The sequence below is a fragment of the Salmo trutta genome, chromosome 10, assembly GCF_901001165.1.
Source record: "Salmo trutta chromosome 10, fSalTru1.1, whole genome shotgun sequence".
NCBI classification, from domain to species: domain Eukaryota; kingdom Metazoa; phylum Chordata; class Actinopteri; order Salmoniformes; family Salmonidae; genus Salmo; species Salmo trutta.
This window is the reverse complement of record NC_042966.1, coordinates 25695420-25839598: the sequence shown is the minus strand read 5'-3', so window position 1 is coordinate 25839598 and position 144179 is coordinate 25695420. Positions and strand designations below refer to the sequence as shown.

Genomic DNA, 144179 nt, shown 5'->3' with positions numbered 1-144179 from the left:
TAAAAAAAAAAATTTTCTTATGGATGCCTGTCCTATGCAGTAGTTGGTATTCAGACTTACCTTATGAAGGTGCGTAACAGGCTTTGCATGAGTGGTTCCCTTACACGTGGTGAATACATGTAAACACCAGCAGCATCCCTCTGCTGGCTTACCTCTGAAGCTAAACAGGGTTGGTCCTGGATGGTAGACCAGATGCTGCTGGAAGTGGTGTTGGAAGGCAAGTAGGAGGCACTCTTTCCTCTGGTCTAAAGATAATATCAAAATGCCCCAGGGCAGTGATTGGGGACATTGCCCAGTGTAGGGCGCTGTCTTTCGGATGGGATGTTAAAAGAGTTTCCTGACTTTCTGTGGTCACTGAAGATCCCATGGCACTTATTGTAGGGCTGTTTACCCCGGTGTCCTGACTAAATACCATCATAGCCACCTAATCATCTCCCCTGTAACTATTCCCCAGATCATTGCTGCAAATGAGACTGTGTTCTCAGTCAACTTACCTGGTAAAAATGTAATTCAACTGCTGAGAACCCTCCCACTTGCTGACCAAAAGATTGTCTTGTGGAGTTTTCATTCAATGGGGATTTTAGTACAAGTCATCCCTTTAAATACTGTGTACCTTCAATTAGAATTTTGTCGACAGACTAGAATACATCAAGAGAAAGGGTTTAGAAAACAGGGATCAATGAAAGAATATCATCTATGCATCTTCGTCTCGGTTTCAGCACCAACTGATAGAGAAAAAAATACTCTGATCTAGTAGATTATTTAGGCATATTTTAGGGTTAAGAAAGTATGTATGAATCATAAAAAAATGGTTTGGAGAGCACTAAATATATTGATGAATAAAAAATACTGTGGTTGTTTGATTCATTCATATTCAAGTTCAATCCATTAAATATTGGATGGTGTAAAAAAGTGTACAATCGGGATTGAACAATAGTCCTATAAATCTACCCTAATTTTCACTCATCATGAAGCCGTGTGCCAGGCTCCAGGTTTAACCTGCTACATGTGGTCTGATTTCCTCAATGATTCAAAAAGGCTACATGACCCAAATTATTGCACGTTAGCCTAATATGATCCACTATTGCTAGCGACCCTCAGGAACAACTACACGGACGTGACAGCGGAAAGAAAGGGAAATGGAATGGAATGAAATGATGCAAAATGGAAGCTACAAATGGAAGAAAACGAACACTAAAGTGAGTTATAAATGTATGTGGGTATTACTAACAGTGGCTCCCGATAGTGACTAATATTTAACATGATACAAATTGTAAAATAAAATGGAGAAAAGCCAGGGCAAGGGTTATAATTAAAACATTGTACAACTCAGCAGGTTCAGCCCTACAGAAGCCTATAGCTTGAGTTTCCAAATTTTATCTACGCAAATTATGAGGGCACACAATTAGAACTGAAAAATTGCACAGCTATTTATAGCATGTTTCACTGTGGAAAAGGGGCCGCAATACATGTCATATTGATAGAATTTTCAGTTTGCTTCCATATGGCTGGTTTCACATTCGTCTCCAGGGATCACAAGGAAAAATGATCTAAAACAATTGCTATGTGTATTTACAATCCCCTTCTCCAAACGAATTACTAATTTACCTAGCTCTTATCAATAGCTCTTATCCATTTATAAATTACAGTCCATGGAGAATACTGTTATTTCTGTCAGAAAAAAATGAAGAGTACATGCTTTTTTTCACTTGGAATCGACCTTGAATTATGAGGGCATTAGGTCAAGGTCAGAATATGGCTTATCTGTAGTCACACCTCCGCCACACCTTCAGTTCTTAGATCTCAAAACCGAAGAAATAGCGGGTGAATAGCATGCTATTCTCATGCTTAGGTTCAAGGTCAGAATATGCATTGAGAGAAAAGTGCATAAAAAGGGAATAATGTTCCATTTACGCGCACTTAACTTGGGTCGGTATTGGGGCCTAAGTGTTTTGTTTCTTCACAATTGTTCAGTAGAGGTGCGTTGATAAAATCCCTGGGGAAGAAAAATGCCTCCCCTCCCCCAAAAAACATATTACAACCTATGTGTTGTGTGATAATGGAATTGTTTACTCTACAACCTGTTAATTAAGAAGACACAGTGGCATAATAAATTCAACCACTCCTTTGTTTTATTACAAAACCAGATAGCAACCTCTGTCCAATGAAGTTCATTAAGTATATTGCATGTACAGTAACAGAAAGTTACATGACCTACAGCATGGTCAAGCAAGATAATGTTTCTGACATTTTCGGTCCGCTAAACAACTATTGCAAGTCGCATTGAAAACAGGAACTGCCACCACTATTCCAGCACCATTTCAACTTCAACATTTCAACATCATCAAATCACCTCTGCTTAGTCTAATACAGTGACAACTAAAAGATACCAAAAACAATGTAGTCCAATCAACGTAAGCGAAATATGATGTGGCTGTCCATGGTTCTGATTTCTGTCTGCGTGTGTAACAGTGTAGGTTCCGTCCCTCTCTTCGCCCCAATCTGGGCTCGAACCAGGGACCCTTGCACACATCAACAACTGACACCCCACGAAGCACCGTTACCCATCGCGCCACAAAAGCCGCGGCCCTTGCAACGCAAGGGGAAACCCTACTTCAAGTCTCAGAGCGAGTGACGTCACTGATTGAAACGCTATTAGCGCGCACCACCGCTAACTAACTAGCCATTTCACATCGGTTACACGTGCGTGTGTGTGTGTGTGTGTGCGCATTCATGCAATTAGAAGAACATGTTGACTCACCCTACTTGTAGAGAAATGCCAATGCCATCCTCATATCACTCTGTCATACAGTACATGCTTTTATTTGTTGTTGTCCTAGGCTACCTGGCTAAAATGCTTACTCGCTAGCCTAACTTACATTCATGGGTAACGTTAGCTAGCTAACATTAGCCTTCTACATCGAGCTACATATTGAACTTTCATCTTCTCAGGCCAGGGACACAACAATGTATGAATTAATGGATGGATCAGATTCACAATTAAAATCATTAAGTAAAACCACAAGTCCAAATCCCTATCTCCATCCATGGCTAATTTAGGAAATGGCAAATTTTAGCTAGCTAGCCACCGGAGGACAACAACACGAGATGCAACAATTTCCGTTTTTCTGTCACTGACGTATGCGCTCAATGGGATTTGATAGGAGTGATGCCAAAATACAAACAGGCTTCCCTTGACACTTTCTTTTGGTGTGCCAGGACCATTCACAGTTGAGCTCGTTCAGTTTAGCTCAACGCTGATTGGTTAATTTTATACTTTTTTTTATGTCAAGTGAGGCCAGATGCTCGCTGGCTTTCCTTACCTTCAATGCTACGGGCGGCTTCCCTTGGCAGCCACGAATACACGCCACTGCAATTGTTACACTTACTGGGTCGAGCTAGGATTTAATTTTCATGCAAAAATCGCCATGTATTTTCCAATGGGGGTAAATAGTGCACATTAAGTAAAGTGCACTGATTAATTTTACCTGTGAGAATGCAACAAAACAATAATTTTGATAAATCAATCAGGTTCACTGCTGTTACTATTTTTCCCTGTGTATGTTTTGTTACCACAGCTGAAGTCATACAGCAGACCTCTGCTAAAACGGATCCAGCAGCATGAAACTAAGTGATTCCAGATGCAGGAGGAATTGAACTCGTGTCTGTGAGAACAGAATGATGCTCTCGTTTCCTTCTTCAATCTGCCATCACTTTCTCTCACCTGTGTCTCTATTCAATCCGTATCACAGAAGTTGAGGGCTATAGCGTGGTTGAAATGTAAAGGTAATTTGGAACCAACATATGCAGAGTTTACCATGAATGCAGTCTCCTCTAACGCAGGAACATTGCCTTTAAATGTTAATTCAGGCTGTAATACGGAACTTCAGCGCTACGGATTGAATCAAACCTTTTATCTTTATCACTCACATGCCTGAACTCAACCTAACAGTACCTGAGTCTGCTGCCTCCTGAAGCTATAGGCATCATGAGGTACTATTAGGGCTCTTTGGTATAAAACAAAGGCAGGCAAACACATGGATGGTAAAGCTGTGTTTGAAACCATGAAGAGATCAAGTTTCAAGAGTATGGAATGGAAAAAGTTAGACTCATTGGGATGGAGAAAAACTGGAACAAAAGCCAACCAATGACTGGAAATGGGAGAGCCATTTAGAGGACTAGAAAATTGTTCTGCGCTTTTTTTTCTTCAGCTTCTTGCCTGAATACTGTACTCCAATCCTCTGCTTTAATCAGTAGAAAGTACAGAAACTCAGTGTAACAAACATAACATACAATATAAATCCTACTTAACATGGAATAATAACTAATAAACACAACAGCTATGTAAGTATTTACAAGTTAGTCATTTTAAATGATCTGAAACTCTTTTATTGTACATTTAAATAATCCTTAAAGAACCTCAACATGGTAGAAGTACATATCACCCAAACTGTACACATCACCTGACCTGGCTGGCCAGTTGGTCTCTAGAAAAACAGGGTATCCACAGTAAATCATTCATTCCCTCCAATCCTAATAACATTCCCTCAGTAAAGACAGGGATGGGTAGGGCAGGGTGCGGCAGGGCCAGGAGGGGAAAGGCAGGGAGAGGCAGAGACTAATTTGGTGTGTGTTACGTCTCCCCTATAGTGAGCTGATGAATGATGTAGAATGATGCACAAGGCAGGTAGAGACAGGAGAGGGAGAGAAAGACAGGGAGGGGGAGAGAGAGGGGTGATAGAGCTAGAAAGAGAGAGGGGAAAGAGATAAATGGAGCGAAAGAAAGAAGTAGAGAGAGAGAGGGAGAGAGAGAGAAGGGGAAAAGAGAGGGAGAGAGAAAGAGAGAGATGGAGAAAGAGAGAGGGAGAGAGAAAGAGAGAGATGAGAGAGAGAGAGAAGGGGAAAGAGAGAGGGAGAGAGAGAGAGGGAGAGAGAGAAGGGGAAAAGAGAGGGAGAGAGAAAGAGAGAGATGAGAGAGAGAGAGAAGGGGAAAGAGAGAGGGAGAGAGAGAGAGATATTCAGATTTGGAGATGTGGCAGTGAGGGGGAGAGATGACTTGTGTGTCTCTCTCTGCTCAGGCATGAACAAAGCTAATGAAAGGTTTGTCTCTTTGGGAAGGTCTCCAACAGTCTGTATCTGCATTGAGCTCTGAACCTCTGAGAGGGATGTACAATGGAAAGATTCACTGATGTGGTGGTGAATGGACAACTTTCTATATTAATTCTCCCAAATTAACATTTGTTATTTGTTAGGCTACATTTTTAGAATGACTTTCCTTCTCACACCCAGCTGTGCGTTTTAGTGATAGTGATGATAGCCAAAGTCAATGCAGGATATGGCTAAGGCCGGGTTTCTTGTTTTAAAGAGGGGCTACTCTGGGAAAGCTGTTTTATGAAGGAATGCTGTCTGCTCAGTCTCAACATGCTGAAGATTAGAGGGTGCAGGTGTTTATGCTTAATGTCCTCCATTAATGTTCCTACTGGGTCAACAACAAATGAGTTTTCTGTGGCTAAAATCAGATACTACCACTGTATGCATAAATTATAACTATACATGCAGGCTAGAATGTATATCTTTCTGCAACATGGCACCCTACTGCATACTGTATATCAATAGGCAACATTCTTGTAGTTTAGAATGTTCAAAAATGTGTTTTTGTGAATGTTCACACCCAGACTATAACATTTACTATATACAACTTTCAACGCCCACCCAAATTGTCGTTTAGGGGGTCTTCCACTGTAGTGCAGGTGCATTTGAAAGGAGGATAATAGTAGTCATTTGTGTCATGTACAGGGAAAGAGGGAGGGGAGAGGATGCTTTAAATATACATCTCTGGGTAGGGTACTGTAATTCTGAGGTAAAATATTCTGTGCCTATCAGAGGCAAGGAGGAGTCTCACGAAAACTTCTGTGTCCCAAATGGCACCCTATTATCTAGACTGTGCACTATTTTTGGCCGTGTGGGGCCTGGTCAAATCTATATAGGAAATAGGGTGCCGTTTATAATAGAAAATAATTTGGTGGGTGCTGAAATGTGTCCTATTTCAAACAAATGTGTATTGGAAATGTGTTTTTTGCATATCCCCATGAGAGTGAGGTCACGCCCTGCCATTATCAACAGCAACCCTGGAGAAATTAGAGTTAAGTGCCTTGATCAAGGGCCCATTTGCAGACTTTTCACCTTGAGGATTTGAACAAGCAACCTTTCGGTTACTGGCCCAAAAATCTAACCGCTTGGCTATCTGTTGCTCATTTGGAACTCAGATAATGTCAGTCTCAATAATGAACACGTTGAAATACTTTCGATCCCTTCCAAAGTTCTGTTCCTCCTTCCTTCAACTCCACATCTTCATCTGACTTGAATAAACCCACAACATAGAGGAGCTATGCTGTGATGACTCATTCCCTGTTTAAAGCTCAAAAATGTTTTTCCGCTTTCAAATACACATTTGACTGCAGAGTAAAAGTATACTCATAGGCTACATCTTTGAGACAAAAGCATGTCTTTCCTTTGTTTGAACATAACATGTCTGGTTCCCATAGTCGCTGAAGTGAACATGGAGCATAATTCATGGGACGTAACAATTGTGTAAACATAGGGAGGCTAAAAGATAGAGCGAGAATGTGGGAGAGGAGGTGGGCTAAAATAAATAAATAAAGTTTAAAACATTAATATTTATGTTGAGTCATTATTAGTGGAGCTATTCTCCTAAAAACAGAATAAAACATGATCAACATTACATAATTATTTGTTGAAGACACAGGAAAGACAAATAAAACATACTATATAGAATTCTATAAGCAGCATAGAATATATTTTTCTCACACTCTAGACAGTAACAGTGCATGTGAATGCGTGGCCGTGGATTAATTCATAATTCAAAATGCAACAACCATACAAACTAAAGTTGTGTAAGTGCTCTCTTCTGCCCCTCCCTTCTCTCTCTCTCCCTCTCCATCTCCCTCCCCCTCTCTCTCTCCCTGCCCCTTCTCTCTCCCCCCTCTCTCTCTCCCTCCTCCTTTCTCTCCCTCTTTGGCTCTAAGTGTTGTGTTTCTTTTTCTCTAGTTCGATCTGAGGACATGTTTTTTCTTCTCTCTGTTTGCACCTCAGCCAAGCGTACTCCCTCTGTTGATGTGGCAGGCAGGCCTGAGAAATAAAATGGTGATCTGTATTTGTGTTAGCAAAGCCTCCAGGACAAAAGGTGTCCTCCTCTCTTTTCACTGGTGTTCATTTGCATGGCTAAATAGGTGGGTTGAAACAGGTGAAGGCTCAAGAGGCCTCCCTGACCTGCACCTCTAAATATTTTATTGAGCATAACAATTAAAAAGTGGCGAATTAACTCACTAATTAGGAATCAAAGTCATGGCTGGAATCCCCCTCAATAAGTCAAGTTATTTAAACGTATTCAGTGGAAGCCTTGTTTTAGTGAGTGTAGGTGGGCCAGAGGCTGGATCTAGGATTCTGATATATGCTTAGCGCGTTGCCATGATGTGATGTAGAGAAAGGAAACAGGCGGCTAGCTTGACCCCATTCCAAGGTCCAGCTGAACACGAAGCATGGAGAAACTAGCAGCATGGAGAAACTAGCAGCATGGAGAAACTAGCAGCATGGAGAAACTAGCAGCATGGAGAAACTAGCAGCATGGAGAAACTAGCAGCATGGAGAAACTAGCGGCTCATCTAAATATGAGCATCTGTCCACAATCAGAAAACTAGCAATCTTTACATAGCCAATCAGAACTAGGAATCTGTCCATAGCCAATCAGAGAATTAGAATCCTCTGGCTTCATCCATTCCTAATTCACAAGTGACTCACTTTCACCTTATCCCTTTTCCAGTTAAACATGTGACGTGGAAACCTCAAATTCAGACATTTATTTATTTACAGTTCTCTTCTTTTTTTTACTCTAGGCTCAGTTGTCAGTGTCTCTCCTCCCCTCAACTCCTCCCGTCTCCTCTCCTCCCAATCGATGCCCTCCACTCCTTTCCTCTTATTCCCCTTTGTTCTCCTCTCCTTGCCTCCTCTCTCCACCACCATTTCTCCTCGCCTCCTCTCCTAGCAGTTAAGAGTGTTGGGCCAGTAACTGAAAGGTCGCTAGTTTGAATCCCAAGGTGGAAAAATCTTGCATTCTGCCCTTGAGCAATGCAGTTAACCCCCAACAACAACTGCTCCCCGGGGGCCGATGACGTGGACGTCCATTAAGGCAGCCCCCGCATCTCTCTGATACAGAGGGGTTGGGTTAAATGTGAAAGACACATTTTGGTTGAGTTGAACTGACTAGGTCTCCCCTTCCCTTCCCTCCTCTCCTCTCCTCTTGATTTCTTCTGTGTATCTTCCCTGGTATTTCCTCTGAAGGGTTTCTGGTTCCCAGCTGACAGAGAGAGGGGCTTTTGGCTGTTGGCTGGGCCAGGGCGATGGGATGTGGGATGTTTGCAGTGGATCTCTCTGTCTGGTAGGGGCATATGGAGAGACACAGTTGGACTGCTCCCTAACTATGGCCATAGATTCAGGGCTGGTTTTCGCATAATTATTTTTAATAGAGAATCTCCATTGAAAGTGTGTTTTAGTCCAGGACAAGACTTGATCTGGTACAGGGAAACTGGTTCTTAGTTTTTACCGGCACTATGCTATTGAACAGTGCAGTGTTGCTTTATGAACTGTACAATGCCATAAAGAAACCCAGGTCTGTAACTCTGTTCATCATTGTCAGTAGACACGAGGGTCAGATTAGTACCATGTTTATGTGTATAGTAGTGTCTGCTAGATGAACACAAACACACAATAGTCCTAGGACATCAGACACCCTTATCGTGAGCCACAAACGCTTGAGTTAAATAGGGATATATTAAACTGTGGAGCATTTCTTATAAACATTCTCCAACCGTCTTGAACTTTCAGACTGACTATCAGACCGCACAATGTTCCTCTCAATCTCCAACAGAATGCATTTTTACTTGCTCAAGTCAAATGTTTGTCCATTTGGAACAGAATGGAGGCAAGGGAGGGTGGGGGAGCTTTGCTGGTGAGACACCAAATAAAGACCTCTTCCTCCAGCCTCTTCACCATGACTACACACTGTCCTTATCCCTGATGATTGTCTTCCGTTCCAGTACTGTTTATCTCGTGTCCAATTGAAGTAGCAAGTGGGCAAGTGAAAACCTGTAGCCCATTTTATTCCTGTTTATCTATATAGCCCAATTTATACCTATTTATCTATATAGCCCAATTTATACCTATTTATCTATAGCCCAATTTATACCTATTTATCTATAGCCCAATTTATACCTATTTATCTATAGCCCAATTTATACCTGTTTATCTATAGCCCATTTTATTCCTATTTATCTATATAGCCCAATTTATACCTGTTTATCTATAGCCCATTTTATACCTGTTTATCTATAGCCCAATTTATACCTGTTTATCTATAGCCCATTTTATACCTGTTTATCTATAGCCCATTTTATACCTGTTTATCTATAGCCCATTTTATACCTGTTTATCTATAGCCCAATTTATACCTGTTTATCTATAGCCCATTTTATACCTGTTTATCTATAGCCCATTTTATACCTGTTTATCTATAGCCCATTTTATACCTGTTTATCTATAGCCCATTTTATACCTGTTTATCTATAGCCCATTTTATACCTGTTTATCTATAGCCCATTTTATACCTGTTTATCTATAGCCCATTTTATACCTGTTTATCTATAGCCCATTTTATACCTGTTTATCTATAGCCCATTTTATTCCTATTTATCTATAGCCCATTTTATACCTGTTTATCTATAGCCCATTTTATTCCTATTTATCTATAGCCCATTTTATACCTGTTTATCTATAGCCCATTTTATTCCTATTTATCTATAGCCCATTTTATACCTGTTTATCTATAGCCCATTTTATTCCTATTTATCTATAGCCCATTTTATACCTGTTTATCTATAGCCCATTTTATTCCTATTTATCTATAGCCCATTTGGATGTTTATAGTTTACATGGCTAAAACATGCATGTGCTGTGCCTTGCTAATCAGGTAGACAGAAGTGGAATTTCATGCACTACCTGGCTATCACAAAGTGTAGACTGGTCTTTATGTCAACATAAACCAAACAATTTCAGGCCTAAATTCCATAGAGCATGGGTGTAATTATGACAGCAATGACAGGACCCATACTGTTTATATCATACTTTTCTACCACCACAAAGGGATTACAGCAAAATGCCACTGTAGATCCCCATGAAACAGACAGGGTGTGCCTAATTCACCTTAAAAAAACCTTGCCCCCCAGCGGGCAAAACTGGTTGCACTGTTGTCTAATAATGTCTTTAGTGAAGTCATGGTCAGGTTGTATGCTGATTGTAAAAGGATGTTTTATTATATGTCTTTTCGGTGACTTGAGTATTCCAATTTGAGACACTGAGAAGTTGTTGTGAGAAAGACATTGAGTTGAGGCAGACACGTTTCAGCCTTCGCACTGCCTGTCCTGAGCTACTTGGCTGCTGAGTCACAAATGATGTTCTATCTAGTTTCAATACTGCAGTCCAAGGAGCATCTGGTTTTGTCACACATCAAACATTTTCGAGAGCTAGTAAGTCAATGAACTCATCTCTAGATAGAGACACTGCAAAATACATTAGGCAGCAGAGAGAGATCAGAACCTGTGAAGTTAAAGAGTTTGGAGTGCTTTCAAGTGTCTTCCACTGAATGGATATCCTTACCTGTTTTAAAAACTGGAACTGAAATTGTGTGTGTCTGCCGCTTGGCATCGTAGAAAACACTGTTAGAAAATAGCTGCTGAAACAGATTATATCGGCTCAATTTGTAACTTCTTTATGGGACTTCAGACATTGGCATTCACATAAAAAGTGTGAGGTCCTTTAAATCGAAACCTTCTGCTATTCTGATTGGTCAATCAACACTATGGAAGTTTGGATAGCAGCCCAAGGTGATAATATAGCTGTTCAACTTCTTCAGGGAACAGGGATACAACACTTGAGCAATTAGAATTAAAAAAATCCCTAGCTGGCTGTCAACATTAGAATAAACTGAATCAGTATAGATAAAGTGGGAGCGCTGTAGACTGAATTTCTAAAACCAGAAAGTTCACAAAATGGCTGCCCTTTAAACATCATCAGTGTATCATCCAACCCTCTGTTCAAACACTAGCCAGAGCAGACAGGGAAGGAGGTACCTGGCAGGACACCAGCAATAATAAAAAACGAGAAAATTATATTCAAGGCTGCAATCTGTGTGGTACTAGGCCATAAACCAAGTTACCCAAACCAGTCAGTCCTTCTCTCTCTAAAGCCTCTAATTTGGGGACAAAGTATTTTAGTAGTTTATATTGAATGTGTTCTCTGTGCAGAGTCAACATCACTTGAGGCAATGACCTTGCACTATTCTCTTTCATATGCCACTCTTTTTGTGTAGTCTATGGAATGTATCCCAAATGGCACACCCTATTCTCCCCATAGGGTTTGGTCAAAAGTAGTACACTAAATAGGGAATAGTGTGCCATTTGGAATGTAACCTATGAGTCATCTGAGACTGATGGGTTGGTTAAATCTGCTCTTTATTTCAGGCGTCTGAATTATAGAGCACTGTGTTATGGGAAATGAGTGTCTCTGTGCTATGGGAACTAAATGGGATTTTCTAAAGAATATAATAGAAGAAGACAATGCCTATCCTCTAGTGCAGGGGAGACATGTCAATTCAAGAAGAGAAAAGTACAGTAGCTCTTCTACTACTTACAGTAGAATTATATCTATTTAGGCTATGGATAGTCAGCCATTTTGGAGCAGATTACTTTTGTGTGAGCCCATTGTTAAGTATTTTGCGTATGTCTTTGACACTGGCAATAGGACGAGCTAAACAGAAAACACTCCGTTGATATTGTGTAAAGAAAGTCAGAATTCAAATAAGCAGCCATTCTGTCTTTAAGGGACATTTTAATGACAGCAGTTAACTGAGGAATTGGGCCGGAACGGCCACTGGTTAAAGTGGCAATCTGCAGGTTAAACAACAAAGTGGGCACCCACCACTGATTTAGTAAACAGCTGAGGGATAGAGCTGGAGAAATGTAGCCACTCTCAAATTCACATACAGACCTATGGATGCAAGGACTGACCATCCAGAGATTTAAATGATTTACAGCGTTTTTCCCCCAAATAAAAACAATGGCGTAATTTTTTGGGGGGGTGGGGGGGGTGTGGGTGTGGGTTCTGAATGGGTACGACAGTTGAACTAAGCTCATGAGGCATAATATATTCTTTGAGAATCGATGGGTATATATCATTATTTTAAAAATACCAAAAAATTGATGTAGCAATCGCAGATTGCCCCTTTAAATTGCAGTGGCCACATTGAATGGTAAACAATGGAGGTTGAAAGGGAGGACCTAGTCGTGGGTAATGTTCAGTCCAGGTGTCTGAGAGCTGAGTCTGAGATTTACAGTTGCATAAACATAGTGCAGGAAATTAAGTGTAACTTGTTTAATATATACCATACATAGCTAAGTACGCACAGCCTCAGAAAGAACCCAGTAAGCAAAATTACATTGAAAATACATATTTTAGAAGTATTTTCCACTTTGACATCACATGCATTTTAGGTGTTGAATGAAAGGTGAAAATACATATTTTCCGGCCTTCAAAAATTGGTATTTTTTAGTGATGTTGAAAATAAGTATTTTCCGGACATTGAAAATATGTAATTTACTGACATTGAAAATACATATATTTTTTTTGTCATTGATTCTATGGGCAAATTTCAACTGCTATGCATTCTCAATTAAGTAGGCATTATATCACAATAATCATTTTTTGTGCCACTTAATGAGGATCGGACCCTTTTTAAATGTTTCTCCTAAAAAGACCTACCCAAATCGAACTGCCTGTAGCTCAGGACCTGAAACATTACAGTTAGATTAACAAGAATTGAAGCTTTCTGTCCATATCAGATATGTCTATGTCCTGGGGGGTGATCCTGTAGAGGTTAATAACAACGAGGACCCAACTGAAGATTGCAACAAAATATGTATTATTGCTCCCATTTACCACATGCACTTTTTTTTGTTTTTTCAAAAGCTTTAAAGATGTCCTCCAGTGATTTTTGGACTTTTACTGTTAGGCACATTGGTGCAACGACAGTGCTTTTTTCGGAAATGCGCTTGTTAAATCATCACCCGTTTGTCGAAGTAGGCTGTGATTCAATGAGAAATTAACAGGCACCGCATCGATTATGCAGGACATGTTAGATAAACTAGTAATATCATCAATCATGTGTAGTTAACTAGTGATTATGTTAAGATTTATATTTTTTCATAAGATAAGTTTAATGCTAGCTAGCAACTTACCTTGGCTTCTTGCTGCCCTCGTGTAACAGGTAGTCAGCCTGCCATGCAGGCTCCTCGTGGAGTGCAATGTAAGGCAGGTGGTTAGAGTGTTGGACTAGTAACCGGAAGGTTGCAATAACGAATCCCTGAATACCCCCTGAACAAGGCAGTTAACCCCCATTCCTAGGCCATCATTGAAAATAAGAATGTGTTCTTAATCTGACTTGCCTAGTTAAATAAAGGTGTAAAAAAATATATAAAAAAGTAAAATATCGGCAAATCGGTGGCCAAAAATACCGATTACTGATTGTTATGAAAACTTGAAATCGGCCTTAATTAATCGGCCATGCCGATTAATCGGTCGACCTCTAATTGGTTCATATTTGGTCCGGTACGGACCAAATCTGAACCAATTATAAACGTCTATGTTTGGGCTAAATCAAGGCTGGTCCGGACCGGACTTGATCTGAACGTCTAAATCAAGGCTGGTCCGGACCGGACCTGAACGTCTATGTTTGGGCCAAATATAGGCCGGTCCAGAGCATACGTCTGAGGACCTCTATGATTGGTTCAGAAAAATCTACGTCAGAGGACCAAAAAAGACGTCCACAAATACATATTAGCGACTACTTTTGACCAGGGCCCTAAGGTCAAATTAATTGCACATGAGCCTCCATATGTGATGAGCCACATGACAAATCATGGTCACAACACTATATGTATTTACATGATGGGAAAGTTCCATCCATGCTAATTGAGTCAGTGTGTCTCTCACTATGTAATTCAAAGTAAGGTTAACTCCCAAATCACACCCCATTTCCTATGTCATGCATTATTTTTGACCAGAGTCCTGGTCAAAAATAGTGCACAAAGTAGGGAATGGGTGCCATTTGGGACACAGACCAATAACATTTGGTAACTCAAATAAACCGTAAAGAGGGTCTGCTTCCTCCAGCCTTGGCCTCCTACTGTAGTTCTGCCCACCAATGACCCATCTCCAATCCCCACCCCCCAAGCAACATCTGAAAGCTTTTATCAACACATTTCCTGGGTGAAATAGGAGGCTGGCATAAATCTTGGTTCTCGTCTGCCCCTGCGTCACAAAAGAACATGTGGCACCAGGCGAGCCTCAAAGCGCACCACATGAAATATCCCCCTCACAGGCCTCCATGACAGAATCCTCCCCAAAACAAGGAGAAGACTAATAAAGAGGACATGGGATCACAGGTCAACGACAGTATAATGTCCAGGTCTGCGTCCAACTAGTGCACTACATAGGGAATAGGGTGCCATTTAGGACACAGCCCAGGTTAATCCCGGCACCCAGAACCAAATCTCCGGTGGCGGCCATACCACTCACTAGAGGCTATGTTATGACTAGGTTGAAGAGGACCACAATTCTGGATGTTGTGTTGTGCTTTTGCAAACTGTCAGCGTTTTCACAAAGTCAAACCAGTAAAATGAGACAGTCCAAATGGATCTCATTCTTTACTGAAGAGAGGATTTAGCATAATAAAGAAATAATTCAGTGGATGGAAACATGCCAGAAATAACTTCATTTTGATCTCTATTCCCAGTGAGAACAGCAGCAGCAGGGAGGAGAAATAGTCTAACGTGGCAACCAATGTTACACTGATCCAGTGGATGGAGGAGGAAGGGGGAGGAAAGAGAACGGTTGTGGCCATTTTAAAATAGGAAAAGGCATATTCTCTCTCCACTAAACAGTGGGTTCAAGGAAGAACACGTATTGAGTTGGATGTTAGGGGAGGGAGAATCAACCGCGGCGCTGAATTCTTTTCCATTGAGGTCACTGCTGCTGCTTCTCTCTCTCTACCATTCTGATCTACTCAGCGAGCAGAAAGAGCTGCTGGTCTGGTCCCTCTGCAAGCTGTTTCAGCACAGAGTTGGGGTGCTGGGCCTCTGTCTGCACATGCTCAGAAGAGTTTCAGTCTGATGGTGCTCTCCCCATGACCCACCACAGTCTTTGCCCACGCAGAGAATCTGACTTTTCATTCATTCCTGTACTGTATATACTAGCTTCAACATGGACTATGTCAAATTATACCATGGCATTGTTGAAAACTCATTTTTGATTGGCTTGAAGGGCATTATAGGGCGTGCATTATTTCCCAATTATGCACAGTATATTTGCACGGTAGAATTCAATGGCTATAGTTTTTACATGTTCTATGTTTGTGCTTGTCAGGCGAGGGGTGTAGCTGGTGCATGAAGTCAGGCGCAGGAGAGCAGAGATGAGTGAACAACGCACTTTACTTGAGAAAATAGCACAAAGTAACAAAAACAATGTGCGAACAATAATGGTTGCAATACAACACGGGTGAACACAGCACCCGGAAAAAAACAGCCGGAAACGTACCGACCTTAACAATAAACAAACAATCACACGCAAAAGACATGGGGGAAACAGAAACAGAGGGTTAAATACATGACCAGTAATTGGAAAATGAAAACCAGGTGTGTGGACAAAACCAATGGAAAATGAAAAGTGGATCGGCGATGGCTAGAAGACCGGCGACGTCGACTGCCGCCCGAACAAGGAGAGGAACCGACTTCAGCGGAAGTCGTGACAGTGCTGATTTTGAAAGCAAACGTTGAATTGAAAACATTATTGGCATTGTTGAATTTGATTGTCATAATAGCAAGCTAGGACTGATGGTTTGGTTAGCTAAACTAGCAAGTCTGTTAGGTTACCAAGGCAACTACTGTTGCTATCTAGTAAACTGTCTAGCTATTTAGTGGATGTTGGACACGTTTCTACCTGCAAATGAACACATTTCTAGCAGTAAATGTGTTAAATTATAGCCTTGGTATGAAAGGGATAATCATTGAGGGGCTTTGCATTCTCTGGAAAATAATGCAACTCAGTGGAAGGTTAGTTCCACTCCGCTAGCACGTTGTGGAACACCTCCCACGTCATTCATTATTTTCCAGACAATGCATAAATCCCCTTGCTGATTATCCCTTGCATGTTCTCACTGGTTGAATTAGCAACTCAACCAATACATAGGCACTATTCAGGTATTACGGTATATCTCAAATACTGATATGGGTCCATGACAATTCCGTATTCCAGGTGGGCGCCAGCTGGCAACATCACATTCACATTTGGCAATCTAGTGAGTTACAGTGATAAAAAATTACATGCTATATTTCTTGCTCATTATTTCTTGCTCACACATACGGTTTGCACATGTATGAGCTTGTGGTGCACACAAGTAGACACACAAACTCACTCTCAGCACACAGCAAAATAAATGGTGTACGTTTAACTCTTAAAGTGTAAAAAGTACACTATTGTCAGTGAACATATGAGTCCCACTGTACTGGTGTTAAAATAATACTTTTGAAAGTGTTAAAGCTTTAACTCTGTTGCAGTGTTCCCCATTTTACTCTTAAAGTGTTCAAATTAACTCAATTGTGGTGTTTCCATAGCTCTACTATAGAGTAATACGCAACACCTACAGTGTAAAACATAACACTTGATTTAGAGTAAACTGGACTCACTTTGCTAAGTGCTAACGTTGTTACACTTTCTCAGTGTAAGAAATTAGCACCTGTAGTTTTACAGTAAATCATTTTTGGGTGTTGTTTTAACACAGTATGGTGTAACACCTAATTAGCATATTCCCCATGGTGCCTTTTCTTTTTAAGTAAATTGTAGCGTTAACGCTCATGACTGTATGTGTTAGTGACAGAGACTGGTTGTCGGGGCTGCAGGTAGCCTAGTGGTTAAGAGTCTTGGGCCAGTAACCAAAATGGAGCTGATTTGAATCCCTTAGCCGACTACGTGAAAAGATCTGTCGCTGTACCCTTGAGCAAGGCACTTAACCCGAATTGCTTCTGTAAGTTGCTCTGGATAAGACCGTCTGCTAAAATGTAAATGTTGAACTAATTAAAGGACTGTGGCTTTCACCAAGTGAGTTCTTGGGCAAATGTTATCATTAAACTGAGACAATAAATTACTAATATCATAAGGCCTTAATATTGGCCTAGTTTTACCCTAACACAGCGGTGTTAGGAAAGTCCTGGTTTACAGGCCACATCAGGCCTGCAAATCACATTGCGAAGTGACTTGTAATTCCTGTTGGAATCCAGCCAGAGTTAGGATAGCCAACAGTTCGATTTTTGTATTAATTCTGCATTCAGAATGACTTTCAGGATTAGGGAACTTATTTAAAAAAAACACTACCTAAACCATTTCAATTGGAACATCGAATTTAGTAACAGGTGCAATAAATCAAACTAACTGATTGAATTAGTTTACAACAATTAATGTTATTTATCTTTGTAGCATAAGATGTATCAATCAAGAAACATACATGCAAAAACACAGATATTAAAAACAATCCCCCAAAATCTGCTTGCAGTAGAGCATGCTGGGAAATATGATAATAATGGGTGTGGTTTTGATGGGACCGTTTTACTCTACACAATGTTAAACTATAACTCTGGTTATTAACACCAACACTGGGGGCTGTTTTACACCACTGAGTGTTAATTTCACTCTTACAGAGTGAATTTAACATTTTACCGCAGTGGGCTAAATTAGGGTCACACAGAGTGTTTGTTGGTAGCCTTAAACAAATCTACTTTGAAACAAAAGTATACACCTCACACACATGGTTATGGGCTTAAAAAAAGAAGACACTTGTACCATGTCAGTATTCAATTTTGAGTTTGCATCCCAATATTAACCTTTATATACAGTGCATTTGGAAAGTATTCAGACCCCTTGACTTTTTCCACATTTTGTTAAGTTACAGCCTTATTCTAAAATGTATTAAATAAAATATCAATCTACACACAATACCCAATAATGATGAAGAGAAAACAAGTTTTTAGAAATGTTTGCATATTTATTCCAAATAAAAAACAGAAATACCTTATTTATGGAAGTTTTCAAACCCTTTGCCATGAGATTCAAAATTGAGCTCAGGTGCATCCTGTTTCCATTGATCATCCTTGAGCTGTTTCTACAACTTGATTGGAGTCCACCTGTGGTAAATTCAATTGATTGGACATTATTTGGAAAGGCACACACCTGTCTTTATACAATCCCACAGTTGACAGTACATGTCAGAGCAAAAACCAAGCCATGAAGTCAAAGGAATTGTCCATAGAGCTCCGAGAGAGGATTGTGTCAAGGCACATATCTGGGGAATGCTACCAAAACAAATCTGCAGCATTGAAGGTCCCCAAGAACAGCGGCCTCCATCATTCTTAAATGGAAGAAGTTTGGACCCATCAAGACTCTTCCTAGAGCTGGCCGCCCAGCCAAACTAAGCAGTCGGGGGAGAAGGGCCTTGGTCAAGGAGGTGACCAAGTACCCGATTGTCACTCTGACAGAGCTCTAGAGTTCCTCTGTGGAGATGGGAGAACCTTCCAGAAGGACAACCATCTCTGCAGCACTCCACCAATCAGGCCTTTAAGGTAGAGTGGCCAGACGGAAGCCACTCCTCAGTAAAAGGCACATGACAGCACGCTTGGAGTTTGCCAAATGGCACCAAAAGGACTCTCAGACCATAAAGAAACAAGATTCTCTGGTTTGATGAAACCAAGATTGAACTCTTTGGCCTGAATGCCAAGCTTCACGCCCGGAGGAAACCTGGAACCATCCCTACGGTGAAGCATGGTGGTGGCAGCATCCTGCTGTGGGGAAGTTTTTTTGTGTCAGGGACTGGGAGACTAGTCAGGATCGAGGGAAAGATGAACGGAGCAAAGTACAGAGAGATCCTTCATGAAAACCTGCTCCAGAGCACTCAGGACCTCAGACTAGGGCGAAGGTTCACCTTCCAACAGGACAACAACTCTAAGCACACAGCTAAGACAATGCAGGAGTGGCTTCAGGACAAGTCTCTGAATGTCCTTGAGTGCCCCAGCCAGAGCCCAGACTTGAACCCTGATCGAACATCTCTGGAGAGACCTGAAAAAAGCAATGCGGTGACGCTCCCCATCAAACCTGACAGAGCTTTCGAGGATCTGCAGAGAAGAATGGGGTATTGTGTGTAGATTGATGAGGGACGATTTTAGATGTTAGAATCAGGCTGTAATGTAACAAAATTTGGAAAAAGTCAAGGGGTCTGAATAGTTTCCGAATGCACTGTACATCAAAGAAGACTGAAATATAACAAAACCGTTTGACATAGAAACACAGAAGTATTGTTTATTAATTATGAAATTATAAAAAAATATGAATAACATTCAACCCATGAGTCCACTAAAGGGTGATTTGGTCATTTTACTGCAGGAAAGGGGTAGCTCCTGAACCAACACTAGAAATGCTGCACTGAAAAATTGTCACCGGCCAATTTGCTGTGCATGACAAGTGGTTCATTTCCCACACTTCCTGCTTAAGAGGGAATACCACCAACACAACACAGTCAAGGGGCAGGCCTTTTCTCATCATTCATTAACAGCCTCTCGCTGATGTCATGTAAACCTTTATGGTCGTTATGGGCTCTGTAAAAATAAGTTGGGAGTGAATAGAGACTAACCTTTGAACTTCAACCTTTGAACCTTGACCTTTGGACTTTAGATATCGAGGCAGAGCGGTATAGTGCAAAACTGGTGATGCACAACATTATTTAGATGGGTGATATTCCATCCACAGGCGGCTGCTGAGGGGAGGACAGCTCATAATAATGGCTGGATGGAGCAAATGGAATGGCATTAAACACATGGAAACCATGTGTTTGATGTATGTGATACCATTCTACTCATTCTGTTCCAGCCAATACATTGAGCACGTCCTCCCCAATTAAGGTGCCACCAACCTCCTGTGATTCCATCTTATACAGTACATACCAGTATAAACAGTATAGACAGCTCTTATTATGCTTGTGAACTTTTCTCATTGTTTGTCATTGTTTATGCTGAATACCACCATCTGAAGTTATGTAATTGCAAAAAGCACTCCAGAGTTCTTTCAATACTTGTTTTGATTTCTAATGCGTATTTATTGTGAGGATGTTTACTTGTGAGTGAATGCTATTTAGGTTTTTATAAGTTCACTCTGATTGCTGTTGAAAGCCATCTAAGGTTTACAAGACAGATCAGAGTAAATACAAACCCTATTTTCACAACAGGAAAATAGACCTGTTAAACTAAGGTTGCTATAACAAAGGCAGAAAAATAATTTGGATTCAGGAATTAATTTACTTGTCCATTGGTAGTTTATGTTTCTTATAAATGCATCAATGATTTAAGCACCAATGTGATCTGGTAGATCTGGAACATGTTTTTGTAGGTGAATGTGCAGGTTTTTTGACATTACAAGGAACACTATTTAGTTGAGCCAATCTCAATAAGAAAAGAGTCCCCCTCCAAAGTGCGTTGGCTTAGATACCAGGACAGATGTGTCTGAGGAACCGTCATGCAGCTGGACCAATGGATTTACCTGCTGTTGTTCTGTAGAGAAGCAGAGAATAGGGGGCAGAATATGAAGAGGGAATACGGGAAAGCAGAGAGGGCAGAGAAATAATAGTATGCTAACTATGGCTGCCATGTGCTACAGTATCATAACATGCTGTTTCTGTTTGGAAGTGAAGAGAAATATGGGAAAATCAGAGGATAGGGAGGATAAAGTATGCTAACTGTGGCTGCCGTGTGAGATGATCACATGATTGTTTTTGGGCCTTCTTCTCAGTAGCCTGCTGTGAATCAGACTAAACCACATGCCTCTGCTGAGGTAGAGGTATTTCATTTTTTATATAGTATATCAACATGGTAGCAGTCAGTTAATTGAACTTTCCACATGGTAAATTCAAATTCCACATGCTTTTGTGCAGCGCTAACACAAAGAAAGGAAACAAAACCCTTCATATGAATAGCGTGTCTCACAGACTATAAAAGCATCCCTGCACAAAATGAGGTCTTAAAAGGTTGTGGTGAGTTTAGTTTTAGCATGAGGGGAGAGCGTGAGTCATCCGTAAGATGTGCACATTTTCCTCCCAGGGTTCCAATCTTCTCCACTTCCCATCCTGGCTGAGTCAAGGCTGAGGTTTCCCCATCCTTCTTTCTTTCTCTCTGTCTCTCGCTCCTTTTTCTTTCTTTTTCTCGTTCTCTCTCTCTCCCTTTTCTATCTCCCTTTCTCTCTGTCTCTCAGTTCCTCTTTCTCTCTCTCCCTTTCTTATTCTTGCCTTCTGCCCTTACCTCTTCTTTCCCCTTCTCTCAGACTATGAACATCTCTCCAGAGCCGCCTCAGTATTTATGAGTGCTTGCTTTACGCTGGAGCGTCAGGTAACCGGGGTAACTGAAGAGATTTCCAGACCAGTCTTTCTATGAGCTCATTTCCCCTAATCATTTTCACATACTCACCTGTTGACATGGGCCTCGGTGTAATGTTTAGCCTTGGCGTAATGTACCTCGTCTGAGACGTTTTTCCCCCAGCCTGTACACTGTACTATAAGTTAGGGTTTGCAGTTGAGGACAATCTGAATTCAGTCTAGGAATCCAGACTTAATTTAAACTATTTTTCAAGTTTGCAAAAAAAAAGGGAATTTCAAGGCGAGATCTTTATAGATTTCATATAGGTTTTCAAACAACTGACCTCATGCAGGACTTTTTTCATGATCATTAAAGCTAGCTGGACATATACACAGCAAGACAGCCTCAATAAAGATGATTTGAATGAATAAAAGGGAACAACAAAAGATAAAAGGAGTTAGAAATAAACTGAAAAGCCATGAAACCCCCTTTTCCCCAGATGTTTCTCTGGCATGGAACCAAGATGGAGATGGACAGCCTGCCAGGGCAAATGGAAATTATGGCTTATGTCGAACAGGCTGAGAGTTTCTGAGTTCCTCTGCATATTTCCAAACCCTGAAACCCTCTGCCATGGATAACCATGACTGCATAATCCATTTGATCAAATGTAAAAGATACATGATAGCGTAAGCACATTTGAGGACAGTCTGAACGCCAGACTCGGAATGCCACACAGAAAAGCTTAATATAACGGTTTTGGGGCGGTTAAATCGGAAATGCCCTCAGCATAAGATTTCAATTTGAACACCTCACATGCAAAAAATGCATTCCTTTTTCTCTCCCCAAATGCTCAACCCCACCCAAAGCCAGACTCCCCCTATTCTCCGACACAATAGTCTCTCCCTCTGTTTGGGGTTTTGTGGGTGGGAATTATGCTTCCCATGTGAGTCTGTCAGGACCTTGGGTTGTGTCTTGTGGCTTCTGTCGTTGTGCTAACATGCACTCAATGAACATAAATACTGTCCGAAGAGCAGGTTGTTTAGAGGTGTTGTGAAATACAGCTCTCTGAATTACTGCTCTGTAGAATCTGATCTATGAAAATGTTTATTCACTCATGGGGGGGTGGTCATAGGTTGGTCATCACTCATATCTGGTGACGTGTCTACAACGGAGCTTTCTCCATAACGGCTGTCTTCATGCTTTGTGCTCCAACTTCTCTCTATGACAAATGAACTAGTTTCATCAGTTGGTTCCCTTATAGCAGTGGAGTGGAGGCATTGGATACAATATCTCACCTTTTCGTACAAAAAGTCCTTAACTCTCCCAGAACCTTTTTTAGATCAAGAATAATCAGCTGCATGTACAGCCATAAAAATAATGAACAAGTTGGAAAAATTGTTAGCTCTGCCATAGACATTAAGTATGAACAAGTTCCACCATTGCCCAGCTGTGAAGTAGGTTTCAATTGATGAACGTGTCACACTGCGTCCAGACCAGCACCACAACACCAGAGAAACTGCTCACTGTCTGGTATGCTTTCTTTACCTCTGTGTTTAGTTGTGTCATGCCTGCCAGCAGAGCACCAGCAGCAGCAGCACCAGCCTTGCACATTATCTGAAGTTAGGGAAGAATTCAGTCATATTTTCCATGTACTCAGTGTGTCTGACTCTGAATGTCTGAGTGGTGGTGGAGCGGGAGTGGGATGAGTGGAGAACACAGAGGGAGGGAGAGAGGGATGGAGGGAGAGAGGGATGGAGGGAGAGAGGGATGGAGGGAGAGAGGGATGGAGGGAGAGAGGGATGGAGGGAGAGAGGGATGGAGGGAGAGAGGGATGGAGGGAGAGAGGGATGGAGGGAGAGAGGGATGGAGGGAGAGAGGGATGGAGGGAGAGAGGGATGGAGGGAGAGAGGGATGGAGGGAGAGAGGGATGGAGGGAGAGAGGGCGGTCTCCGGCAATGGCAGGTTCCAGAGAAGGAGAAGAAAACTGGACCAAGACAGAGGAAAAAGACCTTCGCTACAATTTGTGTTCAGGCTGAGTTGAAGACAGAAAACACAATACTTTCCAGAGGTATAGGTTTTTACCAGTATGTGTAATGTCTTCCTAAACACCTGAACATTCTCCATAAAACCTGACAAAATCTGCTCCCTAGGTTTAGAGGCAACTTAACCAAATATTCAAATGAAATGAGGTTTGTGTCTGAGTGTTGTCTTGATGGCTTATTAAGGATGAAGACCACAGAGGTGTCACGCCCTGACCATAGAGAGCCCTTGGTTCTCTATGGTGTTTAGGTAAGAGCGTGACTAGGGTGTGTTCTACTCTTTCCATTTCTATGTTGGTGCTCTTAGTATGGTTCCCAATTAGAGGCAGCTGATGTTCGTTGTCTCTGATTGGGGATCATACTTAAGGGTTCCCTGTTCCCACCTGCTTTGTGGGATATTGTTTTTGTGTGTGTGCATGTTGCACCCCGGCTATCATGGTTGTTGTATGTTTATTGTTTTTTTTGTTTCACTTTAAATAAAAGATGTGGAACTCAACTCACGCTGCGCCCTGGTCCGTCCATTACGACGATCGTGACAAGAGGTTTAAGGTTTGGATTCCTCACTACTTTTCCTATGGCCTGTTGGGGAGGTAGCACTCATTCAAAGGGGAATAGGGTACCTCTTTCTTTATAGGCTATTGTTTAAATAACAGCATAAAGTCTTCAAGTTTGTGTTTTTTTCATTTGTTTCCATTTTTATGCATTCATTGGTGGTAAATCTGTGATTCAATTATCTGTCAATGGAGAATGCTCTCACGAAATAAAGAGCTAAGACATAAGTCATTCCAACGCCCACTAACTACATGGATCCACCACCATGAGGGGAAATTCATGGCAATACGGTTATCCCAAAATACAATAGAAGCCCCACCACTGGTATTTATGAGTCTGTCCAGAAAATATACTCCTACAGTATGATACAGTCCTCTTCCAACATTCCATGCCCAGCTTAAGCAGAAAACTACCACCCTGGATGAAAATGACTAGTATGGAGACGACAAGAGTGGTGCTCCACTAGCACCACTCTTGTGGTACCCAGAAGCCAAACCCATGGGATTCACATGATTACAGTCCATTACGACACCACTGGCAACACAGCCAGCCCCAGGTTAAGTGAGGTGGATTGGATTAGGTGAGGAGCATCCACCCTGTAATAAATGTAATTGAGCTTTTCCCATATGCTGCAGATAGAAGTACCCTCCTGCTAATATTAGACTCTCACTTCGAACAAACTGAAGGTCTAGTACAGCTTGATGGTTTATTTTCACAGAAGCATTGGACACTCCAGGACTACTAAAACACCACATATTTGACCCTGTCACTCTCTCTCTCTCTCTCTCTCTCTCTCTCACTCACTCACTCTGAGAGAGATGAAGAGAGAGAAATGAAGAGAGAGAGAGAAATACTAATTATAAAAATACTTGAATCAGTTACAGAACCTTTTTAATGTGTATAGTATTGCTTACTAGATGTTGTCCAATGAATTCTGTAACCACTCCCTCTTTAAACCAGGGCTGATTGGAAAAATCTGTTCAAAAAAGGACATTGTATTATAATTTCTTTGTACTCCCTGACGAAGGCCATGCAGCCGAAACGCATCAGAGTTTTAAAACTTTGTTTCCATTGAAATATGCCATACAAATAAAGGCATTTTAATTCATTATATGAAGAGTGGCTTGGTCCTCCTTTCTTTTTGATGAGCAGTTATAGAACTCATTGCCCTTTACGGTTGTGAGGTCTTGGGTCCGCTCATCAACCAAGAACTCACAAAATGGGACAAACACCAAATTGAGACTCTGCATGCAGAATTCTGCAAAAATATCATCTGTAAAACGTAAAACACCAAATAATGCACGCAGAACAGAATTAGGCCGATACCTGCTTTTGATCAAAATCCAGAAAAGAGCTGTACAGAGAGATTAACCTGGAGAAGAGTCCCCTGAGCAAGCTGGTCCTGGGGCTCTGTTCACAAACACAAACAGACCCCACAGAGCCCCAGGATCATCAGACCCAACCAAATCATGAAAAAACAAAAAGATAACTGCTTGACACATTGGAAAGAATTAACAAAAAAACTGAGCAAACTAGAATGCTATTTGGCCCTAAACAGAGAGTACACAGTGGCAGAATACCAAACTTAAGGAAAGCCTTGACTACGTACAGAGCATAGCCTTGCTATTGAGAAAGGCCACTGTAGGCAGACCTGGCTCTCAAGAGAAAACAGGCTATGTGCACACTGCCCACAAAATGAGGTGGAAACTGAGCTGCACTTCCTAACCTCCTGCCAAATGTATGACCATATTAGAGACACATATTTCTCTCAGATTACACAGATCCACAAAGAAAACAAACCCAATTTTGATAAACTCCCATATCTATTGGGTGAAATACCACAGTGTGCCATCACAGAAGCAAGATTTGTGACCTGTTGCCACAAGAAAAGGGCAACCAGTGAAGAACAAACACCATTGTAAATACAACCCATATTTATGTTTATTTATTTTCCCTTTTGTACTTTAAATATTTCCACGTAAGTTGACATTTGAAATGTCTTTATCATTTTGGAACTTTTGTGAGTGTTAATTTGTATCATTTATTTCACTTGTGTTTATTATCTACTTCACTTGTCTTTCCCATGCCAATAAAGCCCTTAAATTGAATTGAATTGAATTGAATTGAATTGAGAGAGAGAGAGAGAGAGAGAGAGAGAGAGAGAGAGAGAGAGAGAGAGAGAGAGAGAAAAAGACTGGACTCGGAGCAGAAATGAGCTACAGATGTCTGGCTGGCTTGAGAGTGCAGGACAGCACTGCTCGAGGTCTCTTCGGGTTTCCTTATTACATTCCATGACTCATTTTAACATGATATAGGCCTGAATAAATCTACCACACACCCTACAAGGCTGATAAGGTATAGGAAGATATGAGTTGAAAGCGAAGAAGAAGGCCTGTGCCTACTTGTGGTAGATGGACATTTCAGAGTTATTGGTGCAAACTTTAGGAAAGAGTGACTTTCGTCAGAGCCCACATACCAGTACACCAAGAACACTTTGATGCACTTCTCTACTCATTCTTACTCCCGAGGGTGTTGTATTAATCATCTATGTTTACACAGAACATATCTGCTTGTAGGGTGGCTTGGAAAAATAACTGCAGAGACTATGGAATATGTCGGTTTGTGGCAAGTTGCACAGTATCTAAAGAAAAAGTTGGAGTGTTATCAGGATAACACTACTTCATGTTTTTACGCTTGTATCGCTTCTGACTTCAGAAAGAATACAGATCTGAGCTACTTCAGATCCATTATGGCAACAATATGTTTTATTTTACATAATAACAGACATTAACATTTAAAAGTAAACATTTCAGGCAATCATATCCCAAATACAATTCGCCCATTCCTAACCTACAATTTGTCTGGAATGGTTGGGATCACAAAAGATGACTGCCTTCATTTTAGAGGACATAACATGTCTGCCTGGAGCCAGGTTTACCCAAAACTTGAGCTCCAAAAATCCTAAATCGTAATGAGCTGGCCATTACATAGTAATCATTATGCATTATGAATCATTTCTTAGTCAACTGCTAGATCTGGGGACTGTTCCGTGCCTCTAGCTATAGATTAACCTCTCAGGGTTCTAAATACAACTTTGTCTTCACAATGATTGATAGTATCAACCAGATTTTGGCATCACAAGCATTTGGAGCAAATCTCGCATAAGCTCCATCCGTTTCAAGTAGAAACACGTGGACAAAGCCAGATGCTGTGTTGCTGCTTGCTACAGTATATAGCTCAGAAGCTTGGAGAGGAATGCTCTGTTTTCTGCCTTTCATATTACCTTTAAAACTATGCCTGTTACAGTGCTCCAAAGTCTAATAGGCTTTAGGCTTTAGTTCAGATATTAGGTTCATATTACATTATTAAAAGTCTTCGAAGGTGCTTTTTTGAGAACACAATTTTATTACATTCAGGTCCTGGCTGACTTTCTGTTGTGTTATGTCAAGAGTGAGATGTGTTTTGACAATAGTGTCTTGGCCACCATTCTCAACCTAGCCTATTCACGGTAAGGGATGAGTATTGGGTTACATTGTGGAAAACAGTAAGTCATGTCAGAGTAGACTGTAGCAGTTGCCACTGTGGCATAACGCCTTCTCTCTCTCACACAGTTACTCTTCGGGTTAGGACTTCTATGGGCCAATGAAAACATTGGATTTTCCTCTTTCTTCTTAGAGTTGTAAGGATTCTGGGCATCTAATTCAAACGAGTAAGTTTCCTGTTCCTCCTTTCATTAAGATGTGGAGGCTATACGTCTCCATTGTTGATAACATTACTGTGAGACAGTCATAAAGACGTCCTTCTCCCAAATCTTATTGTCAGACTTTTATTTGAATATAATTCACAAGTAAGGTTATCTCGTTTCTCCTTTTAAAGATGTGAAGGCCTCCTCCTACCAAATACTGTAGACTTTTATTTAAAATCCTTCTGGCAGTTTGTGAGGCAGTTATTTTAGCAGTACTTTTCAGAAAAAGGTTGTCCCTGGAGACCATACAGACTGCTGAAACGCCACACTCTCATCCAGTCTGTTTCCATACTGACCACCGGCGTGAACCTTGACACTGTGACCGCAGAAATATAGATGACTTTCAATTCAGTTCAACAAAACCATCAAAATCACAAGTTCTGCTTATAACTCCGTCCTGCAGGCTTCCTCCTCGTCTCACTGGAACGGCAGTGTCTTAGCGTCTTTAACGACTATGAATGTTACAGAATCAACTAAAACAGCAGGGATAGACCATCACAAACTCATCATGCATTTGAGTTGTCTTTCGATTTACTGTAGTATAGCTTTGATGTCCAACGCACTTAAATAAAACATCGACATTCTGATTAAGTGTTTTAAACTCACTGTTCTCACTCCATGAACTTCCGTTCCAACTGAAAGCAAGACCTTTCACATTGCTCTGGTCCTAAAATTATAAACTTAGTGAGTGATATAAACTAACAACAGCTGCTTGATATCACTGTTTAACATTTCTCCTCAAATTGAATTTGTTAGTTGAGCCAGACATTGGGTAGTTTGAACAAGCCTGATTTCTACTCAAAGATAGCGACAATGGGACTGCAATAACCAGATATCCCTATTTTGACAGGACACATTCATGATTACAGAGGACTGAAGGGCAGACGCAAACACTGTGGGACGGCTGGAAAGAAAGAGGGCAAGATTTTTAATTGTAGTTAAAAATACACACACACACACACACACACACACACACACACTATCATTATGCCTAGCATTCTCTCTCTTATCAAAGGAGATTCAGGAAGTGAGTTTGCTTGTGTTGTGGCTTGAACCTTCTGCCTCAGGGCACCATGAACCATCTTCATGGGTTATTATGTGTCCTTTGTAAACAATGGTTTTATACAGTAGGCCTGTTGCAGTGAATTGTGAAGCACATTAGAAATGAAATTATAAATGTGTAATAGACTGCTCATGAAGAGTATTCACAATATTATCAGGACATTGTACAATACAAGTACTTTCTTAACCACAGAGCCACAATGACAGTCAGCACAATTGATCTTAAATAGGTGACATAAGATTTGATTAAATAGGTGATAGAATTCAAGTAATAGTACAGCTCAACATATAGTACCAGTCAAAAGTTTGGACACACCTACTCATTCAAGAGTTTTTCTTTATTTTTACAATGTTCTACATTGTAGAATAATAGTGAAGACATAAAAACTATGAAATAACACATATGGAAACATGTCGTAAGCAAAAAAGTGTTAAACAAATCCAAATATATTTGAGATTCATCAAAGTAGCCACCCTTTGCCTTGATGACAGCTTTGCACACTCTTGGCATTCTCTCAACCAGCTTCATGAGGTAGTCACCTGGAATGTATTTCAATTAACAGGTGTGCCTTGTTAAAAGTTAATTTGTGGAATTTCTTTCCTTCTTAATGTGTTTGAGCCAATCAGTTGTGTTGTGACAAGGTAGGAGTGGTATACAGAATATAGCCCTATTTGGTAAGACAAAGAACAGCTCAAATAAGCAAAGAGAAACGACAGTCCATCATTACTTTATATGAAGGTCAGTCAATACGGAACATTTCAAGAACTTTTAAAGTTTCCTCAAGTGCAGTCGCAAAAACCATCAAGCGCTATGATGAAACTGTCTCTCATGAGGACCGCCACAGGAAAGGAAGACCCAGAGTTACCTCTGATGCAGAGGATAAGTTCATTATAGTTAACTACACCTCAGATAGCAGCCCAAATAAATGCTTCAAAGAGTTCAAGTACAAGACACATCGCAACATCAACTGTTAGAGAAGGCTGTGTGAATCAGGCCTTCATGGTCGAATTGCTGCAAAGAAACCACTACTAAAGGACACAAATAATAATAAGAAGAGACTTGCTTGGGCCAAGAAACATGAGCAATGGACATTAGACCAGTGGAAATATGTCCTTTGGGCTGATGAGTCCAAATTTGAGATTTTTGGTTCCAACCGCCATGTCTTTGTGAGAGGCAGAGTAGGTGAACGGATGATCTCCACATGTGTGGTTCCCACCATGAAGCATGGAGGAGGAGGTGTGATGTGTGGGGGTGCTTTGCTGGTGACACTGTCTGTGATTTATTTAGAATTCAAGGCACACTTAACCAGCATGGCTACCACAGTATTCTGCAGCGATACACCATCCCATCTGGTTTGCGCTGAGTGGAACTATCATTTGTTTTTCAACAGGACAATGACCCAACACACTACGACTGTGTAAGGGCTATTTGACAAAGAAGGACAGTGATGGAGTGCTGCATCAGATGACCTGGCCTCCACAATCACCAGACCTCAACCCAATTGAGATGGTTTGGAATGAGTCGGACCACAGAGTGAAGGAAAAGCAGCCAATAAGTGCTCAGCATATGTGGGAATTCCTAAAAGACTGTTGGAAAAGCATTCCTCATGAAGATAGTTGAGAGAATGCCAAGAGTGTGCAAAGCTGTTGTCACGGCCGTCGTAAGGATTGGACCAAAATGCAGCGGGAATGTGTATGCTCATTTTCTTCTTTATTTAAATAAATGAACACTGAACAAAAAGAATGATGAAAACAGTCCTGTCAGGCACACAGCTAAACAAGAAACAACTACCCACAAAACCCATAGAAAAACACCCCTACTAATTAGGACCTTCAATTAGAGGCAACGAGGAACAGCTGCCTCCAATTGAAGGTCAAAACAATAAACTAAACATAGAAATAGAATAACTAGAAAATAGAACATAGAAATACAAAACATAGAACCCTGACCAAAAACCCTGACAACACAAAACAAATACACCCCTGCCACGTCCTGACCAAACTACAATAACAAATAACCCCTTATACTGGTCAGGACGTGACAGTACCCCCCCCCCCCAAAGGTGCAGACCCCGGATGCACCTAAACCTAAAAAAACACAAAAATAAACCCAAACTAAAGGGAGGGGGGCCACCGTCACCGACGGTTCTTGTGCTACACCCCCCCTCCCCAATCCTCCACTACGGAGGTGGCTCAGGCTCCGGCCTTAGTCCCCAACCTAACCTGTCCCCCCCCGCTGAAGGCTCAGGGCTAATGCGCGTCGCTGGAGACCTCGGGTTGATGCGCGTCGCTGGAGACCTCGGACTGGCGGGCGACTATGGGAGCTCTGGACTGGAGGGCGACTCTGGCTGCGCCGGTTCCGGACTGTAGGGCGACTCTGGCTGCGCCGGTTCCGGACTGTAGGCCGTCTCTCTCAGTTCTGGACTGTAGGACGTCGCCGGAAGCTCTGGACGGGGTACTGTCGCCGGAAGCTCTGGACGGGGTACTGTCGCCGGAAGCTCTGGACGGGGTACTGTCGCCGGAAGCTCTGGAGGGGGTACTGTCGCCGGAAGCTCTGGAGGGGGTACTGTCGCCGGAAGCTCTGGACGGGGTACTGTCGCCGGAAGCTCTGGACGGGGTACTGTCGCCGGAAGCTCTGGACGGGGTCCTGTCATCGGAAGCTCTGGACGGGGACTGCGCACTGAAAGCCTGATGCGTGGGGCTGGCTTTGGAAACGCCAGACTATTTACACGCACCACAGGGCTAGTGCGAGGAGCAGGAGCAGGACGTACTGGACTGGGCTGACGCACTGGAGGCCTGGTGCTTGGTGCTAGCTTTGGAGACGCCAGACTAGGGACACGCACCTTGAGTCTAGTACGATGAGCAGGAACTGGATACAACGGGCCATGAACCAGCACTGGAGGTCTGGAGCGCACAGCCTGCACCACCCGTCCTGGCTGGGTAGTCACAGTAGCCCTGCACGGGCGGAGTGCTGGCACAGAGCGAACAGGGCTGTGCAGAGGCCTGATGGCTGCCGTGCGTAGAGCAGGCGCAGGGTAGCCTGGGCCCAGGAGACGCACCGGTGGCCAGATGCGCTGTGCAGGCATACTCCTACCAGGCTGCACGCCCACTCTAGCATGGCACTTGCGAGGGGCTGGGATTGCTCGCACCGGACTGTGCGTGCGCATGGTCGAGATTGTGCGCACCTCCGCATAGACCGGCGCTCTCATGATCCGCTGCTCCCCATAAAAAGCACGGAGAGTTGGCTTAGGGCTCTTGCCTGACCTAGCCACACTCCCCGTGTGCCCCCCCCAAAATTATTTTTGGGGCTGCCTCTCACACTGTCCAATCGGTGCGTATAAGGCCTCATAACGGCGCCGCTCCGCCTTGGCTGCCTCCCGCTCCTCCTTAGGGCGAACGTATTCCCCAGCCTGGTGCCATGGTCCAGCCCTGTCCAGAATTTCCTCCCATGTCCATGATTCCAGATAGCTCCTCTCCTGGTGCTGCTCCTTCCTCCGCTGCTTGGTCCGTTGTTGGTGGGTAGTTCTGTCACGGCCGTCGTAAGGATTGGACCAAAATGCAGCGGGAATGTGTATGCTCATTTTCTTCTTTATTTAAATAAATGAACACTGAACAAAAAGAACGACGAAAACAGTCCTGTCAGGCACACAGCTAAACAAGAAACAACTACCCACAAAACCCATAGAAAAACACCCCTACTAAATAGGACCTTCAATTAGAGGCAACGAGGAACAGCTGCCTCCAATTGAAGGTCAAAACAATAAACTAAACATAGAAATAGAATAACTAGAAAATAGAACATAGAAATACAAAACATAGAACCCTACTAAAAAACCCTGACAACACAAAACAAACACACCCCTGCCACATCCTGACCAAACTACAATAACAAATAGCCCCTTATACTGGTCAGGACGTGACAGCTGTCATCAAGGCAAAGGGTGGCCACTTCGAAGAATCTAATATATAAAAAATATTTGTATTTGTTTAACACTTTCTTGGTTACTACATAATTCCATATGTGTTATTTCATAGTTTTGATGTCTTCACTATTATTCTACAATGTAGAAAATAGTAAAACTAATGAAAAACCCTTGAATGGGTAGGTGTGTCCAAACGTTTGACTGGTACTATATGTTCAGAAGTGTTAATGGAATTGAGAATTAGGTTATTGACAGATGCCTGTTTCCTAATCAATTGTTTGAACAGACAGTCCTTCTCCTCAACTTTCATTTGGCTTTTAACATAACAGACAGTAGAGAAAAACTGTTTAGAGCTACAAAATGGTACCTGCAGAAGGCCATAAACATGGGCCTGCATATGGAAATAATGGGCAAACCACCCGTAGACAACAGCAGGTGCAGGAAGGACAGAAAAAACACAAAGTACTGTAACTGTATGGATACATGTTGAATAATTTCTGAAATATAATTTATATTTTCTGCAAGCCTTAACCTGTGTCCAGGATACCAGCTCATAGAGTCTATCTTTTGTTTTACAAGAGTAGCTCAATAAAGTTTTAATAATAATGCTGCAAAACATTTCATTTTTCCCTCTGATATTATGTTTTTTAATTGTAATAAGAAAGTCAGACATGTTTCTAGGTTGAATGCCCTTAGTGACATACAGCAGAAAAAAAACTAATGGGAGAAGGAATGAGGTCAGATGTGGCCACGTTTATAGAAGCTGCAACGTGTCCTCTCACTGAGAGTGCAATGAGAGGGCTTTGTAATGCTGCCACATTTTCTTCTCTTCTTCTTCTCTAGCATCATCGTACACATGGGAGGGGCAACCCAGATTTGGATAAGCTGCATTATGCATGTCATGCAATTACAGTGCATTCAATGCCAGCAGTGATTGTTGTGCTGGATTGTATGCCATTCAACTGTCTTTGTCAAATTTGTGTCAACCATACGCTGCATGTGAGAATAACCTGAGAATAAAAACAGAATGTTGGATGCACATTGTAGGGATTTAATTTTAATATAAGTTTTCTTTAATACTAAAAACTTGAATGAGAGTGTATACAAGTAATCTATTCATTTCTAAATCATCTCAACAACTTTATAAACTCATAGCACATATCGTTCAAAATATCAGTATCTCAAGCTTCCCCCAGGGCATTTATATAAGTAATCTATAACTAGGCCACTCACATGTCATATAGTCTATGTCTAATCTCATCCTAATAACATACGATTCAATAATGTTAACATCAGTGCTATCAATCAATAAAATGGCATGAGGCCCCTGACCCATGAGAGATGAAGGGTTCCCTAGCCAGCCTTGCATAAACAATTAACATCTCTGTTTGTAAAAGTATGTGCATATGTCAATCAACGCTTAAAGTAACTGTCCAGAGAAAATCTCACATTTAAAAGTTAATATATAATAACTCATACCCAAACAATGTCATATACTCATATTTGTGGCCAATGCACAAATTGTAGGAAATAAACAAACACTTCAAAAACCCCACCTCATACGTGTATCTCAAACAGATTTTTTTGGTTGAAAAAATGCTTGCTATTTCCTCATAGAGGATGATGTCATCCTCCTGAGGAGGATGAGCTGGCCAATCAGCCTTCTATTTGCATGAATATTTTTGTATGACTTGTATACACCCACACCATTCCAACACAGAAAAGCTTATTTTAACATACTATTTTAGAAGTTAAACTATTTAACTCAAATTGTAATTAATTGTAGGTCCTATTTCATAGAAATCTGGAAACATTGATGACTTTCTGTGCAATCAGATAATTATTCTTATCTTGCATTTCATGACACAGTCCTGAAAAACATCCCCATCCAACAACATCTCAAGATTCGCAACACAAACCCAGCTGTTATACCACATAAAATAAAAGTCCTAAGGCTACAACACAATTGAAACAATAAAACACTTAATTGCATTTATCAGATATACAGTGTTGGGGAGTAGTGAACTATATGTAGTTCAACTAGTAATTTAACTACATTTTGCAGTAGCTTGGTGGTAGTTGAACTAAATTCAAATCTAGGTAAGGTTTTCAGTAGTTAGTTCATTTTTTATATATGTAGCAGTGTAGTTAACAACTGGAACTACACACTACTTTTTTTGCAAAATAAAATATGGGTGAATAAGGCAATAATGTCCTTTAATTTTCAACATCAGACCTGCCTAATTCTCACTTGAAACATAGTTTTTGTGTCTACTGGGCTAAATTACACATTCTGTTAACATCTGACTCCAGAGTGATCTGTTCTTGCAATTGGTAGTCTATGACATTTCAGATGTAGATATGATAATATATCACAAAGTAGTTTAGATGTAGTGAACTACTTTTCCAAACTAACTTTAGTAAAGTAAACTATATTTTATCCATTAAGGTTAGCTTAAGTTTAGCTGAACTTCTTCCAGTGTAAAGTAATTGTTAGCTTGGTAAAGTATATTTGCAGAGTAACTTCCCCAACACTGCAGATATACAGCAGGGAATATCGCCTTCTGTTTTGGCTAAGAGAAAAAATATTCCAAAGTGTTGATCAAACACCTTGCCTCAAGTTGAACAAAAGTGGTTCGTGCAAAGAACATCCACGGGGTCGGGTAACCGTTTGAAGATGAAAAAGGAAAAAAAGCGCACCGGTGTTTGAATGTCCACGTTTTAACCAAAATGTGAACTTGTTTGACACCCTCCTCCCCCTTGTGAAGGAGGGACTCCTTTCACTTGTACAAGTTATCTTCTGCGCCCAGGACCTCCCCAAAAGTTTGGCATATAAAAACCCAGTTTACTCATTTGTTTAGGCAGTAGGGAGGTTCTGTCAGGGTCTGGATTGGAGTAACAAAGTACCGGACCCTACTTTTTATGGTTGGAGTCTGAGGAGTTAAAACAGGATTCCCCTTGCCTCAAAGAGTCTACATGTCTAATATTTAGACATGTTCAGCTTTGTGGATATTCGGTTAGCGCTGTTGCTAAGCGCAGCAGTGCTATTGGCAAGAGGTCAAGGAGAGGACGATAGTAAGTATCACTTTATATGAGATTATGGGACACAGGGACTCTCGCAAGAACAATGGATAGCGCGTAAAGGGACCTTTCTATTATGTTTGGGATGATGTAAATGACGCTTACCTACCCTGTGGGACACCTGACGTTAAATTGTCAGCAAACATCATCAAAGGGGTTATATCATTGCTTTTGAAGCTCCGAAGCTCGATGCATTGAACAAGGATTGTATATTTTTTTGCTTCCATGGCTGCTCTGTTCCCTGGCGTGCAGACACATGTTCAGTGAGCATGTTCAGTGAGCCCCTGCGCTCGCTTTTCACGCGCTATTTCATGTCCTCCGGCAAGGAAAATTCTAGCTGTTGCAAAAGCTTGGATGCGCAATGATGACATGATGTTAAAATGGAATTGGAATAAAATACAAATATACAAACCACTTGAAACAATTATATTACTTATGTTAAATACAAATAAGACATAGGGAAATGTTTTTCAGAAAAAAAGCTCAGAACAAAATATTATTGTCATTGACGCCTATCACCCAAATGTATTAATGATATTATGTACAATGGCAACAACGAATTGTGCCTGGACTGGAACAAGCTCCTGAAAGATTAGGCGATAGGAAAGCCTTATTCCCCATTAGCCTACTAGTATACATGGAAATGTGGAGCCTATTTAATACACTTCATGGCATCTGCAAAAATAACTTTCCATTGCTTGATTTATAATAACTTTAAACCAGGGAGGCTAATTAAATGAAAATAGTTGTACTATGACGTCTTCAGGAATTGTCTAGACATCAATTTATCAGATTGGGTGGGTATAGCTAGGGGGGTGTGGCTCGGTGGATTATAATACCATTGTACAGGCTTGGAGCGCAGCTCTGTGGCAGATAGTGGAAATGTTGGCCTCATCACCAGAATGACAAAACAAGCCTGGGTCGACTGCCCAAATCACCACACAAACCTTTTCCAGTGTGCCTTGATTGGCTACATGTAGGATATACAGCCTGACGTTGGCTATAGGCCTAGGCCTACTTCATATTCTTTCGCTTGTAGTTCAAAGTTCAAACATAGGCCTGGGTAAATGTCATTACACATTATGCATGCCATGAAGAATTTCATGTCATTTGGAAACTTTTTTATGTTTTGCAGGGGCGGCTCCCCCATTTTCACCTACCACGTTACAACTCCCATTAGACATCCGCAATGGCCTTTGGCCAATACTGGTCTACTGCAAAGGCAACAACCAGCGCAACACAATAGGACATTCAGATAATTTATGTCTATAGTTTGGAAAACAATGAAGGGAGAACCCTGTCTCTGTAGGCTCCTTTCTCTTAAGAATTCTCTAAATCTATGAAATATCTAAAATATTCTCTAGTTGGGCCATGAGCCTAGGATGTTGGTAGGTATAGGCCTTGCTAATCGTATGCCTATGTCATTCATTGAGAGTGGCCTCCTAGGATCCTACATTATGACTACCTGTGGCAGGACTCGAGTTTCACAGCCATGACTGGTTTGCTATTTTCGAATTTTTCATGCATTGTGTCATTCATATTCAACAAGGTTTGGGTCTAGCCTACACATTAGAAGAAGTATGTATACACAGCCTTACACGCTTAAACTGTTTATTCTCTTTAAATAATGTATCCTTTTTTATCAGACATTCAGACAGTACAATTGGAGAAATAGTTTGCTTTTGAAATGCTCACTTCTGATAGGTCTATTCAATTGCCATGTGACTTACCTTTCGTCTCCAAAACTCTCCATCTTCGCAGGTGGATTCGGCAGCTGCTCGTTGGACGGCCAACAGTACAACGATAAGGATGTATGGAAACCAGAACCCTGCCAGATCTGCGTCTGCGACAGCGGAACCGTTATGTGCGACGAAGTGATTTGCGAGGACACAACCGACTGCGCCGACCCTATCATCCCCGACGGCGAATGCTGTCCTATCTGCCCCGACGGTAGCCTACCTTTGATGACCACTTACACCTGTGCCTTTTGGTAGCGTTCTGGCGCCCCCAGTGGCACCAGTAGGCTGCAGCGTTTCCAGTTATAGACAGAGGGGGACAAAGGGAACCGGGCGGGCCTTACACAGCCTTACACGCTGGCCATTACTTAGAATGGACTGTGGATACCTCATTGAGGATAAGCAGCAAAAAAATCACATTGGATATTACTATTGCTTTTCTTTCCCCCACACCTTCTTTATGAATGGATTAACCCTGTTCAATGCTGGAGATGTGGATGTGCAGATTAATTTTACACACACATTTTATCTTCACTAGGCAAGTCAGTTAATAACAAATTCTTATTTACAATGACAGCCTACCGGGAAACAGTGGGTTAACTGCCTTGTTCAGGGGCAGAATGACAGATTTTGCTCCGGGATTTGATCCAGCAACCTTTCAGTTACTGGCCCAATGCTCTTACCACTAGGCTACCTGCCGCCGCAAGGCAGGCATACAGGCCTAATCAGCATTAGGCCTGTAATCCCTTCACACCCTGCTATATGGGATCCAGCCATACGTTAATTGTCAACACAGTATTATTGTACATTGAGAATCATTGTTTTACAGGATATGGTTTTTACTACCAAGTTCATGTGTGATATGAGTTTCTAAGGGGTAATAATAATATGATCTTTTCCTCTTAATTGATTTCATAGATCCCCAGGTACCAACTGAGCCAGAGGTATTTATGCACATTTTACAACTAATATTGATTGTGTTAATTATGTTATTATGTCATGTTTTATATGTGTCGTAACACATGTATTATTGTGTTATTATGTCAGTGAAAAATCATATTGTCAATGTATTAACATTATTGAATAATGATTGAACTCTGGTCTTCTTACAGGCCTCATAAATAAGCCCACATGTTCATTATGGTTCATATTTATTCAAACTGTGATACCATTCAACTGTGCTGTTTTCCTACCATTTAACCCTCCACCAAAGGTTCAATGCCTTAATTTATGCTAGGCCTACTCTACATGTGTCCTGACTCTAGTAGTGCATAGCTCAGTAGGCCTACACCACTCTCATTGAAGTGCAGTGAAACGAGCACTGCAGCACACCTGATTCTCTTCCTCTTGTTGTACATCCACAGGGACCACATGGAGGCGATGGCCCCAAGGGTGATGATGTAAGTTTTGAACTGTTTGTTTTCAGAAATAAAATGAAATCACACATACATACATACATACATACATACATACATACATACATACATACATACATACATACATACATACATATATATATTTACTAAGGGTACAGTTTTTCCATGAAAGACATAGGGGGAAAAAATCACAGTGCATTAGTGTCACTGATTCTTTTGAAGAAGCATGGCTTTGTGGAAGTGGTGCTTAAGGTTGAGGCTGAGATTTGAATTGTAAAAGATTGTAAACACAGGTGGGTATTTCGGAAGGGGAGGAGCTGGAGTTTAGGCAAAGGCTTTGACTTATCTGCTGTTTCTGTTCAGTACAGATTTAAGTACCTCAGCACAGAAAAACTATTTTGCAGTATAGTTAATACTATGTCATTTTAACTACTTAACTTATACCAATCTTTCAAAGTAATGATTGAAATTAGTTTCTAGAGACTGGTATGTATTTTTCAAGGATTTGACCTATTGACCTATCAACCTTTGGTGGAACTTTGACCTTTGCATCACAGGTCAAGTGCTCCTGTGGGTGGTAAAATCCAGATAGCTTTCTAGCACATGGGGCCCCAAATTCAATCATTAGAGATTTTTTTGGTGTGGGGAAAGCAGCAGGGCCAGAGCTGTTTTCATGGCATGCTGATCCATCTCTCTGTCTTTGTTACTAAGAACCTGTGTATCTGTCTGTCTGTCCATCTCTCCAGGGTCCTGAGGGTGTTCCAGGTAACGATGGCGTGGATGGCCAGCCTGGCCTGCCCGGCCCCCCAGGCCCTCCTGGACCTCCTGGCCTTGGCGGCGGAGTAAGTTACCGCCATGACAAAATCATTTCCAAAGGCTATTTCCTGTGGATATTTACCAGTCACTACCAGTCTAGTACCAGAGTTATCCGTATCCATGGTTTTTGGTATGCCTGAGAGGAAATATTAATAGATATCTAAGTTAGAGAGTAGTGAGTGTATCTCCCTGCTCCTTTCAGCACCAGCGGTGTGTGGACAGCTCCCTAGTCCCTAAATCTGGTTTGTGGAGGAGAGGAGTTAGACTAGAGACAGAATACAGAGGCACACAATAAACTGTTATGATTGTTGAGACAGTTGGTAGTAGAGGGAGACTATTCCTCCTTCTTGATGGCGATGATAGTAGTGACTAGCCACATTGTATGATTCATTGTTTCAATGTATCAAGCTGTTATTTCCCCCTCTGACTAAGGCTGCATCCGAAATGGCACCCTATTCCCTATATAATGCACTACATTTGACCAGGGTCAATAGGGCGCTGGTCAAAAGTAGTGCACAATATAGGGAATAGGGTGCCATTTGGGACTCAACCTATGACTGAGTTACAGACAATTTTATAAACCGTTGTAACCAGTTATGAACAGTTGTAACCAGCCATTTTATCACCTCTATGCTGTATGCTTAAGGAACATCCAAAACGGAAAGAAAATAGAAAACAATTGATTATTTATTTCCTTTCCTGCAGAGCTTCTCTCCTCAGATGCACCATGGTTATGACCAGAAATCCGGTGGTGGCCAGGCCCAAATGGGACCAATGGTATGAATGTCCTCATCTTGTCTTCCTCTGTGCTGTTTTAGTGATCAAAGTGGAGCCACATTTCCAGGCTAAATTGAGCTAAGAGGTCTGGTCTCAGGCAGTATCAAGCACCATTGTGAACTGTATGCAATGCATACTAGATGACAACATTTCTCTTGTCTGGATTAAGAAATGCACAACCAATATGTATGTGGTCTATACCAAACCTCTACAAAAGCAGTCTTCAGAGCAGTGTTTAAGCTATATAGTTTAAGCTACCAATTACTTCACAATGGAAGAAGTTACACTACACTATAGATACCCTTATACAATATATAGTTCTATAGTTACTTTGAAAAAGTAGTTCACTACATCCAAACTACTTTGTGAAAAAATATAATCTCTAAATCTGAAATGTCATAGACTACCAATTGCAAGAACAGATGACTCTGGAGTCAGATGTTAACGGAATGTGTAATTTAGCCTAGTAGACACAAAAACTATGTTTCAAGTGAGAATTAGCCAGGTCTGAACACTACCAATATTTGAGTTGAATTCAACAACCACCAAGCTACTACAAATGTAGTTTAATTACTAGTTGAACTATATGCAAAACCGTTGGGATGCTACAGACAGAAGTTGACACATCAGCTGTACCAAAGTGCTGTGAAGCTTGTGGGTGTCGTGGAGCAAAACAACCAACATGTACATGTTCGTGGGAGTCTCACCTTTCGATTTCTTTATTGTACAGAATAGATTTCCGCGGGGGCGCACACATCAACTCTAGCTGCATGGTATTGCTGTTTTGAAGATCATGGATCCTGTCATGGTTAGGTGATGATTTGCCTATGCAGTGTAGTTTACACTAAGCTGTACAGTACAGTACAACGCTTTCAGGTTTGCAGTAGTCCTCTGGTAGTGATTGCTCACAATGATCAGCTATGTATTTTATGCTTTAGGTTACAATACCTCACATATTCACTTTATCTCAATCAAGGGAGGTAAAGTACTGTTTCCAATGGTGTCATTTATTAATTGACTAATTGGTTGTTGTGTTTTCCATCAGGGCCCTATGGGGCCCCGTGGTCTCGCTGGACCACCAGGCAACACTGTAAGTATCCTTTCATTATGTCTTTTCATTTTCAACAACAACAACCTCACTCATCTCATGTTTTATAAGACAAATAATGAAACATTTATTTGAATCTCTTTTTATTATACCAGGTGTGAAAATCATTCCAGTTATAACATTTGTTGTACATACATTTATACAGTATACAGTGTAGTATATTTATATTTGTCTTAAGTAATATATATCTTATAACAATACTTCTTATAGGGCCGGTTTCCCAGACAGATTAACCTTGATCCTGAGCATGTTTTTTAGGCCAGGAAAACCAGGCTGTATTTCTTATTACAATAGTGTATATAACCCGTGTCACATGGTCGGATCTGTGTTCCTGTCCTCCACCAGGGTCCCCCCGGTCACCATGGTCCCCCTGGCGAGCCCGGTGAGCCTGGCAGTTCTGTGAGTATACAAAAACGAGAACTTCCTGATGATTTAAATATCAACTGACACACATTCTGAAAGCACCACTTCCTGACCATGACCAACAGTTGTAGTAGCAACCCCACCATACCCCCAAAAAGACCCCCCTCCCACAAACACGCACACAGACACACACACTTCATCCAATTGTGTTTACTTTATATTTCACTGAGCCCTGACATTTGTGATGTACAGCAGTCATAGTAACTATACTCATGCACTAGCAACCTTTGCGAACCAACATCGACACACAAAATCATCCATTTTGAAAGGACGCACACACACATCCACTCATCTTTGTTTGTTCCTTGTAGGGTCCCATGGGTGAACGTGGAACAATGGGCCCCCATGGCAAGAACGGAGACAATGTACGTTATATTTTTTGCACGATCTCAATTTTCATTCTATTTCATTCCATTTGTCAGATCTGTAGCTCGAAAACCATGTTCATTTGTAAACACAGTCAACACAGAACTCAACATAGACTTGTCTAGTCTTCCCCCTTTGCAACTTACACCATAATATTTTCCCCCAATGTATATTGTATTGACATGTTATCATTACATACATTTTAATAATATATATAATACATTTCATAGTAATTGTATCATCCATTTTTTTATAGAGTTTTTTATGCCACATTATTATCACTGTTTGTATTAGTGGCAGAATTATTCACAGTGAGAGGATCTCCTCTGTCTCTGTGTTTCTCCTTTAACCTCTGTCTCCATCCCTCCTCTCTACTCTACAGGGTGAGCCTGGCAGGTCTGGTCGCCCCGGTGAGCGTGGCTCCGCTGGCCCTCAGGTGAGTAGCCCTCTAACCCTATAGGTCAAGGGTCAGATGCTCCTGTCAAAACAGACTTGGTTCATATCAGTAAAGGACCTACAGGGCAGCTTTCCTTTGACCAATGTGTGTCTGATGAGAACCATTCTAATAGACTACCGTAAAAGTAAATAACCACTAATACAAAGACATTTTAGTTTCAACACTGAAAAGGCAACACTATTTTCTTTATGTCTCTTATGAAGACGAGTCCACAACATTTCTTCTTCTCCTATTCTACAGGGTGGTCGTGGAACTCCCGGAACTCCTGGCCTCCCCGGCATCAAGGGACACAGAGTGAGTAATATAAGGAGGAGGAGGGACATGAGGATTCTCCAGGGTGAAGTCTCCCCTGGGTACAGATCTAGGATCAGCTTTCCCTCCCCAAATCCTTTCCCTAACCATTAGTAGGGGAAATTAATAACTGACCCAAGAACAGCTACTAGGGGCAACTTCACTCTACTCCCATGATAATATGATGGCCATGACACTACAACTTTCCTACATTACACTCCTAACCATACAGAACAACACCTGACCTAACAAATGCTCTTTGATTTCCTCCCCAGGGTTTCAACGGTATGGATGGCGCCAAGGGAGACGGTGGCCCAGCTGGCCATAAGGTTAGAAGTCTATCTAATGATATCTATCACCATGTGAGCCTATCATTACCTGTTGCGGAGAACTCATCTGTTCCCCGGTGTTTTCTTCCTATTTTTCTCTCTATCCCTCTGACCACAGGGAGAGGGCGGTGCCCCTGGATCCAGTGGCAACTCTGGTGCTATGGTGAGTATCCCGTTCGTATGACAAATACACTTTGATTTCATTTAAGGAAAGCTCTCTTCTCAATAAACACATCAGAGCCCATTAACTCTCAGGAACTTTAAAGATATCAACCTGCTTTCCAGGAGTAGCAAAGACTAAATAATGTCCGTTTTTTAAACGAAACGTTATGGCCCAGTGAAAGTAGCCAGCCGCTGACATTGTTTAGTCATTACTGTACTATCTAGCATTACTGAACTCCTTCTGCTTCACCCCTCCCGTCTACCCAGGGTGCACGTGGTCTTCCTGGTGAGAGAGGCCGCCCTGGACCCGCTGGCTCTTCTGTAAGTATCACACTGCACTGCCTTTACTTCATTTTGATTGATAGATTGATTGATCACAACATGAATCGCAGAAAAACCTTAGAAAAAGAAAAGTCTGAGACTTGATGTCATGTTGATGTAATGCTGCAATACCCCTAAATATCAACTCCTGTCTTTAATGTGCAGTATGCTTACAATTGTTCCCATGGCCAATATGCTTTCATAAATTATTCTTATCAGAACCAGAAATAAATAGAATTAATAATAATATCCCCCGCATCTTCTTCTAGGGTGCTCGTGGTAACGATGGTAACTCTGGTCCTGCTGGATCCAATGTAAGTATCTTTATTACTGGTGACTAACCTGTCAACCTGTCAAAGCAATTCAGAGTGCACCATTCAGTGTCATGTGTTTCTCCTGACTATGTGAATTTAACAAGTGTTTATTTGATCTTTCCAGGGACCCACTGGCCCATCTGGTGCCCCTGGATTCCCCGGAGGTGCTGGAGCTAAAGTATGTCATACCCCCACCCCACCTCGCTAACCCTAATCCTCTTGTTGCGTCCCAATTCTCCCAAAGTGTGCCCTTGTACAATCCTCACCATGCATTTTGAAAGCACTGGATAGAGGCAGTTTCACCCATATTTCTTACACCAGGCTTTTCCTCTGAAATCCATGATTTAAAGTGAACAAGTACACTCTTAGGGCAGAAGGGTAGAGAATTGGAACCCAGATTGAGAACCTGATCTGATATAGGCAGTGGCCACCAGATGGCATATGTACAGCTCGTGGTTCACCTCCCTACTGTCCCCTTACTGTAGACTACAGTACAGAGCTCTATTAGAGAGGAAACAATGAGAGGAGGGAGAAGATGAAGTGGTTCAGAATATGAAAGATATAAAAATAACATGATTAATTATCTTCCTACATTCCTATGCACACACACACACACCCACACACACACACACACACAGACAACCCCCCCTCTCCGTCCCCCTACACACACACAACGGTAACATCAGTCACAAAGACTAAATATCCAGTATCCATACACCCTCCTAATTCCCTCTCTGCTGCCCTCCTTAGGGAGAGACTGGTCCTCAAGGAGGACGTGGCTCAGACGGACCCCAAGGATCTCGTGGAGAGCCCGGTAACCCCGGACCCGCTGGTGCTGCTGGACCCTCTGTGAGTACTGTTGTGCATGCATATGCTTGCCCTGATATGCTTATATGATTATTTCTCTTGGTTGCAAATGCTTATATGTCCTTGTCTTACATACTGTAAATCCTTATCCTTATATATATATATATATATATATATTTATATATGTATGTGTGTATTTTCTTATGGTTGCCCTCATAGTGCACCATCTAACCTCTGACCCCTGATGTTTACTGTAATATAATGTCCCTCCCTCTTCCCCTCTCTCTTCCTCTCTTTTCCTCTCTTCTCCTGTAACCAAACAGGGTGCCCCTGGAGGTGATGGCCAAGCAGGAGGCAAGGGTTCCACTGTAAGTATGAGCCATGTGGATACATCAAACTGATTGTTCAGATGATCTATGATAGATTATGTTCAAATTAATACTGGTAATACTTCATATAGAAATTATAATGTACGCTTTTATGCAAAACGACTAACGGTATAGTATGTCCATACTGGTACTGGTACACTAACGTTTGTCTCCTCTTGTCTGTCCCAAAGGGTGCTGCTGGTATCTCTGGTGCTCCTGGTTTCCCAGGAACTCGTGGCCCCGCTGGACCCCCTGGATCTGGTGGTGGACCCGGCCCCAAGGGTAACCATGTGAGTACCACTGTTACGATCACTATTTTGTAAATTGGTCAAATAGCATTTAATGTATACACTCGCTGTACTGCATTATTTTGTGATGTGCTTGTGCTATTTTGATCAAGCAGTCATGACGAGTATTGCTTTGTAAATTGGTACAACACAAAATTCAATAGAACCCAGTAATTTAATGCATCTCTATGGGGTAAAAAACCAATGAAACTTTTGTAGCACTTCACTCCATTTTGTGATGTGTAATATTGACCAGGAAGTAGTGGTGTGTTACCTGGTGTGATTTGTTTGTTTGTTTTCCCTTACAGGGTGAGCACGGAGCCCAAGGCCCCAAGGGAGAGCCCGGTGTAAAGGGAGAGCCTGTAAGTTTGCAATGAACTCTATGATATATCACCTATGGAAACACAATCTTGCACACTGTATTTAGCAAGCAGCTTACCATGTCTCAAAACATTTAGAGCCTGTATCCGGGACACACATTAAGCAAGCCCAGTTCTGGACCAACAAGCATCTTCACTGGAAAATCCCAATGAATGTAGCTTTTTGTTCAGGACTATGATCAATCTGTGTCTGGGCCATAGGTGTCTAACCCAGGTGTATAGCCTGTTTCTTCTGAAGGTATTGTTAGACTGGTGAGTTTACTGTACTATGGGGCTGGTCTCATGTCTGACCCCTCTGTCCTTTCCACCTCTTTCTCCAACCAGGGTTCCACTGGTCCCGGTGGACCCCCTGGACCCTCTGGTGAGGAGGGAAAGAGAGGCGCCCGTGGTGAGCCCGGTGGAGCTGGTGGTGCTGGACCCCCTGGAGAGCGTGTACGTTCCCCACCTCTGACTCCTCAGCCCCCTTCTCCCATGTCAGATAACCCTTCCCTGAAGTGCCTCTACTCATAACTAATGTGTCTACACAGACAGATTCATTTTAAAGTGTTTGTGTTTTGTTTTCTCCATATGATTACAGTAAATATGTTTATTTATTTTAGAATATGAAAAACCATCAACCAACCATCAGAGCCTCAGCCACCAGTCTATACTACTTAGAGCTTCAGCCACCAGTCTATACTACTTAGAGCCTCAGCCACCAGTCTATACTACTTAGAGCCTCAGCCACCAGTCTATACTACTTAGAGCCTCAGCCACCAGTCTATACTACTTAGAGCCTCAGCCACCAGTCTATACTACTTAGAGCCTCAGCCACCAGTCTATACTACTTAGAGCCTCAGCCACCAGTCTATATTACTTAGAGCCTCAGCCACCAGTCTATACTACTTAGAGCCTCAGCCACCAGTCTATACTACTTAGAGCCTCAGCCACCAGTCTATACTACTTAGAGCCTCAGCCACCAGTCTATACTACTTAGAGCCTCAGCCACCAGTCTATACTACTTAGAGCCTCAGCCACCAGTCTATACTACTTAGAGCCTCAGCCACCAGTCTATACTACTTAGAGCCTCAGCCACCAGTCTATACTACTTAGAGCCTCAGCCACCAGTCTATACTACTTAGAGCCTCAGCCACCAGTCTATATTACTTAGAGCCTCAGCCACCAGTCTATACTACTTAGAGCCTCAGCCACCAGTCTATACTACTTAGAGCCTCAGCCACCAGTCTATACTACTTAGAGCCTCAGCCACCAGTCTATACTACTTAGAGCCTCAGTCACCAGTCTATACTACTTAGAGCCTCAGTCACCAGTCTATACTACTTAGAGCCTCAGCCACCAGTCTATACTACTTAGAGCCTCAGCCACCAGTCTATATTACTTAGAGCCTCAGCCACCAGTCTATACTACTTAGAGCCTCAGCCACCAGTCTATACTACTTAGAGCCTCAGTCACCAGTCTATACTACTTAGAGCCTCAGCCACCAGTCTATACTACTTAGAGCCTCAGCCACCAGTCTATATTACTTAGAGCCTCAGCCACCAGTCTATACTACTTAGAGCCTCAGCCACCAGTCTATACTACTTAGAGCCTCAGCCACCAGTCTATACTACTTAGAGCCTCAGCCACCAGTCTATACTACTTAGTGCCTCAGCCACCAGTCTATACTACTTAGGCCCACAACCATCTGCATACTGTAGAATACGTTGAATTCCCAGGGGTCAGTGTTTGTCAGTCAAGCCCTGACTTTGTGATATGGTGTGCCTGTGCTATGGGCCCAAGTGTAATGTTGGTTCTGTTTCTTCCAACAGGGTATGCCTGGTATGCGTGGTTTCCCCGGTTCTGATGGAGGTGCCGGTGGCAAGGTGAGTCAATAGTCAGATATAATAATGATAGAATCCTATAATAATATGTGTATAGTGTGTATACGACAAATACACTTTGATTTGATTTTAATAGTTAATAAACTGTCAACTATAAAGCCATAGTCTAAGAAACATGAGCCCTGGTGTGTAGCGTGAAGCACCATGTTTGGTCATACGTGAAATGAAGGAGCACTGTAAGCATCGTAGCAGAACATTGTATTGAACCTAGAAACACATTTTATTCAGCACGCGATCCTTAACTATGCTGTCTGTATGTGTCCTTATGGTTACCCTCATGTAGCACTATCTCATCTCTGAGTCCTGGAGCTTACTGTAATGTTTACCTATCAAAACTTGGCGCTGACATCACCAATTGACCTTCCTATGTGATAGGGTGGCCCTGGTGAGCGTGGAGCCAATGGACCAATGGGAGCCCAAGGTGCAACTGGTGAGGCTGGTCGTCCTGGCGAGCCTGGCATGCCTGGATCCAAGGTGAGTGGTACCTGTCCACATCTCTCTCTATTTCTCTCTTTCTCTCATTGTAAAAAAAACTAAAAACATGTGACCTTTAACTTTACTGTAAGAGCATGCACAGTTTAGTACATGATATATCATTCACATAGATTTTGTGCAGACTTGTAGTCTTTGAGTATTGTAACCTGTATTCTCAGGTAGAATGTCATCTAATGTGTTTTCTTCTCTCCCTGCCTGCTGTAGGGTATGACTGGCAGCCCTGGCAGCCCCGGCCCCGATGGGAAAGTTGGCCCTGCCGTAAGTACTACTGACCTATTCACTGCAAACTCAATTACTATATTATTACTATGATATATAATATACTATATTGGCAAGAGGACATTATCGAGAGGATTTAACACGTTTTATCCTCCACGTCCCTTAGTCATGATGCAACGATAGCAGATCATGTGGTAGTCATTGCATTTGTTCAATCTGGAAGGCACCAAACCCTTTCATAACCTGTGTGATCCTTCTCTTCTCCTGATTGACTGTAGGGTGTCACTGGAAACGATGGTCGCTCCGGACCCCCAGGCTCCTCTGGATCCAGAGGTCAGCCTGGAGTCATGGGATTCCCCGGACCCAAAGGACCTGCTGTGAGTAAACAAACAAGCTAACAAACATACAAACAAATGAACATGAATTTCCTTCCTAAATAGTTGTTACTAATGAATTATTTTCACCATGCTATTTCATATACTGAACAAATCTAAATGAATGGTAGGGACGGTGTGTTCAGTGTGTTTTCTGACACTGTATAAAATCTAAATGTATAGTACATGTTGTCTGTCTCTTCCGTATAGGGTGAAAATGGCAAGCCCGGTGAGAGAGGTGAAGCTGGAGCTGTTGGTGGTCTTGTAAGTAAAGCTATACGTATACCTGAAACAGATAGGATCAATCATTCATACTGTATCCTTTATGCGATATGGGCCCAATTGTGGACTGAAGTCCATGTTAAGTCAACTTATATCCAGTCAGAATAGGGCCCTTTGTCTATAGGCCATTGTGTGTTTTCTTGGGTTTGTAATAGACTCCATCTTGTTTCTGTCTAGGGTGCTCCTGGTAAAGATGGTGACTCTGGTGCTCCTGGAGCCCAAGGGCCTGCTGTAAGTATTCACAAATACTTTTCTTAGAATTAATGGTACATTTAGCCACACACATCTCCAGTACATTGTCTCCTTCAATATTGGATTGTCTCTTAACACGTTGAGACACCTTTGTATGAATTCATTCATGAGCCACCCAGACAACATACTTAAACTGCGCACTGATATAGTTCCCCCCTTGTGTTCCAGGGTTCTCAAGGAGAGAAAGGAGAGGGCGGCCCCGCCGGACCTAATGGATTCCAAGTAGGTTACCAATCACAATCCTAACCTCCACAATCATTACTTGTCTCCATATTCACATTTTCAAACAATAATGTTACATGTTGACCTGAAATCTCAACCACACTTCTCCCCTCTTCCCTATAGGGTCTGCCTGGAACTCAGGGAGCTACTGGTGAGCCTGGCAAGGCTGGTGAGCAGGTAAGTAGTACCCTCCATCACAGAGATCCTATAGGTTCTAGATGTAATTCCATGACATATTGAATTGAAATTGGAAAAGTATACCTTATATACTGCTGGAAAGCAAGTTTTTTACCCAAATGCAGTTGTTGAAGTCTAATCAGCCGCTATCAAGCAATAAATGTCATTATGTGGAAAATGTTGCTATAAAAAGGGCTATAAATACATTTGATTGATTGGTTGATTGACTGATCCCCTCTCCTCTGTCGCTCCACAGGGTGCGCCCGGTGAGGTTGGAGGTCCCGGCCCCAGTGGATCCAGAGTAAGTACAGTACCTTACTGCAGCTCTGGATAGGATCTGAAACCCCAGAAGCTGCCATCTGTCTAAGCTGCCTTCTTCAGTAGCTGTTCCATTACTAAACATGATGTTCACGGATCTTCTCCCTTCTCCTCTCCTCCCATTTTCTCCTCCTCTTCTCCCCCCGTCTTCTCCTCTCCTCCCATCTTCTCCTCCTCTTCTCCCCGTCTTCTCCTCTCCACCCCTCTTTTCCACCTCTTCTCCTCCCCTCTCCACCACATCCTCAGGGTGACAGAGGTTTCCCAGGCGAGCGTGGTGGCCTCGGATCTGCTGGCCCCGCTGGACCCCGTGGAGCCAATGGTTCTCCTGGTAACGATGGTGCTAGGGTAAGAGAACACTGGAGAGCACAGATACAGATGACGTCATTGATTAAATAATTAAGTTGGTCCTTCTGTTGATCCAAGGACTGAGAATTACATTAGGCCCCATACAACCATATCATTAGTCGTTTTCTTATTTATTTTTGCACCGCAACAAATATTTTTATGGATGTAACATTTTTGTTGATATATTATTTGGCCATAATGTGAAAGGAGTTTTAATGTATGTCTCTGTCTACCATATTTGTTCAGGGTGAGAGTGGTGCTGCTGGTGCCCCTGGTGGTATGGGAGCTCCAGGTCTGCAGGGAATGCCCGGAGAGCGCGGCTCAGGTGGCAACTCTGGTGCCAAGGGAGAACGAGGTGATGGTGGCCCCAAGGGAGCCGACGGTGGCCCTGGAAAAGACGGCATGCGTGGTATGACTGGACCCATCGGACCCCCTGGACCCACTGGTGCTCATGGAGAGAAGGTAAGAGCAAAATGCTGTTTGGATGAAACGGTTTGATTACTCAGTAAACAGTGTAATATCATTTGTTGAAAAACTAACGTGTATTTACAGCCTTGATGTATAATATTATTTTTTAAAGTATTAAGTATTCAATTGAGACAAATATGAGTTTTATTCTCATCTGATTGCCGCTCTCCCCCTCTTTCTCTCTCTCTCTCTGTGTTTAGGGTGAGGGTGGTCTCGGTGGCCCCCCTGGCCCCACTGGAGGTCGCGGTTCCCCTGTGAGTATCTTCCAATGACATACTACATCTTCACCTGCTTATGACGGTGGTGTAATACCCTGAATGATGGCACGCCATTTCTCTTTATCACACTATATACGTTTTTCATTCCCAACCTCTGTGTTTTCTACCCATAATCCTCTAGGGTGAGCGTGGTGAGCATGGTGCCCCTGGACCTGCTGGATTCGCTGGACCCCCTGTGAGTAGCATCATCACCCTATCTGGTCCAGTCCAGAACACTCTGAAGCCGGTCACAGTTCTGCTTCCAGTGGAATCCCATAACCCAGTAATGACCAGTCTTGACCAGTCCTTTCCACTTCTCTCTTCCCACTTCAGGGTGCTGATGGTCAGCCTGGCAACAAGGGAGAGGCTGGTAACAACGGCCCCAAGGGTGAGGCTGGTGCTCCCGGGCCCGGTGGACCCGTTGGTGCTCCCGGACCTCAGGTATGGCTGTCTGAGGCTGTCCAATCAGCTTTAACTCCTGACCCTCCAGACCCCCCCCCCCAACTACAACATTTTATAATGTGTCCAACTGATGCATACTTATCATTTATATGCATTCAAATTTCCAAGATAGGTAGAAATATAAATTTTTCATGTTGCTGTTTGTTCCTGAATCAACCAATTCAGGAACAGTTTGCAAATATACAGGACAATTTACTTTTAGCTAACAGGGCACCCGTGTACAACATACATATCCTGTAACGTACTGTAATACAGTGACCGATAGAAATAGTCTCTCACCATTAGAAGGTGCTTAGGACTGAATAGGTGATGTGACAGTCCTGTGTTTCTTTTTATTTTATTTTATTTCACCTTTATTTAACCAGGTAGGCAAGTTGAGAACATGTTCTCATTTACAACTGCGACCTGGCCAAGATAAAGCAAAGCAGTTCGACACATACAACATCACTGTCCTAAATAATATCATAATGTTCAGTGCATATATTTATTATCCTATGTCCTATTTATTGTTTTTATGGCCTAACTCCCTGTTGTTTGTGTCCTCAGGGGCCCGCTGGTAATTCTGGTGCTAAAGGAACTCGTGGTGCACCTGGACCCCCTGTAAGAACCTCAAACTTCTCCTCAAATCATTCATAACAACACTTTTAATTGCTTTAAACTGAACAAAAATATATACAAAACAAAGAGTTGTAAAGTATGTGTTTTTTTTGTGAAAGCTATTCTGTTATCTCATGTGTGTGTGTGTGCGTGTGTCCGTAGGGTGCTTCTGGTATGCCTGGTCCTGGTGGAAGAGTTGGTCCTCCTGGTGGAAGTGTAAGTTCACCTAACCAAGGTCCTCCATCTTCTCAACAATCTATCAAACAGTCCCATTCATGCACACTGAAACATATCAAGTTTGGCTTTTTGAGTTAAACATCTTTAACTCACATACTTTTATATTTAAAAAATGTTGCTCTGAACAAACTCGCCTCATCTCCTAAATGTTTTCAGGGAGCCCCCGGATCCGCAGGCCCCCCCGGCCCCGCTGGTAAAGAGGGACAGAGGGGTGGACGTGGTGAAACTGGTAATGCTGGTCGCCCGGGTGAGGCTGGAGCCGCCGGACCTCCAGGTCCCTCAGGACCCTCTGGATCTAAGGGTAACGATGGTCCAATGGTAAGTAAAGTAAAGATATATAAACAACAACAGCAGGAATTAACAAAGTAGTAAACAGAACAACACATCAAATACTAAAGGGATGAAGGGATATTGGGCAAAAACAACAATTATTATATATTTTTTTATTTCCCAGCAATTTTCAAGCATTACAAAACTAAATAAAAGCAATTTAATGTACCAGATGGAATTGTTTAAAAAACAACAACAATAAAACACAAAAAATACAAATCAAAATCTGTAATGCTACTTTATTTGTAACATATGTATGTAGTCAAGTTTAAACCATGTTGATTCATCTCTTTATAAAGGCTTTTTCTGGTTGTCCCTGCTGCAGTGAATAATCTGTCATCTTTTTCTCCAGGGAGCCCCAGGAACCCCCGGACCCGGAGGTATTGCTGGACAGCGTGGTATTGTGGGGGGCCCCGGAGGAAGGGGACCCAGCGGTACTGCAGGAACACCAGGACCAGCTGTGAGTGTTCCCATCAACAACAACCCCCCCAAAACACTGACCAAATTACTCTTAATTTCTATCAAAAGTATTATCTCACAAAAAAAAGACTTTTGTCTTAGCTTTGTCTCTACTCCTAAAGCCTTCACACTTGACACTTAACCCTTGACTTGTCCCTTGTCCTCTCTCAGGGAGAGCCCGGTAAGCAGGGACCTGGCGGCCCCGTCGGTGAGCGTGGCTCCCCTGGCCCCATGGGACCCCCTGGCCTGTCTGGTGCGCCCGGTGAAGCTGGTCGTGAGGGTTCCACTGGTCACGATGGTGTTTCCGGCCGCGATGGACCCCCCGGCCCCAAGGTAAGCCTCCCCTATCAAACCACCTGCTACACGGAACTTCTGTTATCAACAACATTGCTGCTGGATAATACATATAAACAGACTACTTTTCTTATAATGTATACACGTACTGCATTTTTAAGTAGAGCTTTTCAAGACGCTCAAAGAGCTTTATAATGTAAGGGAGGAAACTCACCTCATCCACCAACAGGAAACTCACCTCATCCACCAACACTTGTCCCCATCACTGGTGACATTACCCTGATGGCTCTTTGTCTGTGTGTGTGTTTGTCCGTGTGTGTGTTCATTGCAGGGTGACCGTGGTGAGAATGGTAATGCTGGTTCCCCTGGTGCTCCCGGACCTCCCGGTGCCCCCGGCCCCTCTGGTGCTTCTGGCAAGTCTGGTAGCCGTGGAGAGTCTGTAAGTACCTCTTCTCGTCAATTTAGGGGTCGACTTTAATAACTTTCAGGCCTTAGAATTTTTTTTTCATTTTGGACATTTGTTGGACTAGCTCACAATGTTACCCTGACATACCCTGTGATACATCAATTTTACCCTGACATACCCTGTGATACATCAATGTTACCCTGACATACCCTGTGGTACATACCCTGTGATACATCAATGTTACCCTGACATACCCTGTGATACATCAATGTTACCCTGACATACCCTGTGATACATACCCTGTGATACATCAATGTTACCATGACATACCCTGTGATACATACCCTGTGATACATCAATGTTACCCTGACATACCCTGTGGTACATACCCTGTGTAACATCAATGTTACCCTGACATACCCTGTGATACATACCCTGTGATACATCAATGTTACCCTGACATACCCTGTGATACATCAATGTGCTGTATATAAGCAGATTAGTGAATCACCATTCATTCAGGTATTATTTATCATTTTTATTATATGCAGTTATTATTTACACACTTATCATTATCCTTGATTCTCTCTCTTTATATCTCTCTCTCCCTCTCTCTCTCAGGGTCCTGCTGGTCCCGCTGGCCCTAACGGTCCTGCTGGTGGTCGTGGTGGTCTTGTAAGTTTTCTGTCAGCATTTTGGCATCCTTACACCTTAACCTAATGCATTGTAAGGATGTCTGATATTTATTGGCAGTGTTGAATACCTGTTTGACCCCTTGGCCTATCTCTGCAGGGACCTGCTGGTGCTCGTGGAGACAAGGGAGAGGGTGGAGAGGGTGGAGAGAGAGGCCACAAGGGACACAGAGGTTTAAACGGCATGCCCGGTCTTCCTGGACCCTCTGTGAGTATACCAGGCTTATTATATCATACAACTCCCGACTAATATAATGCATCATATGTTAAAGTAAGGTGCTACTCTTTATGCTTATGTACTGCCATTTTAAAAGTCGTTTTTATTTAATTTGAGGCAATAAGGAAGCATGCACATTGTCTCTGGGCTGAAGATCTGTTGTTCTCTATGCTTTACCATGGCTGATCTAATGTGTGATTAATGTGATGTATCTGGTTCTAGGGTTCCCCTGGCGAGTCTGGACCTGCTGGACTTAACGGACCTTCTGGACCCCGAGTGAGTGTGACACACACTTCAAGCCCATCAATAGAACATGAATCAAGGCTGATAATATAATATACATATGTCATGTTGTTTTTTTTACCATAACAACATGATTACACACATCAGATTACGCAGGGATTTCCTATCTATTCCTTTATTAAAGTGGTGTTGCCGGTGGAAGGAATAGGAACTCTGATGAAGGCTGAAATGTCAACTTGTTAAATAGTTGTTTAAATAAATAATGGTGAGCGAGTGTTGTGCCTTTTCCTTTTCAAGGGATATGACTTCTAAAGGAGTTGTTGTTTTGTCTCTGTCCTACAGGGACCCCACGGTTCTTCTGGCTCCGCCGGCAAAGATGGCATGAACGGTCTGCCTGGACCCATCGGACCCCCCGGACCCCGTGGTCGCAACGGAGAGATGGGAGCAGCTGTAAGACTCACACTAACCTCTTCCTTTCCTCCACAAGCACACACAGCACACACAGCACACACAGCGCACAGCACACAGCACACACAGCGCACAGCACACACAGCGCACAGCACACACAGCGCACAGCACACACAGCACACACAGCGCACAGCACACACAGCACACAGTGCACAGCACACACAGCACACAGCACACACAGCGCACACAGCCTTTGAGGCCAGATTTGACCCCTTTCTATCCTCTTCTTTCCTACCCAGGGTGCTCCTGGTTCTCCTGGTCTGCCCGGTCCTCCAGGTCCCGCTGGCGGCGGCTTCCATGTCGCACCGATCTACAACCAGGAGAAGGGACCTGACCCCATGCGAGGAGGAGGAGGATACCACTACCGCGCTGACGAGCCTGACATGATGAACGGCCGTGACATGGAGGTGGACACCACCCTGAAGAGCCTCAGCCAGAAGGTGGAGAACATCCGCAGCCCCGAGGGATCCCAGAAGAACCCCGCCCGCATGTGCCGTGACATCAGGATGTGCCACCCCGAGTGGAAGAGCGGTAAGTCCCAGGCTCAGTCCAGCCCACCCTCCAGACAGACACTGGTCATGGACTAGGCATGCTGTGATCAGTGATTGGTTGGTTGGTTGGATTTATAAGATACTCAAAACACAACCAAAAACATCAAAGAGCTAGCAGCCTACATAAACTTTATTACTACTTTATTTTACTTTCATTTTCACCTTAAGCACCTTGATGGCTTATCTTCTGTTCTTTCTTTAACCCACAGGCCAGTACTGGGTGGACCCCAACCAGGGGTCTCCTCTGGATGCTGTCCAGGTCTACTGCAACATGGAAACCGGAGAGACCTGTGTCTATCCATCCCAGGATACCGTCCCCATGAAGAACTGGTACACCAGCAAGAACATCAGGGAGAAGAAGCACGTCTGGTTCTCAGAGTCTATGGACAATGGCTTCCAGGTATGGACCATTCAGCGTAACCAGGTGTCAGGAACTCCAATCAGAGCTTGGGTAGAAATGACTCGGTCTTACACTCAAACCTGGATTGCTAGGGACATGGGAGTCAACTTGGACTTGAACTTTAGTGTCCTACCTTCACTACAACACTACCTTCATGATACTAACCCCCTCCTCTCTCCTTCTCCAGTTCCAGTATGGTAGCGAGGGATCCAACCCAGAAGACGTCAACATCCAGCTGACCTTCATGCGCCTGATGTCCAACGAAGCGTCCCAGAACGTCACGTACCACTGCAAGAACAGCATTGCCTACATGGACGAGGCCACGGGCAACCTGAAGAAGGCCCTGCTGCTCCAGGGAGCCAATGAGATCGAGATCAGAGCTGAGGGCAACAGCCGCTTCACATACAGCGTCAGCGAGGACGGCTGCACGGTGAGACGCCTACTACTACTGTCTACTTTTACTGTCCTCTACTCTCTTCTATTATCTTTCAACTCCCTTCTGCACTCTTCCACTCGCTGCTATTCTCTTCTCTCTTTACTCTCGTATTTAACTGTCTTCTACTGTCTTCTACTCTGCTCTTCTCTCTTCTACTCTGTTGTCTTTATATCTCTTCTCTCTTTTTTGTTTTGTTCATCTGCTATCACATGAGGTAGTGGTGCATTGGCTTCATTTTGAGATAAGACAGTGTGAAATCCATGTTATGGAACTAAAGATAGATGAAGTGACTAAATAAAAGAGGGGTTATGTAGAGGTTAGCGTGTGATCCACCCCTTTTACCAAGACTGTTTTCTGATTCTGACCCATGCTCTCTCCTCTCTCTCTCTCCATTCCACAGTCACATACTGGCACATGGGGCAAGACAGTCATCGACTACAAGACATCAAAAACATCTCGCCTGCCCATCATTGACATCGCTCCTATGGACGTTGGTGCACCTGATCAGGAGTTTGGCGTCGAAGTTGGCCCCGTCTGCTTCGTATAAAAAAAAGAAATGTGGACATGAAATTGTTTTTTTTTTTCCCTAGCCGTCATCTCTAATTCTATTTTCTATGCATTACCTACAAACTCATTCGGCTGCCAAACAGTTCCACGAGTTTGAAACTACTCTGCCGAAGACGTCGTTTGCGTGTTTTTGATTCTGAATAATTTGTTTGAGGGGACTGCTACTTCAACCGAAACCTACAACAAGCAAGGACACTTAAAAAAGATTATTTTGTTTCCACTGGACACAAGAAAAAGATTTTAAGTTGTAAAGTGTAAAATCTCCCCTGGAGAAACACAATGAGATACAGGTGACTTTTTTACCACTGCGGAAGGACAATGAAACCAACAAATGCTATGTACCATTTTCTGGTATTAAATACATCTTAAAAACTGAGTGTCTTCTTGTTCTAAATTCATGACAAAAAAACATCTGAAAGTTCACCTTCACTTTAAATACCTTAATGGCTACCTCAGAGAAGAAGTCCATGTTACCCAAAATGTTTCATGAACACTAGGGCAGATTTTACGCTACAGGAGTATTATTAGAAAGAAAACAACTGTCAAAGGTGCTATAATATCAACTCATGAGGTCCAGTTATTGGTATTTGATAGAGAATTCCTTCCCTGTCATAATTAGCTAACAACCATCGGATCTTTGGTGCTAACAAATCAACACGATGTCTTCCTTGTTGTCAATGTAGTTCAATTGTTTTCTTTGTCAAGTGTTGGTTAATTAACAGTTCCGGAATATGATTTACTGTGGATATAATTCATGCTATGGTGTCTGGTGCAGATTTAAGCAAGTGGTTTTGTTTTTAGTTATATTTCATTTTCCCTGCCCCCACCTGATGTTTAAGTGTCAACCCTTTATGTGTGCCTTACCCTTCCGATTGTCCCTATCACTGCACCACTCAACCCCCCCATCCTTTCGTTTGTGTTTTGTTTGTTGAAAAAAATTGAGTTTCTAAAAAAAGAAAAGAGTAAAAAAAATCTGTGAAGCAGACACACTTCCATGGTTTTGAAAAAAGAGAATCTGTACTGATGTTGTACATGTATAATAAATCAAGATGTTTTTAATTATTTGGATACTGAATAAAGCATGTGAAGTGGTCTACTCGATGTTTGACATGTCACCTTGGTTTTCTCCATTCATTTCACATCATACCTAAATCAAACCAGCAACCGACAATCCAGTGACAGTGGCTGATTGATTATACAAATGTAATATTTTATATAGGTTATTTTTGGCTGTTGGTGAAATAATCTCCCAAATAGCTTAAAGTGTAACTTCCCTTAAAATCCTGAAATCTGATATTCTAGGCATATAGTCAAACACATCATTCCAAAAAAGCCCATGTTGAACCCTTTCTTGGGAAACATATTATTAAGGAATTAACTGTAGCCCTTGTCACAACTGACTTGATAGGCTATCCATTCCTCCTCATCGAACCCTGAGTGTGACTTGCGGGACATACAGTAGATGCAGGATGGTAAAGAGCAATTTGGATTAAAAGTGACCACTATTAGGCATAGTTGTTTTGGTTGAAATAAACTAACAATTTTTTAAATCTCTAGTGCTTCGAATTTGCAGCTACACAAGAATTACACAATAAAAAATAAATTAGTTGACCATAATATACATGACCATCTGCATAGTCAGCCACATATTTTGATTGAAGCTTCTGAGCCTTATCACCGTTTTGTTGGATCCTAGAATTAGCAATGTAGCCTTGTACTGACCCCTGGTGGAATTCCGTGGAACAGCTCTAGAATTACGACAGAGTGGGGCAGGCTACCGTGTGGGTTACTGTCCGTCTACCTACTGCAGGTCTACTATGGAAAGTCGTTTTAACATAATCCTCCAAACCAGAGTGCCGCGTGGCAAGACACGTTCACAGGTCCAGTCACAAAACGGAGACATGCTGAAACGTGTGGATTCTGTGGATGCTATTCTACTACAATGCCCTTTTATGGATCATCTGCATTTTTGTTTTGAATATGAAGCCCAGATGACAAGTGGAGTTTTGATTCTGGTAATATATATATTTTAAAAGAGAATTTGTCTTCCTTAAGATGATTTGGATCAAATGGAATATTCGATGCTGCATGCTCCTATGTGTGGTTCACTTTGAATTGTGTATTTGTTGTAGCCTATTTTGCTGTTTTTATTGTGTTCCTAATTTGCTTCTCTTTGATAGTATTATGGTAAGTACTGGGCATGTCTTGGCAGCACTCCTCTGATTAAGCAATCAATGGACCAATGTTGTTAAATGGTAATTACATAATTATTACACAGAATATTTGGTGATGGCGCTGACCATTAAAACAATAATACAGTTGGTTAGGGGTTTTATTAAGGAAAAACATTCAATCTATTAATTCTACCTCTACATGTAGGCTATATATCTACCAAGGATTTGGTTTTCAAAAAATACATATTGCACTCCATTAGTCCAAACCTATGGCAGAATTAATTAAATCCACCAATGCATAAAAATGTTTAACACAAGTTCAGAAGTTACAGTCACTCAACACTCACTCTTACAGAAAACTCACATGATTTCACCATAAATTTCACATGTGTAATCATATGAAAACTGTGTTTTTGGAACACTTCACGTGATTACGTTTTCACATGTTTAACTTCATGTTATCACATGTTACTTTACATAAGATTACATTTGATCACATGAAAACATGTGTTTTTTTGGAACACTTCAAACATTCACATGTGAAATTCATGTGGTTATTCCATAAGGGGAGTCACTCCAAAATATTTGTAATCAAAGTATAATGTGATCAAGAAAGAGGATAAAGAAATTATAATGTGAAGAGAAAACATCTCAAATCCTACAGCAAACCAGCAGCAAACCCATAATACATTCAGTGGAAGTACAGTATGTCCTGTTTGGATGGCTTCATTTCCTGTTGGAACAAAAACAATATTGTAAAAAATAACCCATGTATGTATTTCATAATCATTCTTTTCTTCTTGTTGTACAGTTGTACTAATTTATTCAGACACATGTATTCCACTGTGTTACCTGGGTAGTGTGTCAGTGTTGATTTCCCTGCAAAAACAAATGAAGAATTGAACGTTATGGTTGAATTTAATAGCAAGGATTTTGCTTTTGTTTTGTTTACTAAATTGCTTATTGCTAGTTTAATTAAAGTAATAATGTGTTTATAACATATATGTGTTGAATAAAATAAAAAGTAAATTGTATGGCAATATTAACCATCAACCCCAATATTAACCACCTTTATGCGTGATTTGAAATTTACTGTTTCACTTTGAAGTTGCTCCACTAGGTTGTGGTATAGGTTACACCAAATATCATAATCCAAGTGGAATACATTTTTATTTAACCTTTATTTAACTAGGCAAGTCAGCTAAGAACAAGTTCGTATTTACAATGACAGCCTAGGAACAGTGGGTTAACTGCCTTGTTCAGGGGCAGAACGACAGATTTTTACCTTGTCACCTCAGGGATTCGATCTAGCAACCGTTCGGTTACTGGTCCAACGCTCTCTCTCTCTCTCTCTCTCTCTCTCTCTCTCCCTCTCTCTCTCCCGCTCTCTCTCCCCCCCTCTCTCTCTCCCCCCCCCCTCTCTCTCTCTCTCTCTCCTCTCTCTCTCTCTCTCTCTCTCCCCTCTCTCTCTCCCCTCTCTCTCTCTCCCCCCTCTCGCTCTCTCTCTCTCTCTCTCTCTCTCTCTCTCTCCCCTCTCTCTCTCTCCCCTCTCTCTCTCTCCCCTCTCTCTCTCTCTCTCTCTCTCTCTCTCTCTCTCTCTCTCTCTCTCCTGTAGCCAATATCTATGACAACAAACAAGTTGGCTAAAGCACAAACCAACTAGACGACCAGGCTATGACTGAGCTACTATAGTGAGTCTCTACCAGTAGTAGTAACAGTACTCACTGCTGGGCCACCAGCTTGATCTACTGCAGTGAACACTCTACTAATAGTAGTGACAGTAGACTACTCACTGCTGGGCCAGGATGAGGGGGATGCTGGGGCTGTCAGTCTGGAACGGTGGGGCCGTCTCCCCGGTGCGAGCGTTGAACATGGACAGCGTGGAGAGGGGAGGAGGGACCCCACGACACCCAGCCATGCTCCGCAGCTCACTGGTGTTACCATGGATGGTGTGGTGGTGGTAGAGCTGGATACTAAAGGAACAGACAGAGGGGAGGAAGGTTTATATACACTGCTCAAAAAAATAAAGGGAACACTTAAACAATACAATGTAACTCCAAGTCAATCACACTTCTGTGAAATCAAACTGTCCACTTAGGAAGCAACACTGATTGACAATACATTTCACATGCTGTTGTGCAAATGGAATAGACAACAGGTGGAAATTATAGGCAATTAGCAAGACACCCCCAATAAAGGAGTGGTTCTGCAGGTGGGGACCACAGACCACTTCTCAGTTCCTATGCTTCCTGGCTGATGTTTTGGTCACTTTTGAATGCTGGCGGTGCTTTCACTCTAGTGGTAGCATGAGACGGAGTCTACAACCCACACAAGTGGCTCAGGTAGTGCAGCTCATCCAGGATGGCACATCAATGCGAGCTGTGGCAAGAAGGTTTGCTGTGTCTGTCAGCGTAGTGTCCAGAGCATGGAGGCGCTACCAGGAGACAGGCCAGTACATCAGGAGACGTGGAGGAGGCCGTAGGAGGGCAACAACCCAGCAGCAGGACCGCTACCTCCGCCTTTGTGCAAGGAGGAGCAGGAGAAGCACTGCCAGAGCCCTGCAAAATGACCTCCAGCAGGCCACAAATGTGCATGTGTCTGCTCAAACGGTCAGAAACAGACTCCATGAGGGTGGTATGAGGGCCCGACGTCCACAGGTGGGGGTTGTGCTTACAGCCCAACACCGTGCAGGACGTTTGGCATTTGCCAGAGAACACCAAGATTGGCAAATTCGCCACTGGCGCCCTGTGCTCTTCACAGATGAAAGCAGGTTCACACTGAGCACGTGACAGACGTGACAGAGTCTGGAGACGCCGTGGAGAACGTTCTGCTGCCTGCAACATCCTCCAGCATGACCGGTTTGGCGGTGGGTCAGTCATGGTGTGGGGTGGCATTTCTTTGGGGGGCCGCACAGCCCTCCATGTGCTCGCCAGAGGTAGCCTGACTGCCATTAGGTACCGAGATGAGATCCTCAGACCCCTTGTGAGACCATATGCTGATGCGGTTGGCCCTGGGTTCCTCCTAATGGAAGACAATGCTAGACCTCATGTGCTGGAGTGTGTCAGCAGTTCCTGCAAGAGGAAGGCTTTGATGCTATGGACTGGCCCGCCCGTTCCCCAGACCTGAATCCAATTGAGCACATCTGGGACATCATGTCTCGCTCCATCCACCAACGCCACGTTGCACCACAGACTGTCCAGGAGTTGGCGGATGCTTTAGTCCAGGTCTGGGAGGAGATCCCTCAGGAGACCATCCGCCACCTCATCAGGAGCATGCCCAGGCGTTGTAGGGAGGTCATACAGGCATGTGGAGGCCACACACACTACTGAGCCTCATTTTGACTTGTTTTAAGGACATTACATCGAAGTTGGATCAGCCTGTAGTGTGGTTTTCCACTTTAATTTTGAGTGTGACTCCAAATCCAGACCTCCATGGGTTGATAAATTGGATTTCCATTGATTATTTTTGTGTGATTTTGTTGTCAGCACATTCAACTATGTAAAGAAAAAAGTATTTAATAAGATTATTTCTTTCATTCAGATCTAGGATGTGTTGTTTGTGTTCCCTTTATTTTTTTGAGCAGTATACATTAGTCAAGTGTGGGGGTGATACTAAGCTTATCCTTGGCAATTATCATAGTATAAAATATTAGACATGATGTCTTTGTCCATCTTCCTTAATCTTCTTGATGGTGTGATGTAATACATCTTCAGTATGTAAATAATGTAGTGGGTTTAGATATGTGGAATGGAAGGCTACGTACTCTGGTGTCTTTCCATCTCTTCTCTCACTGCAAATAAATAACAAAACATGTTATGTAACAACTGTGAATAGTAATACAAAGTTGCCAAACGTAAAGATATTTCATAATTGAAGGTTGCTAGATTTTAACGTATTCAACAAGGTTTCCAGTGATAAGTTATAGCTGGTTTTTATTACTTAACAACGTTAGAGGACTAATGCCAATCTCAGTGGAGTACAAACAAAACATACACTCCCTCTCGTCTGCAGCACATGATGTAGGCCAATAGGAGACACAGGATGATGGCCAGAGCCAGGGGGACGATCACAGTCACAATGTAGTCTGGCAGGAAGTCTCTGGGTGGGGGGGACTCAGGAGGTTCATAGACCCCCCCAGCATCCAGGATACCTGGGCCCATTGTGGGGGCAGGAGGGGGGATCACTGGTCTGGACAGATCAATCTATGTACAGTAGACACAGGGATGGCAGAGGAGGATACATATTTAGGAGCGAGGGAATATAAGGTGATGACCGTGTTGATATGCTATTTAATTTTATTTAAATTATTAAAATGCTTGTTCCCACCAATCTACACCTTGAGAATGAATTGCAAAAAACATGTTGGCAATGCTTGTGTGTGAGGCAGATTTACCATTAAATGCAGCTCTGGCTTTGGATGTGTGTAGATTAGCTCACTCTACAAGAATTTGACATAATACCTGCAGGTGATTCATTTCATTATTCATTCAGATAAATGTCACTGTTAGTAATGTTATGTTTTCCCCTAAAGTAATCTAATGACAAAAAAATGCTGTTTATACCAGTGCTTGTGGACTCACCAGTGTGGACTTGCACCAGGTGACACAGTTGCCTGGGTAGGAGCAGACCTTGCAGTCCCCAGGGATCTTGGCCCTGCCCCCGGCCTCACACTGTCTCCTGTGTTCAGCAGTCTGGAGCCTCAACAAGCACTCAGAGAAGTACTGGTCTGAACCCACCTTCACATACACCCTGGGACCCAATGCATGACACTGGCTTAGTTGACAATGACTGTACTGTACCTACTGTATATTCTGTAATGTATCATGTGCTGATAACGTCAATAAAATATTCCCTTGATTTAAATTTCAGTTTGAGTTTGACCTCTTTCATCCTCCAAAAAATGTTTTGATACTGAAAATGCTGAATGTCTTCTGATCATTGAAATTAAATCTTCACGTTGCATGATTTGACGATTTTTGTTTTCAGATACCCTACCGTTCAAAAGTTTGGGGTCACTTAGAAATATCCTTGTTTTTTAAAGAAAAGCACATTTTTTGTCCATTAAAATAACATAAAATTGATCAGAAATACAGTGTAGACATTGTTAATGTTGTAAACGGCAGTTTTTTTATTGAATATCTACATAGGTGTACAGAGGCCCATTATCAGCCACCATCACTCCTGTGTTCCAATGGTATGTTGTGTTAGCTAATCCAAGTTTATCATTTTAAAAGGCTAATTGATCATTAGAAACTCCTTTTGCAATTACGTTAGCACAGCTGAAAACTGTTGTGTTAATTAAAGAAGCAATAAAACTGGCCTTCTTTAGACTAGTTGAGTATCAGGAGCATCAGCATTTGTGGCTTCGAGGTCAGGAGCCCGGAGTCGTCTCTTCACGTTGACGTTGAGACTGGTGTTTTGTGGGTACTATTTAATGAAGCAGCCAGTTGAAGACTTGTGAGGCGTCTGTTTCTCTTAAAATGATAAACTTGGATTAGCTAACACAACGTGCCATTGGAACACAGAAGTGATGGTTGCTGATAATGGGCCTCTATATGCCTATGTTGATATTCCACAAAATATCTGCTGTTTCCAGCTACAATAGTCATTTACAACATTAACAATGTCTCCACTGTTTTTCTGATCAATTTGATGTTATTTTAATGGACAAAAAATGTGCTTTTCTTTAAAAAACAAGAACATTTCTAAGTGATCCCAAACTTTTCAACGGTAGTGTTAATGTACACTACAAGGTCTACTTGGGGAATGAATAGTGTGAATTCATGGTGTACTTCTCTTTCTGGTCTGGGATTCTCTCTGTTGAAAGTTAGTAGAAGTGACAGTTAGCAACAGCTGAAATGTGACACTACTTTACCCTTCGTAGTGTCCAGCCAGAGGCAGAGGGACACGGCCACCTCGGTCCAACGCAGACGTGATGTTGACAAAGTCCAGCCTGTCTGTCTTCCACATCCTCATCATATCCTGCCTGATCTCTTCCTGAACTGTGGAGGGCAGCACCTTCTCAATCTCCCTCAGTGGGATGAAGAACTCAGCCTGGTAGGGCATTCTCTTTGCTGAAAGAAAGGCCAATGGGAGAAACAAATAAACCAGTATTCACTGCTGTCACTGTGTGTATCTGAAATGGCACCCAATTCATTACTTTTGATCAGCCCTCATAGGGCTCTGCTCAAAGGTAGTGTGCACTATATCGGTCATTCTACAGAAGTGGAGTAAATAGGGGGTTGAAAAAAAATCACATTTGTATCCTATTTCTCCCAAACTTTAAGCACACATGTCTTCTAACACATGTCAGATAGACATATCTACACACTGAAATATTTACCTGAATTCCTTACCACCCCCACTAACTGTGTCACTACTAGCATAGTGTAAAAGTTGCTGTAAAGGGAGAACCATGCACATTAGTGATCATGTTGATTAACCTTCTAGTACAGATTAATTTATAAATCTTATTTGCATACCAAATTAACAAAATAGTTAAAATATTATTTTTAATTTGGTTTTCAAAACCTTTAAATTGAATTTAGAGAAATATAATCTCTATTGTTCTCTGTAAAATATTAATTGTTGATTGTATGAATCTGAAACTTGTTAATTGATTGAATTACTTATGCATCTAATTAATTATGTTTTAAAATGTTTCAATTTACCTATCTTTATTTTGGCAAAAATAACAGGCGTTTCGGTGTCAAATGTCAATCATAAAGATAAATACAGGGCTCTAGATGGGACTAACTCGTTTTGGTATAGGCATTGCCATTGAGGGCTTCCACCATTTAAAAGTAGTCAACTGGGTGGGGATTCCTATGGGTTGGGAGTGATCAGCCTATGATCATTGTCTTCTACAAATTGGGTTTCTTATGGTTTGTAAAGAAAGCAAAGACTATCCGGGAGCCAAGACCAATATTTATACCAAGACATTGGTACCAAGATCCAGACCCAGTGAGTTGAGACCATGACAACTTAAAGACCGAATAGATCAAGAGTCCATGGGCCCTTCTTCAATTGTAAAAAACTAAAGTAGAGTACACTTGAGTACAGTACAGTACAGCACAGTACAGTACAGCACAATACAGTAGAGCATAGGAAAATAGGCTACAGTAGAGTAGGTTACAGTACAGTAGATTACAGTACAGTAGAGTAGAGTACAATATAGTAGAGCACAGTACAGTATAGTATAATACAGTAGAGTACAGTAGAGTAGGTTACAGTACAGTACAGTACAGTACAGTACAGTACAGTACAGTACAGTACAGTATGGTACAGTACAGCAGAACACAGTCAGGTAGAGTACAGTACAGTAAAGAACAGTATGATAGTGTACAGTACAGTACAGTACAGTAGAGAACAGTAGAGTAGAGTACAGTCCAGTAGAGCACAATACAGTAGAGCACAGTACAGTAGAGTACAGTACAGTATAGCATTATAGACGTCTGTGTTTTGCCAAATATATGTCAATGTTTGGGCTTTTGGAGGGTTGGAGCCCAGTGCTGGCTATGCATCTCAATACTCTACACTTTTTCCTGAAGTGTGCACTTGTCCACATGGTGGTCCTCTGTAGCTCCGTTGGTAGAGTATAGTGCATACTGTACAACTTTAAATTGGAGAAAGCCTCAATGGTGCTGCCCGTGCTGTCATAGACTCCATAATGGCACAGATACAAAGATGAGACCTCTATATATCTCTATGGTGTCAATTGTTTCGGTTGTGATCGTTTCGGTTTGGATCATTTTTGACTGATTTTTCACTTTAAAGATTTCCCATAGCTAACATACTGTATGTCTGGCTATCTTTCATTTGGACAGATGTACATCCCAGCAAACATATACTTTAGTCCCAAAACCATACTTTACATATTTCCAACTTGCTCACAAATTCTCTCCAAAATGCTTGCAGTCAGACTACTGTGGCCATAGTGGAGAGGGGTGCAATCCCATCACCTGATATGTGTAGGGTTGTGTCTTAAGGGACATTCATTCTAAAGTCTTTTAAAGTGTGTTTCTGTAGTGACATCAAAAGTGGGGACAGCATTTTTCAGAGAAAGATTTAAAAAAGCTAAACCACAGGAGGCTGCTGAGGAGAGAACTGCTCATAATAACGGCCAGAACTCAGCAAATGGAACAGCATCAAACACCTGGATACCATGTATGATACCATTCCACCTAATCCGCTCCAGTCATTAACACAAGCCCACTCTCCCCAATTAAGGTGCCACCAACCTCATGTGAAATAAACAAAACAAATAATTAGATCAGTATCTTTCAATGTAATAATAGAACAACTCAATATGTTCTATTGAAATAATAGTGTTAAAAAATAATAATCATGAATTGCTTTATTTTCAAACATGAGTCAGGTTTTGGGACAGCCACCTCTCAATAGATATAGGTGTATAAACAATGAATTTATACTATATCAGTTGAATAATATGTTTGTTATTGCCAAAGTGTGGATACTTTTTTTGGGGTGGGACAGCAATTTACACCACTTCTGTAGAATCACTCATATAGGGAATAGGGTGCCATTTTGAGCCTTGGTAAAAAAGTAGTGCCATTTTGGATGTTTAGACTCGATAGTATGTTGTAATAAATGATTTCCCAGAACTGTTCTCCCATCACAGAATACATACCTGGAGGGTCAATCGTTATGATCAGTCTGTCTCTGAATGTGTCATAGCTCCGTTTGTTAGTCACTGTGATCTGAAATGGAAAGAGAAACAATGAGATGTTAAAGGATGGCCGGGATGTCTTAACAGGCTGGCCATCCTACAATCTAAGCTTGATGCCCTCAATCTCACACAAATGATCAATGAACCTACCAGATACAACCCCAAATCCGTAAACACGGGCACCCTCATAGATATCATCCTAACCAACCTTCCCTCTCAATACACCTCTGCTGTCTTCAACCAGGATCTCAGCGATCACTGCCTCATTGCTTGCGTCCATAATGGGTCTGCGGTCAAACGACCACCCCTCATCACTGTCAAACGCTCCCTAAAACACTTCAGCGAGCAGGCCTTTCTAATCAACCTGGCTGGGGTATCCTGGAATGATATTGACCTCATCCCGTCAGTAGAGGATGCCTGGTTATTCTTTAAAAGTGCCTTCCTCACCATCTTAAATAAGCATGCCCCATTCAAAAAAAATTTGAACCAGGAACAGATATAGCCTGTGGTTCACTCCAGATCTTACTGCCCTTGACCAGCACCAAAACATCCTGTGGCGTACGGCATTAGCATCGAATTGCCCCCGCGATGTGGAACTTTTCAGACAAGTTAGGAACCAATATACACAGGCAGTTAGGAAAGCTAAGGCTAGCCTTTTCAAACAGAAATTTGCACCCTGCATCACAAACTCCAAAACGTTCTGGGACACTGTAAAGTCCATGGAGAATATGAGCACCTCCTCCCAGCTGCCCACTGCACTGAGGCTAGGAAACACTGTCATCACCGATAAATCCACAATAATTGAGAATTTCAATAAGCATTTTTCTACGGCTGGCCATGCTTTCCACCTGGCCACCCCTACCCTGTTCAACAGCCCTGCACTCCCCACAGCAAATTGCCCAAGCCTCCCCCATTTCTCCTTCACTCAAATCCAGATAGCTGATGTTCTGAAAGAGCTGCAAAATCTGGACCCCTTCAAATCAGCAGGGCTAGACAATTTGGACCCTCTCTTTCTAAAATTATCAGCCAAAATTGTTGCAACCCCTATTACTGTTCAACCTCTCTTTCGTATCGTCTGAGATCCTCAAAGATTGGAAAGCTGCCGCGGTCATCCCCCTCTTCAAAGGGGGAGACCCTATACGCAAACTGCTACAGACCTATATCTATCCTATACTGCCTTTCTGTTGAAAGCCAAGTTAACAAACAGATCACCGACCATTTCGAATCCCACCGTACCTTCTCCGCTATGCAATCTGGTTTCCGAGCTGGTCATCAGCCACGCTCAAGGTCCTAAACAATATCATAACCGCCATCGATAAGAGACAATACTGTGCAGCTGTATTCATCGACCTGGCCAAGGCTTTCGACTCTGTCAATCACCACATTCTTATCGGGAGACTCAACAGCCTTGGTTTCTCAAATGACTGCCTCGCCTGGTACACCAACTACTTCTCAGACAGAGTTCAGTGTGTCAAATCGGAGGGCCTGTTGTCCGTACCTCTGGCAGTCTCTATGGGGGTGCCACAGGGTTCAATTCTTGGGCCGACTCTTTTCTCTGTATACATCAATGATGTTGCTCTTGCTGCTGGTGAGTCTCTGATCCACCTCTACGCAGACGACACCATTCTGTATACTTCTGGCCCTTCTTTGGACACTGTGTTAACTAACCTCCAGACGAGCTTCAATGCCATACAACTCTCCTGCCATGGCCTCCAACTGCTCTTAAATGCAAGTAAAACTAAATGCATGCTCTTCAACCGATCGCTGCCTGCACCTGCCCGCCCGTCCAGCATCGCTACTCTGGACGGTTCTGACTTAGAATATGTGGACAACTACAAATACCTAGGTGTCTGGTTAGATTGTAAACTCTCCTTCCAGACTCACATTAAGCATCTCCAATCCAAAATTAAATCTAGAATCGGCATCCTATTTCGTAACAAAGCATCCTTCACTCATACTGCCAAACATACCCTCGTAAAACTGACTATCCTGCCAATCCTTGACTTCGGCGATGTCATTTACAAAATAGCCTCCAACACTCTACTCAGCAAATTGGATGCAGTCTATCACAGTGCCATCCGTTTTGTCACCAAAGCCCCATATACTACCCACCACTGTGACTGTATGCTCTCGTTGGCTGGCCCTCGCTACATATTCGTCGCCAAACCCACTGGCTCCAGGTCATCTATAAGTCTTTGCTAGGTAAAGCCCTGCCTTATCTCAGCTCACTGGTCACCATAGCAGCACCCACCCATAGCACACGCTCCAGCAGGTATATTTCACTGGTCACCCCCAAAGCCAATTCCTATTTTGGCCGCCTTTTCTTCCAGTTCTCTGCTGCCAATGACTGAAATGAATTGCAAAAATCACTGAAGCTGGAGACTCATTTCTCCCTCGCTAACTTTAAGCACCAGCTATCAGAGCAGCTCACAGATCACTGCACCTGTACATAGCCCATCTGTAAATAGCCCATCCAACTACCTCATCCCCATACTGTTCTTTTTTTTCTCTCCTTTGCACCACAGTATCTCTACTTGCACATTCATCTTCTGCACATCTATCACTCCAGTATTTAAATTGCTAAGTTGTAATTATTCGCCACATTGACTGTGTGTTTGCTTATTCCATGTGTAACTCTGTGTTGTTGTTTGTGTCGCACTGCTTTGCTTTATCTTGGCCAGGTTGCAGTTGTAAATGAGAACTTGTTCTCAACTAGCCTACCTGGTTAAATAAAGGTGAAAAATAAATAAATAAATAAATAAAAAGATCTTATCCTTAGACCATTACAAGCTACATACTGTGCCCAGAAATATCCTTTACATTCATGCTTCAAATATGTTTAACATTTTTCAATGCAGAACCATACATATTTCAACCCGAGAGAAGTTATAAACTAGATCCTCAGGACAGTGTGACTGTGCCCCAAATGGTACTCTATTCCCCCAACCTGGTTTTGGTCAAAAGTAGTGCACTATGTAGGGAATAGGGTGCTATTTGGGACGTACTCTGTGTGTATCTCAGAGCACCCCTAGTTGATGAGTCTGCACTGTGTACCTCTATCATACTCTTTCCCTGGGCCAGTGGGGTGCCGTAGAGGAAGCCGTTATCATAGTGGTGCCTCTGGGTAAATCGAAGCCAGCCAGGCAGGTCCGGGAAGGACTGCATGTTGCACTTAAACAGCATGGGATCATTGTAGACCCGCCCTGCTTTTCAGAATGGGAGAGTGGGAGAGAAGAGAGATGCATTATGGTTGTTGGTTGTATATCATTTGAACCTTACCGACACCTACCTGATGATACCTGCTGATTTGTTGTATGAATGTCAGTTGGGACATAACAATACATGTATTGAAGCTTTAAGTGTAAAAATATTAAGAAATTACAATAAACAACTAACATTTCTATCTATTCATTGGGAAGGCTTTACATTGATAGATTATTGCTATTAGTAACCACAAGCTTCAACCCACTGGGCACGAACTGGTTAAATTAACGTTGTTTCAACTTAATTTGTCAACGTATTGTGACGTGTCAATTTACGTGGAAAATACATTAGATATAAAAAAAGTTAGCAACTGTTGTTTTGAGTTTAAAATTTCAACCACAGGATTATGTCATCATGGTAATCATTTTTCTAAATAGACAAACCTTGTATAAAATATGTTGATATATGTTGATATATCCACTATAAGAATACAATAGGCTGGACAGCACCTCCTACTGGAGAGTTGATCTATCTACAGTTATCCCTCCAGTCTCACATCCAGGGTTTCAACAAGGCCCAGCCCTGCTTAGCTTTGCTCTTTTTCAATGACTGTCACCAATGTGCTAACATGGGAACAATTGTTGAAAAATATCCACTTAATAGATTCACTGTTGCTATCGAAGTCATTTCAAAGTGTAGGTTCAACAGAGCAAATGAAATGAAACCAAACCTTATCAGTCGTATATCATCAAAGATGTTATTTAGGCCTATATCATTTGGGAAGTCATCAACAGCTGTTATTTAAATTCAGCCCAGGATTCAACTAAAAATAGACAATACATATAGGCCTAGGGTTTCAAGCTTTGGTTGATTTCAAATAGAATCTACATGTTAATAATAAATACCTTCAATTCAAGTCTCCATCTCAGCCAAAAATAAAAGTGAAATAATAGGATTAGATCAAATCAAGCTGTATTTAAAGTATATGTAAAGTTTGATTTGATTTAGTCCTATTCTTTCATTTGTAGACAAACTGGAATTAAAACCAGTCTCAGTGGCTCAGATGGAACTGTCCAAGAAGGAGATACATCTCCTTTTAAACTTGATATTTGTTTGCGTTGGCAACCAAACACAATTCAATATAACTTTTGCAATAGAGTAAATAGCCTTTTAACTTCTGGACAGGTTAACTATTATTTTATTATTTTCTGGATTCAGGTCTCCATCCCATCCAAAAATAAAAGGTAAAGAATAGGATTAAGCCAATGGCTCAGATGGAACAATACAAGCAGTAGATACATTTCCTTTAAATGTTGATATTTGGTTATGTTGTCAACCAAACACAATTCAATATTACCTTTGGAAGACAGTAAATACCTAAATGTTAAGGCTATCTTACAAACTAATGTAACAGTATATATATTCAACCTTAAAATGAGTAACACAGCCATGGACACATTTTGAGGATACAGTCACAATAAATGTCTTCTTATGTTCAGGGTCGCAGGTCTGTGGAAATCTTCACAATTGCTCTAATAATCTGCACAGAATCTCAAACAGAATTGATCACTTGTACGATACTTTAATGTAATCTCAACTAACTGTAATCCAGGTCATTTGATTGTGCTATTAGATAAAGCACAGTGAAAACACATTAAGATTGTTGTATTAAATAAAGAAAATACCTGACATTGTATTCTCATTTGAACTTTAGTGTGCTTTTAAATGGTTGAAAGCACGGTGATAACACAATTAGGTGACAATTAACCAAAAATCAGACTTTTTTTTTCATTGGAATTTGGTTGTGCTTTTAGATGGTTGAAAGCATAATAACAAATTGGAATTCAACAAACTTTTGGCAGTCTTTTTGAGTGGGTGAAAATAGGTTGGAATCTCATTGATTAATGTACATGTATCTACCAAATATTACCCACGTTGAAATGACGTGGTGTGCCCAGTGGAAAGTTAAACTGTACACTAAGAGGTGACTGAAATCTCAGCCTTACCATAGTGTTTCAGGAAGGGTTCAAATTCATTCTGGAAGGTCTCTCTCTGCAGCTCGAACACAAACAGCTGTCCCACAGGGGTATGAGCCTTGATGTCTGCCTCGACCACCAGTACACTGGTCACACACACTGCGTACATGTAGATAGGAGCACAAGTACCAAAGGATATCACTATTGGATATGGCAAAGTTACATGAGGTTACAAATAACATGAAACTTGGACAGTGAACTGGTTTGCACTTAAACACCATGTCCACACCACTACGCAGCATAGCTGTTAAAACTATATTTTCTGTAATTTCACATAATGTCATAGAACTTCAAAATTGTATATATATACTGGCAGCACAACATGACTCCTCTTGTTAGACACCTACTGTATTTAATCACTGGTAAGTTCTCTAAAATATCCATCATAAAACACAAATTATATTTGCTATAGAAGAAGTGATCTTTGTCAATAATAAAACCGCTTGTCAATGTTGTCATATTAACTATTATAAAGTAACAAATACTTAACCTTGCCTGTTAAAATAAATCTCCAGCCTGTCCAGTCTGCCATCTTGTTTTGAGCTGTGATTGACAGGGCCAAGAGGAGGGCTAGGTCGCTCCCAGTCAGCCAGGCACTTCAGGGCTATTTCTGACCCACGCACTATACAGTAATAACTTCCTAATGTGTGTGTGTGTGTGTGTGTGTGAGTACATGTGTGTGTGTGTGTGTGTGTGTGTGTGTGTGTGTGTGTGTGTGTGTGTGTGTGTGTGTGTGTGTGTGTGTGTGTGTGTGCCTGCATGTCTGTAGGTATGAGGTATAATAAAAACACTAGCCGTGTAGTCTGCCTTCCCTGTCTAACTATGTCACGTTGATACCTTCCCCTAGTCTTCCACCCCTCCTACACAATGGTAGAAAAAACTATACTGAACAAAAATATAAACGCAACATACAACAATTTAATTGATTTTACTGAGTTCAACTTCATATGAAGAAATCAACCAATTTTAAAAAATGCATTAGCCCCTAATCTATGGATTTCACATAGATTGGTCACAGATACACATAAAAAATGGGCCTCACAATGGGCCTCAGGATCTCGTCACGGTATATCTGTGCATTCAAATTGCCATCAATAAAATGTAATTGTGTTCATTGTTGAACACAATTGACATCAGCAAACCGCTTGCCCACACGACACAATACACGCGGTTTGCTTCTGTGAGGCCCGTTGGACGTACTGTCAAATTCTCTAAAACAACGTTGGAGGCGGCTTATGGTTGAGAAATTATCATTAAATTCTCTGGCAACAGCTCTGGTCGACAGTCTTGCAGTCAACATGCCAATTTCACGCTCCCTCACAACTTGAGACATCTGTAGCCTTGGGTTGTGTGACAAGCTGCACCTTTTAGAGTGACCTTTTATTGTCCCCAGCACAAGGTTCACATGTGTAATGATCATGCTCTTTAATCAGCTTCTTGATATGCCGCACCTGTCAGGTGGATGGATTATCTTGGAAAAGGAGAAATGCTCACTATTAGGGATGTAAGCAAATTTGTGCACAAAATGTGAGAGAAATAAGCTTTTTGTGCGTATGGAAAATGTCTGGGATCTTTTCTTTCAGTTTGTGAAACATGGGACCAACACTTTACATGTTGCGTTTCTATTTTTGTTCAGTGAAGATTGCCATTCATCATAATCAATCAATCCTCTTAATTATCTGGCAATTGTGATTCCGCAAAATATATGTGGGGAGAAAATGTATTAAAAATAAAACAAATAAAAGCTATGAAATAGATTACTGTCACTATACTGTTTAATTTCTACTACTGAAACACCACTAAAAATGTATCTTCTATGTTCTCTAAAAATGTATCTTCTATGTTCTCTAAAAATGTATCTTCTATGTTCTCTAAAAATGTATCTTCTATGTTCTCTAAAAATGTATCTTCTATGTTCTCTAAAAATGTCATTGCTGGTTGATGGGCCTTTCTATATTATTCACACTGATATCACTGACTTTCCAGTGGCTTTCGTGAATTAAATTAAATATGTAGCTATGCTACTATATCTAGCCTACACTTTAGGCTATGTAATCTTAAACTATATCACGGATCATTAAAAAAAGTAGACTAGGTTAGCCTTATGCTGCATTGAAAACGCCACTATGTACTGTATGCGTCAGGGTGTGTGCACAACATGGCCTATCTCAATGGGAGTTGTGCTTCTTGGTTCCATATGGTGTAATTTCGAATAAAAATACATTAATGGTCGTTATGTTAACCGTTATCTGCCTATATATTCTGAGATAGCTCATTTACAGTCTATTGGTAGCTAGGGAAAACGCCTTGGACGGGCACGGTATGGAGCGCATTATTTAGATGCAGACTAAGAGGCATAGTCTACTCTACGTCCTCACAAGAATGTAGGCTAACACCGACTACTGCTAAAACATTGTATAACATATTATCATCAAACGTGTAGGCTAGACAGGCACTAGTGAACGCAGGAAGCGACGATATAAAAAGGATACATCATCATTGGACACAGTAATCTGATGCATGCTGGTTTTGATTTCTTCAGGGTCCTAAAGTGCCCAAAATGTTCAGTGTATAGAAGATTTCTGTTTATTTGGCTCGTCTACTTGATATCATAATTGTAATTATATAGAACTCGTGTATGGAGTAGACCTTCACATATATTGATTATCTCTAGGCTAATATTCAAGGACTGAACACGTAGAGTGAAGCCGACCGGTGCTATGACCCAGTTTCGTCCCATCCTCAGTAGCAGTCTGCTTTTACGCGAGCGAGGAGGACCCAGAGCCAGAAATCAGCAGTTCAGAAAACCAAGAGATCAAAATGATGATGCTGCTGCTCTTGAAAACGGATTAAACTGAATAAATCTGTCGTCAGTGGAACATCCAGCGTTCATTGGGTTACTGTTCCAGTTTTCTGCAGTGATGTTTTTGTAACCAGGGCATTTTTCTCCAGGTTTTTCGTCAGGTTGGTGTTTTAATCACTAGCGAGTTTATGACTAATGAATGCATCGTTTTTCACTTTCCTCTATTCCATAGGATTAGGATACTGGATGCATGCGGCCTAAAACAATAACCTTTGTTTTTTATTCTCCTGCTATTCAGTTCTAGTCGGCACGTAGGTTCACCGTCTCCCCAACAGAATTGACTGTTGGTGAGAACGGACCGATTTGTGCTGACAAACGAGGAAGAGAAAGGGAGAGATGCCGTTGCTGAGCAGCCGTTGTGAAGCTTGACTGATCATGATGAAGACCGATACCTCATCTTCCAAGAGCACCGGCTCTGGTTCGACGCTGAGGAGCCCATCACCGCACCGGAACGCATACGAGGCGGGGATACAGGCGCTGAAGCCTGTGAAGGACAATGCTGCAAATGGCGATTATATGCAGGAAGGCCCCCGCGGCCGCCGGAGCTACGGCTCCAACGTGCACCGTATCAAGAACATGTTTCAGCAGATGCAAGGCCCAGGGAGCACATCTCCCGGTAGGGAGGGGGAGGGAGGGGAGGACCTGGAGAAGACTACTGAGAGGGTGCGTCTCTCCCTCCCCAGAGCCGGTAGCCTGAATGAGAATGTGGACCACAGCGCCTTGCTGAAGCTGGGATCCACTGTCTCAGAGCGGGTTAACCGGTTCAACCCCAATGCCAAAGCGGAGAACGGGCAGGCTCCCCTAGCCTCATCACCCAGCTACTCCAAGCTGCAAGAGACACGGAAGATCTTTGAACAACAGCAGGCGGCCCAGCAGCTGGAGCGGGAGAAGCAGGCCGCTGCCACCAACCGGGTCCTGCTGAAGACAGAGCGGACCTCTGGCCTGGGCTTCCATGATGGCAGGCTGGACGTGGTGGCCCGGTTCAACGGCAGCACAGAATCCCTGGACAGCCTGGACACCACCGAGGCCGTGTCCCCCACTGTCTCCCAGCTCAGCGCTGTCTTTGAACGGGCCTCTGAGCTCCGCAACAACCTGCACCGCCTCTCCTCCACCCCTCCACTGCCCTCCCGGGGGGTCAGCACCAAGGTGGGGGTGCAGCTCAACTCCAAAATCATCTCCAAGAGGGCGAACCGTGCTTCTGCCCTCCCAACTGCCAGCCAGGAGGAGGAGGAGGGTGGGGGGCGCAGCCAGAGGGACCTGGATGGGCCTCCCAGAAGCCTCAGGGCTAAGGCTGCCCCTTCATCCTCCTCCACCTCCGATGGCCTGAACGGAGGGCAGAATGGAGGCCACAGTGGCCCGACACCCCCCGAGCCCAAAGATGGCCGGGATAAGACTGGAACCCAGGCCGAAGTTGAAGGCCAGTCTGAGGATCACTCTAGTGACCAGGAGCCTAGCAGCACCTTAGTGAAAGCTGACATCCACCACATCTCTCTGGAGAATGGAGAGAACCGTACAGAGAGCGAGGCCCAGGTGAGGGAGACCTCTCCCAAGGGCACTAGCAGTGAGAGAGGGAGGCAGGGTGGAGATGGAGAGATGGGCCAGGGGGGTACAGCAGAGGAGGGGGAAGAGAGGACTGTAAAGGATCAGTCAGGGGGAGAACAGGTGGATATCAGAACGTACAGCGCAGTGGGGGAGGACTCTGGAGGGAGCCAGCGGGATGAGGAAGAGGAGGATGAAGATGAGCCGTATGAGCCTGAGTCCAGCTGTCATGAGAAACCTGGGCTGCCTGAAGAGGAGGACCCTCCACCCAGCCGGAAGATCTGCTTCAGCACGGGGCCTATCAAGGTGAGCTCGCACTCTAATTGAATATACATGGTCACGTACACACCATTGCAATGTATTCAATTATATTTAACACGTCACAGGCTTCCATCTTTACAACCAGTCCTTTTGTAGTAGTGCTTGACTTGGTCACTACCACGGATTTCCTTCACGCCATACATTACTATATGCTTAGTCATTTCCCCCCTTGCCTCCTCTCCCCCTTTCCCCCTCCCTCTGTGCCAGTAGCCTTATTCCCAGCCAGTTGCCACTGCCTGCCTGCATTCCCACTGTGCAGCTGACATGGCCCTGAAAGAACCAGTCTGTAGATCCTTATCTGAAATGCAGTGGGAGCTAGTGCTCTCTAGCTCTCTCTCTCTGTAGCTCTCTCTCTCTCTGTAGCGCGCTCTCTCTCTGTAGCGCGCTCTCTCTCTCTGTAGCGCTCTCTCTCTCTGTAGCGCTCTCTCTCTCTGTAGCGCTCTCTCTCTCTGTAGCGCTCTCTCTCTCTGTAGCGCTCTCTCTCTCTGTGTAGCTCTCTCTCTCTGTAGCTCTCTCTCTGTAGCTCTCTCTCTGTTGCTCTCTCTCTCTGTAGCTCTGTAGCTTTCTCTCTGTTGCGCTCTCTCTCTCTGTTGCTCTCTCTAGCTCTCTCTCTGTAGATCTCTGTAGCTCGCTCTCTCTCTGTAGCTCGCTCTCTCTCTGTAGCTCGCTCTCTCTCTGTAGCTCTCTCTCTGTAGCTCTCTCTCTGTAGATCTCTCTCTCGCGCTTTCTCTCGCTCTCTCTCTCTAGCTCTCTCTCTGTAGCTCTGTAGCTTTCTCTCTGTAGATTTCTCTCTGTTGCGCTCTCTCTCTCTGTTGGTCTCTCGCTCTAGCTCTCTCTCTGCAGATCTCTGTAGCTCTCTCTCTCTCTCTGTAGCTCTCTCTCTGTAGCTCTCTCTCTAGCTCTCTCTCTCACGCTTTCTCTCTCTCTGTAGCTTTCTCTCTGTAGATTTCTCTCTGTTGCTCTCTCTAGCTCTCTCTCTGTAGATCTCTGTAGCTCTCTCTCTCTCTGTAGCTCTCTCTCTGTAGATCTGTTGCTCTCTCTCTCTGTAGATCTCTGTTGCTCTCTCTCTCTCTGTAGATCTCTGTAGCTCTCTCTCTCTCTGTAGCTCTCTCTCTCTCTGTAGCTCTCTCTCTCTCTGTAGCTCTCTCTCTATCTCTCTCTGTAGCTCTCTCTCTATCTCTCTGTAGCTCTCTCTCTGTAGCTCTCTCTCTGTAGCTCTCTCTCTCTGTAGCGCTCTGTAGCTCTCTCTCGCTCTGTAGCTCTCTCTGTAGCTCTCTCTCGCTCTGTAGCTCTCTCTCTGTAGCTCTATCGCTCTCTCTCTCTTTGTAGCTCTCTCTCTCTGTAGCTCTCTCTCTGTAGCTCTCTCTCTGTAGCTCTCTCTCTGTAGCTCTCTCTCTGTAGCGCTCTGTAGCTCTCTCTCGCTCTGTAGCTCTCTCTCGCTCTGTAGCTCTCTCTATAGCTCTATTGCTCTCTCTCTCTCTGTAGCTCTCTCTCTCTCTGTAGCTCTCTCTCTCTCTGTAGCTCTCTCTCTCTCTGTAGCTCTATCTCTCGCTCTCTCTCTGTAGATCTCTCTCTCTCTGTAGCTCTCTCTCTCTCTCTCTGTAGCTCTCTCTCTGTAGATCTGTTGCTCTCTCTCTCTGTAGATCTCTGTTGCTCTCGCTCTCTGTAGATCTCTGTTGCTCTCTCTCTCTCTCTCTCTCTCTCTGTAGCTCTCTCTCTCTCTCTGTAGCTCTCTCTCTCTGTAGCTCTCTCTCTATCTCTCTCTGTAGCTCTCTCTCTCTGTAGCTCTCTCTCTATCTCTCTCTGTAGCTCTCTCTCCATCTCTCTCTGTAGCGCTAGCTCTCTCACTCTGTAGCGCTAGCTCTCTCTCTCTCTGTAGATCTCTGTTGCTCTCTCTCTCTCTGTAGCTCTCTCTCTCTCTGTAGCTCTCTCTCTCTCTGTAGCTTTCTCTCTCTCTGTAGCTCTCTCTCTCTCTGTAGCTCTCTCTCTATCTCTCTCTGTAGCGCTAGCTCTCTCTCTCTGTAGCGCTAGCTCTCTCTCTCTCTGTAGATCTCTGTAGCTCTCTCTCTGTAGCTCTATTGCTCTCTCTCTCTCTGTAGCTCTCTCTCTCTGTAGCTCTCTCTCTCTCTGTAGCTCTCTCTCTCTCTGTAGCTCTATCTCTCGCTCTCTCTCTGTAGATCTCTCTCTCTCTCTCTGTAGCTCTCTCTCTCTCTCTCTCTCTCTGTAGCTCTCTCTCTGTAGATCTGTTGCTCTCTCTCTCTGTAGATCTCTGTTGCTCTCGCTCTCTGTAGATCTCTGTTGCTCTCTCTCTCTCTCTCTCTCTCTGTAGCTCTCTCTCTCTGTAGCTCTCTCTCTATCTCTCTCTGTAGCTCTCTCTCTCTGTAGCTCTCTCTCTATCTCTCTCTGTAGCTCTCTCTCTATCTCTCTCTGTAGCGCTAGCTCTCTCACTCTGTAGCGCTAGCTCTCTCTCTCTCTGTAGATCTCTGTTGCTCTCTCTCTCTCTGTAGCTCTCTCTCTCTGTAGCTCTCTCTCTCTCTGTAGCTTTCTCTCTCTCTGTAGCTCTCTCTCTCTCTGTAGCTCTCTCTCTATCTCTCTCTGTAGCGCTAGCTCTCTCTCTCTGTAGCGCTAGCTCTCTCTCTCTCTGTAGATCTCTGTAGCTCTCTCTCTGTAGCGCTAGCTCTCTCTCTCTGTAGCGCTAGCTCTCTCTCTCTGTGTAGCTCGCTCAATCTCTCTCTGTGTAGCTCACTCAATCTCTCTCTCTGTAGCTCCCTCTCCAAAATGCTCTCTGTCTCTCAGTAGATCTCTCTCTGTCTGTGTCTGTAAATAATTGTTAGGGAGGAACAGAGGCAGAATAATTAACGTAGCTGCTTTCCTATTTTTGTGTCGGGATAGTCTGACTGGCTGGACTTGTTAAAGGTCAACAGCAGTGCAGTGGTTGGTTTTATATGGATGGTGGTTATGCACCTAAAAAGATAGGTGTTCACTGCCATTCAAATCCAAAGAAGAAGAACGGTTGAGTTATGTTGGTGGTTGGTTCTTTCTCATGTGCTTTAGTAAGTTACAGTACTTTACTACATGAGGAAGAAGTAACATTGATTTCTCTCAGCATGGTAAAGAAGTTATCCTGATATGGCTGTAGCCTCCGTTATCCAGACTTGGCATACTTAATTGCCTGCTTATGGGCCATATACTGGCGATGAGCCTCCCATTTTATTCAAACTCGTTTATGCTACCAGAACACCCATCCCAATGGGCAATCCACAACAGTTGTCTGGATTTCACAGAGAAGTGAAATTTCACACATTTGCAATGTATTTTCTACAAACCAATATGATATTGAATGAAAAAATTCAACTGATATTGATTTTCCGTATCGTTGCCCATCACAAATGATTATACACATAGACGTATGTTATTGTAGACACCGTAATAAGCTGGAGGCTACATCATGTCAGGCCTAGGAGGGGAGAAGTTGATTCAGTGTCTCTACTGACTGGGAAGTGTAATGATCCAAGAAGCAGCATACAATTCTCTGCTCCCCCAGCTCAGTCTCACTGCTCTGTCATGAGCTGTGTCCCAAATGGTAACCTGTTCCCTATATAGCACACTACTTTTGACCAGGGCCCACGGTAGGGAATGAGCTCTGGTCAAAAGTAGTGCCCCATGCAGTGCAGGAGTACTCAAGTACTATTTGAGAAGGTCCGGTCACTAAAATGTCCCAGGTGGTAAAGGTCCAGATGGATATGGTCATTTATCAGCATAGTAACAAACCCCAAACTGTTAACACTCCTCTTGTTGGCGGAGAGAAAATGTTGCTGTTTTAAAGCTTAGTTCCTGCAATTCTACGCATTTTTCCATGTCTTATTTGTGTTTATATGATACCCGGGGTCAAAGCCCGACTGAGCCAACCCCCCCCCCCCCCCCCCCCCCCCAAATAATATTATTATTTTATTTACATTTTGTAGTCGGGACCCGCGGTCCATATTGACCCAGTTCTGGGTCCGGATCAGGACTGTGGTCCGCCAGTTGAGTATGGGAGATGTAGGGAATGGTCGTTGGTCAAAAGTAGTCCACTATGTAGAGAATGGGGTGCTATTTGGTATGTAGTCCTGTTCTCTGCTACCCCAGTTCAGTCTCACTGCCCTGAGGTCTCCAGCATTAACATGGAGAGAGAAGCCCTCGCTCTGCCAAGTCAAGTGTGCGTTGATACTATTAAGTCCCACACTCACACATGCAGCGCCAGCTCAAGCAGCGACTGAAACAGCTCTTGCAGCTATCATGACCATCCATATTGAAGTTTCTCTCTCTCTCTCTCTCTCGAACAGAGTCATGCATCGTCAAATTGCGTTTGACCAAATGAAGCAATTGAATCAATGTTGTTTCCATGTCATTTCACTGAAATGCCGTTGAACCGAAGTGGAGTAGACGTTGAATTGACATCTGTGCCCAGTGGATAGGCTATTTCATAAGATATGTTATATTTCAACCAGTTATGATCACCCATAATTCCAGATCACTTCAGTAGATGACGTTGTGACCCTAATGAGAGTATCAAAAAGAGAACTGTGACATCCTGTAATGTAATGTTTTACATTGGCTCGCCATCTGCGTGGTGTGACAAAGCAGCAACAGCTCATTAGACCTAACAGAGAGCAGAGTGGGTCGGTCTGGGCTGTGGGCTTGTACCCAACAGTAATAACAATAATCTATTGCATCTCTGTCGCGCTTTTTCTAACAGAAATAACACTCAAAGCGCTTTGTGGCTGACTGTCACAGTCTTTTTGATATGTTCAGTCTATTACTACTGTACCCAACAGTGTCTGTCCTCTGAAACAAACCCTCCCATCACACTGACACAGTCCTTCACTCTGTATCAGAGTCTCTTTTGTTGTTGAGATTGATGTGGGTACAGTGGGAATGCATGGGAGTCAGAGGGAGGTCAAATTGAAGGCCCTTTATTTGGTGGCTAAAATGTCATGGTTTAATGACTGCCAGGACTTTGGTCACACAGTATTGTCACTATCTTTTTTGTTGTTGTTGCTGAATCTCTGCGTGTCTCTCTCTCTGCGTCATTCTGTATTTTTCTTCTGTGTCTTTCTTTCGCTGTTTCTATTGCTATCTCACTGTCTCTCTATCTCTGTGTGTCTTTCTCTCTGTCTTTCTCTCTCTCGGTGGTACAGGAAGTGCTCGTGCTTGTCCATTTTTTAGTGAATATTTCTCCCTCATCGTATCTGCTCACTCTCTCTCTCTCTCTCTCTCTCTCTCTCTCTCTCTCTCTCTCTCTCACCCAGACGCCCACACATAGGAGTTGTTGTGGTGACAGCCACTGTGGTCTGTGTCAAATGTATTTCTTTCTTTCTCTTCTCAAACTGGCACAAACAGCATCGCTGGGGTAAAGTTCAGTTCACACTACTGGCTTTGTTCACTCTAACACCCTCCTTTCTCTCTCTTTCTCTCACTCCCTCTTTTTTTTCTCTCCATCTGTCACCATTCTCCTCTTGTTTTATGATAAGTTGATAAAAATAGCAGCATTGTAATCACCTCAGACAGGCCTCTCCTTTGGGTCTGTCTGCTTGTTTTAAACACAGGAACCTGCTCTCCGGTTCCTCATTTCTTATTTGTTTTGTTGTCCTTACTCTATATTTCCTGTTTTACATCACTGTATTTCATAACTGTTCTCTCCTATTCTCCTGGGACAAGATGCTTTGAATTATTGATCCTAATATTGATATATATATATATATATATATTCTTTTTTTATAATCTCCTTTGAATTTGTACCATGTGTGTAGGAAAAACTATCTGCAACGTACACTCTTTCAACCAGGGACAGAATTCACCTTTGTCCCTCTTCAACTATCTTTCCACCTCTGTCCGTTCTTCACCAATCCTCTCTCTGATGAATATTTACAGCCTACACAGTGGCATCCCATAATAGTCGGAGCTAGCTTCAGTCATGAATACACTTTTTTTTTTGCACTGTCTGCAATTCAAACAAATAAAGAATACAAAAATAGTCTTTGATGTGATTATAGCCCAGTAGACTTTGTTGACTAGATATTGAAATGGGTTGAAAACTTATTTAGCAGGTATGTTTGCAAGCGTTAGTAAAATTGAGGGTTTTTACTTGGACCACAAGGGAAGCCAGAGAGATTTAATGCATCACAATGTGGCCAGGTATGATAAAACGGTCTCTTACCAGTGAACCTATTGGCCAGTCATCTCACACACTGTACTACCAAGTGAACCTATTGGCCAGTCATCTCAAACACTGTACTACCAAGTGAATCTATTGGCCAGTCATCTCACACACTGTACTACCAAGTGAACCTATTGGCCAGTCATCTCAAACACTGTACTACCAAGTGAACCTATTGGCCAGTCATCTCACACACTGTACTACCAAGTGAACCTATTGGCCAGTCATCTCAAACATTGTACTACCAAGTGAATCTATTGGCCAGTCATCTCACACACTGTACTACCAAGTGAACCTATTGGCCAGTCATCTCACACACTGTACTACCAAGTGAACCTATTGGCCAGTCATCTCACACACTGTACTACCAAGTGAACCTATTGGCCAGTCACACATTGCCCATGAGAAGGGGAGGGGGGACCAGACAGATTATCAGCAAGGTCATTCTGTCCCACTTTTTTGGCTGTGCTGCACCGTATTATACAGTCTGTGGGCTGCACCGTATTATACAGTCTGTGGGCTGCACCGTATTATACAGTCTGTGGGCTGCACCGTATTATACAGTCTGTGGGCTGCACCGTATTATACAGTCTGTGGGCTGCACCGTATTATACAGTCTGTGGGCTGCACCGTATTATACAGTCTGTGGGCTGCACCGTATTATACACTCTATGGGCTGCACCGTATTATACACTCTATGGGCTGCACCGTATTATACACTCTATGGGCTGCACCGTATTATACACTCTATGGGCTGCACCGTATTATACACTCTGTGGGCTGCACCGTATTATACAGTCTATGGGCTGCACCGTATTATACAGTCTGTGGGCTGCACCGTATTATACAGTCTGGGCTGCACCGTATTATACAGTCTGTGGGCTGCACCGTATTATACAGTCTGTGGGCTGCACCGTATTATACAGTCTGTGGGCTGCACCGTATTATACAGTCTGTGGGCTGCACCGTATTATACAGTCTGTGGGCTGCACCGTATTATACAGTCTGTGGGCTGCACCGTATTATACAGTCTGTGGGCTGCACCGTATTATACAGTCTATGGGCTGCACCGTATTATACAGTCTGTGGGCTGCACCGTATTATACAGTCTGTGGGCTGCACCGTATTATACAGTCTGTGGGCTGCACCGTATTATACAGTCTGTGGGCTGCACCGTATTATACAGTCTTTGGGCTGCACCGTATTATACAGTCTATGGGCTGCACCGTATTATACAGTCTGTGGGCTGCACCACCCAACTCAATGCACACCACAGTACAGTCCTGCTGCATGCAGCCTCTGTGTGTGGTTTCTGTATGTGAAGCTAGGGCTGTGGCGGTCATGACATTTTGTCAGCTGGTGATTGTCAAGCAAATAACTGCCGGTCTCATGGTAATTGACCGTTAACATTTAGCATCTCCTGGCTTCCACGCATAGCCTACAAGCCACTGATGCAGACCTTTGGGACATCTACGTTTTAAAAAGTATAATAAATCAATTTAATATAGCCTACACCATCACAATAAATCCATTTATTTATTTTAGACAAGTCTAAAGAAACATGATATGAAGAAAATGTAGTCTATTTCAGAAGAACAGAATAGAATACTCTGAGTTGTCCTTATGTTAGGCCCTGATCTGGCTATGCCAAATGGCTGTGGGCTACACTAGTTCATTTAGCAGACAAGACTTCCTTAGTATTCCGTGGCATTATTTTATATTATTTATAGTATGAAGAATAGAATTGAACATAAAATAGAAAGGATGTTTTCTCCAAATGAAATCTGAGGGAGTGCGCAAATGCAGCTATTCTGTGTTGAGCGGTTAACCTCTTATAGCAAAGAAATAGGTTCTCTTCTATTCTAATACATTCTAATACATATTCTAATACATTCTAAGGCTGCATGATGTGACTAATGATGATTTGAGAAAAGTTGCATGTTACTTTCACAGCCTGCACACACTTCATCAGTCTCTCATTCACAATTTGACAATCACTTGATAATGCCTAGAATTTCCCGGCTGCATCCCCCTAATGTGGCTTTAAATCCCCCTAAACAAATCCATGCCTTTTGCGCCCAGTGGACGCTGTGCCCTTGGGCTGAATATAACAATTATAATTGCCTTCTTTCATCTGCGTGTTCCGAAGCACCTCTCATTCACATGGCTCTCTCAGATATCTAAATTCTTATTAGCCAATACCCGTCACTTGATTGAGTTCTTCTCACAGGCATCTATCTCAGCTCTGAAGTAGGCTACAAGTGAAGACAGACACATCAGGGGCGCAACTGCGCACGTCCTTCTTATCGAATTCCGAGGTGCATATTCAAGATGTTAGGACTGTCCACATTTACTTTTCATCAGCCAACAAGATGAGTAGGCCCAACGAACAGCAAAAGCACTAGCCTATGAGAAATAAATATTCCAAACATAGTCTGGGACAGTTGTGGGATGCGATAGATCCCAAATTAATACAACCACTAGCATCAAAAAAAAAGTTCAAAAGCAATGATGCTCTTGCAACCAATGAAAACGTTTAGGTTAAAATGTTGATAAACTATTAGGCTATTTCTTCACATTACAAGCGCAACAATCCGCACACGGCATTGTGTGCGAATGTTCCAAAATGCAATCAATTAGCGGGAAAACACAATTTTCAAAAGTGACCACAAATGCGATTATGCATATAATGCTTTATTATAAAAGGTGCATTTTTATGGTGAAAATTATCTTCCCCAAACTGTATGCCAGTTCAGGCTCAACACCAGTTGCAAAGCGTATTAATGTGCTTAATTTTAAGAAGTTACTTGGACAGTTTAGTTGCGATTCAAACCTTATCAAAACATGTAGGCCTACTGGCTAGGCTACATGAGGTGGGGGACTATGATTTGAAAAATTTGGAAAAAAAGAGGCATGCAACATTTCTTGCCTTACTGCACACAAGCTGGGCATCATTCACAAGTGATAATATATCATTCAGCACTCCATCACTCTCCTTCTTGGTCAAATAGCTTACACAGCCTGGAGGTGTTGGGTCATTGTCCTGTTGAAAAACGAATGATAGTCTCACTAAGCGCAAACCAGATGGGATGGCGTATTGCTGCAGAATGCTGTGGTAGCCATGCTGGTTATGTGTGCCTTGAGTTGTAAATAAATCACTGACAGTGTCACCAGCAAAGCACCATCACGATGGGAACCGTGTCTCACAAAGACACGGCGGTTGGAACCAAAAATCTCAAATTTGGACTCATCAGACCAAAGGACAGATTTCCACCAGTCTCATGTCCAACGCTCGTGTTTCTTGGCCCAAGCAAGTCTCTTCTTATTATTGGTGTCCTTTAGTAGTGGTTTCTTTGCAGCAATTCAACCATGAAGGCCTGATTCATGCAGTCTCCTCTGAACAGTTGATGTTGAGATGCATCTGTTACTTGAACTCTGTGAAGCATTTGAGGTGCAGTTAACTCTAATGAACTTATCCTCTGCAGCAGAGGTAACTCTGGGTCTTCCTTTCCTGTGGCGGTCCTCATGAGAGCCAGTTTCATCATAGCGCCTGATGGTTTTTACGACTGCACTTTCAAAGTCCTTCATTTTCCACATTGACTGACCTTCATGTCTTAAAGTAATGATGGACTGTCATTTCTCTTTGCTTATTTGAGCTGTTCTTGCCATAATATGGATTTGGTCTTTTACCAAATAGGGCTATCTTCTGTATACCACCCCTACCTTGTCACAACACAACTGATTGGCTCAAACACATTAGGAGGGAAAGAAATTCACTTTTAACAAGACACACAAACCTGTTAATTTAAATGCAATCCTGGTGACTACCTCATGAAGCTGGTTGAGAGAATGCCACGTTTGTACAAAGCTGTCATCAAGGCAAAGGGTGGCTACTTTGAAGAATCTCAAATATAAAATATATTTTGATTTGTTTAACTTTTTTTGGTTACTACATGATTCCATATGTATTATTTATTAGTTTTCATGTCTTCACTATTATTCAACAATGTAGAAAATAGTAAAAATTTAAACCCTGGAATGAGTAGGTGTCTAAACCTTTCACTGGTACTGTTAATGCGGAAGCTTATACCTTTCCAGACCATTCAGATCTGCAAACATTGACGAGTTAGGGGGAAGGGGTGGCGAGCGCATTGGAACTGACTGACTGTTTGTTGGAGGTATCCCTTCCTTATATTTAGCTTGTTTATGCAGTTTAATTAAGGTTCAATTGTCATCAGGAGACTTAGTGGGATTGAGTGTTTGTTGTAGGTACGTCTGCTTAATTCTCGTAGAGACGTTAAGTGTGTTATACGTGCTAAGATTGTTTCTGCAGTTAGTGGGAGATTGAGTGTTTGTTGGAGATTCTCGGAGGGACATCAAGTCTGTGCTGAGCTTGTTGCTGCTGCGGTTTGATTAAGCCACAAGCCAGCTCTCGGAAACCAATTTCTCACACATATAGTGGGTTAATTGCCACAGATATCCGGTACATTGAAGTGAAATGCTCTGGGACCGCAAGTAGCAGATAGACTGCCTGTTCTGAACTATGAATGAAGATGGCAATAGGACACATGAGACAACCAATCTCATCGCCTTCCATCCCATAATTCTACTTTAGTCAGAGCTTTCTTCAACTACCAAAGTGCCATTTCAATGGGACATGGGGAGAATCTCAACTGCATTGCCTTAATTCCTCACGTCCACTCTCCTCGTCTCCTTCTCAAAACCCATTGGATGAGAATGTCAGAGGGGCGGGATCTCTGACCTTTGCATCCAATGGGTTTTGAGGAGGCCAGGACAGAGGATGCAAAGGAATCAAGAAAATGCAATTGAGATTCTTCCATGCATGGAGAGCAAATAGTATACAGTGAAAATGAACATCTTGTAAAAAAGAAAATAGAATGGGAAGAGCGTCTAAGAGTGTTATAAAAAAATGTGTGAAACGCCCCAGTGGTAATGTTAATAGGTTAGCAGCTGAGCTTGTGGAGAGACTGTGTGGAGAGGAACATGCTATTTCTGTTGTGAGAAACCAACTAAACTCACCCATCAACACCACATCCACACAGCCTATTGGGTTTAGCCCAGATTTGGATTTGTTTTTGGGGGAAGCAACAAGAGGAGGAACAGGGTAATCTGCTTTCTACTAGGATAGCGTTTCCCAAACCCGGTCCTCGGGAATCCAAGGGGTGCACGTTTTCATTTCTGCCCTAGCACTACACAGCTGCTTTCAAATAAATAATTATCATTTGAATCAGCTGTGTAGTGTTAGGGCAGAAATGAAAACGTTCACCCTTTTGGGGGTCCTGAGGACAGAGTTTGGGAAACCCTGTACTAGGAGGATGTGACCACAACGTTACCCAACCACATCCCTCCCAGCCAAGAGCTGTGTACCAAGTGGCATCCTATTCTCTAGTTCAGGGGTAGGCAACCCTGGGTCTGGAGTGCCGCAGGCACCTGGAAGACCAGGTATGTTGAATTTAGGCAATGTACACTGTGTTGATCAAATCCTCGAGTAATTAACCTAGTTTCAACACAATTGGCAGGAAATGCTCAATGCTTCAGGAAGCTTTGTTTCCCCTTCACTACATTTGACCAGGGCCATAGGGACTAGGGTGCCATTTAGGGTGTAGCCTAGGAGCCATTGTGGTAATTGTTGAGAAAAGTATAACATAATGAGGGCATGCTATACCTCCCATAGTACCAACCTAGTCATTTGTGTGTTTTTGTAAAAAAAAAACTAAATGTGGTTGCTGGGGCTTTTTAATATGTGATACATTCCAAGCGGTTTCCCTGTTTGGTTTCCCTGTTCTGACACAAACAGAAGGCGTTAGCTTAGTTTAGCTACTGGCTGCACACACAGCTTTTGTAGGGCGGTTGGTGGCAGAGAGGGTTGGAGGGAGGGGTGTTCCTGGCCATCTGTTAGCCACTGTGACCTATTATCTGTCACAACTGGAGCAGCAGTATGTATCCTGCCCCAGCCTCCCCCTGCCCAGCCCCTGCCCTCCCCCTGCCCCAGCCTCCCCCTGCCAAGCCCCTGCCCTCCCCCTGCCCCTGCCCCAGCCTCCCCCTGTCCAGCCCCCCACCTTAATCCCAATGTTTGTCTCCTGAAAGGGGGAAAGGCTGGCAAGCAGGCTCATGTCACTCATTGACTGCCACAATGCCACCTTCTCTGCCCCGCCCAGCTCAGCCAGTGTTGGACTGTGTGTGCGTGCATACAGTACAGGAGGGAGGGAGGGAGGGAAGCAGAGAGGATATGAGAGCATCATGTAAGATGATCAGTGTCTGTCTGGCCTTTAGTGGGATACTCCCATATAAGGAAGAAGTAAATCTCTTGACTTTGGAAGGAGAAAGTGTTAGCTTTGTGCGTGTGTGTGTGCCATGTCAGTGCGTGTGTGTGTGTGTGCGCCATGTCAGTGCGTGTGTGTGTGTGCGCCATGTCAGTGCGTGTGTGCGTGCGCCATGTCAGTGCGCGTGTGCGTGCGCCATGTCAGTGCGCGTGTGCCATGTCAGTGCGCGTGTGCGTGCGCCATGTCAGTGCGCGTGTGCGTGCGCCATGTCAGTGCGCATGTGCGTGCGCCATGTCAGTGCGTGTGTGTGCTCCATGTCAGTGCGTGTGTGTGTGTGCGCCATGTCAGTGCGTGTGTGTGTGCGCCATGTCAGTGCGTGTGTGTGTGCGCCATGTCAGTGCGTGTGTGTGTGCGCCATGTCAGTGCGTGTGTGTGTGCGCCATGTCAGTGCGTGTGTGTGTGTGCGCCATGTCAGTGCGTGTGTGTGTGCGCCATGTCAGTGTGTGTCTGTGTGCCATGTCAGTGTGTGTGTGTGCCATGTCAGTGTGTGTGTGTGTGCGCCATGTCAGTGTGTGTGTGTGTGTGTGTGTGTGCGCCATGTCAGTGTGTGTGTGTGTGTGCGCCATGTCAGTGTGTGTGTGTGTGTGCGCCATGTCAGTGTGTGTGTGTGTGTGTGTGCGCGCCATGTCAGTGTGTGTGTGTGTGTGTGTGTGCGCCATGTCAGTGTGTGTGTGTGTGTGTGTGTGTGTGTGTGTGTGTGTGCGCCATGTCAGTGTGTGTGTGTGCGCCATGTCAGTGTGTGTGTGTGTGTGCGTGCGCCATGTCAGTGCGTGTGTGCGTGCGCCATGTCAGTGTGTTTGTGTGTGTGCGCCATGTCAGTGTGTGTGTGTGTGTGCGCCATGTCAGTGTGTGTGTGCGTGCGCCATGTCAGTGTGTGTGTGCGTGCACCATGTCAGTGCGTGTGTGCGTGCGCCATGTCAGTGTGTGTGTCCGTGCGCCATGTCAGTGTGTGTGTGTGTCTTTGCCATGTCAGTGTGGGTCTTTGCCTTGTCAGTGTGTGTCTTTGCCTTGTCAGTCAGTGTGCAGGTGATGCAGCCCAGCCTAACACAGGCAGGTGGTACAGAGTACAGACACATCTGGATGTAGGGGACTTGTTTCCTCTGACACGTTTTAATACTCTGTACTGCCTGAACTGTAGTTGGTCTCTGGTCACAAGGCCATGAAATGGGGTCAGGAAGGGCCACCAGCTGTGGCCATTAAACTCAAGGAGCAAACTGCCATGTGAGACAGTGGCTAAATCCCAAATTACACCCTACTCCCTATGTAGTGAACTACTTTTCAATTCAATTCAGAGCTTGATTTGTCCCCTTAAGGGCAATTCTATTAGCGCTATGGCGGTGCTTCAGATACAGAACAAACAGGCACAGATGCAATAAATAGACAAGAATAGGGCTCTGGTCAAAAGTTGTGCCCTATATAGGGAATAGGGTGTTATTTCGGATGCACACAGTTAGAGCTTTGGAGGACCACTTTCAGTTGTTTTAACTGTTGATGTGCTGATGCCCTCAAACTCAAATCTGTACCTCCAAGCCAGTTCCACTGCTTTTTTTCAGTCTTCCCCTCTAATCAGGGACGTGCGACACCAGGTGGGGTGTAGTTAATTATCAGGTAGAACAGAATACCAGCCCGGCCTTGTAGGGTAAGATTTGAATACCCCTGTGCTAGTGCCAGGCTACATCCATTCACACGAAGGCTAAACATATTTTCTGTCTGCTTATAATCCAAATGATCCTAATCCGCCTAGATACGAAGGTAACCTAAATCTCACAACCTATTTAGACCATATGCCAAACTCACACCATTGGTCTACACCAGTCAGAGGTTTACTGGTTTAGGTAGTCATAACGTGTGCCTAAATGTATAGCTCTGAGCTGGCATTTACGTGATCATAGGATGCGTGGTCAAGTGTATGTACTGTACAATGACTGCTTTGATGCAAGACCTCTTCCGGGGGTTCTATTTGAAAACCTTTGCTCCAGCTGCACAGACCTAGATACCGTTTAGCCCAGCCAAAGAAATGTGCCTCACCTCAACCTTCCTAGTATTCAATGATGTATGAAAACAGATAATAGTCCATTTAGTTCTCTCAGGATAAGGTTGGTTGAATCATAAGGGCAATGTCAAATCTGACAAGCACTTCACTGTGGTTGCTACGGAGACAGAAACCATGTGATTTAGACGACACTGTACAAGCAAAGAGGTGTGTGTGTGTACTGACTACTCTGAGACAGGCACAAACAGATGACAAAAGGTAGCAAACATGAAGACCGTTGTAACAGAGAGGAGGAGGGATATTCATTGGAGGGAAACGATTAAAAGATGAGGGGTAATATTGGGAACTGAGGGAGTGAGGAGAAGAAGAAAAAAATAATTTAAAAAACCAGAGGGAATGAGGAGAGTGAGAAAAGAGAAGAGGTTATTGGGGATGGAGGGATGGAGAGAAAAAGAGGAGAGGAATGAGGGATATGAATGGGAGGGTGAAGAGTGAGATGGAAAGAGAAGAGAGGGTAAAGCACAGAGCAGGTCCTGTGTAGCTTAGTAGGAGAGGGGTTATGTGAGGTGCACATGAGCCTCCCTGGAAGACCAGAGAGAAGAGTGGACGAGAAAGAGAGTGTGTGTGTGTGTGGGGCAGCTGCAGTGGCCAGGACTGCATTAGAATGCTGAAGGTGCTTATGTATACTGTCATGGGCTAATTCCCAAATAGCTCCCTATATAGTGCACTACCCATAGGGCTCTGGTCAAAAGTAGTGCACTATGTAGGGAATATGGTGCCATTTGGGATGCAAGAATGCTGTTGGCGCTGAGCTAAAGTGGAAGCTCTGCTCTGAAATGGGTCACTATCTATTCTATGAGAGGTGCTTGGGTTTTATACCGGGGTTGATTTGAGGTCTGTTACCTGAATATAATAGCATTTTGGTAGTTGAAACAAGCTTTAACTGAGGCAAATTTGGTGATGGAAATTGTTTGTGTCCATTTTTTTTAGGTGAATGACGTGACAGTATAACGCACAAAACACTATGTGGTCACCTTTTTCACTGTGTCCCACCTCCCACCTCCATCCACCCTATCAGAACATAATGGAACTAAGGCCCTCTTCTAACACGGATAGAAACATCCTCATACTCAATGATTAACCTGCAACTACTGCTCAATCAGTAAATCTATCAACAATAAAAATATATTTTATAAAGCCCTGTTTACATCAGCAGTTGTCACAAAGTGCTTTACACATGTCCAGCCTAAGTTAAAAGTATGTTTAAACAGTTCTGTAATAAGCTACTTTGTTCTCTTCATCTGTCAGGTGTTTGCCACCTACCCCAACGAGGACTATGATCGTCGGAACGAGGACGTGGACCCCATGGCTGCGTCTGCAGAGTACGAGCTGGAGAAGAGGGTGGAGAGGCTCGATCTGTTCCCCGTCGAGCTGGAGAAAGGTACACCTCAGCTCAGTTACCCCCATAACCTTAATGTGGCAATCTGCCATTCGAAAAACAACAAAGAACATTCCAGATTGCCCACTTAAGAAAACTCCTCTTCACAGTACTGTAAAGGGGAGTTGTATCGCCATTCTCTTGAGACAATCAGAGATCAATCCCCTCACTCAATCAGCACGCATCCATCATCCCTCCATCTGCCTTCCAGTTATCCCTTCTCCCATGAGGAAATTCTGATTTAAAAAGCTATTATGAAACAAAAGAGCATTTCATTTCCATCATGGATTACGATGATTTTATTGTTTTCTCACAGTTCAGACAGTATTTCTCTTCTATCCACTGTGTCCTCAGATGGGGATGGACTGGGTATCAGTATCATTGGGATGGGGGCGGGGGCAGACATGGGCCTGGAGAAACTGGGCATCTTTGTCAAGACGGTCACCGATGGAGGAGCAGCGCACCGGGATGGCAGGTACGTTACAAAATGGTGGCCTTCATCTACAGCTTTTCCATCTATACTCCTGGCAGACTTACCTGAACAGGTTCTGCATGATTTTAATACATCTAAGAAGCAATCAAGCATGTGAGATGAGCCAAACTTGTGTGTCTAGTAGTCGTATTCATGTCTCTGTCTAGCTTGCTGATTTTGATATGTTATTGCTTTTCCACAAATAGGTTTTGAATAATAAAGGGATTCAATTCGGTCGCATTACGGTTCCTTGCGGGAGCAGGTCTCGCTAGCAAAACAGATTTCTATCTCCGAGACGAACCTGTATGAAAGGTTGAATAAAAAAAGGACTGAAAAAGTAAGCATATTATAAGACTGTGGTGCTGAAGTTGTTGTGCTTCTTTGTGTTTCTCCATCCAGGATCCAGGTGAATGACCTGATAGTGGAGGTGGATGGGACCAGTCTGGTGGGGGTCACCCAGACCTTCGCTGCCTCCGTCCTCAGGAACACCACAGGCACCGTCAAGTGAGGATATGTTTTTGGCAATAGTGCGCTACTTTTGACTAGGGTCCATAGGTCTCTGGTAAAAAATTGTGCACAACATAAGGAATAGGGTGGTATTTGGGATGTACACTTCGATGCAACACTCTGATGTTACAGAGGCTTCTAGTTAACACTTTTTCTTTTTAGCAGATTTCTTTTCCTCACCAACTAAACTCAGCAAAAAAAATACTTTTTTTCAGGACCCCTTTTTCAGGACCCTGTCTTTCAAAGATAATTTGTAAAAATTCAAATAACTTCACAGATCTTCACTGTAAAGAGTTTAAACATGTTTCCCATGCTTGTTCAATGAACCATAAACAATTAATGAACATCCACCTGTGGAACGGACGTTAAGACGCTAACAGCTTACAGACGGTAGACAATTAAGGTCACAGTTATGAAAACTTAGGACACTAAAGAGGCCTTTCTACCGACTATGAAAAACACCAAAAGAAAGATGCCCAGGGTCCCTGCTCATCTGCGTGAATGTGCCTTAGGCATGCTGCAAGGAGGCATGAGGACTGCAGGCAATAAATTGCAACGTCCGTACTGTGAGACGCCTAAGACAGCGCTACAGGGAGACAGGATGGACAGCTGATTGTCCTCGCAGTGGCAGACCACGTGTAACAAAACCTGCACAGGATCGGTACATTCCAACACCACACCTGCGGGACAGGTACAGGATGTTAACAACAACTGCCCGAGTTACACCAGGAACGCACAATCCCTCCATCAGTGCTCAGACTGTCCACAATAGTCTGAGAGAGGCTGGACTGAGGGCTTGTAGGCAGGTTGTAAGGCAGGTCCTCACCAGACATCACCGGCAACAACTTTGCCTATGGGCACGAACCCACCATTGCTGGACCAGACAGGACTGGCAAAAAAGTGCTCTTCACTGACGAGTCGCGGTTTTGTCTCACCAGGGGTGATGGTCGGATTCGCGTTTATCGTCGAAGGAATGAGCGTTACACCGAGGCCTGCACTCTGGAGCGGGATCGAGGTGGAGGGTCCGTCATGGTCTGGGGCGGTGTGTCACAGCATCATCGGACTGAGCTTGTTGTCATTGCAGGCAATCTCGACGCTGTGCGTTACAGGGAAGACATCATCCTCCCTCATGTGGTACCCTTCCTGCAGGCTCATCCTGACATGACCCTCCAGCATGACAATGCCACCGGCCATACTGCTCGTTCTGTGCGTGATTTCCTGCAAGACAGGAATGTCAGTGTTCTGCCATGGCCAGCGAAGAGCCAGGATCTCAATCCCATTGAGCACGTCTGGGACTTGTTGGATCGGAGGGTGAGGACTAGGGCCATTCCCCCCAGAAATGTCTGGGAACTTGCAGGTGCCTTGGTAGAAGAGTGGGGTAACATCTCACAGCAAGAACTGGCAAATCTGGTGCAGTCCATGAGGAGGAGATACACTGCAGTACTTAATGCAGCTGGTGGCCACACCAGATACTGACTGTTACTTTTGATTTTGACCCCTCCCCTTTGTTCAGGGACACATTATTCCATTTCTGTTAGTCACATGTCTGTGGAACTTGTTCAGTTTATGTCTCAGTTGTTGAATCTTGTAATGTTCATACAAATATTTACACATGTTAAGTTTGCTGACAATAAACGCAGTTGAGAGTGAGAGGACATTTTCATTTTTTTCTGAGTTTACTACTGCTTTGAGAACAATTAGCTACTGAGAGAGAATAGAGTTGCCTTGATTGACGTCTCTCTCAAACACTTGAATACAGACAGGTTAAATGACTTGGCCCTGTATAAAGTTGGGCCCGTCAAGTCTAATCCCTACTCTATTTTCTTTGTAGTACTGCGTGACGCCAGACTCCGTTAAAGTTTTCTGTATACATTTTCTTCTTAGTTTTGCAGCGGCTTTAGACTCTAGAGAAGACTGTCTAAATGACCACATCCTCCCACATACATACTGTGTAGACCAGGGCATGCAGAGTAGTCAGTCATCAGAGGTCAAATAGGGCCATGATGAAGAGCGACATCTTCCCTTCGGAGATACAGCAACAGAACCACAGACAAAGCTGAAACTCACATTTGAACCATGGAAGAGCATAAAAACATCACCATCATGCTCACAGCAGGCATCAACATAATTATCATTCTGAAATGCCAGAGGGGTCTATTTGTGGCTGACTGAATGGGGCACCAGAGTCGCCTGCCTGTTCCTCAATCCCCAGCACTGCTTTGTCATCGTATACAGGCTCATTCATTCATAATTCTGGAACTAGTGATCAGTAGAGCTATGAGGGGTAATTGTTACTGTGTGGTGTTCCTGTGTGTGTGTAATTGTTAGTGTTGTGTGACTTTAGAGATGTCTCATGCATTATAGATCAGTAGACGGGGAAGGAAGGGTTGAGGCAGGCAAGGCGGTCAGTTGGGCCTATTCATAAAAATGTCAGCCATGGGAATGGATGGGTGAATGAGGATGGGGGCTGTGTTTAGCATTTAATTACCTGATAGTTAACGGGGGTAATTCTAAGGCTGTTGTGGTGGTCTTGATAACTGACTGACTATGGCTACTCATTCTGAACTGCACTACTCGGATTCCTCTTACATAGCTGAGGAGAGTATTACACTGAAAAACACGTCTCTCTCGGAGCATATTGAGTCAATGTTGAGAGGTTATATAATTCAGATGATTTAACCTCTTGCTAAGGGACCATATAGAGGTTCCTCTTATTGCAGTCCACATAGAAAGCCATTTTCAGAATCGGTGTAATTGTATGCAGGTTTCTGATTGGTCGGGAGAAGCCGGGCGAGCAGAGTGAGGTGGCCCAGCTGATCCAACAGACCCTGGAACAGGAGCGCTGGCAGAGAGAGGTGATGGAACAACGCTACAGCCAGTACATGGACGACCAAGAGGTAGGTCTACAACCAGTCCAACCAGTCTGTAACCAACCAGTACATAGATGACCAGAAGGTAGGTCTACAACTGGTCTACAACCAGTTTACAACCGGCCTACAATTGGTCTACAACCGGCCTACAATTGGTCTACAGCCGGCCTACAATTGGTCTACAGCCGGCCTACAGTTGGTCTACAACCTGCCTACAGTTGGTCTACAACCGGCCTACAGTTGGTCTACAGCCGGCCTACAGTTGGTCTACAGCCGGCCTACAGTTGGTCTACAACCGGCCTACAGTTGGTCTACAACCGGCCTACAGTTGGTCTACAACCGGCCTACAGTTGGTCTACAACCGGCCTACAGTTGGTCTACAACCGGCCTACAGTTGGTCTACAACCGGCCTACAGTTGGTCTACAACCGGCCTACAGTTGGTCTACAACCTGCCTACAATTGGTCTACAACCGGCCTACAGTTGGTCTACAACTAGTATAGGTAAGTCTACAACCAGTCTACAGCCAGTACATGGACAACCAAGAAGTACAGTACAGATGGACAGACAGACCACCTGATAGCAGGGGAGTTACTACCAGAACTTGTCCAATAAGAATACAGATGTTTTCTTTATGTTGCTAAATGTTTTGCTACTCCGCCTTAAAGAACATGACCCTGAACACGGCTAGTTTAGAGAGAAACTGAAACCTGGTCACTATTTGAATTTTTTAAAATTAATATTACGCTTTTTAGGTACATTTTTCCCTCTGTGTGTTCTCTTTTACCCTTTATGATTAAGATGGTGTATGTGTGCCAATCACATCTTTGTCAGAATTGACCCAAAGCCGGTGGCTGTATCTAGTGAGCTGAATGGGCGTGTGTCCACAGCTACGCTGTTACTGTTCAGTATAGCCTCCAGACAGTATAAACACAAGTCTGCTTCTCACATGACACCCTATTCTTCCTATGGGCTCTGGTCAAAAGTAGTGCACTATATAGCCAATAGGGTGCCATTTGTGATGCATACCAACAGGTCAGTTTAGAGAGCGTAGGCCAAATAGGATAAATTAAATTCTGTCTCCCTAGGACTCCTTTTTCAAAATGAATCAGTTTCTGATGTTTTGGCCTCTTCATCTCTGGGTTGTTGGGTTAGAGATTTTAGAGTACTTACAACCCAAAAGGATGATTTAACCTCTATCCAATCAAAATCCTATGAGGATGCAGGGCATTCTTATGTTCTCCATCTTATTACGTTGACATGCAGAATGATGGCATAATGGTTGAGGGTTTGTTCTGTGTTCCCTCCCCCAATCTAGGAATGCTCTTCAATGGTGTTATACGCCATCTAGTGGCCAGTCTCAGCACCAACCAACCATTTATTGTTTTATTTTACCTTTATTTAACTAGGCAAGTCAGTTAAGAATACATTCTTAGAACCATGATGCTGTTATAGTAGCAGCAGTCGCAGGCAATTATAAAAATGCTGTGAAATGGGATTGATGGAAGCATATTGAACCTATTAAAATATGCAGACACTTTGGCCCTGTCAATTAAGAGCTGGAGATCAATTAAACCCCAAACCGAATAGTTACTTCGGGCTCACCGGTCCTCTCTCTCCCCAGGATGGTGAATATGGTACTGATGAGGAGGAAGATGACGAGGAGGAGGTCAGCCCCACGGAGCCGTCTGCCATCGAGGTGTTTGACCTGGCTGAGAACGAGGACATCTCACCCCTGGAGACGGACCCTGAGAAGCTGGCCCATAAGTACCGGGAGGTGAGAGAAACCATTAAAGTTAAAGGGCGGTGTCACCCTATTCCTTATATACTGCACTACTTTTTGGACAGATTTTGCAACAACTTCCTTAACTCTCTCTCTCTCCTCAGCTTCAAATAAAGCATGCTGTAACACAGGCAGAGATCCAACAGCTGAAAAGAAAGGTAGGTTAAGTTGTATTATGTAGCTGCAATGCTATGTTGTCTTAGGTCTCTCTTTATGTACTGTTGTGGTGTCTCTCTTTTTCGTGATGTGTGTTTTGTCCTATATTTTTATTTTGTATTTTTAATTCCCGTCCCCGCAGGGGGCCTTTTGGTAGGCCGTCATTGTAAATAAGAATTTGTTCTTAACGGACATGCCCAGTTAAATCCAGTTTAAATAAAATAAAAAATATACATATGTTTTGTGATTGTTATTAAATGTTATGTCCCAATGTATAATTGTACAGTACATCTCCTACTTAATTAATATTCAGTGGCGTTTACAGCCAGTCCGTTTCTCTACCTATGTTTGTGTGTGTGTACTTACCCGCATCTGTGTGTGTGTGTGTACTTCTCCACACTCCCAGCTGAACCGTGCAGAGCAGGACAAGCAGCGCTGGCGTATGGACAAGAACCAGCTGGAGCAGACCCTGCAGGAGAACAAGGACCGCATGGAGAAGCTAGAGGGCTACTGGATGGAGGCCCAGAGTCTGTGTCAGGCTGTGGACGAGCACCTGAAGGAGACGCAGGCCCAGTACCAGGCTCTGGAGCGCAAGTACAGCAAGGCCAAGCGCCTCATCAAGGAGTACCAGCAGAAGTAAGGCCGGGCCATACACACACACAGAGGTTGCATTGCTACTAGCGTTAGCGCAGTGACATGCTAGCTGTTCCCATAGACTTCCAGTCATGGAGGCATTGACTATCCATTTAAAAGTGCGTCTCTGCAGAAAAATATTTTTGCAGAGGCAACAATTTGGGCCACCGCTGCTAAATTAATATAGGGGAAACACTGAGTGTGATTAGTGTCTCTCTGTGACGTCTCATCTGTAGGGAGATTGAGTACCTGAAGAAGGAGACTCAGCGCTGTGTACAGGACGGGGCCGAGGCATCACTGAAGGAGGAGTCAGGACAGCTCCATGAACAGGTAATAGTGGAGACTGATGGCTATATGTGTGGTTCCTACACCAAGGTTTGTGTGTTCGATTCCTGCTGGGGCCACCAATAAAAAAAATGTATGCACGCATTACTGTCAGTTGCTTTAGATAAAAGTGTCTGTTAAATGGTATATATTATATATTTCATTGTGTGCAGCCATTGATGAAGCAGAGCATTGGTAAAGTTTTTAGTAGTCTATCATAATACGTAACCATAACTTTCTGTGTTACTTGCAGGTAGCAGATCTGGAATGCAGGGTTGAAGAGCTGAAATCTGAACCTTTATAAAAGCCTTGTTTCCTATGTCTCTTCAAGAACATTAAGTGAATACCAGGATGTTATTGTATTTGCAGTGGACCCAGGGTATTTCTTGCCTCAAACTTTAGCTTGGTTTGCGGTTGCATACATGTACCCTCAGGCTTTGTATTGCTGCATATAATCTCTTTATCTAACAACCCTTTTAATCCTGTTTTTGTTGTTTGTTTTGTGAATATTTCCCATCTGGTAATATTGCCAATGGCTACTGGTTTGTCTGAGTTTAATCAACCACTTTCTTAACATTAAAAAAATACTGGCAAGAACTTCTGTGGAGCTCTAACCGTTGCTGTTCCTCATTTTTTCCAGTGTTCAGTATTTAGCCATTTGATAGAAAATAGTGTTTGGGTGAATTAGAAAACCAGGCTTTTGATTTCAATTGCAAAAACAAATTCCTTTTCTTTGTTTTGTGATGTTTTATTTTCTGGGATTGTCATTTTACAGCTGTAATACTGTGTGGTTTATCAAACAAAGTTTGGTTTGTATATATTTTTTATTAATACATGTAAAACATTTAACATGTATGCACTAATGGAGTCAAGAGTTGGTGCATATGATAACTTATGTGACTGAGGAAGACGTGTAATTGTAAAATGTTGACACTGGAGAAGATATAGAATGATTGTGTTGGTGCTTCACTGGAATGGAAGGGAAAATAAGAGATACCGTAGGCTATCCATCTCCTTCTACAATTAGATCAGCAATCCAACCTTTGCAGGGGTTTGGCACTCAGCTTCAGTCGACTGCTGCTTACCTTTCAGAGTTAACCACCGTAGAGTATGTGTGTCGTTAGCCAGTCAACTCTGCTACCCAGTAATGGCTACTGATGCGATTCAGTAAGACCATAGTAAACCTTCAGTAACAACCCCTTTCTTAAGTAACTGAACTTACATAAAATAACTCATTGTAAAAAGGACCAGAAGAGAAAGTTTCCAAATCTGCTGTGCTACAAAGGGACATGGACAAGATTTGAAATCTGATCGCTTTTAATTTTATTGTGGATGTTATCAAAGATGTGTTCATCACTGACAACTGGGGCATGTTCATTAGGAACCAAACAGAATAAAAGGGACTGAAACAGGGAAGGACTAGGCCTATGTGGACTTGTCTGTTGTGTACCCTAATGAACACAACCATGGACTTCGATGGTGATGAAACATCACCAGCAGCTATCGTGCACTCCCCATTCCTGACTGTAGCACATGGAATCACTGCCAGGTAGTATTCACCTGCTTCTTCACAGTTTGGAGGGAAATTTACTGTAAAAAGCCTATTTGTGTCAACTCCCATACCAGTGTGTTTGTATAGTTAAGATGACTGAAATATTTGCGTTGTTTATATGGTAAACGCCATATGTGAAGTATTGGATTAAAGCTGGTAAGATAAGCAATGCAAAGAAACGAGTGATGATGGAAAGAAAGAAAAACGGTCTAGAATGGATATTTGTTGAATTTAAGAGGCAAGACCTGGGTGATTTCACAAAGACAGTGTTAGATAATTTTATGAAATGAAATATCTCATGAGCATGTTATGTATTTTCATAAGATTTTAGGCTTGTACAGGGCACATGCTTTGCATTATATGTTTTGTGGAATAAATGGTGAACTGTGATACAGAAGTCAGTCATTTTTTTATTCATTTTCCATTTTCCTCATCTTCAGTTTACAAACTGAATTGTCCTCCAGGTACAAAGATACACTACATAACCAACAGTATGGACACCTGCTCGTCGAACATCTCATTCCAAAACCATGGGCATTAATATGGAGTTGGTCCCCCCCTTTGCTGCTATAACAGCCTCCACTCTTTGAGGGCTTTCCACTAGATGTTGGAACATTGCTGCAGGGACTTGCTTCCATTCAAACATGAGCGTTAGTGAGGTCGAGCAATAATAAAACACAAATCGCATGCTTTTACTTGTGTTGTAAATAGAATGGTATTCTGATCGGCGAATGTTGCTCTGCTACAGAAATATCAACTTAACCAAGTGTTTTCAAATAAACCCAATAGTAAATAGTGTGGGTGGTGCAGCCAAATTATGAGTGCATCTTTTCATGGTGTCTCGTCAGGTGATAATTTCGTGAAAACCTTTTGACACACTGATCACACTTGTACAGTTTCTCTCCGTTGTGCAGCAGCTGGTGAGCTTTCAGACTCTGAGGTCGACTGAAGCTTTTCCCACATTCAGGACAGGTACATGGTTTTACCCCAGTGTGTTTTCGCTCATGGCGCTTCAGATCCCCAGACTGACGGAAGGTCTCTCCACACTCTGTACACAGGAAAGGCTTCTCCCCTGTGTGTATCCTCACATGCACATTCAGCTGTCCAGAGTGGCTAAAACACTTCTCGCAGTAAGAACAGCGGTATGGCTTCTCTCCCGTGTGAATCCGCTGATGCTGTTTAAGGCTGTAGAAACAAGAGAAACCTTTTCCACAGTCGTTGCACAAGTACCGTTTGGCTGTGACTGACTGGAAACACCTGTGAGATTTGAAGCATTTAACATACTTGTAGCTCTTCCCACACTGAAAGCAGAGGTGGACCTCTCCTCCCTCTGCGGCTTTCTGCTCTGGCGGAATAAGGCCTGAGCCCAGGCCTGAGGCCTGAGAGACATACTCCTCAGGGTGGTGTCTCTTAACGTGCTTCCGGAGGTACCTCTCCTCGGTGAAGGAGAATTGGCAGTAGGAGCAGGGGACAGCTTCAGAGCTCAGCTGGATGTCCTTACATACTTCTGCCTCCAGGTGGCGCTGTAGACCGGCAGCCTGACTGAAGAACCTTCCACAGCGGGTGCAGCAATAACGCATATTTTCCTTCGGGTGCTTGTTGAGCTTGTGCTTCTTCAGGGTGGTGTACCGTTTGAAGGTAACCCCACATGTAGGGCAAGAGTACGGCGGCGGCCCCACCACGACCTGGATGCACTGATGGGATTTGAGAGACTCTGGGTTGTCGTAGGTTCCCTGACACTCAGTGCAGCTGTACTGGGCCTCTCCAACAACATCTCCCTCCATCTCCTCATCCATGTCCATAGCATCTGAATCAGGATCTGAATGGGATCTCTTCTTGGTACCGATTTGTCTTTGTTTCGGTGCGTTTGCCTTAGTTTTGGCTTTAGAGGTCCTGGTGGACTTTACTCTGAGGTTCCTTAGTCTCTGAGAGGGCGCTCTTCCAGTCTGGGTCTCTGTAGGTGAATCATTGGTGGAGGGGGGCTCCGGTTCCCAGGCGCTGTCAGAGGGCGGCCGGGGCAGATTCTCCCCTCTGACCTCTACTACTCGACGCTTCTTCTTTGTTCCGTGAACTCGTAGCTGGTGCCTCGCCAGGTCATACCCCTGAGCAAAACACTTCCTGCAATGGGGGCAGCAGTAGGGTCTGACGTTGGAGTGGACAGCTCGCATGTGTCTTTGGAAGTGGCCCTTCTGTTTAAAGCTCTTCCCACACTGAGAGCAGCTGTTGGCCTCCTCACCTGTTTGTGCTGGCTCATCTGTCTGGGGCTCTGTATGTAGAGCATCAGAGGGGACTTCTGGGGATTCGGGTTTATGGGTGCTCTCCCCTCTGACCTCTACAGAAGCCTGCATTTTGATGACCTTTTCCCTTTGGTCATGGCTCTTCATGTGCTGACAAAGGCTGCTCTCCACAGTAGAAGAGAATGGGCAGTGAGGACACGGAAATAAGACAGAGGCCCCTGTAGGTGGAGCATCGGAGGTGGAGGACTCAGTTTCCTGGGTCCTGTCAGGGAATGGCTGACTCTTCCCTCTGACCTCTTCAGACATAAACTCTTCTATTCCCTGCTTCTTCTTCTTTCCATGAACTCGTATCTGGTGCCTGGCCAGACAAGACAGCTGAGCAAAACACCTCCTACAATGGATGCAGCAGTACGGTTTCACCTTGGAGTGGACATTTCGCATGTGTCTCTGGACGTGGCCCTTCTGCTTAAAGCTCTTAGGACACTGAGGGCACCGGTAGGCCAACTCACCTACAGAGGACGACGACATAGGGTCTGGCTTCACATTGCCGTTAGAAAGGTGATTGTCAAGCTCACTCAGTGCAGACGCAGGTGATAGGTCCAGAGAGTGTGATTTCTCTGTATGTTTTTGAAGGTAGGACTTGGTGGTGAATGTAAGCTGGCACTGACAGCAGAGGAAAACCTGAGACGACAAATCTGTTCTAAACTCTGAAACAGAGAGAAAAGAAGAGGCAAAAGTTAGGTCTTACTAAACATTACTAAAGTGACTGGCATTCTTTCAACTTTTTTGAGTTTGAGAAATGTAATATTCCCTATTATTATTCCTTATACACCATCACATAAGCCTTCTAGACGCCCTGTGCCTGAGCAAGGTCGTAAAAGGAGGACTGGGAACGATAAGTACCTGAAGGGGTGCACTTTCGGAGCCAGATTTGGTCAGAGGGGTCCCTAAACCTTTCGATGAATCTGCCCCCAGGCCAAAACAGGAACTCATCTCCTGGGAGGATGGAGCGGCAGCAGTGGAAGAAAACAATCCCCCTGTACTGGAGTGCTATGAGATTACCCTCCTCTTCATTACGAGCACAGTTAACATACCTGAGAGAGAGACAGAGAGAGAGAGCGCAATGTGACTTAGACAGACAGACAGACAGCGTGTAGAATAAGTGAGGGTACGTCCTATAAGTTACCTCATCCAGTTGGAATGGGTGTCTCGTGCAGCATCGATGTACTCAGATTCACTCTTACTGTTCCAGACCTGAAAAAAAGCTATGCTTTTATAGAAAAACATGATAAATAATCTCAGCTGACTCGGCACAACAGTCATAAAAAGAGTATAGAGACAATGCTTAGGATTTCCACGGAATAGCACTATAGGTGCACCCAAATATCACCCAGAGTCCTAGGGCTGTGGTCAAAAGTAGGGAATAGGGTGCCGTTTGGGACACAGTTAGTTTCACACAAACTATAGTACAGTGTTTTGTACATTATTTAACCTTTATTTTGACAGGGAGTCAAGCTGAGACCAAGGTCTCTTTTACAGATGAGCCCTGCAAATAGAAAAATATACACATATATCACTACGAAAAGCAAAAGAGAGATACAAAACACATCATAGGAAACAAACACACTATTCAGTAAAAAGGTCCTAAATCAGCCATCTGAATTCCCCTACATATCACAATTGCCCAGTATATCAGCACTCACTCACCTCCCAGGAATAGTCACTTGCTACTGCTCTTTCCCTGGTAGTCACCTCCCCCTCACAGGGGCCAAAGTGCATTCCTGGGGCCACAGTTGGCCCTTGGTTTAGGACCCCCAGGCCTGCCCCTGGGATACTGGATCTGCCTACCACCAGCCCATGGGGTAGGGTGAGGAGGGCCCTCTGGGGTATACCCATTGGAGTGGGAGAGTCCAGCATGAAGGACAGACCACCTTGGACATCACACTGGTCTTTGTCAGAGGCATGACACTCCTCACAATCTGTAAAAATAGAAATACAAAGTGATAGGCCTAAGTAAGCTGGTACAATCATGTGGTAAGCTAAACTGGATATAACATGGCCTTCCACTTACCAACTGTAGATCTATGCAACTATGATTTGAAAGATGCATGCAAAGACCATTGATGGCCTTGGAATTCAAGATAGTCATAGTACACAGAATTTGTTCTCACTCACAGAGGTCATTACCGTTGTCATCTAGAAGTTGATGATCCTCCTCTTGGCCTTGTACCACAGTGTTCACCAATATATTCTGGACGAGGCTGTCAGAGAACACTGTGACAACACAGATCCAGTGAGAAAATTGAGTATATGACAAATGTTCCTGACACAGGAATACATGACAATCACAATCTGAAACTCTGATTGAATGTGGCTACTGTAGCCTGAGTACCACACCTGCAGAGGGGTTGTCTGTAATGATTTGGACTTGGCATCCCTCCTCTGACACACCAGGCTCTGCCCACTCCACGACGATCACTTCTTCAGACATCACTGTAGGGTCTATAGTCGGTTAGTAGTGTAGCAATGGCAGTGTTAGCAAGCACAACACAACAGCCATGTATCAGGACAAAACCTTCACCCTGTGTGATAAACTATGGCAAAAGCCATTTGTCCTGATAATATACCAATTTCACGAATTAATTTAACAGTGCATTAGCTACTAAAGAAAATACAACATCTAAATGTCATAATGCACAATGTTGTTGGCTAGCAAGCTACATACAAAATAATGCTAGCTAGCAATGTGGAATTAGCATTATCTTGCAAGATAGCTAGCTAATGTTCAAAATAATATTGACACACCTGGACAACCTGATCTTCTTGAAACCTGTAATTACTAATAATCTTCGTTATCATTTAGGTACTAGTGTATGTCAATTTTGGAAAACGGATTTGACTTTTGAGGAGAAAATTCATGAGTAGCTTCTCCTTCTTCTTCAAGTTGTTTTGATGGCGGATCGCAACCATTCATGGGTAGCTTGTAGCGCTGTTCCCTTTTCATGACCCGGAAGTGAAAACCTTCCACAACGATGGCTTGCCTCTAAAATGTGACTTTTTGCAATGATTGATTATGCTTTGATGACCAGAGTATTATTCATACGCTTTAGTTGTTCTATACAGTAACATAATGTCATAAATTACTTTACATGATGAATGAGATATTCATATAATCGCAAACGACACTAACGTTCAGCAGCGCCGCTGGTGTAGTGGTATCATGGAAGATTCCCATTCTTTCGACCCGGGTTCGATTCCCGGGCGGCGCACTGATTTTGCGATCTTGACACAAAAATGCAGTGCTGTGTTCTATGGTGCATTAAATGCACGATTACACAAAGTAACAACAGCGATGAGTTTACTTGGTTAGTCATCATCAGAAAAATGGTGTACATTAAAAAAATAAAAAAGTCTACACTTGTCACATGGTAGCCCTTGGGCTTACCTGGGAAACAGACGCTGAATTGCATTGAATTCTACATCGGGCAGAAATTGCATTTTGAATATGGAAAGTTTCCTCTCATGACCCCTACAAGCCAGAATGTTGAATAAAATTACATTTTAATGAACTTTACCGGTTGTCCATGCGGTTGGTCAATTTGGCGGTAGGAATATGAGAGAATATATCCACAGGAAAGTATAATTATGTTGTTATCATATTATTTCCGTCACCTGAAGCATGAGCACAAGATACAAATAATAGTACATGCACAAGACACATGCATACTTGGCGAGCTTCTGCAGTTTACATGGTTCTGATCATGCCTTAATGATCGAAATTTGAAAGCACTACCAGGGCTTTGAAAGGTTGATGTGATTATACTTTCCTATATCGTCTCACATTCCTACCGCCAAAACAACCAACCGCACAGACAACCGCTAGTGTACGTTAAAATATAAATTTATTCAACATTCTGGCTTGTAAAGGTTTTGAGAGGAAACTTTCCTGATTCAAACGCTCATTTCTGCCCGATGTAGAATTCAATACAATTCAACCTCGGGTTTCCAGGCAACCAAAAAAAAAGTTGACCAGCAACCCTTGGGCTAGTCGCATGGCAACAACCAAGCAACAGCGATAAGAAGTTCCAACCAGGTTGCAGTGCAGCCAGTCGGAAACGTACCTTTTTTTTTTAAAAGATTTGGAATTAAACTACGCTTAATAAACCAACGCAATGAAACGCTTTGGATCAAAAGAACAGTGTGGATATAGAGTCGACACAGTGGACAGGCTTTGTTGCAAGAAGGAAGATGCAGATTTCAACATCTGTGGAAATTGCCAATCTTGCATCTTCACTTCCAAGCTCCACGATTCGACCCAGTGGATGTCGCGCGCAGGGGACTCGTCCAAAAGGAGATTCCTTACTGGCATTCTCGTGCGGTGCCAAAGTGTCGAGATTCTCGAAACCATCCAAAGAGTACTGCAAGTGACATTTGGGAAAGATTTCACCTATACCAGGTCACGACAGAAGTCAAGTGTTTCAGAAGATATGACCACTTGGAGCCAGGACCGAGCGCTTGACACCAAACTTCTTGGGATGGAGATGGTTGACACTTGGGACTGGTTCAGTCGCAGCCACCACTGGACAAAATCCAACTATCTTTTAGGAATTCTTTCCCTCTGCGATACAGGGCTTCTTCACATGCTTGGAAACTTGACAAGTGTGCTTATAGTTAGAGCTAAACGGGCCTTCCTCCAACTTAACGGTACAGGTACTTTAGTAAAGATTCACCCATTTTTTATGTGTTTGTGCATCTCTGAGCGATGTTCTATCAATTCCCTGGGTCATTTCATGTTTTCATGTGTATGTGAATTCCCTGGGTCATTTCATGTTTTCATGTGTATGTGAGCGATTGTCGTTCAAGTATGCAGAAATTCGGCTGGTATGACGTAGTATTGCGATAAAACCACTCTCACTACACTGGAAGTTAATAGGAATACGACTTATCGCAAAAACCTATTTCATACATGTCAGATTTCAATACTGGCAGATGTCACAATGCGGGAGTTCGACTTCTCTCGAATGAGCCATTTTTGTGATATTGCTACCTCGAGAAATGTGTAATTTAAGAGGGTCTAACGTTTCTCCAGGTTGTCTGCCTCTTCAGTCCAGGGTGCATTTCATGGTGCCATTGCGAATATCATACTCCTCTCTGACGCACATATCTGCAGGTTGAACATGGGGATATTGTAGACTCCTAAATTGATAGTGCAGTGCAATTTGTAGGCGATTTTTACAGCTACCTAGCAACTTCACATGCCGATATTGACTTTGGTATTATTGTGTATGTAGCTACGCTTGCTATGCAGGTCGCCAGCCCATAGAGAGAAAATTGCATTGTGGGTGTTGTAGTCGACTTGAGCTGCAACAGATTTCCACAACGATATTCACGTTGCTACCAACCTTGTCACATATTAGTGTTGTGCAACACTGTAAATTATAGGAATGAGTGGTTTTGGGTGGATTTTTACTTTATACTACTAACCCCTGTAATATAATATAAAAACTTTTATTTCTTGTCTTACTATTTTTCTTTTTATGATATATATATATATATTTAAACTCAGCATCGTTGGGAAGGGCCGTAAGCAAGCATTTCATGGTAAAGTCTATACCGTTGTATTCGGGGGATGTGACAAATAACATTTGATTTGAATTAGTTTTATGACAACTTACTGACGTCCTCCACTAAGTTAATTTTCATTTGAGCACCTTTGCAGCCTATATAATGACCACACATTAAATGATATTCCATGCAAAAGTGTGAAAGTTATCTTTATGAATTGTAGGCTAATTTGAAAAATTGGATGTATTTTTAACCCATAATAATCTAACCTCTATTTTCAGTGCTGGAGGATGAGGATCATGAGGATGACACCTCCTCTATCCCAGAATCCACCCACTCTTTCAACTCTCAGGAGGGTCATCCAGACCTGGACCTCCTCACCTGGGCCAGCTCCTTCTATGACGCTGTCAACATGCACCATGAAACTGACATCGACACAATCGATGGAGGCCAGGAGACATGCCATGATCCAGAGCTCTGTGAGTGTTGCTGTTAGAAATGTTTTTGTGTTTTGTTGCCATCAGGAATGAATGTCAGCAACGGTAGGCTTATCTATGGTCAACCTGTAAGGGCAGTGGGGCAGGGTTGGATTGGCCATTTGGCAATTCTGGCATATGCCAGATGGGCTGGACAATTTTTTAGTTGGGTGGGCTGGTTGAAATGTACACACATTTTGTTTTATATATACAGTGCATTCTGGAAAGTATTCAGACCCCTTCCCTTTTTCCACATTTTGTTAAATTACAGCCTGATTCTAAAATGTATTACTTAATTTTTAATCCCTCATTAATCTACACACAATACCCCATAATGACAAAGTGAAAAAAAGGTTTTTAGAAAGTTTTGCAAATGTATTAAAAAAACAAAACAGATATACCTTATTTACATAAGTATTCAGACCCTTTTCCTATGAGACTCGAAATTGAGCTCAGGTGCATCCTGTTTCCATTGATCATCCTCCAACTTGATTGGAGTACACCTGTGGTAAATTCAATTGATTGAATTTACCCAGTGATACCAATGGGAAATGTTGTGATGTTAGTGAATCACATGCAGTCATGTGATTCACTAAAATGAAATGATGACAAATACATTAGTCCGTAGGTCACTCCCATAGAATTCACTCCCACTAAGGCCTACTTTGAATCATTGATATCCCAGACTTACTGTATATGCTCAGTGTGCAATAGCTTGGGGATGACGTTAGGAGCCCTGTAATAGTAATTAATACTTAGGGTAGGTGTAGAACATATAATGGTTAATAAGCAGACAGACAGAGACCAGGAAGAAGCACAGAGTGACAGCAGAAAAGATGCTGAGACTGGGAGGCAAACAAAATGGTGAGCTGATGTGGGCTGGTGTGGATAAAATGCCAGGGCCGAATTCTTGTCCCAGTCTGCTCCTGCAGTGGGGGTACCTGTGTTACTGAATGGTTATGATAAAAATGTCATGTTTGATTAATTGGACAAATATAAGCACCCAATAAATTATTATTATTGTAATCGAAGTAGACTACAATGATCGTTGACATTTTGGTTGGTCAAATGTTTATGCACTCTTCAAAGTTCCCCATATCCAGTCCACTATGAATTTCTACCTCACTGTGTTTCTTTATTTTCAGCCAAGAGCTGCCAACTCCATGTAGCTCCATGGGCGGTGGTGGGTGCCAGCCCTACCTCTGAAGGCCTGCAGGGCTTTGGCAGTGTGTGTAAGGGGGTGGTGAAGGAGGATAGTGACACAGACTCCACCTGTTCAGACGACCCTGCTCTGATGGTGGTCCCTCGGTCCTCCACCTCTCTGTCTGGGGTCTGCCGATACAGAGACTTCATCCGGGGTCTCCCTGTTCATCTTGCCAAGCGGATTTTAGGTGAGCCACCATGCACCCCCCCACCCTCTACCCCCCCAAAACATGTCTAAGCTATCATTCAAAGGACTCTGTGGTGTTACATGAGAATATCTATCCTCAGATGTGTAGTGGAGGGTAAATGCAACTAAACATAGTTTTGCTGAAAAAATACATTGAAAGTATAGGGAGCATAACTTTTTTCACCGTGACCGGTGATCAGTTAATTCACCTATTTTTTTTACTACTACATCACTGCATATCCCCCTCTCAAGTATTCTACATGAAGAATACTGCTATCAGCAGCTATTATCAAATCAAATTGTATTTGTCACATGTGACTGTGCATAGATAATAAACAGCTAGTAGCAGCAGTGTAAAAACAAAGGGGGGGGTTCAAATAGTCCGGGTGGCCATTTTATTAATTGTTCAGCAGTCTTATGGCTTGGGGGTAGAAGCTGTTAAGGAGCCTTTTGGACCTAGACTTGGCGCTCTGGTACCGCTTGCCGTGCGGGAGCAGAGAGAACAGTCTATGACTTGGGTGACTGGAGTCTTTGGCAATTTTCTTCTGACACCGCCTAGTATATAGGTCCTGGATGGCAGGAAGCTTGTCCCCAGTGATGTACTGGGTCATACGCATTACCCTCTGTAGCACCTTACGGTCGGATGCCAAGCAGTTACCATATCAGGTGGGGATGTAACCGCTCAGGATGCTCTCGATGGTGCAGCTGTAGAACTTTTTGAGGATCTGGAGACCCATGCCAAATCTTTTCAGTCTCCTGAGGGGGAAAGGTATCGTCATGCCCTCTTCACGACTGTCTTGGTGTGTTTGGACCATGATAGTTTGTTGGTGATGTGGACTCCAAGGAACTTGAAACTCTCAACCCGCTCCACTACAGCCCCGTCGATGTGAATGGGTATGTGTTCAGCCCTCCTTTTCCTGTGTAGCACAATCAGATCCTTTGTCTTGCTCACATTGAGGGCAAGGTTGTTGTCCTGACACCACACTGCCAGGTCTCTGACCTCCTCCCTATAGATTGTCTCATCGTTGTCGGTGATCAGGCTTACCATTGTTGTGTCATCAGAAAACTTAATGATGGTGTATAGTGATGAACTTTGTGGGCACTATGGTGTTGAACGCTGAGTTGTAGTCAATGAACAGCATTCTCACATAGGTGTTACTTTTGTCCAGGTGGGAAAGGGCAGTGTGGAGTGCGATTGAGATTGCGTCATCTGTTGGGGCGGCATGCATATTGGAGTGGGTCTAGGGTTTCTAGGATGATGGTGTTGATGTGAGCCATGACCAGCCTTTCAAAGCTGAGATGAGTGCTATGGGGCGGTAGTCATTTAGGCTGGTTACCTTAGCTTTCTTGGGCAAAGGGAATATGGTGGTCTGCTTGAAACATGTAGGTATTACAGACTCGGTCAGGGAGAGGTTGAAAATGTCAGTGAAGACATTTGCCAGTTGGTCCGCACATGCTCTGAGTACACGTCCTGGTAATCCGTCTGGCCCCGCGGCCTTGTGAATGTTGACCTGTTTAAAGGTCTTGCTCACATTGGCTACGGAGAGCATGATCACACAGTCGTCCGGAACAGCTTCATGCATGCTTCAGTGTTGCTTGCCTCGAAGCGAGCATAAAAGGCATTTAGCGCATCTGGTAGGTTCGTGTCACTGGACAGCTCGCGGCTGTGTTTCCCTTTGTAGTCCGTAATAGTTTGTAAGCCTTGCCTAGTTAAATAAAGGTTAAATAAATAATAAAATAAAAAAACATCCAACAAGCGTCAGAGCCTGTGTAGTAGGATTCAGTCTTTATATTGACGCTTAGGATTCAATCTCAATATTGACGCTTTGCCTGTTTGATGGTTTGTCTGAGGGCATAGCGGGATTTCTTATAAGAGTCCGGATTAGTGTCCTGCTCCTTGAAAGTGGTAGCTCTAGCCTTTAGCTCGGTGCGGATGTTGCCTGTAATCCATGGCTTCTGGTTGGAATATGTACGTACAGTCACTGTGGGGGGGACGTTGTCGATGCACTTATTGATGAAGCCGGTGACTGAGGTGGTATACTCCCCAATGCCATTGGATGAATCCCAGAACATTTTCCAGTCTGTGCTAGCAAAACAGTCCTGTAGTGTAGCATCCACGTCATTGGACCACTTCCATATTGAGCGAGTCATCGGTAATTCCTATTTTAGTTTTTGCTTGTAAGCAGGATTCAGGAAGATAGAATTATGGTCAGATTTGCCAAATGGAGGGTGAGGGAGAGCTTTTTTCTGTGTATGGAGTAGAGGTTGACTGATTAATCGGAATGGCCGATTAATTAGGGCCGATTTCAAGTTTTCATAACAATCGGTAATCGGTATTTTTGGCCACCGATTTGCAGATTATTATTATTTTTAATATATATATTTTTTACACCTTTATTTAACTAGGCAAGTCAGATTAAGAACACATTCTTATTTTCAATGACGGCCTAGGAACGGGGGTTAACTGCCTTGTTCAGGGGGATTCGTTTTTGCAACCTTCTGGTTACTAGTCCAACACTCTAACCACCTGCCGTGCATTGCACTCCACGAGGAGCCTTTATGGCAGGCTGACTACCTGTTACGCGAGGGCAGCAAGAAGCCAAGGTAAGTTGCTAGCTAGCATTAAACTTATCTTATAAAAAACGATCAATCTTAACATAATCACTAGTTAACTACACGTGGTTGATGATATTACTAGTTTATCTAACGTGTCCTGCGTTGCATATAATCGATGCGGTGCCTGTTAACTTCTCATCGAATCACAGCCTACTTCGACAAACAGGTGATGATTTAACAAGCGCATTTGCTAAAAAAGCACTGTCGTTGCACCAATGTACCTAACCATAAACATCAATGCCTTTCTTTAAAACCAATACACAAGTATATATTTTTAAACCAGCATATTTAGTTAATATTGCCTGCTAACATGAAATTGTGTCACTGCTCTTGCGTTCATTGCCTGGCTCGTTGCGAACTAATTTGCCAGAATTTTACGTAATTATGACATAACATTGAAGGTTGTGCAATGTAACAGGAATATTTAGACTTAGGGATGCCACCCGTTAGATAAAATACGGACCGGTTCCGTATTTCACTGAAAGAAAAAACTTTTGTTTTCGAGATTATACTTTCCGGATTCAACCATATTAATGACCAAAGGCTCGTATTTCTGTGTGTTTATTATATTATAATTAAGTCTATGATTTGATAGAGCAGTCTGACTGAGCGATGGTAGGCACCAGCAGGCTCGTAAGCATTAATTCAAACAGCACTTTCGTGCGTTTTGCCAGCAGCTCTTCACAATGCATTGCGCTGTTTATGACTTCAAGCCTGTCAACTCCCAAGATTAGGCTGGTGTAACCGATGTGAAATGGCTAGCTAGTTAGCGGGTGCGCGCTAATAGCATTTCAAACGTCACTTGCTCTGAGACTTGGAGTAGTTGTTCCCCTTGCTCTACATGGGTAACGCTGCTTCGAGGGTGGCTGTTGTCGATGTGGTCCTGGTTCGAGCCCAGGTAGGAGCGAGGAGAGGGGCGGAAGCTATACTGTTACACTGGCAATACTAAAGTGCCTATAAGAACATCCAATAGTCAAAGGTATATGAAATACAAATTGTATAGAGAGAAATAGTCCTATAAAAAATAACTACAACCTAAAACTTCTTACCTGGGAATATTGAAGACTCATGTTAAAAGGAACCACCAGCTCTCATATGTTCCCATGTTCTGAACAAGGCACTTAAACATTAGCTTTCTTACATGGCACATATTGCAGTTTTACTTTCTTCTCCAACACTTTGTTTTTGCATTATTTAAACCAAATTGAACATGTTTCATTATTTATTTGAGGCTAAATGTATTTTATTGATGTATTATATTAAGTTAAAATAAGTGTTCATTCAGTATTGTTGTAATTGTCATTATTACAAATAATTTTTTAAAAATCGTCCGATTAATCGGTATTGGCTTTTTTGGGTCCTCTGATAATCGGTATCGGCATTGAAAAATCATAATCGGTCGACCTCTACTATGGAGTAAAGGTGGTCTAGAGTTTTTTTTCCCTCTGGTTGCACATGTGACATGAGGTGAAACGGATTTAAGTTTGCCTGCATTAAAGTCCCCGACCACTAGGAGCGCCGCTTCTGGATGAGCATTTTCTTGTTTGCTTATGGCCTTATACAGCTCGTAGAGTACAGTCTTAGTGCCAGCGTCGGTTTGTGGTGGTAAATAGATGGCTCCGAAAAATATAGATGAAAACTCTCTTGGTAGATAGTGTGGTCTACAGCTTATCATGAGGTACTCTACCTCAGGCGAGCAATACCTTGAGACTACCTTAATATTACTCCATACCTTCCCTAGCTGCTAGTTTATATGGTCGATCATATTGCAGATTCAGTGTGTGCAGAAGTGAACCTGTGCATGTGCACTTCGCTGACCCCTTATGCCACCTGATATGCACAGTGTTTATCTGGCTCTGTTCAGGGACAGCGGTATATTCTGCACTGTCTCCTTTTGTCTAGATTGAAGTACCTGTTGACATTTCCTTGAATTAGCCCCATAGAGAAACATATCAGGGCTAAATAGCTATGCCATGGTGATGACTTTGTTTTGCAAGGCTACCCTTTTAAAGCTCTATGCCTCTCCTTAACTGCTTCATACCTTGAGCTATTCTCCCTGGATATTGATGAGATGGAAGAACAACAAACCTTTGCTTAGCAATCGGTACAACAATTCCCTTGGAGGTGTCGTTAAAATGTTGTTATGTAGCCTTCATTTACATTTGCATAATGATGGTCCAATTCTTATATTAAAAAAAAGAATAATTTTAAAATACCATAATAGTTTTCTATTTTTCAAACAAAAGACATTTACCTTTTCAACAACTGTTCAATATTTGAACCACTATCTCTGAATAATTTTCTCATTCTATGCTTTTAAACACGAAACGCCTTGTGACATCACCAAGGTTTCCGTGGTGCAGACGGAATAGAATTTCAATCCGAATTCTCTCATTCTGTTATGAATAATCTCCAGTAGTCGTCCTTCAATGGACCACATATCGATTAGATCTACAGTATGGACTGCTGTAACCTTTGAGGGATGGCTGCTTGTCGTCATACCCTCAAAGATTTCAGTGCAGAAGCTGTTTGTTTCAGGTCTTCTAGACAAGACCTCTCTGAACAGCTGCAGGGATGTCTCCCAACACTGGCGATACCTGACGGAAGACACTCAGGAGGACCTTAATGCCAAGAAGATGGTGGAGAAACAAGCTATGTTGATGCAGGTACTGTATTGTAACTATTAAAATGCCACACTCTAAATCCACCAATGACACAGATTTTTAACATTCGGGACAATAAAGATATTAATTATTGAAGAAAAATAAGCAGCAGGAGCTGGTCTTGAAGGGGAATAGTACTAAAAAAGCGAATGGAAAAAGAATAACTACAAATAAGTGCTAAGTGAGTCTTGCCCTTAAGGCAGAACTGATCGTTTTTTTCGCTAGATGGGACAGCTGCAAAGTCAAAATTGTCTATATTGTAAAAGAAAAGGTGTGCTTTTTGGTCTGCATTTAAGGTAAGGTTTAGTAAGGTTAGCAGTGTGATTAAGTTTATGGTTAGGTTTCCAAACAGATTTTAGAACTTTATGGCTATGCTAACTGGTGACCACTATGCAGTCATCTCAATAAATCCCAAATGGCACTCTATTCCCTACATAGTGCCACATTTTGTAACCACTTGATTTAGATTTAATGTGTGCATCGGTATGATCCCCAGAGCATCTTGAGCCATTTTAAAATCAATCAAACACTCAATATCTTTGATAAGTGGCATAAAAAAATCCAAGTCAAGGCACTCGTGTGGGTTTGCAAGTTAAAAAGCTTTTCATGAGTGGGCTAGTTCATTATTAAAATACACCAACGCGTTTCAGCTAACGCCTTCACCTTGATGAAACATGTTGCTGTATTTCAATAATGATCTAGCCCACACATTAAAGAGTGACTGAACATGCCGATTGGCACTTGTGTTTTTCTGTTTCTCATTAGGAAAACAAGATTTCAGTCTTGGAGGTGTGTTTCCTGACCGATTCTGCATTTGGTTAATAATGTTTGTCCCCATCACACACTAGATGCCATGCATAAGCCTATTTCACAAAACATCGAAGATAACTGAAGAAATATGTAATGAATTTTGACATTTTTGGCAAGGATGTTTTAGTTGTGTAATATTAAATCTAAGGTGTTTAGTGCAGTGTATATATATATATATATATATATATATATTATTTTTATTTTTTATGCGCAACGTGTTGTTTTGTGCTGGGCAGGTCTGTCTCACTGTCTATGATACTGCAGCTGTTCACCCCATTTTAGTGGGTAAATGGACATCATCAAATCAAAACCCAACCTACATTTACCCGTTGTGACACACGGATGTTCCAAATGCCGTTTCAGACGAGACTGACTTTGTGACCAAGATTATCCTATCTACACTTTGTAGTAAATTTTGACACTAGAATAACTGTTTCTGACTAATATCAATGCCACATAGGCCGATTTCAAAGGAATTGATTGCTCTTTAAAGGCTTTTTAGCTTGCAAACCCACACAAGTGCTTGGATTTAGATTTTTTTATGCCACTTAGCAAATATATTGATTGATTTTAAAAGTAGCTCAAGATAATCTAGAGATCACACAGATGACAGGTTGTCCATTATCATCATGGCATGCTAAGTACATGTTAATATAAAGCCGTGTGACTTTTTTCCCACTCTCAGAGCAACACTACAGGTGTCAGCTCTACATATGCCAAAGTCCGCAAGGTCCTAGTGCCCATCAGGGAGGATGAGAAGCACATGCACCACGGAGAAATCTTCTCCAAAATCAGACAGGTAAACACATCACTATCTACTGTATCTACCTTATTATCATATCAATCAACGTCACCACTTATCTCAGATGACAAAACTGCTCTAGGGGATGCTGCTTTCATCCTGTGTGTGTGCGTGTGCGTGTGCGTGTGTGTGTGTCTCTTGGGGCTTGTGAAAAGCGGAAGACGATTCTATTCTATATTCTGATGACTAGGATATGATCCCCTGACGTTTGTACTGGCTATCTGTGGTTGTCTGTCTTACAGGAGAGGGGCTTTGAGGCCATCTATGCTGGCGTTAGAACCCAAGCCATACAGATGGAAGAGCGGAATGTCTACTGTGGGGTGTACAACGTTCTGGTGCTGCTGGACAGGTCGGTAACGGTAACCACAGTGTCTTTGTAACATTATAACACCTGCTGCAAGCAAATAATACAGTAACAAGGCCTATATTTCAAAGTCTGGGAGTGCGTCCGGAATGACACCCTATTCCCTATATAGTGCACAACTTTTGACCAGAGCCGTATGAAAAAGTAGTGCATTGGGGCCATTTGAGACGTAACTGATGTATCTTTGTTGTGGTCAACAGGGAAGACTCCTCCAGGGTGGTGCACTACAGTGGAGGTCAGCTGGTGGCCGTGGGGTCCAAGGACCGCGTGGTGCGTCTGCTGGACGTGCTGACACTGAAGGAGGTGTCCCCGGTGATCCAGGGCCACGCTGGCTCCATCAGGGCCCTGCTGCTCTGTGAGGAGAGAGGACTGGTCATTAGCGCCAGCTACGACCTCAGCATCAGGTAGGAGGAGGGTAAAGGCATAGAAATAGAATTACTAGAATGGACATCTTTAGTCAATGAGACCATCATTGGTAGTTTGGATCAATTTTACTCAAGTCTATGGGTTTTTGAATTTGGTTTGAAAACACAGCAATGACTGTGATGAAGAATGACTGTTTTTAATGCTAAACTTGTGATTTACTGTCAATTGTAGTTGACCTTGCTAATTTAGGTGATCATGCTTATTGAGTCTTTATGAATGACTGGTTTGATATATACTGTACATTCACTATAGGTGTTGGAATCTGAAAACAGGCGTGTGCCTTATGCTCTTCCGTGGCCACTTGGGTACCATCAACTGCCTGGACCTGCATGGGAATTGTCTAGTCTCAGGGGCCAATGATTGCAAAGTCAAAGGTAAGTAAGTGCCACACGTAAACCTCACCGGCCACGTTGTGAGCGTTTACACATAAATTATTAAATAAAATGTCATCCACAACACTCAATATGTGTGAACGAGCATCTGCATAGACAGGCACTAAAATAGAAATTGTTCTATGTGAGACGCTCCACATGCTGCAAGTTCCCTCTTTATTGGATATCAGGAAGATACAAACCCACGTGGATGCTTGAAAGACAAACGAGGAATGATAACTAAAGATAACTAACTAAAAACTAGCTAGGTTTCCCTTTTTATCTGTGGATTAATCGTTGTAGTAGAAAAACACATGATTTTGTATGACTCCGGGTCGAAATTCTACAAAGAACCAGCTAAAAAGAACCAGCTAAAAATAATTTTACCTGACATATACGTATGTCAGGTAAAATGACAACCCAATGTTCATCTCCCATGACAAAAATAAATGTCTATGAATATTTGATGTGTGTTTCGACCCCTAATTAATATAGTTTGGTGGCTGGTGTAGTCAGCATGTCAGGCAGTTTCCTTGAAAATGTATCAACCTTGTTTTGTGTGTTAGTAACTTTGTGTGCTTTCACCTCCACGGCAGTGTGGAACCTGCAGACAGGGCGTTGCTATGAGAAGCTGAAGTTTAGGCACCACAACCCCATCCTGTGTGTGAAGATAGACAAGGCTCTAGTGATGAGCAGCTGTGACAAAGGGCTGGTCAAAATGTGGGGTATGGAGACCGCCTCACTCCTCAAGGTAAGATGGTCTGTACTCTGTCATGTCATGTCAATGTCTTCATTGACCTTTTACACAAAAGGAATCCATATCTATATTTTCAGGAGTCTTATCTAGTGGTCAGAAGAAAATATGTACAGTAAACTCAAACAAGGGTACATGGAATTGGGTCTCCCATTTCAGTAGGTTTCGATTTGAATGTTTTTTGAGTGAAATTGACACTGTCCTCCCTCACCAAAGTCCCTGAGTTGTCTTCCAGGTAATCGATGCCCACCACAGCTCTGTAAAGTGTCTGTTCTTCGACCAGTGGCACATCCTGTCAGGTGGTTCTGATGGACAGGTCATGGCCTGGAGCACCAACTGTGACATAAAGAAGAACCTGATGACCTATCGCCATCCAAAGTGAGCATAAAAAAATTTCATACAAAAAATAACAAGTACTTTCGTTTTGGTACTGTTTTTGACTGGTTTATCTTGAGGTTCGTTGAATGCTGTGAGTGTGTGTGTGTTTGTCATCCTCTAGGGAGGTCCTGGCGCTGATCTACCTCTTCCTGCGTGTCATTACCGGCTGTGGGGACGGGAAGATCCGCATCTTCAACTTCCTGACAGGGGACTGCCTGAGAGTCATCAAGGCTGGGGGTCAACACAGCCCTATCAAGTCCCTGCACACACACAGCAACAAGTAAGTATTGTACTGTCCCTGCACCCACACAACAACAAGTGAGTAATCATTCATTTAATTTTTACTTTGGCAACCATGATTTTACCCAGAAGCGTATGTCTTTAAGACATCCCCTCTCTTCTCTGCCCCTCCTGGTTCCCTTTCAATCAATCAACTTCGGTACAACATACTATGGGGAGTCACACTCTTGCGACTTCGGTTGAAGGATGTAAAATCACGCCTGACGGATTGCTTGGCCTGGCTATACCAATTAATAAGATGGCAAAAAATGCTCAAATCAGTTTGTGTGAAGGACTAGGGGATGGCTGGCATTGTTCCCCTACTAGTCCACGAACAGATACTCTTAACAATCATGTAGCATTCTTAAGGGGGCTTGGTGTTTCCGATAGTGACTTCCTCTCCCGAGTGCCCGTACCTCGTCTGTCTGAGTTGTGGGATGCGGAGATGGATTGGCTCTTTGGTCAGAGCAAATGTTTTGTCTGCCTGAGTGTGGTGTGTGCATTGGCTGCCCGCTCTCAACCTGACTCCAGTATGCTCTGTCGCCAGTTATGGGAGGCTACTCGAAGAGAGAGGGTGGCCAGTTTTGGTGGGTACCCCGCCACCGCCTGTGTCTGCCTCGGTCAAGCACTGCTTGCCCTTTCTTCCCAGACTTGTCAATGAAGGGTCCGGTCCCACCTCGGTGATCCAGTCCTACATAGACTTTTGAGACCAGGCTAGCTAACAAGCGCTGCATTGCGTGCTAGCCAGGTTAGCTAACTCATCGAGGAGAGCTAGCTTATACTAGCTATTCCTGCATCCGATGGAGTTGCTTGGGTAGCTCTGTTGTTTAGTATACGTAGCGTTAAGTCGTTTGGTTATTCTAAATGGACGGTGCTGCGGTCAAAGATGCTAGCTAGCCTAGCTTAGACTAAAGAACATCCTGGCTAACGTTGGTTACCATTTTTTTTCACTTCCAGTGAATGAAGCTTGCTAGTGTTCCCCCGGCATTAGGCAACCCAATTCCTATTTTCAAATTCAAGTTGGAAGGAGTGGAGAAAGCCGGGCTCCTCCAATTAGGAAGCAGCCCCCAAATCGCTGGCTCGGGTAACCCTGGAATGAGGGGCCTTAGCACAGGTCTGAGCAACCAGTGCGCCACTCTGCAAAAACATTACTGTGATGGCAGTGCCCCCACGTTTTGTTATGGTAAACGGGGTACTACATCAGCCATTTCCAGAGCCCTCTGTGCTAGAGGTCGACCGATTATGATTTTTCAACACCGATACCGATTATTGGAGGACCCCCCCAAAAAAAGGCGATACCGATTAATCGGCCGATTTAAACCATTTTTTATTTGTAATAATGACAGTTACAACAATACTGAATGAACACTTATTTTAACTTAATATAATACATCAATAAAATACATTTAGCCTCAAATAAATAATGAAACATGTTCAATTTGGTTTAAATAATGCAAAAACAAAGTGTTGGAGAAGAAAGTAAAACTGCAATATGTGCCATGTAAGAAAGCTAACGTTTAAGTGCCTTGCTCAGAACATGAGAACATATGAAAGCTGGTGGTTCCTTTTAACATGAGTCTTCAATATTCCCAGGTAAGAAGTTTTAGGTTGTAGTTATTATAGGAATTATAGGACTGTTTCTATCTATACGATTTGTATTTCATATACCTTTGACTATTGGATGTTCTTATAGGCACTTTAGTATTGCCAGTGTAACAGTATAGCTTCCGTCCCTCTCCTCGCTCCTACCTGGGCTCGAACCAGGAACACATCAACAACAGCCACCCTCGAAGCAGCGTTACCCATGCAGAGCAAGGGGAACAACTACTCCAAGTCTCGAGTGACGTTTGAAACACTATTAGCGTGCACCCCGCTAACTAGCTAGCCATTTCACATCGGTTACACCAGCCTAATCTTGGGAGTTGATAGGCTTGAAGTCATAAACAGCGCAATGCATTGCGAAGAGCTGCTGGCAAAACGTACGAAAGTGCTGTTTGAATGAATGCTTACGAGCTTGCTGGTGCCTACCACCGCTCAGTCAGACTGCTCTATCAAATCATAGACTTAATTATAATATAATAAACACACAGAAATATGAGCCTTAGGTCATTAATATGGTCGAATCTGTATTTCAGTGAAATACGGAACCGTTCTGTATTTTATCTAACGGGTGGCATCCCTAAGTCTAAATATTCCTGTTACATTGCACAAACGTCAATGTTATGTCATAATTACGTAAAATTCTGGCAAATTAGTTCGCAACAAGCCAGGCGGCCCAAACTGTTGCATATACCCTGACTCTGCGTGCAATGAACGCAAGAGAAGTGACACAATTTCATGTTAGCAGGCAATATTAACTAAATATGCAGGTTTAAAAATATATATACTTGTGTATTGATTTTAAAGAAAGGCATTGATGTTTATGGTTAGGTACATTGGTGCAACGACAGTGCTTTTTTCGGAAATTTCCCCGATTTAATCTGGTTACTACTCCTGCCCAGTAACGGGAATATGCATATAATTAGTAGATTTGGATAGAAAACACTCTACAGTTTCTAAAACTGTTTGAATGGTGTCTGTGAGTATAACAGAACTCATATGGCAGGCCAAAACCTGAGAAGATTCCATGCAGGAAGTGGAAATCTGATTTGTGGAATCACCTTCAACACTTTACCTATGAAACACCGTGAGTTAGGATTCATTTAGCACTTCCTAAGGCTTCCACTAGATGTCAACAGTCTTTACAAAGTGGTTTGCGTCTTCTCCGGTAAAAACTGACCGAACCAGAGGCCTGGAAAGTTGGTCATAGGGGGAGGGCCATTACTACTATGACACAGGCGCCCGTGGGTACCCTTTCGTTCCGAAACGTTTAGTAAGACAATGCAATCGTCCGCCTTGAATATTATTGAAGCTCTGATTGAAAAAGGCCCTAAAGATTTATGTTATACAACATTTGACATGTTTGAACGAACGTAAATAGATATTTTTTGCACATTCGTGACGACAAGTCCCGCGCGCTTCAGTACATTATGAGTAGCCTTCGGAACGCGCTAACAAGAAGGAGCTATTGGGACATAAATTATTATTAACTTTTTCGAACAAAACTACATTTGTTGTGGACCTAGGATTCTTGGAAGTGCCTTCTGATGAAGATAATCAAAGGTAAGGGAATATTTACAATAGTATATTTGATTTTAGATGGTTCCAAGATGGCGCTAACCTGTATCGCCTAGCCTATTTTTCTGAGCATAGCACCTCGTTTATTGCAAAGTGTGATTTCCCAGTAAAGTTATTTTTAAATCTGGCAATGCGGTTGCATTCACGAGATGTTAATCTATAATTCTTTGAATGACAATATTACATTTTAACAATGTTTTTGAATAGTAATTTTGTAAATTGTAGCGCTGATTCACCGGAAGCATTTGAGGGAAAATATTTTCTGAACGTCACGCGCCGATGTAAAATGCTGTTTTTATATATAAATATGAACTTTATCGAACAAAAAATGCATGTATTGTGTAACATGATGTCCTAGTAGTGTCATCTGATGAAGATTGTCAAAGGTTAGTGCTGCATTTAGCTGTGTTTTTGGGTATTTGTGATGCATGCTAGTTGCTTTGAAAATGGCAGTGTGATTATTTTGGGCTGGGTACTCTCCTAACATAATCTAATGTTTTGCTTTTGCTGTAAAGCCTTTTTGAAATCGGACAACGTGGTTCGATTATAAAGAGGTGTATCTATAAAATGGTGTAAAATAGTCACATGTTTGAGAAATTGAAGTTATAGCATTTATGAGGTATTTGTATTTCGCGCGACGCGATTCCACTGGCTGTTGACTAGGGTGGTTCCCAGACAGGTTAAATCATCACCCGTTTGTCGAAGTAGGCTGTGATTCGATGAGAAATTAACAGGCACCGCATCGATTATGTGCAACGCAGGACACGTTAGATAAACTAGTAATATCATCAACCATGTGTAGTTAACTAGTGATTATGTTAAGATTGATAGTTTTTATAAGATAAGTTTAATGCTAGCTAGCAACTTACCTTGGCTTCTTGCTGCCCTCACGTAACAGGTAGTCAGCCTGGCTCCTCTTGGAGTGCAATGTAAGGTAGGTGGTTAGAGCGTTGGACTAGTAACCAGAAGGTTGCAAAAACAAATCCCCGAATCCCCCCTGAACAAGGCACTTGACCTCCGTTCCTAGGCCGTCATTGAAAATAAGAATGTGTTCTTAATCTGACTTGCCTAGTTAAAGAAAGGTGAAAATTATTATTTTTTTTTTAAATCGGCCAATCGGTGGCCAAAAATACCGATTACCGATTGTTATGAAAACTTGAAATCGGCCCTAATTAATCGGCCATTCCGATTAATCGGTTGACCTCTACTCTGTGCCCATAAGGGCCCGGGCTTAATGCAGGCTATTCAGTCTCATGTATTGGAAGCTTGTCCATGTATAATGCCCCACTGGTACCCCAAATTCCATTCTGTTCATGGTGTTCAGGGGGCATATCAATCTTACCAGGATGGGAGAAATAAGTTGGGCAATTACCTTTCTGTCCACAAGGCGCACCCCTCTCCCATAGGTGGCTCATAATATGTAATATATTATAATAATATACAGTGCAATCGGAAAGTATTCAGACCCCTTCCTTTTTTCCAAATTTTGTTACGTTACAGCCTTATTCTAAAATGTATTCAATTATTTATTTTCCTCATCAATCTACACACAATAACCCATAAGGACAAGCGAAAACTGATTTGTAGACATTTTTTCAAATGTATGAAAATTTAAACACAGAAATACCTTATTTACATAAGTATTCAGACCCTTTGCTATGCGACTCAAAATTGAGCTCAGGTGCATCCTGTTTCCATTGATCATCCTTTAGATGTTTCTACAACTTGATTGAAGTCCACCTGTGGTAAATTTATTTGGAAAGGCACACACTTGTCTATATAGGGTCTCACAGTTGACAGTGCATGTCAGAGCAAAAACCAAGCCATGAGGTAGAAGGAATTGTCCGTAGAGCTCCGAAAAAGGATTGTGTCGAGGCACAGATCTGGGGAAGGGTACCAAAACATTTCTGCAGCATTGTAGGTCCCCAAGAACACAATGGCCTCCATCATTCTAAATGGAAGAAGTTTGGAACCACCAAGACTCTTCCTAGAGCTGGCTGCACGACCAAACTGAAAAATCAGGGGAGAAGGGCCTTGGTCAGGGAGGTGACCAAGAACCCGATGGTCACTCTGACAGAGCTCCAGAGTTCTTCTGTGGAGGAAGGACAATCATCTCTGCAGCACTCCACCAATCAGGCCTTTATGGTAGAGTTGCCAGACGGAAGCCAGTCCTCAGTAAACGGCACATGACAGCCCGCTTGGATTTTACCAAAAGGCACCTAAAGGACTCTCAGACCATGAGAAACAAGATTCTCTGGTCTGATGAACTATTTGGCTGAATGCCAAGCGTCACCTCTGGAGGAAACCTTGCACCATCCCTAAGGTGAAGCATGGTGGTGGCAGCATCATGCTGTGGGGATGTTTTTCAGCGGCAGGGACTGAGAGACTAGTCAGCATTGAGGAAACGATGAACGGAACAAAGTACAGCGAGATCCTTGATGAGAACCTGCTCCAGAGCTGCTCCAGAGCAGGATTTCAGACTGGGGCGAAGGTTCACCTTCCAACAGGACAACGACCCTAAGCACACAGCCAAGACAACGCAGGAGTGGTCTCTGAATGTCCTTGAGTGGCCCAGCCAGAACCCGGACTTGAACCCGATCAAACATTTCTGGAGAGACCTGAAAATAACTGTGCAGCGACGCTCCCCATCCAACCTGACAGAGTTTGAGAGGATTTGCAGAGAAAAATGGGAGAAACTCCCCAAATACAGGTGTGCCAAGCTTGTAGTGTCATACTCAAGGCTGTAATCGCTGCCAAAGGTGCTTCAACAAAGTACTGAGTAGTATCGGAATACTTATGTAAATATGATATTTCAGTTTATACATTTTTTATAAATTTGCAAAAAATTATAAAACCTGTTTTTGCTTTGTCATTATGGGGTATGGTGTGTAGATTGATGGGTAAAAAGCTATTTAATCCATTTCAGAGTAAGGCCTTAAAGTAATTAAATGTGGAAAAGTCAAGGGGTCTGAATACTTTCCGAATGCACTGTATGTCATTTAGCAGACGCTTTTATCCAAAGCGACTTACCGTCATGCGTGCTCCCGGGTCACATATGGGTGGCCCCGGGAACATTGCTGATTCCTGCCTGTAGCTCATTAGTCCCTATGAGGTGTCTAGTGATGCATGTTATGGGCCCTGTAGGCGATTGGTGGTTGGTAGCAGAGTCGAGGGAACAAGCAGGGTTGGACATGACCATGCTATTTTGCCACACACAGTCTCTGTGGTTCATATAAACCCCGAAATGAGTTGTCTTTCTCCAGCTCAATGCTTTTTATTCCTGGGAATTTTATTTTATTTCGAATCTCCCCTCTCTGTTACCAAAGAAGGGGGTCCATTTTTCAGAGCTGTCTGACCCATTACCAGGTAGGTTACAAGGTGCTTTTGTTGCCTGTACCTTTGACTGTGGTTGGGTATCCTCCATGATAAAGTATTTTTTATTTGTGCGGACCAGCGCTGGGTGCCAGCCGGCACTGCCAATAGGGGTACATCACTGACCAGCGTAGCCCTTGTACCCAGGGTGGACCGGGCTTTAGGCAAACCTTGGCACATAAACACCGTTTTTTTCAACCCCAAGTTTCAGTGTTCATGCATATCAAATGTTTTGTTTCTCGCACATGTGAGTTTGATGGAAAGTGTCCCTTCTCCACGTTCAGACACACGGTTGTCAAGAGTGGTGGAAATGGAAAAATAATCAATCTCTCCCAGTCCACAATGTGGCGTTCCGCCCCTTCAGATGGCACTTCACAGGAGGCTCGCTGTCTGCTCCGACCAATGGCGTGCATGCGCAGTGTCGTCCTGGATCATGCGAACAGTGACGTCATGGTACTGGCTACAATTTGTTGTGCGTCCCCCATGCTTCTGCAGGGCATCACGTCAACTGTTACCGAGGCCTCAACACCCGTTTTGAGGGAGGAAATATCCTCCTGTCTCTAGAAACAGGCAATCTGAGTGGTTCCTGTCGAAGATCCAGGTTGGCTGGTACAGCCAGTATTTCCTGGTTCGGAAAAGGGACTGGACTTTACGTCCCATTTTCGACCTACAGTACGTGCCCTCAAAAAGCACCTCAGAGTCCACAAACTCAGAATGCTCATGAGCCGCTGGCTATTACAGCCAATTGGCTGGTGGCAGCGGAGTCGAGGGGACAAGCAGTGTTATACACATCCATGCTACTTTCCTGTATTCAGTCTCTAGGCTTCATAAGAAACCTGAAAAAGAGCTGTCTCACTCCATCTCACATTCCGTTTCTGGGTCTCGAGCTAGACTAATATGCTTATTGCACTTTTCTATCCCCACGGAGGGTGTCCAGGTTCCAACTCTGCTTAGCCAAATTTCATCTGAGGCACACAGTGCGTTTTCGTCAGTGCCTACACCTACTGGGGATGATGGCTTCTGTGATGGAAGTCGTTCCCGTGGGGCTGTTGTTGATGGGGCCCTTCCAGAGCTGTGTGCTAGCCACTCACCTGGATGCATCTTGCAGCCTAAGCTGGTTGCTTCAGGTGTCCCTGTCATGCCTATGGGCCATGGCCCAGTGCTGGGACCCTCTGCTATTGTCAGGGGTCTCCCATGGGCTGTGTGTGGGGTAAGCTGTACGAAGGCAACTCTATTCGGGGTGCATGGACCCTGGTGCCGAGCGCACTGCATATCAATTACCTGGAAGTCCTAACAGTGTATCTGGCGCTTCTCCCTGCTTTTGTCGGGCCAGCTTGTGCTGGTCAGAACCGACAATATGTCAGTGGTGGCGTGCATCAACGATCCCGGAGAGACTCTGTCTCTCTCCTCTCTCCCTCCTAACTTTGGTTCACTCCCTATTGCTGGAGATCAGTGCATACATACTCTCCCTTTGGGCGATGCATGTCCTCGATTGTCTCTAGCTCAGGTCCAGATCTTTTATCCAGATGTCACCCTCTCTCAGGAGTGGAGGCTACACCCCTGGGTGGTTTTCGGCAGGGCCGACGTATATATTTACGAAACACACATTGTCGTCAGTTTTTCTCGATGAGGAAGCCGAGCGTTGGGGAGGGTGCTCCTGGAGGGCTTTGTGGTGGCTAATTTCTGCATTACCAAATGAGGAGAGTTACAAACACACCCGTCCGAGTTTACTACATCTTTAATAATTAAGATACTTTTGCAAAAACACTTTGACCTTCAATAATGCAATGGTTCATTCTCGAATGAACCATTGAAAAGGAAGGTCTCTACACAACAGTACAAAGAGCTTTTTATACCCAAGAATCCACCCCTTCAACGTACATGACGAACCACAAATCTTAGGAACAGTTCACAAAGGTTAAGTTTTGTATGAAAGATATCTATAAAACACAGCAGACAGCAACTGCTATATCAACAGTCATTGCATAGACCGGTGTCTGGTCTCCCTAGAACCGTCCCTCCCTGGTACGGTATAGTACAAAACCATTAGCTCATGTCCTCTGGAATGCTTTTTAGGCGTTCTTATCAAAATACACCATAAATCTCCTCTGTCAGTGCTATCTCATAGAGGCCCATCCTCAGTAAGACACACACACCCATACGTAGACAATGTTTCATTCTGTCCTCCTCCCTGTCTGATATTCTGAATAGCAACAGAGACATGTAAAAAACAAGTCTGACCTCTCCCCTCTCTGGGCCCCAAGTGACTGAGCCCCAGCTAAGGGAAACGTGCAACTGAAAGACACCAGAGTCCAAAGACACTTTCTAATGACAAGTATCTCACATAAGCATATTATACAAATAAAACATCTTAATTATCTATGTTACCCAAATAATTCTGATTCATCCGCCACAGCTTGTAGTTGAATTTTATGCTACTCGTATCCCAAGCAACCATGGTTCGCGGACATCGGCTGCCTATTGGGCAGGGTCCCGTGGCAACTCCCGCTGTGCAGGGATCAACTATTCCAGGCGCACAGGCAGGTTTGGCACCCTCGGCCAGAAATGTGGGGTCTGTGGGCTTGGCCCCTCAGATGTCCAATCTTGCGGCTAGAGGTTTACCTTCGAACATGATTACTACTATTTGTCCGCAAGGGCGCCTTTTTTCCACGGGAGGGCTGGATGTGTGCATGGTAGTCAGACAGAAAGCCAGCGGGTGCAGTATGAAAAGATGCGGGAGGAAGAAATCGGTCCTGCACAGACCTCTACTTTGGTCCCAAAATAAAGGAATTGTTCCTTTTCAGAGCAGCGTCATTCATTCTCCACTTTGAAAGTGTACATGGCGTCTATTTGAGCGTGTCATGTGGAAATGGATGGCGCCACAGTAGGGCTTGTGTCCTGGCGGGTTCTTAAAGAATGTGCGCCATCTCATGCAGGTTTTTAAACCTATTCCGCCAACTTGGGATTTGGGTTGGGATGCTCTGTGTGTGGCCTCCTTTTGAACCACTGGAGTCTGTGGATCTGAAGATCCTCTCCTGTAAAACCTTGCCCGAGGCTTTGGCCTCAGCTAAACGTGTTGGGGTCTATCACGCATCATTCGTACATCGTTTCTGTACTCAGTTCGCCCAAGACGACTCTTAAGGTGACGTTGCGTCTAAATGCGGCCTTTGCCCTGAACCTCATGGCTATGTCTTATAGATCCTTAGCTTTTGAGACATTTTCCTTTTCGCCTCCTCCTTTTGGTTCTGAAGAGCAACAGAGGTTACATGCCCTATGTCCTGTGCTAGCGTTATGCACGTACATTGAACGGACCAGGGATGTCCGGTTATGTGACCAGCTTTTTGTCTGTTTTGCTAATCCAGTTTGTGGCAGGGCACTCTTTATCCAGCTGGATTGTGGAGGCTCCCTTGCATTAAGCAGCAAGGGTTACCTAGCAGTGTACGTGCGCACTCCACCAGGGCCCTGCCAGCGTTTTGGCTGTTGTTTAAAGGGTTGACTATAGGATTTATAGGATTTATATATTTGTGCTGCGGCGAGTTGGGCATCACCACAGACTTTTGTGAGGTTTTATCGCTTGGATGTCACTGCTCCCAGTGTGCCACATCTTGTGGGGGCAGGTCTGAGTGGTCGGCCATGGGCTGTTTAATTTAGTACCTGTTGGAGTCGTTATGGGGCGTGATTCTATTTCTCCACAGTGTGTTGTACCGAAGTTGACTGACTGAAAGGGAACGTTATGACTATCACTACTGTTCCCTGGGGGAGGGAAATGACGTACAACATCTGTTTGGAAACACGCCACCCGTTCCTGGGCTCGGTGAAGAGCGGTATTAAATTCAAGGAATGAATCCGAGTCTCACGCTTATCACCTTTGGAAGGTGGGGCTTCCAGCGAGGCGCGGATTACATTGAGATCCTTCAACTGAAGTCACGGGAGTGCAACTCCCCATAGTATGTTGTACCTCTCATTTCCCTCCTTCAGGGAACAGTAGTTATAGTCATAACTTTGTTATTCTTCCTCTCTTTCTTTTCCACCCTCCGTCTCTCCCTCCCAGTATGGTGGTGAACACGGGGACCAGTGTTCTGATCTACCAGTTCACCAGGGTGCGCTGGGACTACTCCGTGCTGACCGAGAGGGAGTTCTTTAACGAGTTCAGGGGTACTCTTAAAAGCATGCTCAATAAAAACAAGTACCCCTACTCCTATGTGCGGGCTGAGCGCATGACACAGATGGGCTCGTCCAATCGTAAGATCTACGACCGTGAGGGCAAGAAGCCGGAGAGACCCGAGCTGTCCCACCACGCACGCTCTCTATCAGCCCCCAGCATGCGCCGAGCACAGGGTGAGTGTTTCTTTGGGTCTGGTGGCCGATTAGCCTACTGCTAGCCTTAAATTCAACCTGAATATCGCTCCATTATCGCTCGCTTTTATTAACCCCTTGTCTTTCCAGACACCTTCCTCTACCCTCATTATTTATCTCCTGTCTCTCATCTATGGCCAGACAAAACTCTGAATATTGCTCTGAAATAGTTTGTTATTTCTGTTTGCAGACACCTAGGTATTCATTCATTGTTACATGTACGTATGGCATAACAGCCATATAATAGTGGTCTACAGAACATAGAGCATGGGATAAAGCGCAAACAGACTGGACCACCAGGCTAGGCTAATATCATCCTGCTGTGACTATACTTTATCAAGGTCTCTGACATAGAAATATAATTTCCATGAGGATGCAGTCAAATTGCCATGATCTGAGACCCTTTTTCCTCGTTCTACTAATTATATTTCTGTGGTCTCTCTGCTCTCCGAAGCTGCGCAGCAGGAGTCTATGAGGCCGGCCATGTGGAGTGAGCTTCAGGGCCACCGTAGGAGCCGGGCCTACATTGACCTGCAGCCAGAGTTCATCACCAAGCCCCCCTCGGCGATCTCTCCTGGAAGACCAGTCAGCGGACACAGCCAGGACTCCCAAAGCAGGGCCAGTCACACGCCCAGGAGCCAAACCACTGGCTCAGGTGAGATAGGATGGAATGCAATAGAAGTTGAACATAATAGAATAATAATTGAGAGAGACAGAAACGAGACAGACTATAGTCCTTATGGCTGTATAACAAAGTGCATGTTTACTATTGTTCCTTGTAATCAACTGTATATGCCCCCTCTCACAGCCAGGGAGCTGTCTGTGACGACTAAGTGCGTGCTGACGCGCAGCGAGAAAGCAGTGAAAGACCGAGTGAAGAAGAGGGGCCCCCATCAGCCCATCACCCCTCAGCATGTCCTCCTCAAGGTCAACTCCACCCACCAGCTGCAGGGAAGCGACCAGGCCGGGGCCAACATGAAACTCAATGCCCGGGTACGAGACGCCTGGGGCTCCCCTCTACCTCCACCTGTCCAGGGGATGGATCCAGAGCCCCACGCCTCACCATTCCCACCTACAACCCCAAAACGGAGCCCCCAGAGTCAGTCACAGAAGGCCCCAGCAGGACCCAGCCACCAGGTCTTGCAACATGGCATGACCAAGACCTACGTCTCCCTTATGACCCCTACTCTGGATCTCAACCTGAGGCAATCCCTCGACAGCCGTGAAGTCTGTTCCAGCAGTCCCTCCCCAGCTGTGATGCGGCCTCACACCAGCCACGCAGCTTCCACCCAGCGCACGCTGCGCCCCGAGCCAGAGAAGAAGAGGCCCCAGACCGCCTGTGGTATAGCGGGTCCAGCGGTGCGTAAGGTGGGGGCATTCACTACCACTGCCCAGTCGAATGTCCAGGCCCCGCAGCGCATGTTCATGAAGGTGAGCAGCAAGCGGCCAGGACGCCATGTGGACTTTGAGATGCCCAATAAGACCATTAGCCAGTACAACCCTCTAGACCCATTCAGGTATGATATACATAGAATTACACATAGAACAAATACATTATAAGATCTCTATGATGGTATGCCTTTATGTTGCCAAGCTAATTTTGAAGTATTTCTTGATTTTTTTCTATCCATCTATTAATTAATTTGTTAGTTTATTTATTAATTCACTCAGGGAGCGTGGGGCCTTCAGGCTCCACACAGACACCCAGCTGGAGGAGTACTTCAGGGTCCAGAACCACCAACTGAATCAGCAGGGGGAGGGATGCTATAGGACCAGGGAGGACCAGGACAGACAGAGGAAGGGGGTCTGGAAGATGAAGGTCAAAGGTGTCCCTGCCTTAGACTTCCCCAAGCAGGACCAGGTGTATGCCCCCGAGCTGGGCCATGAAATCTACATCTGAGATTGTCTGGCTTTTGCATGTATGATTCTCCCCCCTGGTGGCTTGTCTCTTGGTTTGCTGATCCTGGACTTTCTATGCAAGAGTTATTTTTAAAGAGACTATGTGCACCACTACTTGTGTATTATGTAAATATATAGATGCATTTCTGTACTCCCACCAATCCATATATTATTTTTGTAATCTGATGAGGAGATAGCAGATTATTTTCTTTATCTGGTCTAATGAATGATTTTTACTTCACCTGTTTTGTGTCAGAAATTTGTATTTTTTCAAAGTGAGCTTATGTTATGTTCCAAACTCAACCTGAATATTGCCCCAGTGTCCAGTAGGGGTCAGTATAATACCATCTGAGTGTTGGTCAGTCAGCTCAGAGAGAGAGGTCATAGGGGTTTCCATCCCAATAATCTCTCCATCCTCCAGAAGTGGGCACTCACTCACTACTCCCCACTGAAGTCCACAAGCGATGGGAAAAGGTGAGGAGAGCACTTACATGAGCAAAGGAATTATACAATGAGCAAAGTGATGATGCTGTTTGTATGTGGCTGCAATGAAAGTGAACTGTGCGGGTGATCGGTGGTGTCGATTCTGTTGAAAAAATGTTGGCAACACTTTACTTGATACCCAGCGTCATAACACATTATGACATGGTCATAACCATGTCATATGTCATAACAGCTAACATAATATGTCATAACACGCAACCTACCACACAGGTAGCTGATGCTTAAAGTTAGTGAGGGAGATTTTATCTCCAACTTCAGCAATTTTTGCAATACGTTCCAGTCATTGGCAGCAGAGAACTGGAAGGAAAGGCGGCCAAAGTGGGTGTTGGCAAACCAGTGGGTTTGGCGACGAATATGTAGTGAGGGCCAGCCGACGAGAGCATACCGGTCGCAGTGGTGGGTGGTATATGGGGCTTTGGTTACGAAACAGATGGCACTGTGACAGACTACATCCAGTTAGCAGAGTAGAGTGTTGGAGGCTATTTTGTAAATTACATCGCCGAAGTCGAGGATCGGTAGGATGGTCAGTTTTACGAGGGTATGTTTGGCAGCATGAGTGAAGGAGGCTTTGTTGCATCAGTAGGTTGCCAATAGTCATTTAAAAAACAGAATAAGGCCGCTAATGGTTCTAACGTTAGGCAAGAAACAATTACACTATAAAAACTAAGAATTTGTTTCACGAAGAGATTGAATTAATTCATGAACCTTGGATGGAGGGGGGCAAGACAACTCAAATGTGAAATCCATTAATGCCAAGATAATGGCATTCATTGCCCTTGGCAATCAACCGTTCTCTCTGTCGTAGGTGTTGTTGGCTTTCGCGAGTGGTCGAGCACCGGTACACACTACCAAGTGCGCTATTTTTCAGATGTTGCCCTACTAGAGTTACACAGTAATAGCGTCACAGCTATTAGCTTCACGACACACTATGGAACGCCGTTTGGGTCTTTGCGTGTCAAAAAAGATACACGTCAAATAACACTATTTGACAATAACACTATTTGACTCGTTAAATAAGCTTTTAATTTGACAAGTCAAATAACACAGTTCTACTATATAATGTTGTGTGTACTGAATTTGCACGCGCAAGCAAGCGCCACCACTACCAGTAGCTCTGTCAAAGCTGTACAAGAAAGTACGCAAACAAGCAAACACCGGCCACGAATGATGTGTTTACAATGCCGCATTGGTAATAAAGCATTATTTGTTCGACCGCAACTTCTGGGGTAGCTAGCTAGCTTTAGCTTGGTACCTAGCTAGCACCGATACAACCAGCCTGAAAATATTGACCAGTAAAAACTGCAGTCATTTTCATTATTCTTTGCAATGATTTAGGAATCCCCGTGAGTAAGTATTAGCTAGGTAGTAGTTCATGAAAATAAATAGCTAGCCAGCTACATAACCCTGTTGCCCAAAGCTAACGTTATAAGCAGCCAGCTAGCTTCCTATGGCTAGGGAGGCTCGACCTGACCGGGTTACATGTTGTGAAGCTAGCCACAATAAGGCTTAGGCACAATAGTGGAATTTGCGGTTTGCCTTCAAAATAAAAGTACCTATTTGAAAGTGATGCAGAAGGTTACAATTGGTGGAATCATGCCATATTTAGACTAGATAATGTTAAACAGGGTTGGAATGTGAAGCAATGAAATGGGGTATCACTCTCTCGGTGACACCCACAGAACACAACTGTGAAGAGTTTACGCTAATGTTAGCGTTGTAGCTCTTATTGCGGGACTGTGACTGTTTGAAATCACCTTCCCAGTCTATTGTGTGTATTGACATTCACATTGCACTGCACATCTTTACCTAAGGATTGGGGATCAATGAAATGGGGTATCAGTCTACTCAATACCCAATATATTTTTTCCCAAAGTCTTCCTCGGAGTTATCAGACTCCAAAACATCCACTCAGTATTGTTTTTCCTCAGGAATAGTGTTCAATACATTAACATTTTTATTTTAGTCATTTAGCAGACGCTCTTATCCAGTGCGACTTACAGTAGTGAATGCATACATTTCATGCATTAAATATATATATTTTTTTGTACTGGCCCCCCGTGGGAATCAAACCCACAACCCTGGCGTTGCACACACCATGCTCTACCAACTGAGCCACAGGGAAGACCCTACACATGTGGCTCAATTCACAGTTGTTTCAGAGTCCCGCAATAAGAGCTACGACGCTAATGTTCTCTGTGTGTCGCTGAGTAGACTGATACCCCATGTCATTGATCCACAATCCATAGGTAAGGCTGGAAAGTTAAATACCTATGCCCCCAATGCAATATTCATGTATAATACATCCAATGTAATTTCAACAGATTTTTGTCAAATTGACAAATTATCTTCTTTTGTTGATTTTATATAACAACATTCCAACCTCGTTTAGCATGATCTATTCAATTATGGCATAATTCTACTATTTGTATTAATTTGTGTCACTGTCAATGACATACTTTTATTTTGAAGGCTAACCGCAAAGTCCACTATTGTGGCTAATCCTTATTGTGGCTAGCTTCACATTGATGGGTTCCGACCACCATTAATCAAATAAGAACTGTCTTATAAATTAGGGTTATTTTAGAAGATAACACCCAGCTATATAGTTAGCTAGCTAATCAATGTGTAATAACTACGTAAAAAATGTATGAACGCGTTAAATGGACCTCTGGCAGTCTCTATGGGGGTACCACAGGGTTCAATTCTTGGGCCAACTCTTTTCTCTGTATACATAAATGATGTCGCTCTTGCTGCTGGTGAATCTCTGATCCACCTCTACGCAGACGACACCATTCTGTATACTTCTGGCCCTTCTTTGGACACTGTGTTAACAACCCTCCAGACGAGCTTTAATGCCATTCAACTCTCCTTCCGTGGTCTCCAACTGCTCCTAAACACAAGTAAAACTAAATGCATGCTCTTCAACCGATCGCTGCCTGCACCTGCCCGCCCGTCCAGCATAACTTCTCTGGACGGTTCTAACTTAGAATTTGTGGACAACTACAAATACCTAGGTGTCTGGTTAGACTGTAAACTCTCCTTCCAGACTCACATCAATCATCTCCAATCCAAAGTGAAATCTAGAATTGGCTTCCTATTTCGCAACAAAGCATCCTTCACTCATACTGCCAAACATACCCTCGTAAAACTGACCATCCTACCAATCCTCGACTTCGGCGATGTCATTTACAAAATAGCCTCCAATACCCTACTCAACAAGCTGGATGCAGTCTATCACAGTGCCATCCGTTTTGTCACCAAAGCCCCATATACTACCCACCACTGCGACCTGTACGCTCTCGTTGGCTGGCCTTCGCTTCATAATCGTCGCCAAACACATTGGCTCCAGGTCATCTACAAGACCCTGCTAGGTAAAGTCCCTCCTTATCTCCGCTCACTGGTCACCATAGCAGCACCCACCTGTAGCACGCGCTCCAGCAGGTATATCTCTCTGGTCACCCCTAAAGCCAACTCCTCCTTTGGTCGTCTCTCCTTCCAGTTCTCTGCTGCCAATGACTGGAACGAACTACAAAAATCTATGAAACTGGAAACACTTATCTCCCTCACTAGCTTTAAGCACCAGCTGTCAGAGCAGCTCACAGATCACTGCACCTGTACATAGCCCATCTATAATTTAGCCCAAACTACTACCTCTTCCCCTACTGTATTTATTTATTTTATTTATTTTGCTCCTTTGCACCATATTATTTATATTTTAACTTTGAACTTTCTTCAAACTACAAATCTACCATTCCAGTGTTTTTCTTGCTATACTTTATTTACTTTGCCACCATGGCATTTTTTGCCTTTACCTCCCTTATCTCACATCATTTGCTCACATTGTATATAGTCTTATTTTTTTCTACTGCATCATTGATTGTATGTTGTTTTATTCCATGTGTAACTCTGTGTTGTTGTATGTTGTCGAACTGCTTTGCTTTATCTTGGCCAGGTCGCAATTGTAAATGAGAACTTGTTCTCAACTTGCCTACCTGGTTAAATAAAGGTGAAATAAATAAAGAAATAAAAAATGATTATGTGACGTGCAGTCATATTCCGGTCCTGATTGGTCAACAAGCTTATTGAGGAAAGTGATCAGCGCAAACCCTAATAGCGTAGCAGTAGAAACAATTGTGCTCTGCTCTACTTGATGCAAATTTCAAGCGAAGCGTTGGAGTGAAGAGTTGTCAAGAGGAGGCGCCCGCCTCTGGACAAAACCCACAGCACGGGTATTAAGCTATGACTTTAGCATTATGTTAGTAGCCTACAGAAATCCCCCTCTTCAAAAACCCTTTATTGTCTAAGAAAATTCCGCCTCCAGAGATTGTAAGCAGATACCTGGTACAAGTTTACTGTGCACTTCACTGCTCTCAAAGTTCAATCACGGCCCTCTCTCTCTGATGCCTGAGTGAGGAGCTATGAGGTCATTAGAACGAGACCAGTTGGTTGAATTGTCCTTTCCAACGAACCAAAGCCATTCAATCTGCCACCTGCCCTCTGGCCCTGGTGCTTTTGGGGCATCATTAAAGGGTAGAGGAGGAGGAGATTTGGGGAGGGAAGGTTGGACTCTCCCTTTGACTACAGCAGCAGAACAGCTGGAAACTATAGCAAAGGGAGGAGAAAGAGGTAGAGAGGATAGCGGCAGGAGAAGAGAAGACACCCCCTTCAGAGATGATCCTCATTCAGAGGCAGCCCTGCTGCTAATTTGATTTAATCTGCAGAAAATTGGGGTTTTACGGCAATGCGTCTTCCCCCTTTCCCTTTTCTCCCCGGGCACCGGCTGTGTGAGGTAGCAAGAGGACAAAACACCCCCTGTTCCCCTTTCCAGCTTAGCCCGATCAGGCAGTTCAAACCTCCATTGTTCCCCCAGGTATGGAAGCCCTTGTCTGGGGTCACCAGAGCCACGGGGAAATAACGAGCGTGAAATCAAAGTAAAGGTAGAGAAGAGAAAGTCTTCATGGATGGTGGAATGCCCAGAGACCTTCTCCTCCCTAGAGTTGGCCTAGGGGTGGGGTGATGTAAGGGGGAGGGGGTGTTGGAGGTTGGAGTAGAGGAGGACAGGGGGGTAAAGCTTTAAAGAAAGGACAGTTACCCATAGATCTATGGGAGGTTATGCGGGTGGAGGGTGGGCCAGAGGATACAAAGAGACTTTTTGGAATAGGACCTTGTTGACCCCATGACATAATCTGCATGGTTTTGCATCTGCATAGACTCAGCGATATAGGCAGATATTTGCATTCCCTATAGTTAATTTGTCAAATCAATTTTCTTATTTTTCATGCTGTTTCGGTGGCAGATTTGAACTCTAGGACTAAGGGTACTTAGCGAGTGCCTGTCTGTCATGGTTCAGGACATGGTTGACACGATCAAGATCTGAAGTTGTAGGCTATTTGCATGACACTCAGACAGTAGTCTAACCTGCCCCGAGGCTGTGCAGACAGACATCACACATACTAACACTGATACTAACAAAAAATTGAATTGACAACCATATCAAACTTCTGACAAGAATAGCCATTGATTAAACACTGCTGCAAAGTAGGTAAAAAAATAGCTGCGGTTTGGGCCTTTTATGACGTTATTGATTACAAGCTATGGACTACAGTGACAGATTGTTCTAAAGAGGTAGCCTTTGTATCATATCCCAGGGACCCATTTGCCAAGGGTTAAGGTTAGCGTTAACTAATAAAGGAAACTTAGTAAACTTGAAAGGTAAGCTCTGAGACAGAGAGATATCTATTCAGAATCAAAACCACCAGGGACTGATAACAGCAATGACATCATCACATGGATGGGATCAGAGCTTTACATTTGGATCTATTTGGAGAATTTGAGCTCAATATAAGGCTATGGTGGACATGCCAATCAGTCAAGCACTCTAATCCCTGAATAGAATAACCCAAACAGCCAAGCCTCGTTGGAACAGAGCAATGTTTCCATCCTTCCCCGTTCCTTAGGAGTGAGTGTTTTTGTATGTTTGTGTTAGTGTCCTTGTGCGTGCTTGTGTGTGAGTGCAAAGCTCAGTGTACACCCAGTGTGTGGAAATCAGACCGGCCTGCTTTGCCTGGGCTACTGACCTCATTCTCAGATAAAGATCACAGGTGTAAGGGGATCCAACCACAACGAGGAGGAAGCAATTAACGGTAACACCACCACCACCATATGGAACGGATTAAGAACCAGCCAAGCCAAATGGATAAGAGGGAGATCTGATTGGCTGGTTGCTCATTGATTGGCTAACCAGTCAGTGATGGGGGCAGCAGGTAGCCTAGTGGATAGAGCATTGGACTAGTAACCAAAAGGTTGCAAGATCACAAGCTGACAAGGTAAAAATCTGTCGTTCTGCCCCTGAACAAGGCAGTTAACCCACTGTTCCTAGGCTTTCATTGAAATAAAAAATTTGTTCTTAACTGACTTGCCTAGTAAAATAAAAATAAATAAAATGGACTGGTTGTGTTTTTGTGGTATAACTATTTTCCATCCCAGGCCAGGGCTCTTGATTTAGCCTACAAGAGTGGGAGGTGAAAGAGAAACCACTGACCACACATCAGGGGGGGGGGGGGGGGGGGGGGTGATCAGAAAGGGTGCTGGGAGCCGGTGATTGGTTGTGTATAAGAGTGGCTCCATTTGATTGGTTGTATATATTAGTAGCGAAAGTGGCTCAGCCTCCCACCAGTCAGAGGTGATAGGGCACAGTTGTTCTCTCCACCGAGCACCGAGGTCTCTCTCATACTCTCTTACTTATCACTGTACATCAAATGAAAGGCATGACTCATCTCCAAAATAAAACAAACCCAGCTAACGCATCTCCCTCTCCCAGTCTCTCCCTCTCAGCCCTATGTGCCATTTGGGGACAGTTTTAACTGTTTGTCTCTAGAGGTCGCCCTTGCTTCACATATCACCATCATGGCTGTGTGTAGAATTTATATGTAAGCAGATTTAATAATGCACATGCCAGTTATAAATGATTTACCAGGACCAGCCCTACACTGCACCGTGTCATTAGTTCCAAATAAATCCCTGTGTTTTCACTGTCAACCCACTGTCTCCCTGTACGTCCAGTTACTATCAGAGTTTACTGTCGATCTGGGAGTTTTGTACTGAAATGGAGAGGAACAGGACAGAACAGCATGGCTCTTCATCCACTACGGACCGTGCTTAGCCTGGTCCCAGATCTGTTTGTGCTGAATAGTCAACTCTTATGGTCATTGTTATGCCAAACAGCACAAACATATCTGGGACCAGGCTATATATTCTGCTTTAGTCCGAGTTGTACTCTATTGAGGGCTGTCGATAGACCGTAACAACAAAACATGATTTCCAATCCCAGTGTAACCAAAACATGAAGTAACAAAAGCAACGGCAAGGGAATTACAATAGCATTATTCATGCTGTCAAGATGCTGATAATGGTTAAGTAACATATGTTTTACAAGCTATTTAAAATCCAGTTATTACATTTTCATGAGATGTCAATGTGAATGTGTTCCAATGTGTGCCACTACTACTATTAAACCATAGAAAAGGGCTGCCAGCCCAGGGATTGTCCTGTGGTCTCAATAGCTCCCAGTTATAGCCAAGCTACCCCAGACATCTGCAGGAGACAGACAGTGTTAAGTGTCATAATTCCACTATTTTCCGAGACATAAATAGGGAGCCCGCGTCACAAATGGCACCCTATTGCCTTTTACAGTGCATTACATAGGGATTATTAAACCCTAAATATAGGGAATATGATGCAATTTGGGACACAGTGGTGAAGGTTAAAGGTCACCTGCATAAAACCTCCCTATTTGGGGCCAGTTGGACATTTGGTGGCTGGGGGGTAAGCAACCAGCAACCTGAAACAAGTGGCCAATTCACACAGGAAAGGTTTTGGGTAAGCAAACTTTGACTCGGTTTCCTGCCCCCTAACAGAAACAAGACATTAATTGTAACACAAGACTACAGAGGTTCTTCATGCACCAGGGAAGCAGAACAAAACTAACCAAGTGGCCCAGAGCTGCAGCCTGGGCACCCGACAAAGGATTAGAGGTTCAATGTTTTCAGTGTTGAACAAAATCGCACCATGGTAGCTAACTCGAATTAGAGAAAGTGAGTAATTGCCAGGAAAAAATAAAGTTTATGGAGGCGATAGCAGAAGTAAGTCAACTGAATCAGTCTGCTAACTATGCATACCTTTTTTGCACTGTATATTCTGTGTACTGGTGTGTCAAGATATTCACAAGCCCTGCTATGCATTAGGCTGCAAATGCTATGCACCTCTTCAATCTTTTTTGAATAGGCTGCTGCAAGTCAGACAGTTGTCGTCAGAATGAAAAAATAAGGGTAGATGATTGGGTTAGAGAGACAATTGAGGTAAAATTCCTTCGCTGTGAGACAGTGTGTGTAGCAGATAACCTCCTGGGGGCCAAGTGGAGGGGCCACATCAATCACACATATCATCATTCAGTTTAAAGTAAGGGGTTCAGAGGGGTTTGATCTTTGAGTCTTTTTGCCAAGTCTTCGACAATCATCTACATAATGCTTCCCTGTCATCTGGTGCCCTGTCTGACCCAGACTCAAGGATTCATCCACTTACCCTAAAGACAGAGTGAAGCAACACTGTTTACTCCCAAATGTTTAGTAACGAAAAGCAACAATGGTGCTTTTTTTTTTTATTACGGAGTCTGCTGTGGAATGCCCACTCTAGAAATGTTGTCTACATC

General features: G+C 43.3%; 5 protein-coding genes and 1 non-coding gene across 12 annotated transcripts; 4 read left to right on the top strand and 2 right to left on the bottom strand.

Annotated features, from left to right (window-relative positions):
* The first annotated feature begins 35732 nt into the window (after positions 1-35732).
* col1a1b (collagen, type I, alpha 1b) lies at positions 35733-59050 on the top strand. Its single transcript, XM_029765070.1, has 49 exons — positions 35733-35965; positions 37733-37921; positions 38626-38651; positions 39072-39107; positions 39830-39925; positions 40605-40676; positions 41722-41766; positions 42130-42183; positions 42519-42572; positions 42956-43009; positions 43271-43324; positions 43597-43650; positions 43769-43813; positions 44080-44133; positions 44403-44447; positions 44572-44625; positions 45198-45296; positions 45578-45622; positions 45814-45912; positions 46218-46271; positions 46614-46721; positions 48098-48151; positions 48545-48643; positions 48869-48922; positions 49162-49260; positions 49468-49521; positions 49717-49770; positions 49960-50013; positions 50137-50190; positions 50447-50491; positions 50755-50853; positions 51100-51315; positions 51522-51575; positions 51721-51774; positions 51912-52019; positions 52587-52640; positions 52800-52853; positions 53031-53192; positions 53557-53664; positions 53835-53996; positions 54289-54396; positions 54985-55038; positions 55156-55263; positions 55495-55548; positions 55858-55965; positions 56223-56514; positions 56744-56934; positions 57122-57364; positions 57771-59050. Exons 1-49 carry the CDS (start codon positions 35884-35886, stop codon positions 57915-57917), a joined length of 4362 nt encoding a protein of 1453 aa, XP_029620930.1. The 5' UTR covers positions 35733-35883; the 3' UTR covers positions 57918-59050.
* A 1201-nt stretch (positions 59051-60251) lies between these two features.
* sgca (sarcoglycan, alpha) lies at positions 60252-74643 on the bottom strand. Of its 2 annotated transcripts, none has more exons than XM_029765071.1 (11): positions 74536-74643; positions 74011-74139; positions 71855-72006; positions 68762-68831; positions 65987-66185; positions 64692-64860; positions 64105-64313; positions 63875-63901; positions 61905-62084; positions 60964-60990; positions 60252-60844 (listed from the first exon to the last, which is right to left on the bottom strand). In XM_029765071.1, exons 1-11 carry the CDS (start codon positions 74570-74572, stop codon positions 60838-60840), a joined length of 1206 nt encoding a protein of 401 aa, XP_029620931.1. In that variant the 5' UTR covers positions 74573-74643; the 3' UTR covers positions 60252-60837. The 2 variants fall into 2 exon arrangements, with proteins under 2 accessions (XP_029620931.1, XP_029620932.1); XM_029765072.1 differs by having other exon boundaries at positions 71855-72003.
* Positions 74644-76519: 1876 nt separating this feature from the next.
* On the top strand, positions 76520-103423 carry LOC115201444 (neurabin-2). Of its 2 annotated transcripts, XM_029765068.1 has the most exons (11): positions 76520-77004; positions 77142-78748; positions 94608-94740; positions 95092-95212; positions 95609-95713; positions 98481-98613; positions 100210-100362; positions 100473-100526; positions 100931-101160; positions 101394-101487; positions 101735-103423. In XM_029765068.1, exons 2-11 carry the CDS (start codon positions 77279-77281, stop codon positions 101783-101785), a joined length of 2544 nt encoding a protein of 847 aa, XP_029620928.1. In that variant the 5' UTR covers positions 76520-77004; positions 77142-77278; the 3' UTR covers positions 101786-103423. The 2 variants fall into 2 exon arrangements, with proteins under 2 accessions (XP_029620928.1, XP_029620929.1); XM_029765069.1 differs by having other exon boundaries at positions 76520-78748.
* Positions 103424-108430, bottom strand: LOC115201443 (histone-lysine N-methyltransferase PRDM9). Of its 4 annotated transcripts, none has more exons than XM_029765066.1 (7): positions 108076-108430; positions 107668-107772; positions 107458-107544; positions 106978-107249; positions 106457-106524; positions 106174-106364; positions 103424-105977 (listed from the first exon to the last, which is right to left on the bottom strand). In XM_029765066.1, exons 2-7 carry the CDS (start codon positions 107759-107761, stop codon positions 103849-103851), a joined length of 2841 nt encoding a protein of 946 aa, XP_029620926.1. In that variant the 5' UTR covers positions 107762-107772; positions 108076-108430; the 3' UTR covers positions 103424-103848. The 4 variants fall into 4 exon arrangements, with proteins under 4 accessions (XP_029620926.1, XP_029620923.1, XP_029620924.1 ...); XM_029765063.1 differs by having other exon boundaries at positions 107446-107544; positions 108076-108265; XM_029765064.1 differs by having other exon boundaries at positions 107446-107544; positions 107668-107763; positions 108076-108265.
* A 38-nt stretch (positions 108431-108468) lies between these two features.
* On the top strand, positions 108469-108539 carry trnag-ccc (transfer RNA glycine (anticodon CCC)). Its single transcript has one exon. It is a non-coding gene; the product is annotated as a tRNA-Gly (tRNA).
* Positions 108540-109486: 947 nt separating this feature from the next.
* Positions 109487-135209, top strand: fbxw10 (F-box and WD repeat domain containing 10). 2 transcript variants are annotated; one of them, XM_029765062.1, is made up of 15 exons: positions 109487-109974; positions 111117-111314; positions 112457-112702; positions 117856-117983; positions 119476-119589; positions 119835-119941; positions 120157-120360; positions 120635-120756; positions 121350-121504; positions 121743-121885; positions 122007-122165; positions 132765-133051; positions 133524-133724; positions 133878-134586; positions 134741-135209. In XM_029765062.1, the coding sequence occupies exons 1-15, from the start codon at positions 109593-109595 to the stop codon at positions 134967-134969; spliced, it is 3384 nt and encodes a 1127-aa protein (XP_029620922.1). In that variant the 5' UTR covers positions 109487-109592; the 3' UTR covers positions 134970-135209. The 2 variants fall into 2 exon arrangements, with proteins under 2 accessions (XP_029620922.1, XP_029620921.1); XM_029765061.1 differs by having other exon boundaries at positions 109487-109980.
* The last annotated feature ends 8970 nt before the right edge of the window (positions 135210-144179 follow it).

Coding starts and splice junctions, on each gene's coding strand:
- LOC115201443 (XM_029765063.1), bottom strand. CDS start 107,761: ATGTCTGAAGAAGTGATCGTCGTGGAGTGGGCAGAGCCTGGTGTGTCA. Junction 106,525..106,977: donor CAAGTGACTATTCCTGGGAG/GTGAGTGAGTGC, acceptor GCTTTTTTTCAG/GTCTGGAACAGTAAGAGTGA. Junction 105,978..106,173: donor CCGAAAGTGCACCCCTTCAG/GTACTTATCGTT, acceptor TCTCTGTTTCAG/AGTTTAGAACAGATTTGTCG.
- sgca (XM_029765071.1), bottom strand. CDS start 74,572: ATGGCAGACTGGACAGGCTGGAGATTTATTTTAACAG. Junction 66,186..68,761: donor CATAACGATTGACCCTCCAG/GTATGTATTCTG, acceptor CCTTTCTTTCAG/CAAAGAGAATGCCCTACCAG. Junction 64,314..64,691: donor CCTGGTGCAAGTCCACACTG/GTGAGTCCACAA, acceptor TACTGTACATAG/ATTGATCTGTCCAGACCAGT.
- col1a1b (XM_029765070.1), top strand. CDS start 35,884: ATGTTCAGCTTTGTGGATATTCGGTTAGCGCTGTTGCTAAGCGCAGCA. Junction 37,922..38,625: donor CTGTCCTATCTGCCCCGACG/GTAGCCTACCTT, acceptor TTGATTTCATAG/ATCCCCAGGTACCAACTGAG. Junction 49,771..49,959: donor CTGGAGCCCAAGGGCCTGCT/GTAAGTATTCAC, acceptor CTTGTGTTCCAG/GGTTCTCAAGGAGAGAAAGG.
- LOC115201444 (XM_029765068.1), top strand. CDS start 77,279: ATGATGAAGACCGATACCTCATCTTCCAAGAGCACCGGCTCTGGTTCG. Junction 94,741..95,091: donor CCCCGTCGAGCTGGAGAAAG/GTACACCTCAGC, acceptor CTGTGTCCTCAG/ATGGGGATGGACTGGGTATC. Junction 95,213..95,608: donor GCAGCGCACCGGGATGGCAG/GTACGTTACAAA, acceptor TTCTCCATCCAG/GATCCAGGTGAATGACCTGA.
- fbxw10 (XM_029765061.1), top strand. CDS start 109,593: ATGTCGCGCGCAGGGGACTCGTCCAAAAGGAGATTCCTTACTGGCATT. Junction 122,166..132,764: donor CTGCACACACACAGCAACAA/GTAAGTATTGTA, acceptor TCTCCCTCCCAG/TATGGTGGTGAACACGGGGA. Junction 134,587..134,740: donor AACCCTCTAGACCCATTCAG/GTATGATATACA, acceptor TAATTCACTCAG/GGAGCGTGGGGCCTTCAGGC.